Source organism: Squalius cephalus, assembly GCF_949319135.1.
Source record: "Squalius cephalus genome assembly, chromosome: 18".
Taxonomy (NCBI): Eukaryota; Metazoa; Chordata; class Actinopteri; order Cypriniformes; family Leuciscidae; genus Squalius; species Squalius cephalus.
Genome location: NC_137139.1, coordinates 20,017,790 through 20,154,090, shown reverse-complemented (window position 1 = coordinate 20,154,090; position 136,301 = coordinate 20,017,790). Strand labels below are relative to the sequence as shown.

The 136,301-nt window shown below is 37.3% G+C and overlaps 2 protein-coding genes across 9 annotated transcripts; one reads left to right on the top strand and one right to left on the bottom strand.

Annotated features, from left to right (window-relative positions):
* Window positions 1-10,248: 10,248 nt before the first annotated feature.
* Window positions 10,249-29,481, top strand: spsb1 (splA/ryanodine receptor domain and SOCS box containing 1). The gene is made up of 3 exons (XM_079849607.1): window positions 10,249-10,458; window positions 22,950-23,831; window positions 27,893-29,481. The coding sequence occupies exons 2-3, from the start codon at window positions 23,138-23,140 to the stop codon at window positions 28,018-28,020; spliced, it is 822 nt and encodes a 273-aa protein (XP_079705733.1). The 5' UTR covers window positions 10,249-10,458; window positions 22,950-23,137; the 3' UTR covers window positions 28,021-29,481.
* A 31,936-nt stretch (window positions 29,482-61,417) lies between these two features.
* rap1gapa (RAP1 GTPase activating protein a) lies at window positions 61,418-135,499 on the bottom strand. 8 transcript variants are annotated; one of them, XM_079848703.1, is made up of 27 exons: window positions 135,426-135,499; window positions 121,753-121,788; window positions 104,570-104,666; window positions 91,564-91,599; window positions 89,417-89,464; window positions 88,938-88,976; window positions 88,628-88,813; window positions 87,318-87,421; window positions 85,155-85,233; window positions 84,881-84,934; window positions 84,569-84,652; window positions 83,516-83,616; window positions 82,320-82,449; window positions 79,874-80,029; window positions 79,708-79,779; window positions 78,099-78,185; window positions 75,491-75,631; window positions 73,601-73,744; window positions 69,784-69,861; window positions 67,982-68,091; window positions 66,983-67,078; window positions 66,430-66,543; window positions 64,014-64,149; window positions 63,780-63,891; window positions 63,571-63,674; window positions 63,356-63,403; window positions 61,418-62,058 (listed from the first exon to the last, which is right to left on the bottom strand). In XM_079848703.1, the coding sequence occupies exons 1-26, from the start codon at window positions 135,467-135,469 to the stop codon at window positions 63,395-63,397; spliced, it is 2,397 nt and encodes a 798-aa protein (XP_079704829.1). In that variant the 5' UTR covers window positions 135,470-135,499; the 3' UTR covers window positions 61,418-62,058; window positions 63,356-63,394. The 8 variants fall into 8 exon arrangements, with proteins under 8 accessions (XP_079704829.1, XP_079704822.1, XP_079704823.1 ...); XM_079848696.1 differs by lacking the exons at window positions 73,601-73,744; window positions 91,564-91,599 and having other exon boundaries at window positions 66,430-66,546; XM_079848697.1 differs by lacking the exons at window positions 73,601-73,744; window positions 91,564-91,599.
* Between the last annotated feature and the right edge of the window lie 802 nt (window positions 135,500-136,301).

The following is a 136,301-nucleotide window of genomic DNA, read 5'->3' as shown; positions in this document are numbered from 1 at the left end:
GCCAGCTGTCCTCCAGAAGAGTATAGCTGCAGCCCCTCTGCCTCTCTCATTCATCCCATCCCTACCTCTCACAACCAGCTGAATGGATTAACTAACTGACAGAGAGCAGGAATTCAACGAGCGTGTACCTCTCAGCTGACCTCATTTTTTGAAGCAGGCCAGATCTCTCTCTAGGCCTATCCTGTAGGACCGCAACAGAACTAGGCTAACCTCTAACCTTAGACACACAGGTGAGCAAGTTTGAGAAATACAGCAGGCAAATTAGAGCTAAAAATATTTTAAAACGATGTAAAACTGAATAAGCTTATGATATTAGAATTCTGACTGATACGATAAATATCTTCATGCTATGACTGATAACTGATACATTTGGTTGGTAACGCTTTAAAAAGCTTAATTTGATAATATTAGTTTCTATATAACAACATGAACTAACAATGAACAATACTTCTACACTGTAAATAATTATATCAATAAGTTATGACAACATATGTTTTTACATTGCTTTAACTCATCAAAATAAGGTATAAGCAATTTTCAACTTTTTTTATAAGTTATACAAGATTCAACTTCAAGTCAGTTTAATGTCATTTAAGTTGACATGACTTAAACATTTAAATTGATTATACTTAAAAATCAGCAAATATTAATAGCAACATTTACTATACATTTTTAAGATCAAAAGTTGTATCTGTTAACACTAGTAAATCAGTGTGAACTAACATGAATATTAACACATTATGTAGATGAAATACTCCAAGGCACTCACTCACGTGGTATATGAATATTAACATTTTTATGAACTAACATTAACAAAGGTTAATAAATGTTGTAAAAATATATTGCTCACTGTTAGGTAATGCAGTAATGTTAACAAATGAGACATTATTTACAGCGATGCCATAGAAGAACCATTTTTGGGTTCCCCAAAAAGCCTTCAGTGATCAGTTCTTTAAAAAAAAGTTTTTTTTTAGTGTGAGGAACATTTTACTAATCTAAAGAATATTTTTCCACTATAAACAACTGCAATAGAAAGGTTCCATGGATGTTAAAGGTTCTTCATGCCAATAAATAACCTTAATTTTTAAATCAAAAAGTGCATTAACTCCATAAAGGCCAGCCAGGGATCGCCTGACGTTCTGCGACAAAGATGTCTGCAACACGTGCCCTATCTAAATGTCCAGAGAGATGCTGACCAAGAAAAAACATAACGGCAGCATGTTAATTTGCCGTGGTTGAGGAGTGGATTGTTGTGGTGTCAGAGTCATGTGTGCGGTGAAGAATGGCCGCCTGCAGTCGTCGGCACATTTGATTAACGGCCTAATGACGGATCGGCCTCCCCCGCACCGGCTGAAGTGAAGTATACGTCTGCTTTGTACCACGAAATTACATTTGACCCCATGAGCTGTCAAAGCTTGAGTCATTTACATCCCTGATTTACAAATCACGATTTTGGAATGTTCGGAGCAAATAACTTTCGAGGTGCTGGGTCGAGAGGGCTTTTCATTTTGACAGCAAAACATTCTGCATTCCATTTGTTTCTTGCGTTTTATTGAGTTTTAAACAGAACGGTCTCGATGAAACATGCAGTCATGGGTCATTTAAAACCTCTCATAATATCTGGCAGTACATTGATTTCTAAAGTTGATATTACATGCCTGAATTAGCCTGACACATGAGCTATATACAGGGGAGTTAAATGAAGACAAACAGATTGCTGTATTCATGGAGTCTTGCAGAGAGTCATTAGCTAATTCAGCCTCAGCAGCAGCTTTTCTCGGTTAATTGCATTTCAGCACTTTCTGTACAGTCAGTATATATAATACAGTATATATATGGGGAGAGAGTGTAACACACGTCTACAATGCAGCTTATTGATGTATGCATTGATGCAATATATATGCATGTATGCCAGTTATTCAGTGAAATGCATGAATGACTGATTATTAAATACTTGCTGAGCTAAGGAGAACAGCATCACAACCATCCTGTGCAATCACTCACATGATCAGAGTCATACAACATTATCACTCCCTCTACAGGACAGAAGTGGAGAAGCAGAGGGATTCAATAGGCCTCTGCCAGATTACGTCAAGTACGATTATCAAACGGACACAGGCAAGAACAGTACTGACCTGCTGTTAGGTTTGAAATATAAAAAATATTAAATTAATGTTACGTTAAAAAAGCCCTTCCTATGAAATTAGACTGAAAATCATCAATTAAAACATAAATTAAATTAAAAAGCATTCTATGAAATTGAAAAATAAATTAAAAACAACAAAACTGAAGGATAAGAATCTGTCCCTTTCTTTTTTTTCTTATAACAGAAATTTAAGAAAATTGGAATTCTCTCATCATATAGGCCTATTCTTTATTTGTCATTGCTTGAATGTATATTTTCTGTACTTATATTAATGTATGTGCCAACATAAAGTCAACCACACTTAGAATAAATTTGGATTCACTAATATAGGGGAGCAAAATCATCTTGCAAGTAACATTCTTTTTGTGCGAGTAAAAAAAAACCATCCTGAGTGATTGGCGTCATTAATCTCTGAGAGCTGCGTGAGAGAGCATTTGGAAGGGCCCTTTCAACCTTTATTAAAGGGGCCGATGCTCTAGGGGTCTGAGCTGATGCAGCTTTGCACAGATGAACCTTGTCACAATCACAGAGCAGGTCATATGCAATCATAATGCCATTATAATAATGCGTAATCCACATTAAAGGTGCTTATGTCATGAGTATAATATATGTTCATAAAATGAGAGATTCAAAAGATTTCAAGGGCACGCAGCAAAGAATTGCCCCTTTAGATATTCCATCTTTCTCCAGCAAGGAAGCTCAGGACAGTTCTGCTGCTTTGCGGAACATATCAAGGGAGAACATTTTGCAGTACAATGCTTAAAGGGACAGTACGGTATTGCCCGAAATGACCTGCAGAGAATGTATTTGCATAAATGTGTCACAGTAAGTAGGCTACATTTGAATTTCTAAATTAAATGTGCAAGTCACAATCCAAGGGGCATTTGAAGTACTCTCCAAAGTATTCTAGTACTGGCAGTGTTAACATTAATTTAGATGTATATTTTGAAAAACGATTATATTTACTAATTCTATCTTGTAATATTTTTTTTACATAATAATAATCAGATTAGGGCTGATGCCATTACCAAAGTCATGCAAATCTTTCATTAATGAACATTTGATAGAATTTATTTGATATATAGTGATATAATTATATTCATAATCACATATTAATTTATTAGTGCTGTTCCAATTATTTGTACACACCACATCCATACATTTGAATGGTTATCTGGAATCAACAAGCTTATCTGTATGCAAGAATGGTCGTGTACACTAAATGTTCGATGGACCTGCACACACAAGGCATGTCAGTGACTTAAAGCTGCAGTTCTGTTACCAGTGTTACAATTTTGACTTTATATCTCCCAGTTCAAAGCTGGCAGAGAATATAACAAAGAAGCAATTTAATGCAATGATGGCAAATACTGATACAATGATTATCCTGAGAACAATTAAGAAGTTCATTAAAGGAGTACAGGGAACTGCTAATGCCAATATGAATATGAATATGAATAACAATGAGAACATTTTAACTTTACTTTGATTATTATATCTTTTTATTTTGTGCCATCACAGACCTACTTAGTTTTTAATATGAAAATACACAATGTACTTTACTATTCAGGTTCATTGTTCATTTAATTGTGCACTTTGTTTTTTTAACCTTGTATCAAGGTAATTTTTACCAGTATTATTTCGACAGTGAAGGCCGTGTTACTGTATATATATCTACAGTACACATTTTAAAATGTAGAAAAAATGTATGTTATCAAGTAAACTTGCAAATACCTATAAAGTCAATTTTCCCAACAAAACATTGCTATTTTTTAGATTTAAACAGAGGCAGAAAACCGAATTATTGCTCATCGGCATACGTTGCAGAGATTTCTTTTAACAGGACCGTGTATGTACTGCACACTTGGCACCTGCTCCAGCTGCTGTAGAGAGAAAACACCAAAGCTGAGCTGATCAGCACACTTGCACCTGGGACTGTCTCCACAGATCTGCTCTTAAACTAATCCTTACTGGCAGCCACACTAAAGACACACTTAAAATGAGCCTTCTACTGACATGAGCACAAAGAGATGAAAAGAAGAAAGGCACATAAAAAAAAAAAAAAAATCATCGTGTGAAAGAAAGAAGGGAAAAATAAAAGAAGGAAAGAAGACTGGAATGAAGAAACAAAACGAAAGAAGGAAAGAAAGAACAAGAGACATGTATAAGATGAGCAGGAGGAATTATATATGCAATTGTACTCGGCAGTGACCTTCACACGACTGCCACCATTTCTGTGTCCACTGCACATTTTACAAGCAAGGAGACTGCTGAAAGCATGCTGCCCCGGGCCTTCCTGCTCCTCCACCCCCAACCATGGAGAAAAGCTGATTGCCTCTCTCTCTCAGCAGCAATGCAGCATTCAAGTCCTGCAGGCAATTTGACAAATGAGCTACGTTCTGAGCTGAGGGGGATGCCTCCACTGCAGCACACATCCCAGAGCGCACGTGCCCGCAACCAGGACCGCTATGATTTACACCCAACATACCATTAGCCCAATGCATGAACGCTCAAGCACGCGCACACTCACACTCTCTCTCAGCTGCAGTGCTGTCATGATGTTCTGGCTTTAGCCTAAAGCTGAGGTATATCTGCTCTGGGCGAGTCGTAATTACCTCCACAATGCAGCACTGAGCAGCGGCTCAGAATATCACAGAGGAACTTTGTCCTTGTTGAAAGATATACGCGTCTTTTAACAGATTTCAAGCGTAACATTTTTTTTTTTTCTTAATCAGTATTTTACATCTGAGTTTCCAGTTGAAAACGCAAACATTCATTTAGGTAAAATTGTACAAGGTGATATCTTTAATTAAACGTAATTTTAAATTTGATAAAAAGAGAATGCTATATTCAGAATAAATTTTAAATTTTTTTTAAATAGTGGATACTATTCAGGTTGTGCATAATGAGATTTGAACCCTTTGAAGTCTTTTTTTTTTTTTTACCAGTATTATTATTTCAACAGTGAAGGTCATATGTTTTATGAATATGCATTTTAAAATTTAGGAACCATTTCATGCCTTCAGGGAAAAACAAAAATGCTTTTGAATTGCAAATATACCTAATAAAGTCCATTTTCCCTAACACATCTTAAAAACATAGCTATTTTTAGATTTAAACAGAGGAAGAAAACCTATTCATCTTCTACATTGTAAAGTGTCCTTATAATATAAATTAGATCAATTAAACGTATAATCATCATCCTTGAAACAACTTACAATTTCCTTTAATTAGGTAATTAAATTAAGCATTTAAAATTGAGCAAAACCGTAGGTGATATCTTCAATTAAATTAATTTTTTTTAAAACTGAGCTAAAAAATACTTTTTTAAGCCTAGATATTCTCAGAAAATTAATTATCAATACTTTTATTTTAGATTAGGCGAATTAGGCATTTAAATTGAGCAAAATGATCTAAGGTGATTGTTTTCTGACAATACATCTTTAATTAAATTGAATTCAGCTTTGAGTCAAACTCACTTTTGTACTTTTGATTTGAACCTTTTAAGGTCCTTTTTACCAGTAGTATTATTTCAAAGGTTTAATTGTTTTAGTTTACTGTGGGCTGTCAAACCCACCGTCAGCCACACACGCTCTTCTATAGGGGGAGTGATTTGCGGGTTGCCTGGTGGGACTGTGTATTGATTACCTTGAAATTACAGCATTTAAAAGGTTGGCGAAAAAGAGAAGATGTAAGCTGCCCTCTCGCAGCAGTGTCTGCATGCTCACCGGCAGCAATCAGCATCTTCAGCATATTGTGCTAACACTGCACAGGAAAATGTGAATTTCACTGAGAGACAGCTGAGTGCTGGGTAATTTAATTCAGGACTCTCTCTCTCTCTCAGCCAGAAGTGTAAAATGAGCCGTATAACCTTCAAAAGCACACAACCTTTCATCGGATCATAAAGGATGACTGACAAATAAGAGCAGTTAGCATTTAAGGAAATTACATATGTCAAATGATGAAACTGTTCCTGAAATATGCAGACTGCTAAAGCCTTGCGGAAATCTGATCAGCAAAAGACTACGTATAAAAAACCTCAGATGTTTACAAAAGTGATTTAAAATCTAATTCAAACTTGGAAAGATTTATGACTTAGAACAATTTAAAACAAAGAAATGTTACGACATAAAATCAAATAAAAATATTTAACATTGTGCTCTATATCTAGGTCACTAATAACAAGAAGTTCTTAAAGCACAAGATGCGTTTTGGATCACTCTCAAATCAAGATCACCAATGAAAATGTTTTTCTTTAAGAATTGAAAAAAATATATATTTCATAAATGATTTGTTAAACTAAAATTATACAACTATAATTAAATTATCAAATGAAAATAAAATTATTTAATCAAATCTTTTCATGTTTTAAGAATTTTAGCATGACAAATCTTTTACCTAAAAACACATTTATTCTCTGCGCTTTAGGTTTGTCCTTCATATTTTTTCAGGTTTCCTGCAGTTGTGCCATACAAATCTAAACACTAGGTGGCAGAAAAGGGCTGCCTTTCTATCTTAAACCGTCACAGCGCATTATTGTTCAGTAGCTCAATGATTTTGACAATACAACAACTTTTCTTTTTTTCCACATCACCTCCCAATACCTTTCAAAGCTGCTCTCAATGTCAAAACCTCTTGTAATAACATTAAGCAAATAATCAGCCTGAAAAAATGAGGCCTAGAGTCCACTAGCTTATCAAGAGGATAAAAGGGAAACAATGAAGTCCATATATAAATGCAAAAACGTGCATATTTTGACTGCCAATTTTCAGTTTAAGCAAAGCTATCTTACATAAAACCATTCTTAAAGATAATAAATGCCAACATATGCAATAATCAAACAACTGTACAGCAAATACTTTAGTCCAAACTAAGCAATCCAAGAAAACCCTCTCGAGTCTGAGAATAAAATAGCAGCCTCTGAAAACTTCCTGTTTTATAGTATATTTCTGCTGTGCCAGTCCTTCATTTCACAGCATGGCCTCACTTATGGCTACCATGTGAAATAAACAGCATCTGTGCTGGAGAAAGTTAACGCAGCCTGCTGGAAGAATGACTCAGAGAATGTGTCAGAGTGTTGTGTGATGGTGGGATTAGCTCACAGTAAATTTCCTTTTCCCTATGACACGCTACTCATGCTCACATTCCTGCAGCTCAATTCCAGTTCCTGAAAAGAATGAGGTGCTTGTGCAGAGATGTTTGGAGCTCTGCTGAGGAAACATAGCAGGTGAGTCACTCAGAATCAAACACTTGTTTGTTGCGTGCTGGTGGAAAAGGGAACCAGACCACAATGGTACAAATACTATACAGCTGGTGTTAAAACTTTAAAATTTGCTTTTCTGGATACAAGAGAAACTGCTATGAAACAATATGGCTTCAGTGTGTGATGTCTAATCATATTAACTCTTGTTTGGCTCGTCTAAAAGGCACAATCTCCTAAACATTTGAAAGGAACTGTAAATTCCCTTTAGTCAGTCCGAGTCTGAGCGGGAGGGAAAGAGCTAAGATGAATGCGTTTTCTTTTTCTCATGTGAAAGGTAGCAGTGGCTCTTAGTGGTTGTCTGGCTAAATTAAAAACAGTCAGTGAAATTGTGCGACTTTTGTATGCTTGCCATTATTTAGCCTTATTGAAACACACTTAGTTTGGCATAAAGGACTGAGACCTTCAGGGGTCCCTGAATGCACTATACAGAGTCCGTTTAAAGAAGAACACTTTAGACTTACTGTAACCCCTGGTTTCACAGTTTAAGTCTAGTCCTAGACTAAAATATATGTTTGAGCTGTTTTAACTGAAAGCAACTTGCACTGACATATATTAAAATTGTTTTGTCTCAAGATGGACATCAGTAATGTTTTTTTCTAGGCCAAGTTTAATGCCTTAATTGAACTAATGCCTAATTCTGGCTTAATCTAAATCATGTCAATGAAACCAGCCCTATTTCTATTATCTAATGTAGTAATAGAGTGGTGCACGGATGAAGTCTTTTTGCAGGCCAAACCGGAAGTTAGCATCACCCTGGTTCCTTTGACAAAAACTTATTAGGATTTTTTCTATTGTTTTTTGGATTGTACGGTCTTCGACTAATGAAAGCTTATGATTCTTACACGTTTTGTTCATTGTGATAATCTCCACTTTTATGAATTATGAAGCGTAAATACAGTTCAAAAGAAGTCAAAAGCTAAAGGTAGGCTATAAATGAACTACCATGGTCGTATGTCCTCAACGTCAGTACGTCACCATCACTAAGCTTCCGACAACTCTTTCAGTCATTGTTTAAAAATATTTTCCCTGAAAGTTCGAGTTATAATAGTTTACAAGAGCGCGATTATAAACACAACGAGGCTATGAAAGTGAACTAGCGTGTAGATGAGTTTAGATGACGTTTAATGTCACCGGCAGCCTCTGTGTATCCCATTTAGCCACTTATTAGCAACTTGTATTAGCCTTGTATAAGAAAACTATTAGCCTTGTACAAGAAAAGTAAGAGACCTGGTACTGAAAAGGTTGAAAAACTATAATGTAACTATTGAGAAAAAACCCCAACGTAAACCAGTCCCAGAATGGCCAATCAAACTATTAGAAAACAAAAGGCTTTGTAAGATCTGGGATCTGCCTTTGTGTTGTACGATTATTCTTGGCATATCAAAGAAGCTTTGGAGTTGTGAGTAACTAGAGTGAACACAAGGGGACAGTAAAAGACTTTAACATTTCCCTTAATGGTAATACTATGGTTAAGCGAGAATGTGATTCTTAGCGGGATGCTAGATCAATATAACTTTCTGCTTGTTTCTACCATCACTGCTCACCTCTTCACTGAGGTCTACATCAGAGGGAAAACATCCACTCCACCCCAAAACAGAGCAGTTTTAGAGACACTAGAAACCACAGAGATGGGCTCAGGAGGAGTGATCCATTGTGTAAGGTCTATAGAGGAGTTATTACTGTGTCTCCAGACAGTTTGGGTTGCCAAGATGCCTTGTTGTCTGTTGAGTCATATAGAGAGGAGCCACATGAATCAGTGTCTTCAAGCATGGAAATGCAGTCATCACACAAAAAGGGTGCAACAATGCCGGAGTGCAGTCAGTCTGAAAGTGAATATGAAAGTGCAAATATTACTGTGATGGAAAACGAGTCTGTAACCAACCATTCAAGATTGGAAATAGAAAACCAATATTAATGGATCACTACTCTGAATTTTAGAGGATATGCCCCCTATCACAGTGTATGAATAAATAAATGGCAGAAATATTAATGAAATAAACTCTCAGAAAATAACTATTTATTAAAAGGCAATATTTACCTATGGAAAAACCTTCATAAAGCACATTTTTCTGTAACTACATAAAGAAAACAGTATATATAAATGGTGTTGTAATGATTCAGTTTAATTCATTTAAATAAATTATTTTAAAATAAATTGAACATGAAATTAAAAATATCTATGCACACGATTTATATTACTTATAGTAAATAGCTAAATATAAATCCCTAAAAAGAATATTATGAAATATATCAAATTTGACATGACAAATAAACAAAACAGAATATTTTCTCTTAACTATATAGAGCAACCACAGTAGCATCCATTTTTCAAATTGTTAAATTGAATGTTTTACATATAAATAATCAATCAAACTGTTACCTTAAATATCTTTATTTATGCGCAAGATATTAGTAGTTGGGGTGAAGGCCTACACTGAGCATGATAAGCGTCAGGTGATACTTTATATCAGAAAATAAAATTAAGAAAAAACGTACTAATAAAACCCTTAATTAAGAACATTACGAAATATATTAAATGTGTGAAAATAAACAAAACAGAGGAAGTTGCTACAATGCATCAACATTTTTAATATATGGGCATTTTTATAACTTTTAGTGGAAATTTTGGTAATTTTCCCTCAAATGAAGCTATTTGGTTTGCTAACTTGGGACTATAAAGTGTGTAAAAAAAGAAAGAGAGTACTAGCGCATAAATGTATATCTGGCATGCACACACAGAGTGATTATGCCATTATTATGTAGTCCACAATTAGCAGGGTTTATCAGGGGAAATGAGCTAAACAACAACAGCTCAGCTCAGCTCAATTGGGAGGGACGTTCGTTCAGCAGCAGCTGAGAGCTATTTGACCACGTGACTGGAGAGATGTTTCTGTCGCTGTAGCAGCCATCATTTCACCCAATACAAGCCTATGCTAAAAAGACAGAGAGGAAGTATAGTCATGGATTTGCACGGGAATACCGACTGAAAGGAACATACTCGCTCCACTCCTTCGCCTATGGTTTATTTGCTGGCGTGTATCCGTTGCAGGTAGGATCTGAAATTGTTACGATTTAACACATTTGCCTGTCTTTTGTCTTTGCTGTGTGTTCACATGCAACACTCGCGTTTTCCAAGCTTTTCGAAAGCAAACACCAGTCGATGTGCTCATTCAACAAGCCGAAGATATATAGCCTGATACGTGAAATGCGATATAAACGTGCTAGCTTGTGGAACCTTTCCTAATGTGTCTGTGTAAATAATACATGAGTAACGTTAGCTGTGCACTAAACAACAACTGCTTCCTGCGTTTGTAATGGGTATAAAATTATGTTTTAAACCAACAAAGATGCCTCGTGGACCTACGCTTAATAGTTTCCTACCTAAGATAAGTTTGGCAGCATTAATAAATTTGTGTGTCTGATTATTTTGTTCAGTGGATACACTTAACCTTTCTGCGAAAGGCCAGGTAACGTTAGTCGCATTATTGACTAGTGTGAAGCTCAATTAATTAGTTTGTATTTACATGAAAATTGTGCTTAAACTGCAGCCGTTTATAGTTTTACTCCACGACCTCAAAGATGTTTGGCCTAGACATTGCTGGAGATGCTTCACTTTCGGTTTAAGTTCTTAAAGACCTAGAGCATTGGTGTGGAGCCATTGTGTTAAGCTATCTGTACATTACTTATTTACTACTAAATGAAGAACAACGCTATCTTCTAGTTATACTTCTTATACTAACTATATTAACAATCAAGCCCGTTTTTCTAATTATTTGTTTGGTCTTCCAAGAGTGCTATTTGGTAATAGCTAGTTTGTGTAATATTCTATCGACTTTTTTTCCTGCCTGGGGGAAAGAGCGTTTTTGAAGTCATGTTGGTTTTTGTGTGTGTGTGTTTTTCTTTTAAGTCAGTGTGTTCTTTCGTGAATAGACGCGGAATCGCGTGTATTTACCTGCAGCAGGGAGTGGGCCTTTGAAAGTGAGCGTTGTTTTCACACTCGCGCCAACTCCTCCAAGATCTCGCCAAGGAGCGGGAAACTTAAAAACCCGGAGTGGAACTAAGGTGATTAGAGAGCGCTTTGAGGGGGAAGGGGAATCTCTTGCGCTCCGCTCCAGTCATATTTATTCCAAACCGGTGAGAAGCAAAGCTTAAAGGTGCTGTAAGTTTTTGACTGTACAAAAGCATGAAAATACCATATGTTTGCAGATATTTAGGAAACATGCTGATTTACATACTCGTTTCTTTGGAAAACTTTGCTACAGCCAGTTATTTTACTTTGAAATGTGCATTCCGTGTCGGAATGTCTGTTTTTGCACGTTGCCTATTTACCCAATTATATTTCAACACCCCAGGTTGCCAGTCAGCGAACAAACTTGGTCAGAGATTCACAGCTTCTACACAACCTAAAAAGCCTCTGTATCCATCTAAAAATCTCTATGAACGGCAGCATATTAAAACGCGATATCAACTCATCGTAAATCAACTCACCAACTTAGTTTGTAGGTTAAGTCTCCTCACTGTCGAGGAGAAGGGAGTGTGGGAAACAACTCTCTCCAATATTTTGAATTTGGACGGCAGTACCCATTTCAACCGCTAGCTGTCAATATTACATACTGCACCTTTAAAGGGTCATGAAACCCCCCTCTTTCAGCTCAAGTCTAGCTCACAATATTTTTGAAAAATGCAACTTAAATGGGCGTGGTGGCTGTGAGAAGAAGGGAGGGGAGTGGGTGTGGTACGAGAGGGGAGAGGGGAGAGGGGGAAACTGTCACCGCAATGGCCCATGCATATCGACTGTCACTTAAAATCAGTGGTAAAACGTGAGGAAATGCTAAAAAATATATATATATATAGCTGGCAAAGTTAAAGTCTAATGAAATACACTGATGCCTTATTTTTGTCCTTTCAAAAGTAACTGAATGCCCTTCTACATATATTTGCCTACATTATTAAAGTATAATTGTATTTAAAACATAACGTTTATGTATAATTATGTCATTATAAAATATATATTTGTTTATATACACACTATAAATGCATATATTTGAAAATAATAAATTTTCCGCTTAAAAAAAAAAAAAGTTCCGTGGGCTACATAGCCTAGATCTACGCGCCCCCTAAACCCACATAGTAAAGATGGACAGTGACAGAGAAATTTGCACGCATACGTTCCATACAATTGAGGTATTATCGAAATATCTAAATTTTAATAACGAGTGATTATTTAACAAAAGGCATGTAAAACGGTCAGGGTTACATTTTAGACACACACACGCACACACGCGCGCACACACACGACACACCTCTGAAGTGATAGAAAAGTCCTCGGAACCGCATCACTCGCAAGACGAAACCTGCATTGGTGTACAAGGCCGAAGTCCACCATTCTCCCGTTGAATGGTTGCTACACCGGAGTCCAGCTCGGGCAGCATCGCGGGGAAAGATGCACTGGAACTTTTGCACCACGAAAACAAACGCGCGTCCCATCATTGCCTCTCTCATCAGCTACGCGATATCACAGTTTGATATGTCTTGTCTGTCATTGTAAAGTTCCCCGTGGTGTCATGAATAATTAAGAGAAAGTGTCTTCTCATTGGATAAGAAAACTCAGCACATGAATAATTATGAGACACCGATGAGTCATCAAAGTACTATAGTGCACTGCCACGTCACAGCCTGTGACGTGGACACGATGAAGATTTTAAAACCGGAAGACGAAAATAGCGAAAAAAAACTAAAATTTAACCATTTTCCCCCTACTATTAAATATAACAGATGCTATCATTGTCTTCAATGGTGTTCAACACACATACCTGTGTTAAAATCTCAGAAAATTTGGTTTAGGGTTTCATGACCCTTTAAAGGGTCATTTCACCCGTGGAGACATGAATGTGTATTGAAAGTGGGTCATTTATGTAGAAGAAATGTGAAATTATTTTTGAATTTGGAGCTTTCTAGACTGAGAAAAGCCAGAAAATGTATTTTTGGCTTATGTGGATGAAAGACAACAACTCCCAGAATGCACTTGCTTCGCTGCCCTACAAGGCCACTCCCAAGCCACGCCTACCGGTAAGAGAGCGCAGTTTAAAACAACAAGGCAAGGCTAGGCTACGAGTGAGTCTCCGTGACGAGTTTGCCCAAAATGTCAGGGATTCGGCTTTTGCGTTCTACAGTCGCCATTCATCATGTTTACTGTGGCGAGCAGGACGAGGCTGAGGGGCGCGGGAGAACGGCGCGAGGCCGGTGGCGTGATTACTGACGACCGACACCTGTGAGGCACTGTTCTCGTATCTCGCACGGAGGAGCAGGTGTTTTCTTAGCAATGGTAAAACGCACATCAACCGATCACGCCACCGGCCTCGCGTCTTTCAACCGATCACGCCACCGGCCTCGCGTCTTTCAACCGATCACGCCACCGGCCTCGCGTCTTTCAACCGATCACGCCACCGGCCTCGCGTCTTTCAACCGATCACGCCACCGGCCTCGCGTCTTTCAACCGATCACGCCACCGGCCTCGCGTCTTTCAACCGATCACGCCACCGGCCTCGCGTCTTTCAACCGATCACACCACCGGCCTCGCGTCTTTCTCCCGCGGCGCTAGCCTCGTCCTGCTCCCTGTATTACTGTGATTACTGATGAGCGCGCCTGTGAGATGCACCGGTCTCATGGGCTATCTCTCACGGAGGTGCGGGTATTTTCTTAGCAATGTTAAAACGCAAATCAACCGATCACTTGTTTAGCATTCATGTAAACATTACATTCAGATTCACCAATCGGGGTGAATTCAGTTAGATTGAAACAAAAGGTGAGCATGTAAACAATGGATGGCGACCGCAGAAAGCAAAAGCTGAATCCCGGACATTTTTGTCGATCTCGTCGGCCGGACATGTCCGGGAAATAGAGTATGGTAACCCCTACTACTCAGCTTTCTTCGTCCCTGTTTTCTGCAGGTTTCTGCCGTTGAAATCAAACGCACTCGCACTGATCTGTGATAGGTCTGTTAGCGCATTAGGTCCAACCCCCTATGGGCGGGTTTGAAAGGGTGGATCTAGTGCTTGTAGTCTTAACAGAAATCCCCCCCTCTTACACTTCCTCCTACAATGACGCAAAATGACGATTTTTGCGTCATTGTAGGAGGAAGTGTAAAGAGGTAAATACAGATTTCTCTCGTCTCGGGGGAAAATGAAAAAATGTTGCATGACCATTCAATAGTATGACTGGGTTTCTAACAATGCAAAGCTTAATGCAAATGGGTGAAGTGTCCCTTTAATGCTTTGGCTTCTTTTGAAACTATTTTCATTGACTGAAGAAATTAACTAACTGGTTATATAGCCTCTATGTACTGGTTAACTGGTTATGTAAACTGCTAAATTTAACTTATTGCTTTAACATTACGGCAATAAACGATCACACTCATGTTGTAGGCTATATTTAAAGATATAGCAGAACTAACAACGATGTAGCTACTAAAAACAGAAACGTTTATCCTTTCGAGTTTTTCGCATGCAGATGACAAACGTTGTCAAAACAATCCCCGTTCACGCGGATCAGTGAAAATGACTAAAAATGCTGGATTATGCATGCCAGGCCAGTAGTTGGTGACGTCATTTTGTAAAGAAACACTTCCTACCTATAGTATGCATGATGTCACGTTTTCACAAATTCATGTTTTGTGGGGTGTTTACACGACAATGTACTGAAAACAGAAATGTTGATCCTTTTGAGTTTTTCCACGTACAGACGAACAGTCAAAACGAACCCCATTCACACTGATCTGCGAAAACTATTAATAACGCTGTATTATGCATGCCAGGCCAGTAGGTGGCGATGACATTTTGTAAAGAGAAACTACGCGCCTATCCACCTTATTTTTCAACGCGCAAGTAAGGTGTTTTCTGTGAATGTGCGAGACTTTCGATTTATTAGCTGCTGTAGGGAAATGCAAGAAGAATATATCAAAGTGCAGTAAACTGTAAAACTTTTTGCACTAAAATCTTGTTTATAATTAAGACAATACATTAAAATAATATGGTAAGAAATACCGGTTTGCAATATCGAGCCGCACAATGAGATGTTTTGTACAGCTAAAAATAACGAAGCAAATGACACAGGAAGCTAGACAGATTAAAATTACAAATGGCCATGCCTGCTCTTACCTGAAAAATAAGGTGGATAGACTGAACGCATATGCATAGCATGACATCACCGTTTTCACAAATTCATGTTTTTTGTAGTTTACACAGAGATGATAATGGTATAATTTTTGGTATCAAAACTTGCACTTTGAACCCATTTTCAAAAGTTTGTGTTTTCAGGCCCCCAAAATGCATAAAATATTTTCAGTTTTTAGTTGAAAGGGGTGTCATGTAAACTGCCCCTAAATCTTATTTTCAGCCAGTGTCTTTGTCGCTTTATATTTGACATCACTGTTATTAGAAATATGAAGTTACCTCAGTTTTATTGTTGTAACTTGAACTTTAGTTTATTTAGTCGGAAACTGTGGTTCAAAAGGGTTTCTCATCAATGAGTTCTGAGATGACACGCAGAGACATCAGCTCAGTGTTTGATGTCCTATTTAATGTCAGATTACTGTGTGGTTGATGTATTCAAGACAGATTAATCTTTCCTTTGTGTTTGCAAGAACAGTAGCTGGGACTGATTTACTGTTAACTGTCTTTACTAAATACCCCTGACTGAACACAGATGTTATGGGCCTGTGTAACGGGTAACTCCTGACCCTCTGCTGTAGAGGACGTCCTGCTGAACTGACCTGGATTACAGCAATGCGAATTTTGTAATGTTAAACTGTGATTTGCTCATGTTCACCTTCCCCTTCACTAATGGTGCTTGTCTGGTTTGGGCTAACATTAACATGGAATGGCCTAGATTTGTTTTATTTGTTAAAAGAAAGTTCTTCTGTGGTTCTCAGGCACTTGGCTCTCAGTGTGTTGTGTTGTCATGTTTCTTAAAGTTCTTGGTTACATTTTATAGGTTTCATGAAGAACCTTTCTAACTTAAGTTAGTTGATTTCAGCATCATTGCTCCCCAGTCTTCAGTGTCACATGATCCTTCAGAAATCATTCTGATATGCCGATTTGAAGGAACAAGAAACATTTCTGACTATCAAAGCTGAAAACGCTCCCCCTCACCCCCCTTTTCAGGATTCTTTTAATAGAAATTTCAGAAGAACAGCATTTATTGAAATAGAAATATTGTTAACATATGTCTTGTACTGCTCTTTATCAATTTAAAGTGGTCTTTCGGAATAGAAGTATTAGGCTAGGCCTAATCACACTTTTAAATAAAAGTGGAACTATTGCAATTTGTTTAATCTATCGCTTATAGCTCAGTCATTTTGCCCTGCACTTTATATATTTAGCAATATAGCATGTCAGTCATGAAGTAACAGGAAATGATCACTTTCATTCAGGCAACAGTCAATGCTGTTGGTGCAGTCATAGACACCGATGTAGGGTCTTAGACATTTTGTTTGACCTGATACCCTCAGAGGTGAATTGATTTGTGCCTGCTGAGATTAAATCTTAAGTTACACAAGTCTGTACATGTCACTGCAACTGCCCTGATCTTTGTTGCATAAACTTCACTAATGAATGTCTCTTGGTAGCCCCTGTAAAATCTCTCTTGGCACTTTTCCGTGCGGTGAGGATCACAGGTTTGGTTCAGCTGAATAAATTATTGTCTTGGTGTGAACTTACAAGTCCTTCAGTTTGTGATGTTTTGAGTTAGCATATTTATCTGTTTAACATGCTTCTGAATGAATGTTTTGTTCAGAAAATTGATTGTTGGCAGATTTTTCGCTTCATTCAAGGGTGACCGAGGGCGTTTGAAATAGCTTTTGCTATTTTGTTGTTGCAAACTAAAGCTCTCACTACTCTGTTGTTCTATTGGCTTTGATACACAGAGCATTTAATTTGCTAGCGTAACTGCACTCATTTGGTGAATAACTCATTACAGCATGTCTTGACATGCAGCCCTTACTGTAAACTAAGAAATGCTGAGCTGTTGTAAATCTATTTTTAGTTTCATGTCTCCATTCAGAATCAGATCTGTGAAGGTCAGTGATGAGCATGCATGGGGAAGTCATATTTGGCAGATAATGTAAATCATGAATGATTTAACATTTAATTTTTAGTGTGATGGTGCTACCACAGTTGGGATGCTCTTATCAATGTTGTATGTGGTGTCTCTCAGATTATTTTTCGCTTCCTGGCTCAGTTTCATATACAGTATTTCCCTGTTTTTACAAGTTGCAGGACAGGTTGTTGTGAAGAGCATCACCTCTTACCTGTAATGCGAGTTTGTCCAGTTGGATGGACACCTTTAATTTGTATCCAAACTTTGACTGGCGTTATTCTGTGGAATACAAAATGCTATATTTTATGGTTCAGCATTTCCTATCCCTACAATGAAAGTCAGCAGGGTCCAAAAAAACATTGGATTATTTTAATTTTATGGACAACAAAAATGCAAAGAGACTTTTTTTTGTTTAACTTCCCCTTTAAGGTTGCTGTGTTCTTCTAAAAATATTGGATCATATTTATGTAGTTGTTTCATATTCAGTCTTTAAGTTTCAGTTAATGTTACTCATCAAAAGACTTTGTTGTTTTTTAGGTAGGGAACACAGGGTAGGGACCATTAAAAACAAGAGGCTTCCTCTACCACCATCATGGCAGAGACTGCACCACCCAAATTTGGTCTCCACATGGGGCCTACATTTTAGCAACGTTCAGAAGATTTCTATCAGATTGCAGTATATATTTGTGAAGGGTGTTGTCATTTTCTGAAACGGTTCACAGCAGCACCTGCTGTGGCTCTGCCTAGAGCTGTTGAGCTTGTTTAGTGGGTGAGCGCTGGTTAAGCGTGCTCCTGTTCTCTCAGCTGTCAGCCCCAAAGAGCCCTGTTAAACAATTGAAAAATATGATTGCTTTAATCCAGGGTGAGTCTACGTTCATGAAGGGAGTGTCAATATAAAGACACCCTGATCTCTTTCAATACAAATTAGACCTTCATATTTCTCAAACTTATTCTCACTGTTGATCATGTTATGTCTTGTTGGTTTAATGACATTTGATGTCATTCAACTTTTTTTATTTATAATTTTTTTTAAAGTTAAATACTTAATGTCAAAAGTGTCAGCAATTTAAAAAACCCAAATGCGTTTTTAGCAATTCATGTTTTAAGTTAAAACTAACTCCTTTAGCTTATATGCAATGTAGCACACAAGTTATAAAAGGTAGCCTAACCAACAAGACAAAACATGATCAACAGTGAGAATAAGTTTGAGAAATATGAAGGTCTGATTTGTATTGAAAGAGATATATATTGACACTCCCTTCATGAACGTAGACTCACCCTGGATTAAAGCAATCATATTTTTCAATTGTTTTACACAGCTGAGTTCAGGCTGCTTGCCTGTTGCCTCCAAATGGTGTAATAATGCTATAAATGTGTTTAAATAATATAAAAAGTTTTTTAAAAACCAAATCAATGTCGGTTTGTTGGCTTTTATATTTATTTTTAGGAATATACATTTTATTGCCTTTTTAAATAGGAAAGTGGAAGGAGAGAGAGGGTTACTGGGTTCGGGACATGACCCAAATCGCACCCTAACCCAGGTCCTGTGAGCACAACAGCTTCTTGTGTGTCATGAACAATGTGCTACCCACTGTGTCTCTGCTCCAACATTGCTTGATATTTAAAAGCAATTCTGTAACATTATTTCTGCAGTTGTAACCAGTGTTTATGCTGCCTTCCTGGCATGGTATATGTACCGCTTTGCAGTGCAATTAAAAAAACAATGTATGTGAGGATACTTTAAGGATGGTTTTCATTTGAATGTCCTCTAGGATTTATTTTGTCTCTCAGTTTAGAAGTCTTCACACTTCTTTAATCAAGCAGTGTTAAAGTGCCATTTGTCTGCCATTTTCACCCCGTCTGCCCACTGTCTGAATAGAGCATCTGTGTGACATTTGGGTTGACACCATGATTTGTCATCTACTTTCTCGTTCCTGCTTTGCCCCTCACTCACAGCTGCCTGCCAGATGCCTCAGTATCATGATTAAAACCTGTCGAAGATAATGTCCCCATTTCAGAGTAGCGTCCGTCATCTTGCAAATACATGCTGCAACTTTTGAGAAGAGAAATTACCCTGATGATCGTGAGCATGTCAACCAGTGGAGGTTTTGTTTGTGTATATAAAAGCAAAATCTCCACTGGTTGACTTGCTCACAATGCCATCATCAGGGTCATTGAGCAATCAACTGACAGAATAATACAATTGCTGTGCTATTAGTTGTTTATCAGTTTGTAGAGCAGGGTAGATTTATTTTGTGTAAAACGTAAGCTGAATCAAGAAAATCAAGGGGGTGTTTTCTCATTAATCTTACAAAATGTTCAAAATTGTATCAAAGGGGCATGTAGGGAAATTAAAGTTGGAGGTACATATTTGCATCCAAGTAGGTGCAAGGTTGGGAGGTGGAAGCCCAGTTTTGCATAAGTATTAAATGTGGACAAGACAAAAGCCACCACTGTTCCCCAGGCCCAACAAATCCACCAGAACCCCTATCACGCATTTCAATCAGCTCTACACAGAAGGGGTCGGCAAACCACCTGCAAAGTCCCAGCTCATAAACCACCAAAAAATTTCAACCAATCAAAAACAGTCAGGTTGTCACCTGACATGCCAAGCAGTCTCTTTTAAAACACCATGCAAAGAGTGGAGACGATCCTGCAGGATCACCAACATCACCTTGCCCCTGTGTATCATGCAATAATGCGACATCTCATTTGAAATGGTCACCGGGTTCTAACAGATCTGTAAAAGGCTGTTGTCTGTGTGTGTTGGTGCTTTGCCACGGAGCTTAATTGCTCCCTGCATAGAGAGTGTGCAAATTAACATGTTTCCTACTTTCTAAAGGTTGGACAGCCATTGAAGACTGTATTGTTTGGCATTCACAAACTTGCCACCCACTTCTTGGTGTTCCTCTGCCTTGGGTAGGCCAGTGGCGGAGAGGCGTGACCCATTTAAAAGGTTGTTTACTTGTATCAGAGAAAGGACTAAGATGCTCCTCAATGAACTCTTGTCTACAATTCAATTACCCTTGGGGCCCTTCAGCAGCTTATTATGAAATGCTGTTTTCAATAAGCAGTTTTGCTCATTTATGCACTGTACGGAAAGAACAAATGACTTGACTTTTTATGGTTTGGGAGATAACAGCCATAAAGCTTTTTTACAGGTTTTTTTTTCTTTTTTTCTAGTAGACTGCCCTAATTGTTGAATATCAGATTTAACAGTGATGTAATTTAGGAGGGCAGGAATTGCGTTAGAAACCAGGACATCGGGTGGGGATTTCACACACGGCACTGGTATGTCTAGTCTCTAAGCATGTCTAATGAAATTTTTTTTTTTTTTTTTTTCTCCTACTTGCCTCTTTTGCCACTGACCTTGTCTGGTGGAATATTTGCTGCCCTGAATTTGCGGTTTTCACTGAAAACATTTCGGCTCTGTATTTTTATATATATACATGTCAGACTTTTTATTGCTCTTCCTGTTATCTTCAGACTAGACAAGCTTAAGAGGAAAAAGCCTGTCTTTTTTCTCTCCTTTATATCCCTTATTTTCAAAGGGCATTGTGTGAATCAGTCAAGAGGAGCGGGTTAGTTGTGGTAAATCTAGAGATTTGTTTTCTCCTATACGCATGTCATGTGACTCTGAAAAGTGTCTTGGACCAATAAACCATATTGTAACACACACAAGTGAGGCATTGAACATGCAACTGCCAGAATGATACAGTTACTGTGCTATTAACGGTCCACTCTTGTTTGAGTTTGTATAGGAAAGTAGATTTATTTTGCTTGTCAAACATGTGCCTAATCAAGGGTGTCATTAAAATCTTACTAGATATGTAACTTAAGTTCAATATTGTTTTGTTACAAAACCAAAGATCTGCTTGTATAACATACATGATGCACATACACATTTCATGATCCGTTTTGTGTAATAGTAGTAGTTTAATAAACCTAGTAATTCAATTCACATTTATTTGTATAGCGCATTTTACAATACACCGTTTCAAAGCAGCTTTACAGAAAATGTCTGTTTCTACATTACAACTTAGAGTAATTTGTTATCAGAAGTGACTGTCCATGTAATGTTCTAAGATAATACAAATTATTATGCAGTATAGTCAACATGTATTAATTTAGGCAGAAACGATTATCTCATGTAAGCATTTATTTAAAGTTGTGATCATAATGATCACAAAATAAAAAAAATAAAAAAAATTGGCAGTTGTGTATGTTGATTCAGAGTTGGCGTCACCTGAAGTCCTAGCTGGGGTTGGCGTAAACTCTTTTCAGGTGTTGGGTCATCCAAAATCTTTGTGGATGGATCCAAACTGGAGCTGGCGTGATCTCTAGTAGAAACAGAAAAGAAAATGGAAAATAATTGTAGTTGCTGTTCATAACATTTAAGGCAAAAGACAAACATGTGCATTTAATGTGATATAACTGCTGTACAAGTTACTGGAGTAAAAGGTTATGAGATGTATTATGTAAATGCATGACTAAAGAGATGTCTTATCTAGATTAAAACCCGGAGAGCGAGTCTGTGCCCCGAAAATGATCAGGAAGGCGATTCCAAAGTCTAGGAGACAAATGTGAGAACGCTCTCTCCCTCCTTCAGTGGACTTGGACATCCTAGATCCTACCAAAAGTCCAGAGTTTTATGACTTTAAAGAGCATGATGGATTGTAGGGCGATAGAAGATCGGTTAAATACACAGGAGCAGAACCATTTAGGGCCTTAAAGGTCAGTAGTAATACTTTGTAATTGATACAGAACTTAATATGTAACCAGTGTAGAAATGATAAAATTGGGGTTACACGTCCATGTTTTCTTGACCAGGTAAGAACTCTTTGGACAAGCTGTAGCTTGTTTAAGGATACAGGACAACCACCTAGTAATGCATTAATCCAGTATGGATTTCAGAGGTCATGAATGCATGAACTAGCTTTTCTGCATCAGAAACAGATAGCATGTTCTGTAGCTTATCGACGTTTCTAAGGTGGAAAGCTGTTTTTGTAACCTATGAAAGACAAGTTGCTATAACTATATTACTAATATAACTATGACTTCAACTATAGAGGATGAAATAACTGTACAGCCTTCTAGATGCAAATTGTATTCTAAAAGAGATTCTGTGTACAGGTTTTTTTGTTCCAATAACGAATGCCTCAGTCTTATCTGAATTTAATAGAAGAAAATTACTTGTCATCCAATACTTTATATCTTTAACACACACTGTCAGTTTGGATAATTTTATTTTTGTGTTATAGTAGTAATATCTATTATTAGTTAAACAGTCATTATAACTGTAATGGTAATAATAACATGATTATACTGTTGTTATTGTTGGTGGTTGTATTTCTATTGTGATATGGGAAAACAGGCAACCGTAAAAAAGTTGATTTGTTTCAGTCATTTAACTGTGTGCCTTTTTTCTCCCTTTAATCTCCCCAGGTGAGCGTTACTAGCAGCTGCTTTGACCTGGTTTCCCAGCAACCACTGGCATAAAAACAGCGGCCTTGGCCTCCTTATTGGTGGTGGGGCATAGGTGAAGGAGTGGACCCTGACTGCCCTCTTTCTCTGTTATTTGCTTCGTTTTGTGATAAGAGGGGGAGTAAAGTGCTAATAAGACTACCCAGAGCATGGGGCAGAAGGTTCCGGGAGGCATAAAGACTGTGGACATGCGGGACCCGGCGTTTCGGCCTCTCAAGCTAGAGCTGCAGGCCCTCGACTACACCAAGCCTTCCCGTCTGGATATGTTGTTAGACATGCCATCAGCCTTGCAGGATGTCCAAGTGCAGCACTCGTGGAACAATGATGACCGGTCGCTTAACATCTTTGTTAAAGAGGACAATAAACTCATATTTCACCGGCACCCTGTAGCGCAGAGTACAGATGCTATCCGGGGCCGAGTGGGATACACACGGGGACTGCATGTGTGGGAGATCAGCTGGGCCATGCGCCAGCGGGGAACCCATGCCGTTGTTGGTGTGGCGACGGGTGAAGCCCCGCTGCATTCTGTAGGATACACTGCACTTGTAGGAAACAATAGCGAGTCCTGGGGCTGGGACCTGGGACGTAACAAACTCTATCATGATGGCAAGAATCAGCCCAGTAGGACGTATCCAGCTTTTCTTGAGCCTGATGAGACCTTTATCGTTCCAGACTCGTTTTTGGTGGTCCTGGACATGGACGAGGGGACTTTAAGTTTTATTGTCGACGGACAATATTTAGGGGTTGCTTTCAGAGGACTCAAAGGAAGGAAGCTATACCCTGTAGTGAGTGCTGTGTGGGGACACTGTGAAATCAGAATCCGGTACATCAATGGACTTGATCGTAAGTATCACCCTTTCTGCTTGTTTGAATTTGCCTGTTTGTTATCTATGTCTGTTTTTTCATGGCTCCTCCACTCGTCTCTTGAATAACAAGGTTGACTCTGTGGGTTGTTAAACATTGAAAGTGGCTGTAGCTAATGTGTCTATGGGAAGGATTTGTTTCTCATTCATTAATTATATGAAGCCAGCTCAATTTACCTGATAAAAGCTATGAATTTTCCGAAATCACCCCTATACCCTTAAATAGGGCACTATTTGAGGGGACAGCCATTTTTAGTGGTCTCCGAAACTATTAGGGGTGCAAAAATACATTGATATGGATCGATGCATCGATCAAACATCTAACGATACATCGATGCCACGTAAAATATCGATATGAGGTACCTTTATTTTGACACTCTCCACATCCTTACGTAACGTCCGTCTAAGCATTTCCGCCAAAGCGCACATTTTCATTTACTCGCCATACTGTCTGCTGGTGTGTCTTTGTAACGTTAATCTCCTCAGCTGAAATAGACGCCTGACAAGATTGACTGAACCGTAAACGCGTTTTGTCACAAAAGCCGGTATTGTCCACTGTCAAGGCATCGCGAGTTCATGTTCACAGCAGAAACCAACAAGCACCATTGTTGTTTGTGAACACAACCCGTAAGTCCGTTTTAGCGAATCCGCATGCAGTATTCAGGTCAGGTGATAAGGCTGCTAGTCACTTTGAAAAGACGCGCTAGCTGAGAGGACTTTCGTCAAAGCTGACTAAAAGTGATCGAGGATGGATCATTTCACTGAATTTGATGAACCCGTGATATCTTCTTCGGGGCGTAAAAGGAAAATAAAAGCTGAAACTTTTTCACAGAATCTTGCTAAAGCAGCACGTTACAGTGGTGAGGGAAAAGCTCCCTGTATTGCGTGTAATCACACTCAGGCGTCTGTCAACTGAGGAGATTAACATAGAAACCTAGATTAACTGAGTGTTTTATAATATATCATAGCAATTACCTGGGTTTTGTTTAACTCTGAAACATGAAACGTGGAGTTATCTGCTTTTGCCAAAAAACGACTGTTGTAGATATGTGCTTTTGTAAGTAACCTCTTTTTTATTTGTATTTATTTATTTATTACTTAATCAAAACAACCAAGCTGCAGTTTGATTGATAGTTATCTGTTGTAAATGTCCCAAATCGGAGAGGGTGTGCAATTTTCAAAGAGTTTAATTAAATGTTCATGTTATAAATTTTGGTTGCATTTGTGAGTTAATAAAAATGTAACTGGTTGTGTAAACTTGGCACATAATATCTAAAAATCGATAAATCAATTGATATAGCCCTGAATTGAATCGTAATTCTATTGCAGAATTGAGGTATCTGCAAATATCGTATCACTGGCTGAGAGAATCGATATCATATTGTATCGTGATGAACTGTCCGATTTACACCCCTAGAAACTATAGTGGACGTTATCGAGTGCACTCAATCCCACAATCATCCATCCGTTTTCCAAACTGCTAAGTTTCATTTGATTATTAAACGGCAAGCACAAACTATGCAAAAGTGGCAGCCCTTCCGGCGCACTCAGTTTCTGAATTCACTCACTCGTTTTCATTCACTCCTTCAAGTGGATTATATTAGTGGAGTAATGTAGGGAATAGTGAATGAGGGTAAAGGGGGCGATTTCGAACACAGCATATGACATCATTATCTCGCACACTTCCTGGAAGCTAATCATTAAACTGGCCGCTTTGCTCTGCTCTTTCATTATTGCGTACGTCTTGAGCAGATTCCACTGCTGCCTGATCAGGAATATTTAAACAGACATTCTCCATTATAGAGAATCAAAACTGAGCTTTTCCTTAATTAGCCTGATTATGTGAGACACCTATACCTGTTTGATAGAAGTCTTCTCAGGCTTCTCAATGGCGAAAACATTTTCTGTTATATTTTGTTTTTATAGTGTGAGTAAATGTTGTATATTGTTCTTTTAAATTTAGAAATTTCACATTTTTGACCATCATTAAAATGTTCTTCATATCAGCCAACATGTTCTCTAGATCAGAGTTTTTTTATTTTTTGAGTGCTCCTAGAAAATTTGATATAAATGTTTTCTTTATCTAATTTTATTTTATTGACATCCATAGTTTTAACTAAGAAATTATAAACTTATTGTAAAAATGTAAGCTTTGTTGTAGCTATTTATGGCAATATTGCTCTGAATATTTGCGCAAAGTGTATTTGATGCAAATAAATTCACATGGCCTTTGGGAACATGTTGTCTGCACTTAATATTTTACTTGCAGAGTAAAATTAGTCTTTATAGCTGAGTTTTAGGAACGGGTTCCCTTGCAATGGCAGTCAATCAGTCTTTGATTTTGCATCAGCCATTTAATTTTTTCTTTTTTTATATTTCCCTTTTTTTTTTTAGCTTGTTTTCTTCTGAGAGTGAAAAAGGTCAAGAGTTTTGAAAATTAGTCATTCATTCAAATGAGAGCTAGCTAACATGCAATGTCTTCCATCAAATTGTACATTCTTGAGATTACATAATTTCGGCTGTTTTTTCATGTAGTTTCTGCGACTGACTCATTTCCTCAACCCAGTGTGCTGTAATGAGTCAGTTTTGGAGGGCATTCTTATAATGTTATCATTCTGTGGTCATATAATGAAAGGATGCAGGTGAGGGCCAGACTTACTCATGTCTGGGCTTCTCGGGAGTCGGGACAGCTGTAACCCGCCTTACTCTCAGTGGAAGCAGTCTCCGGGCCACTAATGATGGCCTTTCCAAAGGAATACCTTTTATCACCTTGATGTTTTGCATGCCATTAGATGATGGAATGACTCTTTCTTAAGTCTCTTTCCTGAGTGAGCCATGTGTAGCAACATTTAATGAAGGTCTGACTTTGGGAAGTATTGTTGCTGCCTTAATGCATCAGTTCAGGATACAGGTGTTCCCATTTTTGGAGAATTCTCCTCCCGTCTGCGTGTGAGAGAAGAGTAGCCAGAGTATTACTCAGCCTCTGACTCCAAGGCCTTGGCTTCCTTTTGTATCTGTCTTGTGTCAGTGCCTTTAATGCATTCTTCGTCATGCTTGTGGTCAACAGAGGTATAAATGTGCTGTTATTCATCCCTTACATCACTCTGTTTGGTTTCCCCAGTGTCTCGTTTGCAAAAGTGTGCGTTATATGAAGTAATCTCAACATCCGCGCAGGTGGTGCTGTGTGGAAACCATTCAGAAATTCAAAGTACTTGCTGGTGTGTATATGGCGGGGCTAAATGGGACCTGTGGGGAAACTTGTAATACTTTAAGCCAGGTGCACACTGTATGAATTTTTTCTTTGTTGGCCACAATTTCTTCTCTCTGTAATTGTAAAAGAGTTAAACCCAAGTCTTTATTATCTCAGCATCAGCTGATGAATTGCTTTTGTCAGTTTTGTAAGCTAATGAATCCATACACTAATATTTCTTCAACTTTGGGCATTTTGGCCATGTAGACTTTTAGAAAAACAATTTTTAAAACATTTTTTTTTTCATGATTAGTTTACATGGATGCATCTCAGATTATTTCTTTTATATTGTTTTTAAAATTATTTTATTTTAGAAAGCCATGAAAATTCCCACTACAACGTCATTTCCACCACATCTCAAACTACGTGTTAAAGCACTTTCAAAAATAAAAATGCTTAATGTTATTTTAGTTAATAAAAATCAACCCCTGAGACAAAGTGACCAAGGTTGAAGAAACCCAAATATGCAACAAAGATCTTTGCGTTCTTCTTTATTTGTTATCATATTACCTCACGCTCTCTACTAAGAATAAGCTTGTTCGCTCCTCATACGCCCATCCACGACAGACTCCCGGCACTCCTAACATTTCCGCAAGGTTTTGGGCTTGTGCTGTACCATGTTCATGTGTGTAAATGAGGATATCTGAACATGAGTGATATAAAACACCCAGTCTGAGACACAACCCCATCATAGTCTTACTGGGAAGGACAGCCTACGTCAGGATTTACAAGTTTACAAAGTATTTGAGTGATTGTTTCTAATGAATTTCTGTCTCTCTCTCTGCCTGTAGCTGAACCTCTGCCATTAATGGACCTCTGTAGGCGCTCGGTACGGGTCGCGTTGGGGAGAGAACGACTGAGTGAAATCCATGGACTGCCCTTACCTGCCTCCCTTAAGAACTACTTGCTCTACCAATGATTATAGTAGTGCCTTTACAACCATTCAAGGCATAGCATCCACCTCTGTTTCTCTCTGGGATTAATCTTCACTCTGGCAAGCCTGTTTCATTGCATCTTTGTTTTGGTTTCGGTGCCGTTCTCGGTCACTGGGTATAATACCAACAATATATTTTTTTTTTTTACAAATCAGACCAAGGGTGTCTCATGCTTGATGCTTTCAGGATCAAGTGTGGCAACGTCTCTTGCTTCTCTCATTTACTGGATATCCACCCGAATGCTTTCGCTGGAATCCTGTGGCAGATATGAAAACAAGAACCCTTCTTCTCTCTAATCATGGCTTAGTGAAACTTCAGCTGTTTGTCAAGGCCTTTTCCTTTTTATATATATTTTTTTTATTCCATCCTTTCTTCCTTTTTTCTTTTTTTTTTAAATGAGATTTTGGCACCTTTCTTGTATCATGTCATTCATTTGAGGGTCCATATAGTGACTCTTTGCAGGCAATGCAAAATACATTACCTTCTCAACACCTTTAGGCTTAACAACCAGCAATTTTTTATGTTGATATTGACATTTTTATATGTTTTTCAACTGTCCTTCCCCTTGCGGTCAGTATAATAATGTAGCTGAGTCAACTTCCGATCCGTGGCCACGGTTAACAGGTCAGCAAGTTGATGACACACTCAAGGGAAGGCGATGTCTTTCCCTGCTCACTCTTGGCAGGTTAAAAATAGCCTGGTTTTAGCTGTAAGTCTGACCGTCTGGCCTGGAAAAAGTCTTTGACGTCTGTGAAGGGGGAGTTGAGAGGCTAACATTCATGGAAAACAAACACAGCTAGTGCGTTATGCTAGCTTTTTTAATCTCTCGACAAGTCCCTCACCTCTGTTAACACTGCAATATCTGAAGTGCCTGGCTCATGATACTGGTATATTAAGAGAAAGCCATGATTTAAAGTCATTTTTATATTAAATTAAAGATAGCATCACTGTGAAACTATGTAGCATACATTAATCAATAAGCGGTTGTATAGCTTGCTTTCTGTAATGGCCCCTAAAACCTGTGAACACCCTTCCCACAATTACTTTTTGCCGGTTTTATTCGAGTGTTTGTTTTTAACCTGTTGATGATTTGAGAAAAGCAGGGATTGAATAGTGACACTGCTGTGTGGTGCCTTGTCTATGACTTCACGTTAAAAGTGGCACGCAGGCAAATGTTGATGATTCTTGCTCTGTTATTTTAAAGTCTTGATGCAGAGAAAGTAAGATTGCCAATTATTGTCTTTTTCTTTCCAGATGTTTCCCCCCCTCCATTCTAGTCTTTTAGATGTGTAAATGTAGTTCCTGTTTGGCAGCCATTTTGCTAAGCATTAGGGGGATAGTTTGGTTCCCTGTTTTTAAACCCTTTCTGCCTGCAGACCACCATTCTTTGTATTCAGTGATGTAGATAATATTGGTAACTATCTAATAAAGTTTATTATAATTGACTTCTCTTCTCTTTGTGGTTTTTATGCTCTTAAACCCCATGAAAATGGTCTGTTCATTAGTTAATATTTTTCATTTGCTTATTTACTTAATTGTTTGCTTGTTTACTTTTTTTTCTGTTTACTTATATCTAACTTTTTCTGTTTCCTATTGAAACGTATTCTTAGTGGAGTAAAAATAAATAAATTCACATTTTGATTGTACAACCATTAATCATGATTTGCTAGTTGTGAATGGTATGAATGGACACATTCTCATTCTAGAGAGCATTTGATTGGATGGAAATCTGTGCAGTGCAGGATGACTCTTAAAACATTTAAATACAGTCTCACTTCTGAAAATATTCAAGGATAAACCTTGATTTGTCTCTCTTGCTTTTAACGCTGCATAAAATGTGCAAATTAAAACCATTTCACACAGAATCAGGCTTGTCTTGATTAAAGCTGCAGTCTATTCAAAATGTACAAAATTATATAATGAACAAGTACATGAATCCATTTTCCAAACCGTGTTTTTGTCTTATGCTGAATCACTATGGTACACTTATAAGTGTTTATATTCTGTAGACTATTTTAGACTGGTTAGGGTCGTACCGCTTCGGAGTAGCCCAGTACCTGTGTGACTTGTCATTAGACAGAGAAGTAGCTCTGGCTACAATGTTCTTCCGCAAGACTCATGCAGTTCTGTTTATTAACCACTAGAGTGCCAAAAGTTACGGATTGCAGCTTTAAGTGCTCCATTTAAAAAAAAAATGCTCTTTCAAACACCAGAGTCTAGACTGAAATTGAATTTGATGATAGTCACAATACACACAAGCTACGTCTTTTGTTCCCCTGCTTGAAAGAGTTTCTCTTCAGTAACTAAATTTTGTTGATGTCCGTAAGTGTTTTATTCATTTCTTCCTATATAAATACTGGAAACTTTATCTGTAGACATAACAACTCTGAAGCAAGACTAGAACAAGGAAAATCTGTTCCAAGCAAACGGCATCTCCTCTGACAGTTGTTTTAGGTTAGAGATCTTCAGCTAGAGTCGAGCCCAACGTAAATGAGTTGCTGTGTAATGGAGTGGATTTTCATATCAATGTTCCCAGTGTCATCCCGACTTCTCGGTTGCCATGGCAATGTGTTTGCATACACAGAGCGCTGGCGCTTCAGTGTGAGGTCACTCATCTCAAGTATGCAGCTTGGCTGGAACAGTGTGCTGTTTGGGTGTCTGGAACAGCACATTCCTGCCTGTAATATTTTCAAAATGGTGAAGGCTGGGAGTTTCTGTATATACTTTTTACGAGAGAAATGGGTCCAATTTGGCTTATAACAGTAGAAATGTGTTATTGATGGAGGAACTGTTGCAGGTTCAGAAGGTTCAACAGACTTTGCTGTGATGAATTGAAGTCATGTTTCAAGGAACTTCAAGGCAAATCCGTGTTTGTTTCTTCAGCATGTACTAGCAGACTACATGATGTGTATCCGCTTTTTGTCTCTATAAACATGACTTTTTAAACCAGTTGTTTCAAACAGGCCCAGACAGAATCTGTGGAAAATTTGAATGCTAATAGTATGCCCATTTTTCTTTTTATTAGTAATATTGTTGGCGATGTTGACTGCTGGAAACCTCTGGAAGCGGTAGTGATGCCAGCTGTTGTAGCAGTGTAGGTTGCAGCATGTCATATCAGATAGTTAAATCAGTGATCTTTTCATCCAGAAGGCGACCAGTGGGACACCAACGGGACCGAATGGCTCATTCCAACTGGGTGATGCTGTTGTTGGGTATGTCCTATGTGGGATGTCTTCATTGTAGACTGCTAAATAAATGTCTCACATGGGGACAAATACAATAGTCTTTTGTAAACAGTCTCTTGTTTGGTGTGAAACTGTTATTGTGAAGACATTCAAATGCACAACTTCTACAAATCCCCGATACAAATTTAAATTAATGCATTTGGACTTGTTTTATCAGTTTATGCATTCCCTGGGTATTGAACCTATATGTCCTTGGCATTGCTAGCGACGTGCTCTACTGTTTGAGCTACAGAAAGCCATGCAAATTTTCTTTGACAAACCTTAGGAACATTTTCACGTTTTGCTTGGGCTTCATTGCCTTTGGGTGCAGATCACAGGAAGCATAGTTTAAAAGTGTAAGAGTTTTTCCTGTTTTAACTCAGGATTCTCTGAATACAGGATCTCCTGTTACATAACTACCAAATAAGAGGATGCGAGAGACAGCAAAACTCACACTCTGTTCTTTCTGTTAAAGAGTAATGCTAATTGCATATAATGGTGTCATTTCTGCTCTGAGTAGCTTCAGTGTCTGCATATTTGACACTGACTTCTTTGTTAGTTTAGTCTAAGAAGACGAAACAAAAACTGTTTAAAGGTCTCTTGTCTTAAATAGCAGTTGAACTAACTGTTACCCATTTGTACTGTATAACAAGAGCTTCATTAACATGTAAATGTTTTCACAAAGAGAGTGTTCTCAGTAGCAGGATCTCACATATTCATGCTCTGTTTCTGTGTTTTAGACTGTATGCTGTTTACTTGTAGTTAATCTCATGAGATCACAAAAAGCATCTTAGAAAATGACTTATTGTAGACTAGACTAACTTTAGATCTTGTTGCAGTGACAGGAAAGTGTGATTGGAGGAATATGATGCCCTACTTGAGAACACTCGAGGTGTTCATACACTAATTTGGTATGTCATGTGTGTAAATATTTTTTGTCCCCCTGCAAAAAGTGGCATCAAACCCTTTCATCGCAGATTTTTCACTCCCAACAACACTCAATAAGTTGAATTCACGTTACATTCTGTGCTACCCTGTACAGGGAATTCCGGTCCTGCAGTTTCAAATAAAACAATGTAGACATATAAATGAGCAAAACCCATGCATGGTTCTCTGAGGATTGAATCAAAGGGAAAACTCTCAGTTTAGACTAGACTGTTCCAGATGGGCCGGAGAGGTACCAGATCAAACCAGACACTGAAAATCATTACCATGTGAAGGTTTTAAGAGGTAAAGTGAGAGACAGCAAAAAAAAGAAAAGAAAACAGCCATTAACCACTTGCAGTGCTGAGAATGAGCCATATCAGGGAGGGAGATTTCATCATGGGGGCTGGCAGTAGATCTTTTTTAGGTTGTTTCCAAACGATGATATATCCTGATGGAATTTTAAAAGAAATACTGAGGGGGAAAAGTGGCAGAGAGTGATAGAATACATGTGGAAAGGCTCTTGTGTGTCTCAAAGTCTGCATGAACAAGCCACTCCAGCTGCAGAAACAATGCCATAGCTGACCTGTAAATATCGGTGGGGAATTTCACTCATGAAGAATGGTAATAAGTTGCCTGGGAATCAGCTCTCTTGCTGGCCTGCTTGAAGGAGAACGTTGAGAGGCCATCCTCTTCCAGAGATTGAACAGTCCGACTCTATTAAACTCACAGGCAAGTGGGTTAAGATGAGCCAATTTTTACTGAAATTGTCATTTAGGTAAGAAGTGAGATAAGTAAAAGGAATACATCTAAAAATCATAATTCTGCTATAAAATGATATGAGATGAATATCATTTCTCAAAAAATGTAGTCCACTGGTATATATGTGGGTGTTTCAATTATACAACAACAAAATTAACAAACAATAAAATGATTTATCAAAAATGATAAAATGGCAAAAATGACTAATTTAATTAAATCACCTTCCCATGTTTTGTTGCACCTTATTCACATTGTTTAAACCATCCAGGGACCAGTTTAAAATTCTGCATGTAGTAAAATAACTGTATAGTTACTGTATACAGAGATGGGCATAAATACATAAAAATGTATTTAAAAAAAAACACAAAAAAAAAAACTGAATTGTATCAAAATAAAATACCAAATACTTTCAAATACAAATACAGTATTTTGTGTTTTGAAAATACACAAAATGTGTGGCCATCAGTGAAGTATCACTATTAGACTGAAATCTATCCGGACCAATTCGGAATGCAAAGAATATTTTGGTGTACAACTGTTAGAAACATTTGTTTTCATTTCACCTTCCTCTACCACCAACTTCTCAAGGTTAGACTAGGTTTTAAGTGTCATCTGTGGCCATTTCTATTATTTCTGACCTGGTTGCACTGCAGCCTGTTACTTGTGGTGAACACTAAATAAATCACATGTAAACCTGGGGGAACTTTTCCTGCAATGTAGCAAGGAGTAGGGATGGGTGATATGACCAAAATCTTATATCACAATACGAGTAATTTTCAAATTACTCATACATAACATAACATATAACATACATAACATACTCATAACATACTCATAACATACTCATACATAACATAACATATAATTGTTACATTAGGCCTATATGTAACAATACATATAATATTCTTTTTTTCTTTTAGATAACAGTGAAATTTCACTATTGTTAATTTAATACAACAGCAAAAACTAATACTAAGCTAACTGTAAGTAAAGTTCTCAAGCTATTGTTGAAGAAGTAACAGTCAGTAATAGTAATAAAGTCAGTAATAGTCAGTAATAAAACAAGAACAAAGAAACCAGTGACAAGCAATAGAACAAATAAATGCAACAAAGAAATTAAATAAAGATTTAGACATTTTTGTGTGTATTAAAACATTTAAATACACAGGCACACATGGGCTGCCTGTCATTGTGCAAATACTAAATATGAGTTTGTCATAATTTAGAAATAAAAGGCATTTTAGCCTGATTTTAGCCCTCTGCTTTGAACGCTCTGAGACTTCAGTGTAAACGCCCACTGCTGTGATTGGCTAACAGCTTTGCATATGAAATAGCTATATAAGAAATAGCATTTAAATATAAAAAAAAAAAAAACTTACCAACCTATACTAACCCCAAACTTTTGAACCCCAAACTTATATAGGCTATATAAATTAGGGCTGTCAAACGATTAATCGCGATTAATCGCATCCAAAATAAAAGTTTGTGTTTACATAATATATGTGTGTGTACGGTGTATAATTATTTTCTATATATAAATACACACACATGCATGCATATATTTAAGAAATATTTGCATGTATATACTGTGTATATATATTTATATTATATATAAATATTTTATATATAAATAACACATTTTTCTTAAATATATATGCATGTGTGTGTATTTATATATAGAAAATAATTATACTCCATACACACACATATATTATATAAACACAAACTTTTATTTTGGATGCGATTAATCGCGATTAATCGTTTGACAGCCCTAATGTAAATAAACATATTATATATGCCTGTATACTGTATATAGTGGGCCTTTTCTAAATATATTGTCATTGTCATATTACAAGATTCTGAATAGTTCTAAAAGGCATCTCACCACAGTCTCTCTAACTGTATGTTTGACATCCATACTGTAAGTTATTAATGGAGTCATTTGCAAATATATAAAAAATACTGTCAGATTTTTGTATAGCTCTTCTCAATGATAAGAGATGGGTTAGCTGGTAGTCCTCTATTAAGACTCTTATGAGTTCAAAATGAGTCAAGATTACGCACTCGGCCAACGCATATATTTTTCTTTTTGCCACCTTATTGATTCTTGTCAAAAATGACTGATTCAGTGTCATATCAGTGTCACAGCCAGCCTACAGTTAAGTCAAGTCACCTAAGCGCTTTATACAGTACAGGGTTTTTCAAAGCAACTTTATAGTGATTACAGGAAAATGATTCATTTCAGCTGTTCAGCTGATGTCAGTTCAGTGTTAATTCACTTCCTTAGTAAAGATCATCAATTATTAAAGTAGTTCAATTCGGTTATAAAGCAGTTCTGCTAAAAATTATGTCATCGTCCAGCTCAGTTCAGTTCTCATACAACAGCGTCAGTACAGTCAGGTCAATAATACTATTGAATATTAAGTGTCCCCAACTTAGAAAGCCAGAGGCGACAGTGGCTAGATACCCAAACTCCATCAGGTGACAGAATGGAGAAAAAAACAGTCAGAATTGCCTTGTGTTTCAGATTGACAGTATGGACAGGACAGAGATTCACTCTGTTTGTCTGTGCCAAAGAATGTTTCTTTTCTCTCTCCTTTTCTCTCTCTCTTGTCTTTCAGGCACGCCATCCATGTCCCCAACAGCTGCCAAGTCCGTCATGGCTGCTGCCAGTGCCTGATGCTTCATACTGGAATGAGTAGTCATGGAGGCTGGGAAGGGTTTTAGATTCAAGCTGCTATCTTGGCACACTTGAATTCAGCTCCGTGCCAATGCATCTCGCAGGGCCTTTGCCTCCTAAACAGGGATACCCCCCTAAGAGCCTGGGCCCCCAAAACAACTCCATCTACTCTCCCTGTGCCAGGCAAAGGATTTATCCAACATCTTTATATGTTGCTCATATAAATGCAACCAGTCCCCAGCGTTGAACTAAGTGTTATTTCATAATATTATTCCTAAAGTAACCAATTCCGGATGATGTGAGATTTAAGATGTTATTTGCTCTGAAAGATTCAGTCCAAATGTTATTAAAGCTTTATGTATCCTACATAGATGTAGAAATGTACACCATAAGGATTTATGATCAGCAGTGTAAAGTCAGACAAGAAGAGACATATACTAGAGACTATTTAATAATTCCTAACAGTTTTCTAGTGATCATAGTTGTGATTAAATGCAATATAAGAATTTTTGCTTAATATATATATATATTCCTCAATAGTGATCTGTGACAAGGCAATCATCATATTTGGAATCCTTGAAAAGCCTTGATATAATAAGAAGGATATGTTGTGCAACAAATTTCATTTCTCCTGAATTAGTAAAATCTTTTTTTTCCTTCCTGCTTGCTTATAAGGGCTGAAAGCAATATTTTTGGATTGCCTCAAACGTACTTAATACCGCAATGATTTCTCATGAAATAGCTTCAGCACTCCCCATGATTCATCTCAAACTTGCATCTGATTCCTATCAGCCTTTTGATGTCAGCAGGAGGACGCAAGACGCGGCATGTCCGATCTCAAAACTGCATTTCAAAAGATGATACGTCTGATCGTTCTACTGCTCCGTTATGCTCTCTTCCATATGTGCACACACTGAGCCATTAAGAGAAGATTTAAAGCTTGAAAAGGGAATCATTTTTACATTTGTTGTTCTAGGATGGCGGAACTGTCAGTTCCACTGCTGAAAATGTCAAACATCAGTAACCAGCGTTTTCATTTAATCAGGGTCTATGTAGGTTAACCGTGGGAGTGACGTGTATGGGAATAAAATGCTGTGACTTCAGATACGGGCCAAACTGTGTCCTGGTAGTCGGAATGGTGTCTGGAGCCAAACATGAAATGTGATTGAGCGTCTGTGTCACTGCAGCCTCACCATCTGCTGCCACTCTCTCTCTCTCTCTGCCAGGTATTAATGAACCTGGGATAAGTACAGTCTGACCCTTTTTAGTCTGGGTTGATTTGATGAGAAAAATGGGTCAGTAGCATAATTCTTTCTGTCATGTATTGTGTTTTACCTCTATTGTCTTAATATCTTGCATTGCAAAACATGTAGTTTCATACTGGATTAAGAGCTGTGTTACTTACTATACCTACAGCAATAGTTGTCATTTCAGTAAAGAGCAAAATATTATTAGCACACATCAGTGTTTCCCATCCTTTTCATCTTATTCACACCCACAGACACATCCGTAAGGGTCAAGGGTCAACCCCTTCATCGAAAAACCAAACCAGAAATGTTTCCTTTTACCTCATATTATAGTGGATTATTTAGCATTATAATTAATATTATTAAATTAGTCAGCTCATAGGTTCAGAAAAATACATTTTCTGAAAAACAACAGTTTTGGATCACTACCCCTCTTTTTGGGAAATAAATAAACAATCATTGACATTTCACAGATTATTCAAAATTGTATTGATTAGTCGATTTTATATTTTGTGTTAAAAAAAGACTATTCAATATTTTTAAAATGGTCTATGGATTTACTACAGGATTTTGTTCTAAATCATTATTAATAATTATAATCTATTGCAAATCAATTAGGTTGGTTACACTGATGGTGTAACATTGTGGCACAGCGAAGTGTGCGCACAACGAAGCAGAATTCAACAAAAACATTTTATTAATATCCAAAAACAAACATGCAGGAGTAATCACAGTGAGACACAACAACATTAACATAAATGAGACCAAACACTAAATGGAGAAAAATAGCATTATTTAATTAACGTTGATTGAATATATTTACCTATTTTTATCAATATTTTTGCCACTATTGTCTTCTGTAAAGCTGCTTAATCCTTAGGGGAGAGTGGGGTGAGTTGTGCCAGTTTTTACTCAAAGTGACTTTAAAGTGAAGCCATGACAGTAATGCCTTCAACTTAAGGATGTACATGTATTTCAGGATGTTGTGCATCCCTGAGAATAATAACTTTGGATCTGAAATAAATAGTTTCAGAAATATAGCTTTTGGGAAAAAAGTGGTCTCATGGCACAACTTGCCCCTGGTGCGGGGTAAGTTGTGCCTTTTGGGGAAATATGTTGGGGTAAATTGTGCCAGTGCTTTCTGAAGTAAAACAGAACATTTTACTGTTATGAACCGTATGCTATATGAAAGCAAGACAAATTCAATACAAAATGACTAATTTAAGGTTTATTTAGATATTGTCACCCTGGAATACCATAGCATGCGTTTTTCCTACTATGGTCAATTGCATAGGGATTTTGTATTGAACACAACTCTGGATCACAGTGTCACAGAGACAAGGGGGCGGGCTCATTTTACTCAGACGACCAATCAGTCTCTCAGGATCATTGTGAAGCTATCAAGCTACGCCCTAGCAACCATTTAGAGCACCATAGCAACACAATATATGATATTTGTGAATCATTTCAGGCAAAAAAGGCTTTGGCAATAGATGCCTGTTGACAGAACGCTGTCTGTCAATTATGTAACATAAGAATAAAGTTACTAGGCTAATTTCTAAACATCCTATTGTGACTTAGGCCACTTAAAAACTGAATAAAATTTCTCTTTATTAACATAGTGCAAACTCAAAACTGAAATCAGTGTTAGCTAAATTAAACAAATAGCAGGTAGGCCTAAGTCAAACAATGATGAGGCATGCCCATCTCCTCACTTCTCAAGATTATCCCCTGTGAGTATGTAGGTCTAGGTGGTCTGGATCTGGCACAACTTACCCCATGCCCTTTGGCACAAATCACCCCAGACCCACAAGTTTGAATAATTAGCATGATCCAGCAGTTAAGAGCTAACATCATGCTAACTGTATAGACTCATTGTGTAGCCTACTAAAGCACTAAAACATGTGTGAAATGTTTTCAAACTTGTCTATAATTGTCCAGACACTACAATCAAAAAACCTTAATCATAGAAAATTTACTTTGAAAGGGAAAAAACAGTTTTTTGCACTAAAATGTGCTTAACTCTCATGCCATGTATCTCTCTTCTTTGGAGGATGAGTAAAACCAATTATTCTATGGTTTTCCAGAACAAGGGGTGGAACTACTTCCCCCCTGGCACAAATCACCCCACTCTCCCCTATATGAACTTGATTCATAATTGATTAAATTTACACAGTTATTGAACTAAAGTGAACCAACACTGAACTGAATTGAGCTTAATGATGACCCCCTTTCTTTTATTAAAGATAATTCGAATTTGTCTCATATTTAAAGTTTGCATCATTACATATTAATTATTGTAATATTTGACTCTGGAGGCTCTAAGGCACAAGTATCTTGTAGTTAGTGGAAAAAGAGCTTTGGATATCCATATTCGAATATTGCAGTACTTCAACTTCACACAACACAACACAATTCACCTCAACTCAAATAATTCCCTGATTGTAATTACTGTGTGGTTGAAATGCAAACAATTTATTTTCCTCTTTTAGAGGTCTATGCATGACGAGAATGTGCTCCTTGCACAATTTAGCTCCTTAACGCTATGCTAAAATAGGAGGGATAATGTTGTCCATATGTACCGCCCAGCTCAAGGGCACTGCTAGAGCACAACCACCCAGAAGAGAAGGAGGCCGGGTGAACTCACGCCTGGTGCACCCCTCAGCGTTAAGTGGCAAATCCCAGTCATGGAAAAGAGTTTAATTACCTCAAATGGCTGCCAGAGCCCACTTGAAAGTGGAAAACCGTGAACATGACTGATTAATGAAGAGACTGTTTGTTTAAGTGTCCCATTTAATCAGGCAGTCAATTTATCATAGTTAGCTGCAGTAATTACTCCCTCCTTCAATATGGTGATGCTGTGATGGAGAAGGTCAGGCCTTTGAATGACAGCTGAAGCGTGTAGGGAGGTTGTGGCTCAGACAGCCACAGTTTCTCTACCATATTCCCCTGATTCATCAAGACTGACTTACTGCAGTTATATAATGTCTGACTGGGTCGAAACCAACTGTAAGTCATGCAAAAGTTTTGTGTTAATCATTCGGGCGTGTGCTAAGTGCTTGTGTGGTAAAAGGGAAGATGATGCAGCATTTTGACAACACGTTTTTGACTCTAAGGTTTTGCAAGGGCATTTTTGGGAGTTGTTGGCTCTGTATAAGCCCTGAAGCTGCTGTGTTGAAGTTTCATTTCATACACCAGAAAACAGAAACTGTATGGGAAAAAAAATCCAGATGACGAGATAACGAGACTTTAATTAAACACATCTTGTCTATTAAACACATATGCATATCTTATACTTGTCATGAACTACCAAGTAAGTCTCACAGCTAGTTGTGAACTGGGTCATTAGATTCATTCTCACATGAATTGGACTAGGCTACTTGATTGTGCTGAATGTGTTTGATTCACTATAAAAAAAAACAGCATATAAGAGTTATTCTTTGGGGAATCGGACTACATGGTTGCGTTGTTTGTATTTTGAGTTAAAAAGATCTGGATCATAAGAGACGTTTTTTGAAGGAGTTGGACATGGAGTGTGCTTTATATGTTTTATTCACTAAAAAGAGTCAAATCGTAAGAGTCATTCAGGAGTCGGACTACACTGGACATGCTGTATTTTCGTGCTGTAGATTCAGTAGTGTTGTTGTGTAGGATCACTTTGGTGTTCCGCTCACAATGGAACCCAATATGGTTCCGGTATTTACATTTTTTTTTTTTTTTTATGGAATAAGTTCTTGGTTCCTAGTCATTCCAAACCCAGTTGCTGTTATTTTTTCATGATGAACACAAAATGAGAGTTTTAAAATAAAATGTAAAAAAAAAAAAAAAAACTATTCATAGGTTACGCGACCAAATGTACAATATTTTTTAAGAAGATTTTAGAAGTTGATAGCACATGTACATCTAGGAGACGTCTATTTACTGTATTTTCCCTGTCAGAAGTAGACAGACATTTAGAAAATGTACTTAGGATGTTTATTATGTGGAGTGTATGTAAACTGCTTTTGTATGTTCATTATAACTTGTTTACAACAGATGCATTTTTTTAACCTTTTCAGATCCTTATCAGACATGTTTGGAAAAATTGTCATTGAATATTTCTGTGATTCTTATGCATTTATCTTTTTTTGTTTAACGGAAACAAAGGGTTTAATAATACATGAGTAAATAATGACATAATTTTCATTTTTGAGTGACCTGTCCCTTTAAGAGCATAAAGCAGCCACGCTACTGTGAAAAGTCCCTTTTCTGAATCATGCCTCTATAAAACATTTCAGTTTTTACAGCTTGAAGGAGTGTAGTCTGACTGTGCTACTGTGCAAAGTTCCACTTCTGAATCATACTGAAAAAATATACATCACTGTACATGGTCATAAAAGAATAAAAACCAAACTCTGACGTCATTATAAACAAATATTTCCTAGTGGTTCTCATATCAGCCCACCTTATCATTATTTACATTGTTAGGCTAAGGCGAAGTTTTTATAAATAAACCTTCAATACATATCATACAACTCATATGCACCTCGCAGCTGCTTGTGATCCAACATTTGTTTCAATTCTCTTCTCTGAAAAAATACCCCATTAGATTTTCATAGCAGGCAGATCTTAATTCTTTCTCTTGTCTTTGTTTTGCGAGTGCTGATTGAGAACCTGCTTGAGAGCGGGAGGTAGAGGAAAGAGTTGGGAGCTGATGTGAACAGGCCTGCTTCCTGTTACAGAATTATTTACAGCCTTCTGCGGTTCACAGCTCTTCCCATCGGCTAGACATCACAACGCCAAGCCAGACACCACAACATGCTGTTTTTCAGCTATTTTCACTGTGTTGACCACAAGCTGTAATTTAGCTGCATTAATCCATGCGAAAGAGTGTAGTGGAGGGGATGGCGTGGCCAGGACGTGCTGCGTGTCCCTCACCCTTGCTCGGCGGGAAGATGTCTGGTCTCCCCTGCTCTGGGTTTGGAGCTGCTGAATATGACCAGGCTCTTGTGAAATGAACTATTGCATGCTGAGCCACTTAGCTCTCTCTGTATGCATAGTTTACTGAGGTCTGAAAAATTAGTCTGTTAACAGTCTTCACTCTCAAGACTGTTTTGATGTATCAAAACAGGCCCTAACTGAAAGGTTCATGGTTTTACTGATTAACTCAGTTCCATTAGTCCCTGCTGGAAGATGCTGTAACTGCACCATATAGCTGCAAAAACAGTGTCTTTCTCCATTGAACGTCATTCAAAAGCCATGCAGTGTTGGGTAAAGTTACTTATAAAAGTAAGGCATTACAGTATTGTGTTAATCTCTAAAAAGCAACTATGTTACTTGGTTACTTTTTATGGAAAGTAATGTTACGTTACTTTTTTGCGTTACTTTTTCTCACCTGGGCTGGGCTTGCTTGCTTTTTTTTTTTTTTTTTTTTTTTTTTGCAAATGTACATGCCCTTGAAAAGGCAAATGTAAAGGCACCAAATGTGAAATGAATAAGCTTCAGGCTGAAGGAAATGCATGCATGTACAGTAGAGGGCGCAGCTCAAACAAACCAGCTGTGCTGCCATTTTGGATCGCAGAATAGGACACAGGAGAAGAAAGGCTGCAACCGAAATCGATCCCTACATAACAGGTGAAAAAAACAGTATGTGACTAAAGAAGTATGTATAAAATTCACAGTACTCATAAAGAAGTAGGCAAAAAGTATGCAAATTACCTACTTCTTCCGACAAGATTATTGCATATTATCATTACGATGGACACTTTACAATCCCATGAGGCCACGGAGAAGATTTATGAATGACAGTGAAGCGGCGTAACTGACGCTGGTAGATCACATGATAATAACAGCATGGCGGATGTAGTACGTCCAGATTACATTCATACTACATATTCGTTCTATATAGAACATACTTTTTCAGTGGTCGTGAAGTAATTACTTATTCAAAATAAGTACCTACTCAAGAGAGTCTGCGATTTCAGACACAGCCACACTAATGTACCTTTGGTTCCTTACCTTAAATATGTAAATATACTATGGTAAACAATCAGACTGCTGTATTCCAGCTAAGATGCTTCTGTAAATATGTACTTTATGTATTACACATTTGTATAGGGTTACTTTTTTGGCGTATTTATAATGGTGCAATGCTCAATATTTATTAGTGTGTATTCTGTGCAAATTAGGGCTCATTTACACTAGGCTATGTTTTAACGCACAGATGCTGCATAAATGGGAAGACTAAGGGCTAGCTTTCTTGATGTTTTATAGTCCTCCTCTGCTCAGATCGGAAGCAAAGATGTAATTTATCAGAGTTCTGATCAATGCCTAGGGATTGTTCAGTTTAATCTTCTGTAATACAGACCTTCCTATGAAATGTAATCTGAGCGCATTTTTGCCTCAGTCTACTCACAAGCGCTTGATTTTCCAAAATCCTGATCTGGTGTACCTCACGTTTTACTGAGAATGATAGTAATCCTAGACAGAAGGACTGTGTTTTTCAAAGGTGTGGACAGATATGGGTGTAACATGATATGCATGCAGGTGGGTGCCTGTAAAGCCTCTTAATGGGTTTGGCAGCAATAGTTAAAGCTTGGTCGTATATGAGATGGTTATGATTAGCTTTCCTAAACTGTGCTTTTAATTTTTAAGGTTCACTTGAACCAGTAACTCTCTAACTGCTGTCATTTTAAGGGCTTGTTTAGCAATTTTGTTATGGAGAAAATGTACTAAATACTGCATATAGCAAAAGGCAAAAATATAACAAAAATCAAATATATTAGATCTGTGAAGAAAAGTTCTGCTTGTTGTGGGATTTAGTGATTGTGTTGACATGATCAGTCTTAAACCAGTCACACCATGAAGTTCAGTCCTGAACCTTGACAGTAATTCCATCAATTAAAATGTAATATCTTAAGTCTGATGACAGACATATTCCTAGCAGACATTATAACTGATTTAGAGAAGGCACTTTTAGGTTTATCACATATTTGTCATTGTCATTATAAGCTGCCAAGGTTTATTCATAACTTCTTTTGATTAATGGATATTATTAATGTGACTCTTATGTAAAATGGCAGATAAGTGCATTTTACTATGGGGCAAAGATCAGTTTTCTCATAGCTTCGGTGTACTGTGTCATTCATTATGGTGTGGACTGCGTCATTCATTATGAGTGGTCCAGACATTATCTAACAGTCATTACAGTTACAGTCATTTATCCTTCAGTCCATGATAATTCAATCATATGACCAGGCTAAATCTAGACATCTTTGAAAATCACATGATTCTAATGAAACTCTCTAGAACTTGCAGAATAAATAGTCAGCATGAGGAAACAAATAGTCATAGTATTATGCAATATATATTGCATAAAAGCATTTTTGTATGTATCTCTTAAGTATGTACATATAGCATGTTTAATGTTATGTATTATGTGTATGTAATGTTTTGTATTCACATTACCACAGCAGGGATTTTGAGTTGTTAGAAAGGGAAAATTCAAACCTTATACTTAAAACATTTAGTCACCAATAGATTACAGGTACACAATGCACTTCTGGGTTTCTGGAGGGGAACGCACTGAAATGATGTATTCTAAAGGTATACAGATTATTATCCATAAACAACAGCTGAAGGTGGAACATTCCCACCTTAAATGTTTGTGTATTGTTCTTATGATTTTACAACTTAGACTTGATCGTTTTTAATGTTATGTATAAAAACTTGTGTCTATGTTGTGTCTCTTATACAGTTAATTTTGATATGACTGCCTATAAAATTTGGTCACAATGTCAGCCTGTATTCATGGCTGTAAAACTCTTAAATGTAATATCACTCTGGCTGTTCAAGGTTTCTTTGGTTCATTGAACTCAATCCTTTGGCACAGTTATTTGATTGGGTGGATTAATTGCAAACACAGGATATGATATGACACAATACAATGCCTCAGAGTAGCATAGCCTCCAAAATATTTATACATGTATAACACACAGTAAAATAAGGACCTATCAAGTATCAAAAGTGTGAAAAAATCTCATGCACGACACTGAATGTAAAAGAGCTGGCATCAAAATGAAAAAAAAAAGAGAAGAAGTTTAAAGTCAACTCTTTTGACTGGCAAACATTGGTCATGTTTCATATTCTGATTCAGTCTTTTGCTGAAACTGTTGGAAAATAGTGTAAATTAACTTTGCTCAACTAACAAACAGTAAAGAAGTAAAGAAGGTCTAATTGAATCAATGTAATATGCATTGCTGTGGCCTATAAGCTTGTGTAACAAAAACAAGGCAGGCTGCACAGGATTCTTGGAAACGGTAGCTTTTCCAGATAACAGCTGCGTCTGCAGGTTTATGGGGCAGTTTACACAACACCTTTTCAACTAAAAAAACTTTCAAAGTGCTTTCAAAAATCAGTTTCAAAGTGCAAGTTTTTGAAACCGATACTGTTATCTTCTCCGTGTAAACTACAAAAACATGAATTTGTGAAATGGTGACGTCATGCTCATGCGCATTGCGTGTTCAGTGTATAGGCGCCTAATGGTTCTCTATAACGTGACAACGCCAACTACTGGCATGCATAATACAGCGTGCGTCTTTAGTTATTTTCGCGGATCCGTGTGAACGGGCATCGCTTTGACAATAATGTTGTCTGTATGCGAAAAAAGCTAATTAACTTTTCAGTTTTTAGTACATTGCTGTTGTGTAAATGTACCGTTAGTGGAACCCCTGCTACAAGTCAACAAGACTTCATGAATCAAGTCTCTTGACTGTGAGTCAAAAGGGCTTTATTGAAATTAGTTAATTTACGATTTACGTTCAAACTCCCCAATGCTCCTGGTCATGACTTCTGGACCTTTGAGCAATTCAGAGTTGACTAATATTATAAAAATTAAGGATTAACTAGTGCATTTACCTTATTGCTTATCTGTTGATATTAGTATGTAATATGTATCAGCACTTTTTATTTTCAATTTATTCAGACAAAATAATATTTTTTTTTCTTAGTATTTAATTGTAGAATTTATTTTAATATGAATAAAAAATATATCAAATATAATTCACTTTTTTATTTCCATGCAAAAGTAATGTTAAATAAGTAGCCTCACCCACCAGCCCATATACTTAAAGTGCTGCATTTTAAATTAGAACAGTGATTTCTTTTGTTTGTTTTGAGTTTGGAGATACATGATACAAAAAAGGGATTGAGTGGAACTCTACCTCATTGTTCCAGTGATAAGTTTAAAAATGACCTATGACCTTTTTGTATTCATAAACAAGTGACAGAACATCATATGGTCAGGGGAAATTTTTAGAGCTGATATGCTGTGCGGCAGGAGATGGTAAACAAATAATGACCTCAGGAAAACAAGGAACTGAGAAGAAGAAGTTCTTTCTGTTGTGTTTAATAGGCATTAGAGTAAACAGCCTAATTTAATTTAATTTAATGAGCAATTATTGGCTAAGGAAAAAAAAACCCCACATTTGTACACGCAATTGAACTGCTGAAAATGGGGTCGGGGTTTTAGACTTGCTGTTCACAAACTTCAAGGACATTTTCTGTGAATGATTTTAAAAAGATGACTCCACATTCAGGAGACAGTTGTTTTCTTTTACGGGATGAAATGAATAGACCCGGCCTCACACAATAGTGTTTTTTTTTGTTGTTGTTGGGAATGTGGCCACATGGAACCATGTACAGAGCCATGGGTTCACACACAAGTTGGACAAAAGCTATTTTATTCAAGTGGAGGGGAAAATAAAGATCAGCACATTATTTACAGGATGACAGTAAATGTTTGTGAATAGAGGCTATTGTGATGGTAATTCATTCAAGAGTATATGTGGCCAAGGTGATATCATGTTTCTGAGAGAGAATAGAGGGCGTCACTGCAGATAGGATCAGGGTTCACTGAAGAGGGGAACACAGTCTACTTTGAATGTGCAGAATAAGGCTCAAACAACATTAAAGGACTAGAAAGAAATGAAAGCTCTGTCATCACATTAATGTTGGTCCAAACCTGTATGACTTTCTATTGTGGAACACAAAAGATGAATCTATGAAGAACATCCTCACTAGACCTTCATAATGAAAGTGAATGAGGAATGGAGCCGTTTAGTCCCAAAATAACAAAAAAGTACCATAAAACTATCGTTAAAGTAGTCCATCTGACATGTGAGCTGCATTTCAAAGTCTTTTGTCAGGAACAAAACAAAATATAAGTCAAAATTACCTTCTTCAGGCGTTACGATACTTAAGCTGTTCATATGAACACTTTGGATTTATGGACAAAAACATAGTCAGGTTAATTCCCACCATTATGACCGTATTGCCTTGACACTGTCTTTAATGAAGCTTGCAGACAAGATTTAGTAAAATGATAGACTAATTCATTATGTTAAGAAGTAGAATGTTATGGACATTTTTTATGAGAAACAAGAGGTTTCTTTTAGGAGCATTGTTTCCCAGAAGGCCTGCTGTGGTTTGGCTGCTAGCTACGAATGAAATGGGCTTTCCCTTCTCTGAGCTCCCGCTGAACTGCACTCTGAAGAACCCTCCAGCTGGGACTGTCAGTATGATCTTTTTGAGAACAGTTTATGCTGTTACTATAAAACTAATGCATTTTTAACTTTTTGGGATCATTTAGCGATAAAGCTATAGAACCTTCACAATGCTAACTGGTGTTTTGAGAGCTACTTTAGTTACTAAACTGTAGCTTCCTAAGCTACTAGGTGCTTATGATTTAAAGTAGTTAAATTACAGAACAGTCCCTTTAAGGCAGCCATTTTGGTTACAAGCCGCCCAGTGAGATGAGTTTACAAATTCATGAGTTAATAATATTTTAATTAAATAAAAATCTAATAACATGAAAACTATTCTGGACACATTCAACTTTTGTTTCACAGCAAAAAATGACACAGTCCTTAAGGGGGGCGTTCATATTTAGTAAAGAGGGCAGCATTTATATTTCAGTATAAAAAAGACAAGCAATACCATTATATTGCATACTATATACACTATAAATACTGAAATATAGATATTGTTTATGCTATTGTCCTTCAATTTAGTTAGTTAGTTACCCCTCAACACTGATGCTGACATAGTCATTCCTGTGACATTCACTGCACCAAAGCACAATGACCTACTGAAAAAAATGTTTGCAGTAATTTGCTTACGCAGCAGCAAACTTATCATGCTATTTATTATGACAGCATCACATCATAACAGTCATCTGACAGTAAGTGTCAGCACAGGGTCAACGGTATTATCCCTGGCCCAACTGAATAAACAGGGCACTCGGTTCCATGCTGGTGCAGCTAGCTCTCATGCTAGAGCCGCTATTATCATAGCATGCTCCATTGCTAACTGGAAACATTATTCTGCTGTAACAGCAAACTCCAGAGGCTTGTCAAACTGGTTGTTTAACAAGCAGGTGGTGAGGTCCTTCTCTCCTAAACCTCATTCTGTTTGAGTCTCAGCCCCACTTACGTCTCCCAGCAACCCAGAACCACAGCCACCAAACATGTCCTGCATACTTGAAAAAATAAATAAAAAGAAAGCAGCCTCAATTTATGTGGAGGGATTACGACAGTCGGAAAACTGTCTGCGACACTCCGTAAGTGGACTAAAGAGCTCATAGCGACATGTTCAGCAATTCCATGCCCATTTTTGCCCAGAAAATGACAGAGTGACATGCCGGTCCCACTAAAAAAATATGTGAATCATTAATGTTTTAAACTCCTCCTACTTCTGGGCTAATCTGAGGAGTCACAGGAAAGAGTGTCTGTGAGAATTTTTGATGATACACGATTTGCAGAGTTGGAAGCGATGTTGGAAGGCTTGTGTTGATTTGAAACTTTGTGGAAACACTGATCTGTAAGACAGACAATGTCATATAATATACCCATTTTATATATAGAGAAAGCAGAAAGCAAAGCTTGCAGTAAATTATAGTGAATAATTTTGTTTTGGCTTCTTCCATGTTATGTTTCCAACTTGAATGCATGATATCTCATAACAAATCTCTGAGGTACTCAGGAGGACTTAAAGGGATACTTCAGGATTTAGCATTAAGCTTTGTATCAGTAGAAAACCCATAGTGTTTTCGAATTACCGTGCTTTCCTCCCTCATATCCCCCTGAGACGAGAGATTTATGTATTTTTTGTCTGGAAAAAATCCTCCGATGACGCAAAAATCGTCATTTTGCGTCATCTGAGGATTTTTTGGCCAGAGGCTAAAGACTACAGCCAGTAATAGGGGCTGTCCCGCATGTTTTCAACCCGCCCATAGAGGGTGGGATCTCACTCACAGAATGTACACAAAGTGTCAGCCGTCTTTCTTTGGAAGCTAAGCTAGCAGGCTCTTGTTCTGTGGAGAAAGCTTAGTAGGGGTTACCATCCTCTTTTTCCCGGACATGTCCGGCCGTTGAGATCGTCCAAAATGTCTGTGATTCAGCTTTTGCTTTCTACAGTCGCCATTCATTGTTTACATGCACACCTTTTGTTTCAATCGAACTGAATTCATTCCGATTGGTGAATCTGAATGTAAAGTTTACATGAACGCTATACAAGAGATCGGTTGATGTGCTTTTTAACATTGCTAAGAAAATTCCCGCTCCTCCGTCGCTCATCAGTAATCACGCCACCGGCCTCGCGCCGTTCTCTCACGGCCCTCAGTCTCGTCCTGCTCGCCACAGTAAACATAATGAATGGCGACTGTGGAACGCAAAAGCCGAATCCCCGACATTTTGGGCGATCTCGAAATCCCGGGCAGACTCGTCACGGAGACTCACTAGTAGCCTAGTCTTGTTGTTTAACTGCGCGCTCTTACCAGTAGGCGTGGCTTGGGAGTGGCCTCGTAGAGCAGCGAAGCAAGTGCATTCTGGGAGTTGTTGTCTTTCATCCACATAAGCCAAAAATACATTTTCTGGCTTTTCTCAGTCTAGAAGGCTCCAAATTCAAAAAGAATTTCACATTTCTACTACATAAATGACCCATTTTAAATACACATTCATCTTTCCAGAGGTGAAGTATCCCTTTAAAGACAGCATAATTTACTGGAGGTCACATGAGCGGATATCTGTCTGCACTCCCATTGGTAGTTGCTGTATTGCTGTTCATTAGAATAAAGCTTAAATCCACCATGGTTGCTGGTATCATGAACATGTGATGAGTGATTCCATTAGCTGAAGCTACTTTTATTGAGTAGGCCTACTCTATTCAGTGCCTGATATATCACTTTGGCTGCATCCAAAATCACGTATGGATGCGTGATTTTGCATCCATACAAAATCACGTGTGGTGATTTTGTGTGGATCCGGATGTACTACATCTTATCTATCACATGACCTACCAGCATACCAGTTGCGTCACTTCACTACCATTCACAACTCCTCTCCCGTGGCCTCATTTGATATTAAAGTGTCCATCAGATGTACACTTCAGTATCTCGACGGAAGTAGCTCTACATTTGGACATACTCTTTTTTCACATACTGTTTTTCGCCCTCTGCTATATAATAGGGAAAAAAGTGAACCGAATAGTTCATGATTTTTTTTATTAATGCAAGTTGCTTTTATTCCTTGTTGTTTTAAGACCACAGTAAATCCACAGTTTAGTGAATGTAATGTCAGTGTTTGAGTTTGAATGTTTTTACTATTCAGAGTCAGTATGATGTTGCTACTCACCTTGAAAAATCCCTACACAGAAACAATAAAGGGTTTGAAATGGTTGTAGTTCATAATACGGCCCACGTGTTACTGCGGTGAACTAAGCCCTTGTGTTTTTTCATCACTGTTCTCACAGATCGTAAGTCCAATCATAACTTTTCCAATGTGCCAAAAAACACTGGCTTTCAGATGGGCTCCTGTCTGGTAGGAGAGGCAAAGAGAGAGTGAGTCTATAGTGTACAATCTATCTATCATAGGGTCGTGACCCTGGCTGAGAAGGCAATTGGAGGACAAATGCAATACCTTTCTGTGTCTTTGGTTCTCTCTCTCACTCATTCCCTCTCTGTTTCAGTGTGTCACGACTGTTTCAGGCTGCAGCTGTTCCCCTTGTTTTCTTTGGGTATAATGAGGCAGTGCCGGTGCTGCAGGTTCTCATGATCTAATAGTTGAAGCGTTCAGACAGAGTTCACTCACTCACTGCTGTTTTTTGAGGGGAGACCACAGACGTTTCCTTTGAATGTCTGCTCTCATATCCTCTGTTGCTTTCTCTTTATGAACTCTGACGACTGTTGAGGGTCGTGAGAATTTATACAAGCGTAAAAAAGTTAAGAGACGAACAATACTCTATACTAAATGAAGTATAAAGGTGATAAACAAAATAAACTATTTTCATTAACTATACTAAAAGTTTGGCTGTGAAAGAAATGGATGAAAATGATGTTATTTAAGCCAGCGCAAATACCTGTATTTACATCCTGTTTTCGGTTGAAGTCCAAAGTAGTCGATTGTCAAGTTCACGCGTATAGGTTTAGTTACCTATGATCACGCGCGTGAACTCGACAATCGACTACTTTGGCCTTCGACCGAAACCAGGATGTAAATACAGGTATTTGCGCTGTCTTAAATAACATCATTTTTATCCATTTCTTTCACATCTACTGCAGTCAGATTCACTCGTGTTCACTCTGAAGGAATCACTCACATGACCTGTGCACTTGTAATGACACATCAAGGAAAGTTCTCCTTTAAAGCTGCTCTACTAGCAAAAGCAAATGAGATGAGTTAAGCAGAACTGCTGCAACTCATTGACAAAACTTATAGTATATGCAGTGAATCACCTCTGATCTGAACGCACAGCACTCTGATGGCAATATATTCCTCAGACAAATAGATTGAATGTTAGACCGAGACTCAGTGAGTTGTGTTCATTCATTCATTCATTCATTCAGTCTAATTCCAAAGTTACAAAGACACAACGCTTAGACAGCAAAAAGCTGTAATAAGCACATATTATTTTTTAAACATATGTTTAAAATATTATAAATAAGCAAGTCAGTGTTAAATGTATTGTACTATTGTTCATTACTTCATACTCATTCATAACAATAACGTTAATTTATTCTAAATATAAATTATGTATATAGAAATGAATATTAAACTAGATTAATAATATATATTTTAAATATCGACTCCAAATCGCTCCAAATCGACAGTACCACATCATTGTTTGAGGTTTTATAACACACACTGTGTGGAGGTTTAGCAAGACGTGCGTTTAACCCCTCTTCCCTTCCTCTAATAGAGGGGTCATTTACTTCAAAGTGACCTCAGCCGCTGTAAAAAATATGATGTATTTTCCTGTCGGAGGTTGAGACTTTGGCAGTGAGTTTAGTCTGTAATGTTCAAGGGAATGGTTTTCAAATTTCACAGGGGCCAACATGATATTAATGCAGAGAGACACTTACAAGATGGGTGAAGATTCTGGGACAGAGGAAGTCTTGACCCACAAGAGGGGGGCAGGGAAGAAGTACTAAACCTCCAGACACTCCCTCTGCCTTTACTGGCACATAAACCACAACAGATCTTCCTGACGGCATCATGCACTCTCCCTCCCGTAAATAGCAAGCTTTTCCTGCCTGTCATGCAAACAGCATGGATGCAGTCTAGACGTTCTCTAGTTAGAGCTGGTGTTAAATAAGGAAGCCTGGGCCTGAGCTAAAGTGAGGTAGACATTGCTGAATGCTGTCCAAATGGAAGAAATAAGGAGAAAATCTCAGCCAGATGTTATGAAAAGTGTTTTGTGAGAGAGGTGAGCATTAAGGTTCACAACACACCGATTTGAAGTCAAAGTCAGTGGGGGCCGCGTAATCTGCTCTGACAAGACAGTGTGTGTGGGCTCTTCATTACTTAAAGGGGTCTTTAGGGTCTTCATGTAAAGTTTGAAACATACTTTGGTTAAAAGTCCTCAATGGTTGTGTAAAACAACACCCTTTTTACCTCTTCAAAAACAGCTCTGTTCACAGCGACCTGTTTTGGTGCATGTCTCTTTAAATGATAATGAGCAACTGCTCACCCCACCCCTCTCTTCCATGGGCTGCATTAAATTAGTCAAAAGTGAGTGACAGTATAGAGACATTTAGGTTACACTTTATATTCAAAGGTCCACTTTAGACACTCTAACTATAAGTAACTTTGTAACTACATGTCAACTAACTTATAGTTATCAGAATGTCTAAAGTGAACCGTTGAAGGGTTACTGACATTTATAACGTTGTTCCTTTGAGCTTTCTATTCATCATACAATCCTAAAAAATGGATCAGTTTCCTTAATTTAGCAGCACAACTGTTTTTAACATTGATAATAATAATAAATGTTTCTTGCACCCAATCAGCATATTAGAATGATTTCTGAAGGATCATGTGACACTGAAGACTCAAGTAATGATGCTGAAAATTCAGCATCACAGAAATAAATAACATTTTAAAATATATTAGTATTGAAAACAGTTGTTTTAAATTGTAATATTATTTCACAATATTGCTATTTTACTGTATTTTTGATCAAATAAATGCAGACTTGGAGTAAGAGACTTCTTTCAAAAACATTAACATTTTTGAACAGAATGTTACAGCATCTACTAACAGGGTAATGCTAACCAGCCAGGCCTTGAGCACCTGGCACTTACAATGTTGTCCACTTACGTCATTTTCTCCGAAGACCATCCTATCCATCACACTGACTTTCAGGAAATGTCTGTGCGAAGACCTTGGCATTTCAAGCACGTCATTTTATCAGACTGGTCTATTTCTAACTGTAAACCATGCCCACATCATCAGATTCTGTCTCTCACAGTTGTCTCGAAGAGATATTTATGTATATTTTGACTGCTAGAATATACCCTTCCATCAGTGAGGCACTCTGCTGTGTAATGTTGCCTGCTATTTTGTCCATGTGGTTCCAGGAATGTCTTTCCATGTCCACTCGTTCAGTCCAGCTCAAGCTTTACTGCACAGGCCACATGGAAACATTCTTCTTCACATAAGAAAATGTCAGGAATGACACAAGACTTCTCAAGTCTGACTTGATCACATGATCAATGCAGTACTGATGTCTCCCACTAGAGCAGAGTAATCTCTGCACCAATTCAAACATGAATTTTTCATCAAGTCACCATGAAATCAAAATGGAATGAATTTGGAATATTGCCTTATTTATTATAAATGATGATTCATTTCTCTACTCTCTACTGGCATGAGGGTGGGACAACCTGTCACTCACATGACATCACAGCAATAGCAAACCACAACGACCCAGTCAATTCCCGATAGATGAAATCAAGTCCCGCCCCTTTTTTTATCTTGTTCCGTTTCACTTGGATGTACGTCTTGAAGAAAAGACTTTCGTTTATATAGCTATATATTGGAAAAATAGAAGAACTTTAACTAGCAATCTCAGACTTGCAGCATATGAGCTATTAGGTAAAGCTGTGAGAGGATTAGTTGGTATAAATAGATGACCTCTGTGTCAGCTTAAACACTCCAATGGTAAAGTGAGAAGCAAAAATGATATTGTGATGAAAACTAAACATCTTAAAAGATGTTAAAAGCCAGCTAATTAGACTCTGTGAGGCATTGAGGAGTGTGTGAGCGAGGGCTTTGAGTGTGACGGGACAAATGAGCCACTAAATGAGGGCTGATGAAAGCAGTGTGAATTATTCATATTATGGGACAAAGTGTGAAATGATTCTCTCCATCCAGTACAGTCCCTTCAGTTCACACTCACGCCCAGCTGCTTGCGCTTCACATCTACACACCAAACACGGGGGCTCCAGATTTTGAGCTTCACATTTCTGATTCGGAATGAATATATTTTTTTTGTGGTAATCAACATTATGCCACAAATGTTGTCAACTAAGCGCAACTCTTACTGAACCTGGAATATTCCTTGAAGTCTGGAGAAAAACATGGAGAAAAATTTGTTTCACATGTAGGCTACCAGAAGACCGTGTCGTAGCAGCTCATAAGAAGGTCAACAAGTTTGGAACGTGTAATGTAGATGGGCAGTCTGGCCTTTCTGTGACGGCAATGAGAATTATGTAATTGAGGAATGTACAGAACTCAAACAGTATCATGTGATATGTGATCATGTGATTTGCGCTAGCATGTGCTGATCACTGGTGCATGTATTATTAACAGAACCCCCCCCCCCACTAAGTTTACCTTTACAAAGCTTAAATTATCAGCATAATGTCTAGCCAATGCAAAAAGGGTAAATACTTGCACAATCCTGTTCATTTTATTCCGCTGTTCTCTTTCTCACCTGTCGTCGGCTCTAGTCATCAGAGCCGTGTTGACAGGCTCTGCTCGTAAGTCTATGTTTCGACCCTGGGAACTGTTTTCACAGTGGAGGTTGAAAGAACACTGGTTTACAAGAGCTGGAAGAGAACCTGGGACTCCTCCAAACTCTGATTCATGGCCACCCTCGCACCTTACCAGCTGTGTCTGACATCAGTCCACATCAACATCCCACCTTTGACTCAGTAGACATGGGAACAAGTATTTAATCAATGTTTCACAAGTTCACACTTATAAATAAGATAGAGTAAAGAGTATGCGTATTTGGCGTGGGCTACTGTCCGAGTAGAGCGCTCCGAGCTTGGAATGTGGCCTGAACCCGGAGTACTCCTCCCTATAGGCCTCCTCTCATGCTGATTGGATAGACATGTTAATTGCTGATTGGAATGACGTGTTGATTGGATAGATTATTTGAACGTGTTCCTCCCGAACTTTAATGAAACATCATATCATTCTAGTGAAAGTATCCTGTATGATGCAATTATTTTTTTTAGGATTTGTCTTCTGTTGTAGTATTTATCATTATTTTGAATGATTCGCTTTTATTTTTATATTTTCAAGTTTTAGTCATTTTAGTACTTTAACATTTCAGTTTAGTTGTCAAGACAACATTTAGTTGTCAAGACAACACAATCATTAACACTTTGTCTGACAAGCGGATGCAATGAGACCTGTTTTCCTGTTTGTTCATGTGACGTCCGGTGTGGTGAACAAATGAGTCCTATTGAAGAGATGAATCCCATAGACAGTAAAAGAAATGGACACAGCAACCCCATTGGATTCAACGGAGAAAAGTGAAGTCAATTAGAAGCACTCACTTCCTGATGGCTGAGCGTACTGCGCAGACTCAAACTGAGCTTGATGACGTAGATGTGACGTGAGCAACCTGTCCGTCTTCTAGTAGCTGTGCCAAGAGAAATCTGAATCATTCCCTTCCGAAACTTGCAGAGACAGAGAGTGTGAGTAGGAGGTGTCCATGAGCTAGGAGCAACTTTTGCTAAGTATTCTGATTAATAATTTTGTCATTTTGCCTCCACGTCCCCCCGATTGACCGCGAGCTTCTCCTCCTGTCCATACGGTAATCTCTCTACTGTGCGACAGAGTCGCGTGGTTATATCGCAATCGTTAGCCTATTTTTACAAATACTGCTTCTACGGGACCATAACGTAAGATACAAGGTAATGGAGCCTATTATACATTTTCGTGTTTCTTTAGAAATAAATAATGGACAAATGGAGTCTTTAAACGCCTCAGATGTAAAGTTATTCACTGTCAAAGTGACGCCAAAATGAATGGGAGTCAATGGAATGCTAACAGCAGGTGGGGGTCCGCTAATCAATGGCGGCCCCCGGGGAAGCTTCAGTTTTTTCTGAAAGATTACCCCCTTGGATGAATCCGAGCTTAGGACCCCATTAGTATGCCAGTAGTATGCCTGATCTAAATCTGTTCTCGCGACAACTTGTAGCTAACGTGAGCGGTTGGTTATTATGTGGTAGCTTTATGTAGAATGCTAAATCCTGCTGCTATATGCAAGGTAAGATTAAATTAAATTGTATATGTAAATTGTATATATTCTATAGCTAATATTTAAAATCTCAAATTGCGTCAATAGCAGAGGAGAAAGACCACGAAATGTAAAAATACTGCTGTTATTGTGTCATGAAATGTAGTTTTAAGAGTTTCTCAGTCGAGAATGTAGTTGTTTGAAGCTCAAATATGTTGTTTATTTATATATAAAAAACACTAACAACGAGAAATGTTTAATTTTACAATCTATAGCTTCGGTTAAAAACTAGTATATGAAACATATAAGTTAAAATACATTAATGACTCGTTATAACGTAGTACAAACGTCTTCTATAATAAAGTGATTTTGTATGATTTGTAACCAGGCACTAAAGCGATTACCCATAAAACATGCTTTGAACCAGTCGGATTGCTTTGGTCCTAAGCTCGGACTCATCTCTTCAGTAGGACTCATTTGTTCACCACACCGGCATAAAGCCTTTTCCATCATGGAATTTAGTTTTTATTTTACATCTTTTAGAAATGACCACGTTTTGCATCATGTGAATGTTGCCCTCTGCTGGTGTGGAGAATGTATTTACATTTAACATTTTTTTGTCTTTTACAGACAGTGACTTGGTAATTTAACATATTTATATCATTATAAATGTGTATTAAAAAAAAAGAAAAGAATATATGGAAAACTTTACTAAATTTGCGATGTTGAGAACTGTGGAAACGCGTCATCACAGTCTGTGAAAAGGGTCCATTGACAAAACACATCCATTGCATTTCAAGCTTAGTAAGAATCACACACATATATGGTCACATGCATAAATTAATTCCTCATACTTGTGCTTTAATACTATAATCCATTTGGGTATGCTTTTAAAAGAAAACAGGCAAGCATTGATGTATATCTCAAATCATTCAGCTATGCCAAATTGAAAAGCGGAAATCAGACAAGCATGTTCAATGAAATATCACACTCAAGTTTATTTGTTTCAGATTTTCTGGGCAGTATGTACAAAAAAGCAGTATTTACAATGATGATTGCACAGGAAAAGGTCACAGAAGCAGCAGCTCAAAGGAAAGCATAACAATGTCTAAAAATTCATACCCTGTCATCAGCATGGATTTTGTGCTGCATCTTTTTTTATTTCCCCAGACAAATTTGACTTTTGCACAGGAACAGCAAATTACAGTCATATACACTGCAAATAAATGGTAGAATCATGTCTCACCACAAGGGGGCACAGAAGCCCTGCGCAGAGCAAACAAAAGCAGACTAAAACATATTTCAAAAATATTTGTTTTTTATTGATACACAACTGTTCCAAAGGGGGTTTTAGTTAGAATAGTGTTAGCAATTCTTTGTAGTTGTTGTGTTGATGTCCAGCCTTTTAGCCCAATATCGGCTGTGTCTGAAACCTCAGTCAGTCAAAGACTTGACAGGCATAATGAATTAGCTTTCAGAAAGGCTTCCAAGGCACCGTCATTTAATGATATATATAGAGGTTTGTGGAGTATTGTTGGCAAAAAAGTACACATCTGTACTGCCTTCAAAATCAACAAACTGATGGCAGCTTAGACTAAATATTGCACACATATTGGATTTGGATGTACCTTTTTGCCTTTCTTACCTTAGTATATTGCCTGCAACTCAGTTATCAGGTTTCAGACAGAGCCAATGTCTGAAGGTGATGATACACAGGGCAACTTTTTGAGCAATGTTGCTTGGCAATCTTGTCTAGCGATTGTTGCTTGGGCACTTTCCCATTGAAAATGGGCAATAAATATATATCTGGATAATTTAGATCGGTCGTGTGTCTCATCTGGTTGCCCGTTGACGGCAACATTGCCCCAAAAGTTGCCCTGTGTATCATCACCTTGAGTATGCCATCAGGACGGATCAATTATGGGAAATGTATAAAACAAACATGGATCAGTAATGACGACTACATTACATCTTAATGGTGTAGGACAAGGGGTGGTATAAAGGCAGTTCAATGGAAGCCAGTAAGGCCAATCATTTATCAGAAATAGATTACAAAATATTCTGCTAAGCTTTCCCCTTCATATATTTTGACACTTAGAGTAAGGCAACTCCAAACCACTCTGTCATATTTAGGCTCCATTCAATGCTTTTTGCCTTCAACAGAAAGAGCAAACATCACATTGACTGATTTTTGGCATTAATGATTGGTTTATAGATTAGCAACAGCACATTTGTTTAACTCACAAGTCTGTTTAGACTTTTTAAAAGAGGACTGGCACCTTGGCACACAGCTCAGACATTAAACCATCTGTATGTTCAAGCGCAAAGCAAAGAATAGCCAGTTTGAATCGAGTCAACATAAAGTAAGAATCTCCACTAGGGATTTTTATACAGTTCGGAAAAAATTGAGAGGAGAGTCACCATAAGGAATGCCGCACTGAAGATGAAACTCAAGACATCGCAGCTTTTTATTTATCACAAGCTGCTTATGTGGCAAACAGATAAACAATCAACATGTCGAACTGGTGCATCAAAGCTGAGCATAAACCATGACATACACTACAGTTAGTCCTGCTTGGTCAGCTGGTCAGAAAACTGAGCTGAATTAGTGTGTTAGCTCACTGTTGTTGTAACACTGACATGGCTGAATTTCTTATCTGTTTGAGGGTAAGGTAAGGCATCTGCAATGTATCATGTTGTAATATATTCAGAGGGCGTCTCTCACACTTCACCAAACAGTCATGTTTTGATAATAATCAAATGTGAATATGTTCTTTGACTCACACTCATTAAATGCCCCATTTCTCCATGCACAAGTGATAATGGCAGATAGACACATTATTTAAGAGTAACAACACTTTTCAGTTTCTGACATATGAGAAAATCTCCCCAATAATTATGTGCTATATAAATAAAAGAGCTATGGATGCACATTACGGAGAATCAGTTTTTGGCTGATATTAGAATTTTTAAATATCAGTACTGGCCAATATTGGATGTGTAATTGTTTTATTGGATGTATACTGTAATTTGTATAACTGCTTTTTTCCTTTATTTGTACATTTAGATTACCTTTATCATGTAATGCTCACTTAAAGTGCCCCTATTTCGGATTTTTTTAAAATTACCATTCATGTAGTGTGTAACATAGCTGAGTAAAATAAGTGAATGAAAACATCCTGGAAAGTTTTTAATCTGAAAGTGCACTGTATAGAAAGTCTCTCAAAAGTAAGAGTCGACTCTGAGTCAATTAAATTAATCGTTTTTCAAACGAATCCTAAGCCGTTTCGTTGTGACGTCAAGACGAAACATTAGCATATTGCCCGCCCACTTATTGAGCGCGCAGACACCAGGGAAAACTTGAACCTCAAACACTGCAGCTGATTCCTGTGGATACTGGACAGCATCATGTTGAGAAGACGCTGTGCTCTACAATGTGAAGGTAAATCCAGTTTTTTTTCACTGCCCAAGGACGAGCATGTGAAGAATCAATGGTTAAAATTCATCTTTACCACCATACCACAGCAGTATAATCCTAAACTTTCGCAAAACACTTGCTCTTGAAAGACGGGTCAGTACCCAGTTCATTTGGACCAACTTGCTCCTCAGAATCACAACCTGTAAGTATTACTAATTATTGATGTATATATTTTCTACCGGTGTTCAAATGACTTAGTTTTTTGAGTTTTATTTGGTGTAGGTCTCCTGCTAACTGGTTAACTCACATTCTTACTGTCTTACTGAAATACTGAGGGCCACTATTACCTAAAACTGTGTCTATTAATGCAGATTGTCTGTCGTTCTCACTACTTTGAGTAAAGATTAAGCATGGAGCAAGATTTGTCAGTCATTCACACTAGAGCTCGGCTAATGTATGCACTGTTACTGATACAGTTCCCACATGTTCACCGCAATAAATTAGAAAAATACTCTGTAAATAAATAAGTTTAAGTAAAATAATTGGTTTGTTGATGGACATAGACTTGTTAATGCTGATGGTGTGGAATTACAGTTGCAACATCTCATAATGTACCTCAGACTGAGTAGTGTATCACTGAGAAACGTCCTGCTCGAGTCGTCCTTGCGATGGAGGTTCGGGTTGAATGACTAGTTCTTCTTCCAATGTTTCATCATCGGACTTGCGCTCGGATTGCTATGGTAAAACTGACGTCATTGTTCGTTACTGTCTTTAGTTTACTGGCCGTTTTTGTTTTCGATACGCGGTAGACCAATCACAACAGACTGAGCCGTCTGGCCAATCAGAGCAGAGTAGCTCGTGGAAAGGAGGGATTTAGAGAGATTGATTCATCTGACGAGTCGTTTGATAATCACTGAAAAATGAGAAAATTAAACAGTTTTTTTACCTTTGGTGCATGTAAACCTGTTGTAGGAGACTCCAAAACAACATTAGGAAACTTTAAAATAGCATAATAGGGGCACTTTAAAATGAATCTTTAAAATATCCAATTTTATACTGTCCATTATAATGCTGTGATACCTTACTTAGTAGCATTTAAAAAGTTACATTTTATTTTTATTTGTTGTTTCTTTACAAATAAGTATCGAATTTTAATACCTGTCATAACATGAAAATAATTAGCAGCTTATCAGATATATTTCTAATATCGGTGCACCCCTACTCAAAATACTATGCAATGACTGAACTGAAATTCACAACACAGCTTTTTTTATTAGTTTAAAAACTATTTGAGTGGAGTTACTCTTAAATAATGTCAAAAGATGTATTGCACAGCTGTTATAAACATTAGATCAAGGGGTTTTACACCTGAAATCTGACTGAAAGAACATCTAAAATATCAGAATATGAGAAATGACCCTGTCCCAAATAGTGCATTTGATGTGTACTGAACTTGTGCGATGTGCGATGACCGTAGCAAGTCCCATTTGTCATTTTAGGTTTCAGAGGAATGCTCTATGCGCCCTGTTGCACAGCCCACCATTTGGGACAGGGCTGAAAATGCTTTCATCGTGCAAGCAGGTGAAATGTCCTTGAGGAGAAAAACTTCACAGAACTGAATTTTAGCACAGTGTTAGGACTTCAAACAACCTGCTAGTTTAGCCACTCATCAGCACAATGACATGTCATTAGACACTGCTACAGAGGAGGTTCTCATTCATTTACTGATGTACTCACAAGGGGGTTAAGGACAAGCCTGAAGGAGGGCTAGTGCACAGTTTCTGGCTGCCTATCCAACTCCTTCCTGTTTCTAGTCAAGTCTGCGAGGGTAGTGAGTGTCCTGATGGAGGCATGGTCACATGATCGTGGTTCCGGGCCATGCATGTTGTCACTCATGCAGCCGACTGGTGTCATCGTCCTCTTCTTCATCAAGTAACCCGAGCTCTCCTTGTCTCTCTAAGGTGTTTCTAATGGAAATGCTGTTCAAACAATATGGTGTGAGACAATAATCAGGCCACTGACACCGCTTTTCCACCGCTGGGTCGAACTGTTCTAAGAACAGTAAGGAACGGTTCTAGTTATATTTCCACTTGAGCTTGGTTCGGCACGGCACGATTACGAACCGTTCTCGACCCGGAATTCTCAGCCAACCATGCTGGTAGAATGCGTGTAGTGACATCGCCACTCAGGATTGGTCACTTGTCTGTTACATGACTACCAATGTCTCTGTAGCTGGCTAAGTGCCCTATTTAAGCAACATAAACACAATTAATAATAAAATTAAAAGAAATATTTGTTCATCCTCCACAATGGTCGCTATTTACATCTCATTTCTATAAACTCTTGATTTACCAAGACAAACAACGGGCACATTTGTATTACATCAGGCTGGGCTGGATCGGCACAGGATGGGATGGTTACGCGAAGAGCCCAATGGTGGAAAAGCGGCTTATGTTTTAAGTAATCTCACCAAGTACCAAGGCTACATTTATTTGGTCAAAAATGCAGTAAAACAATAATATTGTGAAAGTTTTCTATTTTAATATATTAAAAATCTAATGTATTCATATAATGGCCAAGCAGATTTTTAAAGCAGAAACTGTGATACATTTTTATTTGATGGATTTTAATTTGCATTTGATTTGATAGCATTTATTTAAAACAGAAATGCACTGTTTACTATAATTGTACTGTATACTATTAATTATAAATGCACTGCAATGAGATAAATGAGTTTCCTTCTTCTGCTGAACACAAAAGAAGATATTTTGAAGAATGTCTGTAATCAAACAGTTGACAGTGGCCATTGACTTCCATAAGTCAACAATGGCTACCGTCAACTGTCTGGTTACCAACATTCTTCAAAATATCATCTTTTTAGTTCAACAGAAGAAGGAAACTCATACAGGTTTGGAACAACTTGAGGGTAAGTAATGACAACATTTTCATTTTGGGGTGAACTATCCCTTTAACCTAATCTCATTTAGTAATTATTGATTACCTAATAATGAACTATCTCAGTCATAAATTTACTGATTAATTAATTTTGTTTCCATATTAGTTAATAGTAGTAGATGAAGTGTTAATGTAGTACTACTCATTTATCATGCATAGTTACCAATTAATTATGGACGATTGTCTAAAGTGTTACCAAAAAAAGTCATAAACTTACAAAACTTAAGTCTTAATAATATAATATAGGCAATACAATAGACCAGCCTGTGATATTCAGTTGATGCAACAAAAAGATTCAGTCAAGATAACAGTTTATCTAACCTGTTGATGGATGTCCATGAGGCAGTCAAGCAGGAGAGGCTAGCAGTTCTTCACAGACAGTCACAGAGTTACAACAGACAGACAGAAATAAAGAATGGCAAAGTACATTCACTTGCCCAATACTTGACTAAAGAAGCTGTCATTCTTTATGTGCAAACTGCATGCAGATACAACACTTAAATTCAGCATCTTTAGACTAGGCTAGCAAGACTCACCGATGTGGATTTGGGGTCATGTGGTCGCTCAAGTTTGATGCGAATGTCTGTACGGTTCTGCTCCTGGTTCTTTCCGCCATCCTGCTGTTGAGTTTTGCCAGGTCCTGGATAAATAATACATTTATTATATAGAAAGACACACAAACACTACACTGCTACACAAATAAATAGTGTGAATGAAACTCTTTTGTACAGCTTGTTTCTCTCACCAGGAGAGCTCCCCCTACTGGTTGTACTGGTAGTGCTCATGTTGTCCTCAAGCCATGTGCTGTATGTCAATGAGTCTCGTTTATGAGGAGTATCTGCTGATGACAGACTCTCCTGAATGGAACAAATTCAACAAATTGCTCTAGACATACTTACAATACATATGAAGTTTGTTTAAGTGTTTCTAGAGATGTTTATTACTTGTAATGCATTAACGATTAATGTGCTGTTCTCACCATGCCGGTGTCATAGTCCTCTGTAGCCTCTGTTTCGTTCTCCTCTACCACACTAGCAAAGCTGCTGGCATTAGAGGAGGAGCGGGACAGGTCATGAGCCTCAGGAATGGACGGAGCCCGGCAGTAAATGCTTGAACTGCACACACACATACATACAAACAAATATAAACATGCTCTTAATGCATTCACTCATAACAAGCATGAATCTTCCATAGTTCTTGCTGTCAGAACACTTACATCCCCCAAAATGCACAACCTACCAAGCACCAAATGTGAGTAAAAGCTGACTTTGGTAAGTAAAGAAAACAAAGTTACTGGTAAATGCAATGGAAAGTGTAATCATAATAGAGTGTTTCTTCCACTGTGGGCCATTTTGGCCTTGTGGAAATTTTCACACTCTCACTAGTTTAGTTTGATGTCCAACAGTGGACAATTTTAACCGTGTTCATTAACATTTCCACAACATCTCAAATTACAGAAGTGAAGTTAGCAAGCATTTTGTATGGAAGCTTGTTTCCGCCACAAAATAAAACATTTTAAAAGATAATTGCGACTTTTTATCTCACAATTGCGAGATATAAAGTCAGAATTGCGTGAAATAAAGTCACAATTGCGTGTTATAAAGTCAGAATTGCGAGATATAAAGTAAGAATTGCGTGAAATAAAGTCGCAATTGCGTGTTATAAAGTCAGAATTGCGTGTTATAAAGTCAGAATTCTGACTTTTTTTCTCGCAATTGCTACTTTATATCACGCAATTCTGACTTTATAACACATAATTGCGAGTTTATATCTCTCAATTCTGACATCTTTTCTCAGAATTGTGAGATATAAACTCACAATTGTGAGATATAAAGTCCAATTCTAAGGAAAAAAAAGTATCTCACAATTCTGACTTTATAACACGCAATTGCGACTTTATATCATGCAATTCTGACTTTTTATCTCGCAATTGCGACTTTATTTCTCAGAATTGCGACTTTATATCTCCAATTGCGACTTTATTTCTCAGAATTGTGACTTTATATCTCGCAATTGCGACTTTATTTCTCAGAATTGCGACTTTATTTCTCACAATTCTGACTTCATATCTCGCAATTCTGAGAAAAAAAGTCACAATTCTGACTTGATATATCGCAATTGTGAGAAAAAAAGTCAGAATTGTGAGATAAAAAGTCGCAATTATTATTATTTATTTATTATTCAGTGGCGGAAACAAGCTTCCATAATTTTGAGTACCCAAATACACACAATTAAATATTATTTTTCACTTTTGCATAATTTGAAAAAAATATTCAAGCTTGTTTGGACACAACACACAATAATTTTTTTTAAGTGTAAATATTATGCTAATTTACAATTTCATAATTTTTATTTTTGGGGTCTATTTACATCAAAAACATTATTTTTTGCATCCCGTACATTGCTGCAGAGCCTCTTCTCACCCTCTACCTGAAATGCTCTGTTTTAGTCCCTGCCTCTTTAAAGCTTGCTTTTCTGAAAAAAAGCCCAGTCTGCTCTGATTGGTCAGCAGACCTAGTCTGTTGTGATTAGTCAACCACTTAAGGGGCGGTCAAACTGCACTATTCATTCAACTATTCATTCATTCATTGACTTCCATTCAAACGCATGCAAATGCGTCAGACCGGAAATGCAAGCTAATGCAAAAATCGTCGCATTTCGCTGCGTTCCAAAATTCAAGTTTGGTGAGCTCTGACCTGCGAATTCGCATCACGTGAAGTCGTGTGACCAGTAGAAGATCGATACGTCACGATAAATCGATACGTAAAAAAATAATAATAATTTCAGTAAAGTCAAATAGATATTTTTTACATTTTTAGTGTATTACTATTGGTTATATGTTGAATTCATGTTAATTAAAAAGACGCTGCACAGTGTGACGTCATATGTCGACCGTTGCAGTGTCCGAAGAAATTTTGCAGGCTCAAAATCTAGTGTGACCACGGCTTTAAAGCATGTGTCGGAAATGTAATGCCCCATTACCATAATCGAATTTCTGCTTCCGAGGCTTCATGAGCAGCTGTGAAGAGCATTATATCTATAGTATCTATGATGTCTATATTCGAAGTCCTCACAGCAAAAAAAAAAAAAAAAAGTCATCTGTTCTTGAGGTATAGCCAAGTCATGGAAATAATGGCAGGACTACAACAAAGCATTTCAGGCAAGTATTTTCTTATCTCCCGTGGACTGCTTAGCAACTTTGCAGATCGTTAACATGCACAGACAGCTATATTTCACACTAAATGGAAAGGTAAAATAAAAAAGAATAGTTGTATTCTTCATATAACAAAAGTTGAAATCAACCCCTGAGACGTAAAAATATGGTTTAAGGCAAATTCATAATTAGATCCTCACTGATAAATGTGAGCAAATCATATAATCACTTTTCACTTTACCTGTTCTTAGTGATGAGGACTTCAGGAGAGCTCTGATTGGAGGAGTTTTCAGACTTGGGTTCCTGGGAGGCGTGGCCACTGTCAGGAGTCTTCTGTGTGCTGGGGGAGCTCTCCCTACTAACGCACACACACACACTGACCGTTAGAGGGCAGCATAAGCATTATGTTTGCAAATCTACAAGTCAACCATGAGGTGAAGGAGTCCAAGCTCAACTGCAGTCAACTAAAAATTAGGTTTGGTTAGATACAACAACACATGCTGTTTCACATCACTACACTGAAACACACGAGTTCAGAGCAACATCATTCAAGGGGCCTGTAAGTATTAAAGCACATTTGACAAAGGCCAGCTCATGCAAAATCCGTACAACAGACATTTGATTGGCTGAAAAATGAGCAGACCACCAATCAGCTAGCATAGATTTTGCATGTGTGACCAGTTGAATGTGCTTAAGGCCATAATTCATAGCATTTCAGATGCATTTCTATGGCCAGGTAAGGTAAGCAGCTAGTCTATGGTTAAAGAGGTGGTATTCTATGGTAGCATTTATACTTGGAGGGATCCACGATGAGCCTCCTATTCTTGAGAGTGACGCTGGGTAGAGAGAGACAGAGCACTGTCCTGTCCTCTGACAACAGAGCGGCAATTCTTCACCAAACACATAAACACACATAAAAGGAAGGAGTTCAGTGTAATATTATGCTTTATGTTCTGCCTCTATTTTTATCAAATGTAATTTTCTCAAAAAGAGGTAAATATATGTATTGTTTATAATTTGCATGTGCATGATCAATAAATGATGAAGATTGTTGGAACATTTCGATTCTGTCAGTACTGACAATTTCATCAACCAGCTAAATAACTCTCTTTAACTGGCCCAAGCCATCAAGTCGTTCTTTTTGTTGAGTCCTGCTCTCGCCAAAACACACACAAACTCTATCATTCAAAAGTTTGGGGTCGGTAAGATTTAAAAATATATATATTTGAAAGTCTCGTATGCTCACCAAGTCTTCATTTATTTGATTAAAAAAAAAAAATACAATAAAAACAGTAATATTGTAAATATAAATTGTAATGAAATGTAATTTATTCCTGTGATGGCAAAACGGAATTTTCAGCAGCCATTGCTGCAGTCTTCAGTCACATGATGCTTCAGAAATCAATCTAATATAAGTTTTGATGCTCAGGAAACATTTCTTATTATTATCAATGTTGAAACAGTTGTGCCTTAATATTTCTGTGGAAACCATGATACTTTTTTTCAGGATTCTTAACAGCATTTTTTTTTTTTTTTGGTAACATTACAAATGTCTTTGCTGTCACTTTTGACCAATTTAATGCATCCTTGCTGAATAAAAAATTATTACTTTCTTTGAAAACCAAACTTTCAAATGGTAGCGTGTGCACGATTTTCACAGAAGACCTTTCTTCTGCAAGCAGGTGTATGCACAAGGGTCACTAGGTCTTGAAACCAGTACTGTCTGAATCTGTGATACTGTAATGCTCCACAATTGCAGCTCCAGAAGTTCAGAAGTGTTCTCATCCTCTTACCTTTTCTCCTGGACCTCCTGGATGTTCTCAATGCCGATAGCGCTGCTACGTCGAGAGTTGAAGGGTCCTGACTTTTTCCTAGTTGGGCTTTTTCCAGGAATGATCAAAGACTGTGGGAGGGAGCAAGAAGTTCAGTGAGCCGAGGATTCAAACATAGATGTCACCTTCACACTGATGGCCACCATGTTGTCTCAAAGGAAACTTTAAAGATATTACATTCTGTATAGGACAGGTTTATTTTATACCACTTGCAATTGTGGTCTGTAATTTCTTATATCTGTGGCGTGGTCCAGTCTTTGTGAGAACAAAATACACTGTTTCGTAGTTTGACCGGCAGGGTGGATGTGAAGTGTGTGCTTGAGGGTTTGGAGATGAAAGATGGGAGCAGGATCTCCTGAGCTTCACTGGACGGCTGTGTTCTCGCTGGGGACACTTTGTTCTCTTCAAGCCTGAGCGCTGGGATTTTACAGCTACTGCTTTATGACTTCAAATGAAAGGCCTTCAAAAAAGGCTTTTATCTAAAATGGCTTCAAAGGCTTCGGAAAGACTCTGTTGCGTTTTTCTTTTGTGTTTCTACACTATTAGCTCGCAAAGAGTGTACAATTATCAGACAAGGGGATAGAAATACACCAAATAGTACACAACACCATATGACAAGAAGTGACATTGGACATTCAAACATAGCAGAGCAATGCATGACACACAGGAAGTGATGCTGAAAGGGGAGCTTGAAGAAACACTGAAATAATGCTGCTAAATGTAGATGAATCTAGATGTACATAGGTCATTATAAAGAACAGTGCTAATGGATATAAAAATGACTCTCTGACTGAACAATTCAGTAGGATATGGTGTGTTTAGAAAGACTGGATTATGTGGCATGAAGATCTGCATGGAACAACTGTTAAAAAGATGGATGCACGATATAGCAGATCCATATCAGTTATTGGCCGATATTAAAGATATTTGTATTTATTGTTATTGGCTGATATTGGGTATTTATTTGTGCATGCTCATTTCCTCTTCTTTTACAATTAGATGAACTTTTTCATCATGTAAAGCTCACCTAAACCTCTAAATAATAATTAGTTAATAATAATTAATTTAACAATGTAAATGTAATACTTAGCAAATCTCGAAATGAATATACATTTTTTATCATTTTATGATCCTTCACTTGTAGCTTTTAAAATTATTGATTTTACTATTTTTATTTATTCAGACAAATCGACATTTATCGGTAATCTGCCATAAAAAAATTATTATATAGAATATTATCAGCTTATTGGTATCTGCCATAATTTATTGTTGCAACAAATTAAAAATGAAATAAAATGGAATAAATAACTTAAATTAAATAACATTAAATTAAAACGAAAAAGATATCATTATAATGTTAGATGTAGACTTGTAGATGTAGTCAAGTTAAATTCCTTATTCAATAAGAAACATATAGGTGTGTTGCTGTGCACACACTGGTGTCAATTGTTGCTGACAAAACATTGAAAATATGTATTTCCAGAGGACAAACAAATAACAGTTAGTACTAAAAAATTTAAACAGTGCAAACAATTAATCTGAATGCGCATCTATCCCTCAAATCCTTGTCTTTATTTGCCCCTGACTATGAAGTTCCATAATCCTATTTTTATATTGTTAGTATGAGTGCATTGAGAACAGAGAGTTAAAGGGGCTCTCACTGACTGTATCAGCAGCTGTATGGTGTAAAAGTGATGTTTAGCCAGGTCATGCAGTGAGAACGAATGATGCAGATGAGAGAGGAGTGAGAGTTATACATGAACCTCTTCTATGGTTCCTATTCCTATGGCACTGCCACGCCGTCCATATTTACTGGGACTTTTGCCTGGGACAAGCAATGACTGCACAGAGCCCACAGAGAAAGAGAGAAAGAGAACGAGAGAAATTATGAGTCCATGCAGCAGGTTATGTGTTATACAAACAAAGTAGGCTACAGACATCTGTTAGAGGGAGCATGAACAGGAAGAAAAAAAGCTGTCATAAGCACAAGAGGTAGCCACGTGAGGAGAAAAGGGCCGGAGGAACTTCAGCAGGTCCCGGGACCTGTGAAGTACAAGAAAGCAAAAGTAGTAGCACACAGCACACCATTGGAGACAACGGGACAGTTGACATTTCAACACGGTTTAACAGTTAGTCAGGTTAACATTATCGGAGCAGGTAAAGTCAGACGAGAAAATTCATATACATCATGCTGTTAAATAAACATTAATGCAATGTTATTTGTAACTGAGCTCTGTTTAATTTGACCTGTTGATATGCTAAAACTCGCAATAATTCACCATTTTTTTTCCCCTCAGACTGTATCATAGATCATTGGTTCTCAACTGGTGGGTCATGATCCGAAATTGGATTGTTTAAATTAAGTAAAGTAAACAGAATTTACAAACTGTCGCTATACAGTGTTACATTGTTATTAATTTCGCATTTTGTTGGATTAATGCACGCTGCAGCTCCATTGGGATTTTGAGGACGTTTCTATTTATACTAAAATAAATTTGTACGAAAAATACAAATAAAAGTAAAAAAAAATACAATAAAATAAAAATGTATAAAAATACAAATACAACTTTAAAAATTAAAATAAAAAAGATAATTCACAACACTCCATAATTCTTGTTTATGTTATTAATTTTGCCTTAATTTTGATATTGGTGAATTTATGCACTTTCAGTATCGTGTGATTGTAAGCATGTTTTTATTTACTTGATTATGATCATTTTGGTATGTGTTGGGGTGTCACTGATGTCCAATATACTTGGACATATACTTTAATATATTGTCCTGAAGCAAAACCAGTTGAGAACGGTCACAGGAACCTTAATGGGGTCCCCTCATCGACGGCCCTGGCTGTTATAATCACCATAGGGGGATGAATCACTTTATGCAATTTCTAATTTTCACCTCTAAGCTTTGGGATTGAAGTCCCAATAGTCAAAATATGGTCTATATTCTCCATTGCGTAAACTGCTGTGAAGGTCAAAAAAGTTCATTTGACTGACGTGGCATATGATAGTGCTATAAATAACAGACACATTAACTGTGACAAAGGCATGGCTCAGTAACTCTGAAGTCTGTTCCAGCGTGAGTCCCTCTGGGGAAAGATTTCACTAGGCTCATATGAGTTTTGCTTACGAGGGGCATTGGTATGACTTAGCATGGCCTTCAGTGTGTGATAGTCCCCAGGGCAAGGAGCAGCACCAGAAGAGCCACTGCACTTGATGGAGCAAGAGCTGGCTGGCCGAAGAACGCTGTCTCTGCACTTATCTTGTGCGATAACCATACTTACCGACAGCACACCTGCATATTAAAACATTAGCACAGCAGAATCCATTCAACATACACACACACACACACATATACAATTCTCTTTGCAGGTCCTTATGTGGTGCTGATGTGCGGCTGATCCTGTGGGGGATGTAATAGGTCAAAACATTCACAACTGTCTTTATACTAACATTGCTGGCAGGCCGCCTTATCCTACATCTAGATCAGATAATATTCATTCCTGAGAGACACTGGAAGGAAAATAACAAAATAAAATCTCACATGACCCCTTGTAGACTATCTGACAGTATTTCATTCCCTCATGAGCAACATGCAACACATTCATAACTTTATATCATGCACCTCTTAAAGGATCCCATCTCCACCATAACACACACACACACACACCTCCTGTGATGACAGAGCGGTTAAATGAGTTACAGTCTTCTCTGGGGAAAACTCAAATTCAGGTAACATGCTTTTGGGTCAATGACATATTTATACTTAAAAAAATAAAAATAGAAATCTATTTTAAAACATCTGTGCCAAGAAATGTATTTGTGATGGATTTGAAAAACTTTTCAATTTACGACTTGAAAAAATGTCATGTGATCCAATCATTATTATTTTCAAGAAGGTTTTTAAATTTATATATATTTTCAAGGTAATACTAATATTACATTTTTTATGAATCTCACAAATTGTTTATACATAAATATAAAATTTTTTTAATGGGAGTCACCACGTGACATTTTGCAACCTGAACTAATCTTATCTGATATTTTAAGAGATGTATTGATCTTGACATACAGTCATAAGGGTCTTTAAATTAAATAATAATTAATTAATTAAAATAATGTAACTTTTTTTTTATATTAGTAAGCGGTTTTGTTCAAATAAATTATTATATTACTGTTTAACATTTATATAAATGGCAACATTTCTTTTAAAGGGGTAATGAATTGAAAAAATTACATTTTCCTTGATCTTTTGACATAAGAGGTCATTGTGCTATAAAACAATCAGAGTTTCAGAGATCAACACTTCTTCATTAAATCCAAAAACAGCTTTTATTGAAAAAAACCTCCCAAAACGACTCGTTTTGAATTTTGTCACATTATTAGATCATCCTGCGACAAAACTCCACCTCTGCAGAAGATCAACGGGTACTTCTACATCATTGCGCGCCTTTAGCCCCGCCCACCAATTCACACGATTGGCCTTCTTTGTGATCTGAAGCAAGGATGAACTTTATTTTGTAACACAGTAAAAGTTATCCTGTCAACTATAACTGTGGTAACTCCAAGAACTCACAGTAAACTTAATTTGCCACAACCAAGACCTATAAGCATATGTAATATGCATAAATGTTTCACAGTTGGCTTATGCTTCAACTATGTAAAACACAAATATATAATGTAATAAAATACGATACTATATCACAAATACATAAGGAAAAAATATAAATAAAGATGACTAATTACCAAGATGTAGCAGACAAGTGTCCTTGGTATTTGAGGTGTAGGTCTGTCTTTTAGTGTTTTGGTTAAAAACAAGACAGAAAATAGCTTATTACTTCTAAATTAGGATGTTTTTTTCATGTAAAAATCTGAATAAAAATGCTAACATTATAAGTGGACCTCAAGTTCATTCCCCCTTTAAGTTTTCTTTTCAAGAATTTTATTAAGGCTTTTAACAAAAAAATCAGTTGTCTTGATTTTTTTTTTCATCATGAAAAAATGATCAAGACAACTGTATCACCCTGACATTTTTGACTAAAACATTTTTTTAATAGAGATTAAAAAACATGCTCATCATAAAACAGGTGTATTGAATATGAATGGCTTTTTAAATGTACTTTTGAATAAGTTAATGTCATTGACCCTTTTAACTCAGGAAATATTGACTTGCTAGAGCAGCGCACACGAGCAAGGCCAGTGAATTAAGTGATCCTTTCAAGAAACATTCCTGAGGTAAACTCAACGGTAATAAGTGAAAGATTCCAGTGAAATACAGACTGAGAATATCAGTGGCTGTAGAGATGACAAAAAAAAAAAGAATGATGGGAATGAGGAAAAAAGGGACTCGTGCATGAGGGCAATTATTAAGTTGAGGTTGTTTGATTAATCATGAAATATTTCGCCTTTGTTGTGTTGTTTGTCTTTAGTTAGTTTAGCAACTCAAGCTTAAGTTTCAGTGTAGTCAGGAATTAGTGAAGTATGTGTAACCAGGACTGGGTTTTTACCTCATAGTGGAGGGTAGTGAGGGGACTAGCATAGTTTTGCCCATTGGGAAGCCTGTAGGGGGGTTACTTACTATCCCAGGGGGTTTGGGGGTCTCTGGTGAGAGGTGGTTGATGTTGTTGTGGGTGAAACTGCCGCTGTGACTATTGGAGACTGAGTACTTCCTGATATTGAGGCCCATGGTGTCCAGAGACTGGCTCCTGCTGCGGATCACCCGCTACAGCACAGGGAGAGATGAGGAGGAGACACGGTGAGCAGCGGCAGGTCAGGGTGGGCCAATGGAGTGGGTCTGAAGCCAATCAATCAAGTTGCTAAAACAACTCAAGCAACACCTAATTGAACCACAGGTGTGGAGAGAGTTCAGTTTTGTCCGTAAAAGAAAAAGCATGTGGCCAGAGAGAAGAAGGATGATATGAAGCCTGAGCACAGGAAGTCACTGAAAGGATGGCTACCGAAGCTAGCTGTGTAAGAGTGTAAATGGATATTGATTAAACATCACCCGCTAAAGTGCTGCCCGATTTTTAAGGGAAAACTCCCAGAATGCCACAACCACAGAAGAGCTGGAGAACATCCTTTATGCTAATGTGTTTGTCTACAGACAGCTGCTGAAGAAAACGGTGTGAATGAGTGCTTGCGGAAGCAAATAAAATAGGTTAAAAGAGATAATGAAAATGATTTTTGAGAAATCGGATAGATTTTTATGTCTGGATGACCACAATCAATGCGTGAACACCACTGGACACATTCAATTATAAACCCGGCTGTCGAGCACATACAAACAGTCTGTCTATAATGAATTATAGGCCGTTTGAATTTTGGGCATAGAAAATTCTGTCTTCTTGAATAATAACCTTGGTAACACTTTAGTTTAGGGTCTAATTCTCACTATTAACTAGTTGCGTATTAGCATGCATATTACTAGGATATTGACTGTTTATTAGTACTTATAAAGCACATATTAATGCCTTATTCTGCAGGACCATATTCTACATCCCTTTATCCTAACCAATAACTAAACTTAACAACTACCTTACTAACCAATAATAAGCAGTAATTAATTAGAAGTTTATTGAGGCAAAAGTAATAGTTAATAGTTGGTTAATAGTGAGAATTGAACCCTAATCTAAAGTGTGACCATAACCTCTATATACCAGGGTTATTATAGTTAACTAAAACCATAAAAAAACCATAAAATAAATGTTAACTGAAATTAAATAAAATACAAAAAATATTTTATTTCAGCTAGTTGCCAAAGCAACATTTCTCATTTTCATTTATGTACTAAAACTGAAATAAAAAAAAATTATACAAAACTATACAGACATACGACACAATTTAAAAACTTTAACTAAAATTAAAATGACAACAGAAAATACAAAAATAAAATCTTATTCAAAATATATTCAAAAAATCTCAATGATACTAAAATAACACTACTATACACTCATCACGCATAAATCTACATTTTACAGGAAAATATCTGTGTACGATATGATTAATCATGTACTACTGATTAATTTGCATTTGCAAGTATTTTAGGAAGCAAAATAGAGTAGAGCCCAAGATAATTCTCGTGAGTGTATCTATGTTCAACAATGTGCTAATAGGACTAATTAGTGTAAATTATGGTAATGAGTGATTTAATTTAGGTAGCATTGGATACATCACTTGGCAGCTCATAAAGGTGGCACCATCTAAATCCCAAGAGAGAAAAGAAATGCTACCGTTCATTTAGAACAACAGCAGCAAGATTAAAAAAGACAATCTGAACGAACGACTCATCTCACGTCCTTTAAAGATTCATGAGTGCTAACATGACTGTAAAACAACCAGAATACACCACGTTCACCATTCACACACAAGCCACAGTAATGCTTCACAAACATCCCCATCCTCCTCTATTCTGGATGTACAGTAAGTGCCCTCACAGAGACCCTCAGAGCCCGGTGTCCTCGTGGATTACCTTGAAAGATTCAAAGAAGCCCCCTCCCCCTCCTCCTCCATTCTCCAGTTTATCCTCCTCTCCTCCCAACCCCATCATGGCCTGACTGTTGATGTGCAGCTCCTCATACAGCGTCTCCAGCAGGGCAGACCGGGTGCGCTCCTAGGAACAAAAAGGGTTATTGTATTTGAATATAAATAGTAAATGAATGTTAGATGTTTTGTTTAATGCTGCATATATCATTATGCTGTATATATCTTAAAATACATTCAAGGTATACACTTTATCAACATCACATTTTCCTGGGAATTTAACCCATTAACTTGGTGTTGCATGTGTCTTGCTCTATGAGTGAATGTGAAGTAAAACGTTACTGGATCAACATCCTTTTTGATCCTGAAACAACATTCCAATCAACCAATCAGATTTAAGGGATAGGTTTAAAGTTAAAGGAGAACTCCGGTCAATTTTAACACTGAGCTCATTTTTTTGTACATTTGGAGTGCTGTCAATACAGAGAACAACGACAAAAATCGGTGTTGCCTACACCGTGTTATCCTCTTTTTAAAATTTGCACCCTGTTGACTTCAATGGGGCAAGTTTTAAATCTGCTTTTAGCCTCTTAACATCCTTGATGTGTCATTACAAGTGCCCAGCCATGTGAGTGATTCCTTCGGAGTGAACGCGGGTCAATCTGACTGCAGTAGATGTGAAAGATATGAATAAAAATTTATTTACATCCTGTTTTCGGTCAAAGTCCATAGTAACTGATTGTCGAGTTCACCCGCGTGATCATAGGTACTAAACCAATGCGCGTGAACTCGACAATCGATTACTATGGACTTTGACCGAAAACAGGATGTAAATACAGGTATGAGCGCTGGCTAAATAAATATCATTTTTATTCATATCTTTCACATCTACTGCAGTCAGATTCACCGTGTTCACTCTGAAGGAATCACTCACATGGCTGGGCACTTGTAATGACACATCAAGGATGTTAAGAGGCTAAAAGCAGGTTTAAAACTTGCCCCATTGAAGTCAACAGGGTGCAAATTTTAAAAAGAGGATAACACGGTGTAGGCAACACTGATTTTTGTCGTTGTTCTCTGTACTGACAGCACTCCAAAGTTACAAAAAAATGAGCTCAATGTTAAAATTGACCGGAGTTCTCCTTTAACGTACCCCAATTATGGTTTTTTCGAATATTCCCTTTCATGCAGTGTGTAATAGCTGTTTGTAAATGTAAAAGTTCTGCAAAGTTGGAAAGTCGAAAGTGCACCATAAACAAAGTTATTGTCTCCCAAAAGAAAGAATCGACTCTGAACCACCTGTACGAGTCATCTGTAATTTGAATCCCAATGCTTTACGATTATACATCACTAGATAAGACATTTGCATAACGCCAGCCTATGTTGTATGTTGTCCACCCACGAACAACTTGACCCGCCCTCAAGCACCTCATTTTACTGATGACTGCTCGGAGTTCAATGCGGGATTCGCAGAACGCTTGCTCTTGAAAGATGAGTCAGTACTTCGTTTTTTTTGACCAGCTTGCTCCTCAGAATCACAACTTGTAAGTATGAATAATTAATTATTGATGTATATAATTTCTACCGGGTGTTCAAAACTTCGTTTTGTGTTTTATATTGTGTAACTCACGTTATTACTGTCTTACTGAAATACTTCTGCTGATCAGCTGTGGGCCACTATTACCTAAAACTGTCTATTAATGCAGATTGTCTGTCGTTCTTACTACTTTGAGTAAAGATAGAGGATGGAGCAAGATTTGTTTTGCAAACTTTAATGTTACATCAATCATTCATGTTAGAACTTGGCTAACACTGTTATTGATTCTGTTATGCTGCACACTGGTGGTGGATGCTGCACACTGGTGGTGGTTGAGGAGAGATTCCCTGATATGAATGTAAAGCGCTTTGGGTGTACAGTAGTACATATGAAAGCGCTATATAAATGCCTCATTCATTCATTCATTCATGTGTACCGCAATAAATTTGAAATATACAAATCAGTTTGTTGATGGATCACACTTGTTAATGCTGACGCTGATGAATTACAGTTGCAACATCTCATAATGTACCTCAAACTGAGTAGTGTATCACTGAGAAACGTCCTGCTCGAGTCGTCCTTGCGTTGGAGGTTCGGGTTGAATAACTAGTTCTTTCAATGTTTCATCATCGGACTCGCGCTTGAATTTATATGGTAAAATCGACGCCATCGTTACTGTCTTTAAAGAGTGTACAATCGCGGAAGACTGAGGAAGCCTTCTGAGCTGAAATTGAGTTAATCTGTCGAGTTGTTTGAGAATCACTGAAAAATGTGGTGATGTGCAAAGTATATTATGAGAAAATGAAAGTGTTTTTTGATGCATGTAAAACTGTTGTAGAAGACCTCCAAAACAAATAGCTTTTAAAATAAGCACAATAGGGGCACTTTAATGTCAAGTTTCTTCACCATTTTTCTTCACCAATCATTTCCCGCTGATTTTAGGACTATGTTTTTGGACAGGATTATTGTTCTAGGATCAACAAAAGATTTTGATCCAGGAACATGTCTTTCTTGTGATGACTATATGAGCACTGATTTCTGACATCTTACAGTCACTCACCTCTAATTTGGCAAATTTTTCAGCTTTGTAACAAGCGTATTCAGCATTGATCAGCTTGGAAAGCAAGAATTCATGAAATTCTGGACCCTGTAAGAGGAAGAATGATGTAGGAGGAGAACAAATGAGAGAAAGACAATTAGTGTTTTGTTTTTTTCATTACATACTGTACAATACTATTCCAAAGCTTGGGGTCAGTTTCTTTATTTTATTATTATATTCTTCACCAAGGATGCATTAAATTCTTCATAGGTGACAATAAAGACTGTTACATATATATATATACTATATATATATACTACAGTACACACACACACACATATATATGCAATTATTTCAGTCATGACAACTCTCGGAGTGTTTGGCATGGTAATGGCTATGACAATGTTGATATGTTTGGTCTTGGTGGAATGAATCTGTTATTGCTGCCGCAGAGCAAGTACGGTTCTAGCTACTGTCAGTACATACACAACACTCTGCTGTGAGCAAGTAAGACTAAAAATATTAGTTGAAACTATTTTCAACATTGATAATAATACTAAATGTTTCTTATTTGCAGCAAATCAGCATATTAGAATGATTTCTGAAGGATCATGTGACAGTGAAGACTGGAGTAATGATGCAAAAAAAAAAAAAAAAAAAAAAAAATCAGCTTTGCCAACACAGGAATAAATGACATTTCAAAATATATTAAAACAGACAACAGTTACTTTAAATTATATTTCACAATATTATTGTTTTATAGTATTTTGACAAAATAAATGCAGCCTTGGAGAGCATAAGATATTTATTTCAAAAACATTTAAAACAATCTAACAGACCCCAAACTTTTGAAAGGCAGTGTAGTATTTGGCAGATACTTTTTCCTTCCAAATGCCTATTTGTGACGACCGTCGGCTTGGTGTGTTCCAGGCTTAAGAAGCCTGGAACACACCAAGCCGACGGTCGTCACACTGTTTTCTCAGTGTGTTCCGCACCGTCGGCTGAAATTGGTCCTCGTCTGCTTTTTTTCGGCCGATTCGACATGTTGACGTCGGTGAGAGAGAGAACTCTAATTGGCTGTTCAGCTTAGTGAACGAGCAAAACAGCGAGCAAAGAAGTCAAAACGGTACAGAAAAAAGGCTGTTCTAATGCTACGTCATCTTACCTGAGTGTTCCTTGGCGAATATTTCAATATTAACATGAGCGGAGTGGAATAAAGAAAGTGTTTTGCAAGATTGATATTCAAAACGATAAGCACGCACAGCTTTGTTTACGGTTTGTGTATCTGCAGCCTGCAGCGTTGGTTTCCCTTTTTGAATGACGAATATAGACAAATATATCTGCAGAAATAGACAGTTGTCTCATTTACACGCAGGCACAGAATACACATTTTAGCTGACAGTCGGCTGTAGTTCTCTCGGTGTGTTCAAGTGCAGCTTTTTACCCCAATGTGAGGCGACAACACAGTCGGCTTTCATCAGCGCTAGTTCGTCGGCGTCGGCTTGGTGTGTTCCAGGCTTTAAAGAGCATTTTAAGTACTGTATATATTTAATCAATGCATTCCTTAAGAACTGAACCCATGACTTGATGTTGCTAGTGCAATGCATCTAAATTAGATTAATCAACTCACCTTCTTAAAAATGGCTGGGTTGGGAAGGGGTGGTCCGAAGAATGGGACGTCATCTCGCGCAGTTACCGAAACCTGGAGAATGACAAATATGTGTATCATTTAACGACTCACAGGGAAGTGTTATAGAAGCTCTAGATTGCAGTAAAACTGTGATGATGTACAGTACTTTGTAGAGGACGTTGTCAGAACAGGCATTTTCCACTTGCACCACTACATAGGCATGCAGGAAGTTGGAAGCAATCATGTCTGGCACAAATGGAGTGCTCTCCTCTTGAAACACGATGGCCACGATGTCATTCCCTATATGCCTCTTCCTCTGCAGCTATAACAGGACACAAGAGAGTTTATTTTCATAATCCTTCATTTAAAATCTCCTCATGTAACTGCACTTTTAACATGTATGCAAACTCAAATACTAAACAGTTGTTAGAGTGGGAATTCATTTGGAAAATTTGTAATGGATTAGCAGCTTTCAAGTCAAAGAATAATTCAAAAATGGGACCTGGATGCTGATTGGTCAATACAGTGTTGCAGCTAAAATACACAATATAGTAATGTATGATGCAAAACACCTATTCATCATCATAAAGGCCAACAGTTAACCTTTAACAAACCTACACTACAGTTAAAAAGTAATATTGTGAAATATCACTACATTATTACATTTTAAAATAGCTGTTTTCTATTTGAATATACTTTAAAATGTTATTTATTCCTGTGAATTGTCACATGATCCTTCAGAAATCAATATGCTAATTTTATGTTAAAAAAACATATTATAATCAACGTTGAAAACAGTTGTGCTGCTTAAGACAACTGTGATACATTTGTTCAAGGATTCTTTGGTCAATAGAAATTTATTTGAAATAGAATATAAATATCTTCAACTTTTGACCAATTTAATGTGTATTTGCTGAAAAAAAGTATTAACATATTTGGAAAAAAGAAGTCATACTGAGCCCAAACTTTTGAAAGAACACAAATTTTAAAGAATAGTAGCACATAAATGATAAATACAGTTTTAATGAAAACATGTGTTTTTAAAACTTTTATTATGCAATATCTATTATATATAAAATCAATAAGGCACTCAAATGTGTGCTACATTGTGCATAGCCTGTACATATTTTATACATGAATATATTGACAATGTAGCTCAACATGTCATACTTTAATGCGTAGGAATGAAATGAGCCAGTCCAAACATAGGTATTTGATGTGGTAAACAAAACCACAGTTGCGATGAGTGCCGTTAAATGCTCTTCGGGCTGACATCTCATGATAAATCCAATTCATTTTGAAGGTTGAATTTATGTGTCAATGATGCCATGTGCTGAAGTTGTTTTTCACAACATGTCACAACAGATGGCTGGCAAGGACAAACACAGAGGTTGTTGCCGCTCATTTAAACATGGACATCAGTTCACCAACTTGATCTGCTGTCAACCTCCAATCACTGCAGAGTGTGTGCACACATGACAGCAAGAGAGAGAGAGAGAGAGAGGAGCTCCGTTCATGTGTTCTAAATGCAGAAGATTCCCTGAGGAGTAAGCTCTAAAAACACTCTTCCTCTGAGGGAGAAGCACTGCCAGTGAAGGTGCAGAATAAAGGTCACTTTATGAGTCAACAGTCATCTGCCAGCACATCAGCAGAGTGTGGCTGCAGGAAACAGCATATTGGAATGGATTTCACCCCTCCTGTCCATCCAGATGGCTTATACCTATGTGGCTTGTTTTTTTATTTTATTTTACATCAGAATAGTATCTACAGAGATGGATCATTAGGGACAACTGATTATATTTTGTCATACTAATGCTTACAACATTTGTACTGATTGAAGGTTCTAAGAAAGGGATAATGTACATCCAGCCGGTTGTTAACTCAGAATAAACACAGACAGGGAGATCAGATCTTGAGATATTCTGAGATAACAACCGGCTAGATGTACATTATCCCGCTTATTACACGGCTGCTTGCCACATAAGTAAATAATTAGACACGAAATATTGATCTGAGTCTAAATAATTTATTAGGTCTTTAAACGCAACACTTCCGTGGAGAGAGCAGTTGCTAGCGCTGCAAGTTCAAACTAGACGGACATTTAAGGGATCCGGTACAGTCATACCACTTTTTACACAGCATTTTGCCACATAAATAATTATGGGGATAAGAGATATTGATTTGAGATGAAACTGTTTTAAATTCGTACCTGTTTGTATCTTATAATTCAACAGTGTACAAAACAATCGTCGCAAAATGGCAGCATCTGCGTTTGTATGAAACAAGAGAGAGCGAGTCCACGATACTGGATGACGTAATTAAATAACTGTACACAAAATATTGACTTGATTGAGTTTTAATTTTTTATTAGCTCACCAAATGCAAAACTTCCATGAAAAAAAACTGTTCCTAGCAAGCGTATAGCGCTGCTGACTTCAGTAACCCAGATGAGCCTGTGTTATCTGTTTTCAGTGGTTGTTATCAAGGAATAACATACCGCTGGATGGCGCGATTGACCAATCAGAATCACGTATTCCACAGAGCCGTGTAATAATAACAAGGAAAGCACATGTGATATGAGTTAACCCACAGCTTGGTGCGATGGTGAGTACCTGCTGTGTATCGCCCTCTGTGTAAGGCAGTTTAGTTGACACATGGAACATGATCTCCTTGTTGTGGAAATTGTGGTACACAGACTCAGAGCCTGTCTGTCCATGTGTCACGTCCAACCCTCCACGAAACCTAGAAGGAAACATATACAGAGGTTTTGCAGACAAGACATGAATTTTAGCATTAGCATTAGCATTAAAAATCACATCCAAGATTTAGTATCCTTTATAATAGGGATATACTGTATTCATAAAGGTTACAAAAAGAACGCTCATGGACGAACTCACTAAATGGTATTTTATGGCAATATATGGAGGAGCCAAATAAAATTAAGGAATAAAATTATTTGAAGGATAAACGATAGAGAAAAGCGACTTGTTTTTGATATGTCTATTTATTTGTCAATTTTAAAAGATTTATATTATTGTGTTATTTGTTGTTAAATTTCAGTATATATATTTTTTTTTAATTAAATCAGACAATTTAAGTGATTCGTTTGCATTTTAATTTTAATTAATAAATAATAATGAATACATTTATTAAATTAATATTCCTTTATTATTATTGTAAATTATTTTATTTAGTTCTTTACAGTGTTGTTTTAGTATTATTTATATACTATTGTATATTATTAGTACTATTAGTTATTTATTAATATTTTGAGTTCGTTTTTATTTTCAGTAATGTTTTATTAACTGTTATGTGCTTTTGTCATTTTTGTTAGTTTTTGTTTTTCTTTAAACATTTCTATTTAGCTTTAATTTATTATTCGTTTTCAGATCTTAACCTTTTTTTAAGTTTCAATTTTTCATACAGTATTTATATTATAGTATAATATTTATGCTGCATTTTATTTTAGCTTTATTTCAATTATTTGCAGCAATCCAGTTTAATCAGGCACTAAATATGCAGACAAAGCACCATAAGAATTTTAAGTTACTTTCTTTTTCAAAGCATAAACACTGCAAATTGTAGGTAGATATTTTGTGTGATTTGGGGGTCAAGCAAGTGCAAATAAACAACTCTAAAAGCAAGTGTAATTTATTCTTTGTGAAATCTCTCCTCAGATGCGCACTTTTAACTCCAACATCCAAAGCTTCTATTTTAATTAATGCATGCAGTTATTTCATCTAGTGCATCTACATTTCGCTCGTGCCGTACTGAGAGAGAGTAAGAGCGTTCTGTTTATAAGTGTTACCCTTTGAAGTCATGGAGCTCGATTTTCTGTCCCAGAAACTCTAAAAACTCCACCAAAGCAGGACCCTCCTCGTTATTCCCAAACAACTCCTCCTCTGAGGTCTACACAGATAAAAACACATGATGCTGATAAGATTCAAGCAAACATTTGTACTTAAGTACCCTTGGCAGTAGACACCCACCAGGCACAATGGTTCTGTTGAGGTCTATGCAACAAAGAAGCTTCATGCATTATCATAACTTCAATTACAGAACAAAATAAAGTAATTCAGCCTTTCAGATATCCCAAATCACAATAGCAAGACCACATAATGTAACAGCACAAAGCCTGACATTCAACAAAACCCAAATGAAATGAACCCACAAACAAAAAAGCAAGACCATCTTGATGAGGACAAAAGCAAACTCTAAAATTAGCAAACCTAAATGGCTCATCATGGGTCAATTAGCTTGATGCAAATGCTAATTGTTCCTCTGAATAAACATAGTCTCCCACTTAGAGTCAAATAAGGGCAAGCGGAAGATTTGAGGGCTGATGATCCATAAGGTGCATTTCGAACATGAGCACATCCCATCAAAGGCCTTGGTGTTCTTGCTGCACACACTGGAAAGGTTGAGTATGTAAACACATCGATCTGTGAGATGAAGAGGCTAGTCAGGCCTCCGTTCTGATGCTAATACGCTAAGGGTTGCTGGCAAGCCTCCTCGAAGAACCTCTTAAGTACCTCTCGCTCTCTCTCGGCTCCTCTCTGCGGCCTTAAAGGTCAATGACTGTCCTAATGTAATCAAAGCTCTTCTCTGGGAACAATAGCCTTATGATTTTAATACAAGACAAATGAAGACAATGGTTTGATTGTTGTCTAAGCAGAGGAGCCATTGTGAGGTCGAGGGGAGGAAGGACTACTTTGTTAGATGTTTGATTCAAAACATCAATTTTCAAAGGTGGTGTTCTAAATAAAGATGAATTATGAAGGTGAGTTACAGCAACCATTAATCTCTGTGCATCTGCTAAATGACAGGAGCAAACGGAGATGAGGCTTCCCATGCGACTCACCTGTCCAAACTTCTGATAAATGACTCCAAACTTGAAGTTGTTGCTTATGACGTGTTCGTCGAATGTGACAATGAGTCTGGAGGCCTGCGGGAGGGGTAGATGATTTAAATAGTAAGTTAAGTGCCCTTTAGGTACCGCTCTGTCAACACTGCAAACCCTTGAGAGACGCAGAGCAACACTTCTGCTGAAACTAGCGTATTTCCCATTGCCACACTTAAATTAACCAGGACAAATGATTCGGGATCATGCATTGGTGTATAAAGCTTATCACTATGCTGCAGATGGGTCATACAAAGATGTAGGGTTGCGTACCTTTGGGTAAAGCACTGGGAAAAAGCGGTCCACGTTCACCTCTTCACAGACAAGCTGATAATAACGAAAAGACAAAGCACATATTGATTCTCCTCATTCTCATTTGATCTTGCAAAAAGTGAACACTATGGTCATCTGTCCAGGCAGGACAGAACAGACTCATGGGGGAGTGAGACAATCAGTCATGTGTCTCAGAGAGAAGTGTGATGAATTGGAGGGCATGAAAACAATAGTGCTGACCCCTTCACCCCCTCCTCGCATGATTCACTCTCACCTTGGCCATCTGGACAATGTTGGGGAATTCGGTTAGACAAGATATTGGAATCACATCGTGATACGTTTTCATTTTTGTTCTGTAAAAAAAAAGAAAGACAACATAAGATTCAAGATAAACACTGCAATATACACACATTTTATAAAAATACAGTTTTCAATTGTAGTCTTTAAAAAAGGCATCTGAAATAATAAAGTGCAATGTAGTGTTGTCAAAAATATAGATTTTTTTGATACTGAAATAGCCTATCTAAAATGCTTCCAATACTAATTTTCCACAGAATAGATAACAGATACCAGCTGCGCTTTCTCGCTCTCTCATGAATCTCTCCGACAGCGAGTTGACACACAAACCCGCCTCCCCTCACTCAAATTTTTCATTTGCTCCGGATGAATATGAATCGCCGTGTGGTTGCGCCGTATTGTACATAATTTTACTCATTACCGCAAATTTTGTGCTCATACCCAAAGTGCACGCACGTAAAGCAGCCTCTCAGTAGTAAATTGAGTTATTTTTCGCTGCTTATTGCGCTTAAACAGTCAGATACACACAAAATAATGTCAAAATGCAGGTATTGGCCAGCATTCTCGTAAACACAGTCAGTTATGTTTTAAGTGAATGTAAACAGTTGAGAAAGAAAATGCGTGTAACAGTATAATGGATCCGTCCGTCAGGTCTTAAAGTGACAACAGCCTAATATACTTGCTGGCAAATTATGAGATAATATTAAAAAAATCTATATGGCAGTGGACTGTGGACTGTAGTAACTTTGGGAAATCACTAGCCACAGTGGCTGGTGAGCAATATATATATATATATATATATATATATATATATATAAAACGGTTAGTTCCAATCCTTGATTCTGATTGGTCAATAGCTGTGTTTTATTCACAATAAAACACAGCTATGACCGCTTTACCCAACGGTTCTATGTATCACTACACAACACCCCTAGCAACCACTCTTAGCAACTTAAACATATGTTTGATCTCATTGATAGCCTATTATTCATTGACGCTAGAGTATTGTTTGTGAGAGATCGAGTAAGCAAGTGTACCTGCATTGACAGTATACATAGCATTTTCCTTAAGGTCAGTCCTATATTCATAATAAAAAAAAATCTGTTCGAATGTCCGCTGCAATATCTTGTCCTTTTAACAGTTAAGGGGTTTTCCCGTGCCCTAGTCATTTGTCAGTTGCGTCTAGCTTTTCCATGTTCACAAGTTTGAGTCCTTTCAACGTAAAAGTCTTCACTACTGACTGACTCACTCATAAAGATAATTTTTGCCGCCATCTAATGGCACCCACTAGTAAAAAAAATATCAAAAACTATATGGTGTCTGAATAATTTTGTGTTTGACTGTGTAGTGTATATATGTATAATTTACTTTTCTTACCACACTGACACTGTTTTAGGCATAAATAGCAAAACTTAAATGTAAAAAGACACATTTATTTGAAAATCAAATTTTGCATAAAATAACACGTTTTCATGTATATATAATTTATTAATTAAATTAATTAAATATATATATTTTTATCCCATTAACAAATTGTTTGTTCTTGTATTATGCATGAAATAAAGCATCATTTTGTGAGGTTTATAAAGCAAGAAAAAAAACTATTTCTTGTTTTCCCTGGCAGTTCAAAAACACAGCTTCTAATGATATTAAAGCACAACACAGCCCAGACCTACAACAGTAACACTTATTAACCGCTCCAAACTCAGTGTCATTGTGGCATCATTAAATGTGTCACATGGATTTGATAACAAGAACATCCTGCTGCCATCCCTCAACCCACACACATTGGCCTATATTGTCCATCTGGTGCCTAATGCGGAAATGAGGGTGGCGTGTACATTTGGCCTGTTTAATCTGCGAGAAAAGAGGTTTTATTGTGGGTCCCAGGAAACATTCACAGTTGTTGTCAAGGAATAGATATCAGTGTGTTCTTTTTAATGTCCACAGTAAAAGCCAAAGTTCAAAACAAAGTAGTGGAGCTGTGCCAGAAACTAAGCCCTTCATTAGCCCCTCCTCATCCGCACGATAAAGACATTTGGCAGGACATGAGGCCAGGAGAAACGTGAGTGATTTGAGGGACGGGAGAAGCAATCTAGAATGGATGGAGAACAAAAAAGAGGAAAGGAAAAGGTCATACCTGAGCATGAGACGGAGATGCTCTTGGTCCCCGATAACATCATATTTCATGGAGAACACCAGATGGCCCAGGGCACTGTCCACTGTATAATAATTAAAGTGTTCCTAATGAAGGAGCAGAAGGCGAAGCTGTGAGCGTTCATTCATCTTCACACTTGCAAACTCATCTCAGTTTTTAGTCTCAACACTCCCCCACAAACCTAAGGGCTAACCGACCACTTCTTTATGCACATTAGTCTAATTTATAATGGATATTAGATGTGAATACATTACGCCCATTGAAGCTAAACCTAATAAATCTTCATTATGTCTGGCTGCTGCAGTGTCACATTGCTCTATGTAATTAGGTTACATTTGCTAACAATTATATCATTGAAACTTATTCAAATGATAGATGAGTGGTTCCATTCTGAATGCTTAGCTTTTCTATGCATTTTCGACACTAATTTTGTGAGCTATATTCAAAGTCTTCTGAAGTCACACGAGTTGTGTGATAAAAAAAAAGAAATATAAGTTGTTAATTTGATTTTTTTTGGCCTGGACCAAAAAAAAAAGAAAATGATAGTCCTGGTACGCTTAGCATTCACACTGTCATTTTCAACACTGACCCTCAAAATATAAAACAAAAAACAGCTTTGATGACGTATATTTTGCAAAGGAAAATCCAAACCTATGCTGTTTGCCGGGTTAAATGCAGTCGTTGTATCTGCGTACCTTTGATGCTATTTTTACCAGTTGAGATAAAACGTGTAAATGTCTGTGGTCCATTTTGCATTCATATTACAGCCGAACCGCACCAAAGTTCGCTTGGAAGCGGAACAATACTCCCTGAAAAGGTGGGTCTCGTTCCGCTCGTTTGGTGCGCACCAGGGTTCGGATTGAAACATTCACATTTATTCAAATGAGCCGCACTAACAGAGCAATCACACCAGAGTTTCTTTTCATCAAACCAAAACTGCCAAGTGTAAACACCCTCAAAAACATGCCGAGTAGAGCTAGGGCAGATTTGCAGTTAATAATGACTTATTAATAATTATTCATTTTTGGCTGTTCCTCTCACAAAGCTATCAAATGTCTTTAGTGCAAACTTATAGTGCCTGAAACATATAGTGCATATGGAAATATAATACATGAATGGACTATTTTATGACAGATATTTTTTGCATTTTTATTTTAATTAGAAAATTCACTTCTTGTGTTCCATGCAAGAAAGAAAGTCATTACAGTTTTCTACTGACATGAAGGTGAGTAAATGATGACATGATTAACCACTTTTGGCTGAACTATTACTTTGTTTAAATAAATCCTTACTTTGCCCAGGAAATGTTTCCTGTAGATCTTAGCAGTGTTGTTGCACTCCAGTTTGAAACGTGAGGTGGGAGACAGGAGCTGCTCCGGGTCAATCCCATTGCTCAGCTCGTGATTGGTCCCTTCGATCCAATAACCCCCAAACTGGGGCAGCAGAATCAAGGGAAATGGACTCTGTCTGCCGAGAACCTGACAGAGACGGCAAAGAAAAACAATTACGTTGACAGTCAATCGTGCAAGCCCACAATAAATTCCACTGAGAATACGACTGCAATAACAATTTCAGTCAGCTCTTTATTTTGAATTGGTTTACCTCATGGACGCTGGGGTAAGGAATGTAGTCTTCCTCAGTCTGTAACACAATGATGTTCAAAACATTAATTATGCAGTGGATTCATTTAGTTGCAACAGACCGTTTTTAAACTCCAATGACCCAAGGAGCAAAAAATACACTGCTTGCTCATCTGCTGGTTTATTTAAGAGAAATAACTCACTAACTGTACATGGTACAATCGGTTTGGTTCTTTACAGGCACTGAGGCCTCAGGCCAGAGAATATTGCTCAGCACCAGCTAATCTTATTTGATTGCAGTTCCATTAGTGCAAGGGAAAGTGGGCTACGGATGTCTTTGAAAACTAGATGCACCAGCTTGACTGATAACCAGCTCTTCTATTTGAAGCCGTCTGCCTGCAGATAAAACAGCAGCCCGTGGCCTTCAGACAATACGTGTTTTGTATTATTGTGAGTGTGCGTGTGTACAGGGACAAAAGGGAGCCGGTGAGGTGAACGTACTTTGAGAGGAGGAGGAAGAGTGCTTCGTTGCTCGTCCATTCTGTTGCTCTGAAAGATAAAAAGAGAGAATCTGTCAGCCCTATAGCAGCCCTGTCAGCCCACGTGTGAAAGCAAAAATAACACTTTGGTTAGATCTACTCAGGAAGAGGAATCTGGTCATACTTTTCTGCCTTTTAAAAAAGAAAAGGAAATATCAGTTTATAAATTACAAGAATATACATCTTAAGAAAGACACAATGGGATTATCATTCCTAGGAGCAATTCACTTCTATGCATGGTATTTTGGCACGAAACATGGAGTATTTAAATTAATGTAGTGGTTGCACTATTTTACAGTACGTGCATCAACGTGTACTTACAGGATATTCACCTAAAACAGTACTTGGTAATAAAAGGTAACTACATGGGTTAAGGTTAGGTTTAGGGTAAGTACCTAGTTATTACAATTACTATAATAAGTACATTGTATGTACATGGGGATCAGGACTGTAAAATAAAGTGCTACCAATATAATAATTAATTGTCATTATTTGTCAGTGTTTGCAAATGGGGCTTGAGCTGCAATTAGCGGAACAATACAATCTTAGCAAATTCCCTTTTAGCAAAAATAAAAATATATTAATTAATGTTATTACTGTAATGTAATTTGTACTTAAAGAGGTCTGGAAAAAAACAATACATTGTGAGAAATTATTTCACATTAAAAGTATGATTTACAAGAAAATATTATGTAATTAATAAAAATGAGACTAAAATTATCCACACGAGATTAAACATCAGTGCAAGGATAAAACAGGCAATCGCCAGGGGAAAGATTGCATGAAAAAAGTTAAACGACATAATGGGCCATAAAATCTTTTTAAAAGAAAGCTCACGTGCATTTAAACAATATTTTAAAAGAGCATATTTGTATAGATCTATATTAGATCAGTCTTAGACAATGAACTTTTTTATTCTCTTTAATCAGGTTTTATGAATATTGCAGACAGTGGAACACAAGATCAAAACACGATTGTGAGCGTGCAGGGAGAAGACGTTCAAATATTTACAAGGCTATTTACAGCCATTATTACAAAATATAACATCCTGAAGTAGCAAATATCAAATCATTTGTCCACTTCTTTAACTAAAATGCTGAAGATCAAAAAAAGAAACCCTCTCAGGGCTGAATATGATTCTACTGATAACTGCTGTAGATTTGAGATGCAACAGAGATCGAATGTCTAATCTATTTGATGACGAATTCTAGCAGACCAACTGTGATATACATACCAACACATTTGTCGTTTAAAACATCTTGCACATCTAGATGAGCTTCTCTTTTACTTTTATAATGTCATCCAGAAGCAACCTAACAGTAAATCAGATCCATTTTCAATGTCATATTGTTCTCTGAAACATTAAGGTGCATATAGTGCACTTACAGTATTATCGTTAGACATCTGTCTGTCCTAAGTTAGAGATAACAAAAGTAATATCAAATGACTAAAATCAATATGTCTCTGTGTACTCAACAGCAGGATCTTGTATTTAAGCACCTTAGATAGGGACTAATTTGTTCTCCACAAATTCAAATCATGTTCTCATTGTAGATTTAGCAACTGCAAGACTGTGATAATCAGGGCCCAGCAATAAATACATTTTTTGTAATATGTATTTATAATAAATAAATAAATAAATATATATAACTTTAACTTGCTCCATAAAAGAATAAAAAAATACTTGTTTCAAAAAGGGTTATATTTTTAATTTAACACAAAAACTACATAAATTAGGTTTAGTTTGCAATAATTGCAATGCAAACAGATTTATAATTAAAAATCATATATTTTTTATATTTATATGAGCAATGTTGTTTGCAACAACAAATGTTTTCACATACACATGAACAACGAGCATAAGATACAGTATAGTGTCAATGCAGTGCTGGTTGGGTAAATGACTGGCCCCGGGGTCATCCTTATGGTTTTTAATGAATAAATGTCCTCATTATTTCCTGGGATGACCTTCAACTACAGCAAAAGACATGCAAGTGCAACTACGTAGCCAGTGAAGACAGCTGATTCAGGGGTTAATGGAAAGCATCTACATCAAAGATGAAAGGCAGAGGGGAGGAAAAAACGAGAAAAGTAAAAGAAACACATTACCTGCATTTTCTCAATCATTTCAAATAAATCAGTAGTCTGGAAGAAAGGAGAGGAGATGAGATGAAATGAGATGAGATGAGATGAGTTCAGAGTTGACCCCTAGATTACATTCTCATGATGTGAGAGGGGTGTGGCTGACAACACACACGACACACTGTAGTATGTCGGATACACACACCTAATGAAAATATCTCATATATCTCTCATCATTTAAAGGAACACGCCAGCTTTTTGGGACTTTAGCTTATTCACAGTATCCCCCAGAGTTACATAAGTCCATACATACCCTTTTCATCTCTGTGCGTGCCGTAACTCTGTCTGACGCACACACAGCTAGCCTAGCTTAGCACAAAGACTGGAGGTAAACGGCTCCAGCTAGCATACTGCTCCCAATAAATGACAGAATAACACAAAAATTTTCCTATTCACATATTGTGATTTGTATAGTCACAGCGTGTACAAATAACAGTATGAGACACAGCCATCTTCTAACCGTATACATACAGGGAACTATATTCTCAGAAGGCGAACTACTTGGGCGGAGTGATTTGCTCGCAGCAGCTGAGAAGCCCCGTGGTGAGGAGCAGAGAGTTCGCTCAGAGTTGGAGTAAATCACTCCGCCGAAGTAGCAGTGCTTCGCCTTCTGAGAATATAGTTCCCAGTATGTATACGGTTAGAGGATGGCTGTGTCTCATGTGACCTTGTTATTTGTACACGCTTTGACTATACAAATCACAACATGTAAATAGGAAAATGTTGGTGTTGTTTTGTCACTTATTGGGAGCAGTATGCTAGCTGGAGCCATTTACCTCCAGTCTTTGTGCTAAGCTAGGCTAGCGGTGGGTGCGTCAGACAGAGTTACGGCATGCACGGAGATGAAAAGGGTGTGTATGGACTTATCTAACTCTGTGGGACACGGTGAATAAGCTAAAGTCCCATAAAGTCGGCATGTTCCTTTAAAGTACTCAGACTGCAGCCATACTCCTACTTACAACAAACTGCATTTTATTAGCCAGTTAACTTTAGCAACTAACTTATATAAGTAAACTCATAGAAAAGTTTTTTTTTAATGGGATGGAAAGTTTTTTCCACATAATACAGATTTTAAAGTGCCCTTATTATGCCTTTTCAGATATTACATTTCATGTGCTGTGTAATGTACAGTAGCTGTTTGTGAATGTAAAAGGGCTGCAAACTTTCAAAAATCAAAGTGAATGGAGTTATAAATGGAGTTATTGTCTCGCAAAGGAAAGAACCGATTCTGAACTGCCCGAAACGAGTCGTCAGTAATTCCTATTTCATTTTCTAACAATCTGCATAATGCTAGCCTATGGTCTTTATTGGCTGTCCACAAACTATGTGTACTTTAACCCGCTCTTAAACACTGTAGTTGTAGCTGGGGCCTGGAAGAGTTTGGTTTGTTTTGTTTACATGTTGAGAAGACGCTGTTTTCTGCACTGTGAGAGCAAATCCACTTTGCATGCACTTCCAAAGGATGAGGACTCGGGCTTGAATTGATATGATCAAACCGACAACATTGTTACTGTTTGTATCTCTGTGCATACAAATGCTGAGGAAGCTCCAGAGCTGAAATTCAGATATGGTAATGGTCGTTTTGTTTCTGACATACGCTGTAAGCTGTAGACCACAGGTGTCAAACTCAGTTCCTGGAGGGCCACAGCCCTACAGAGTTTTGTTCCAACCCTGCTTCAACACACACACACCTGCAGTTTTCAAATAAGCCTGAAGGACTTGATTAGCTGATCAGGTGTGTTTAATTATGGTTGAAGCTAAACTCTGCAGGGCTGTGGCCCTCCAGGAACTGAGTTTGACACCCCTGCTGTAGACGAATCACAACAGACTTGGCCATCTGACCAATCAGAGCAGAGTAGGCTCTCAGAAAAGACGGATTTAGAGAGACCGAATCCTTGTTTGAACCATTACACTGCAAGAAAAGAGGTGATAATGCAATGTATAGTATGATAAATTAAAGTGTTTTTTTGATCATGGATGCCTGTAGATATATTGTAGGAGACCTCCAAAACTAAATTAGGAACCTTTAAAATAGGGGCACTTTAACACTAACACAACCTTCTTTAGGAGTATGAAAGTGTTTTTGGATCCTTCCATGATTTATTATGGCCAAGTACATTCAATATTGGCTGGTGGATACGTTTGTTTTGGCCTAACTCATGCAGAATACAGTGGAACTGGCATTTCCTCTTTAGCCCAATGGCAGCATGATTTTTAGATGGAGATAATGTATAGAGATATATAACTCATTCAACAGCTCTCATATGTGACCCTGGACCACAAAGCCAGTCTTACATTTCTTTAAATTGAGATTTATACATAATCTGAAAGCTGAATGAATAAGCTTTCCATTTATGTATGGTTTGTTAGGGTAGGTCAATATTTGGCCGAGATACAACTATTTGAAGATCTGGAATCTGAGGGTGCAAAAAAATCGAAATATTGAGAAAATCGTCTTTAAAGTTGTCCATTTCTGTTGCCGATTTTCCTGCATCCACTCACAAAAGTATATTTTTTATATATTTAAGGTGGGAAATTTACAAAATGTCTTCATGGATTATGATCTGTACTTAATATCCTAATGATTTTTGGCATAAAAGAAAAATCTATAATTTTGACCAATACAATGTTTTGTTGGCTATTGCCACAAAGATACCCGTGCGACTTATGACTGGTTTTGTGGTGCAGGGTCACATATTTGGAAAAAAATTGCTTATAGCTGATTGTCTTAGTAGCTATGAAGTTTATTATAATTGCATAAAATTATAATTGGTTATAATTGGCTGCTGAAGTAGTTTGTAATAATTTCCCATGTGCCAATTAGCAATATGACACAGAAGCAGAAATGATTGAAATTCATGGCACATGTGTAATATTTAACTTCTACATCTCAAATGCACTTGTTTTGTTTCCTAAAACTTCTCATTATTTATTTTGACTGATTCCCACAAGCATTACCATGTTCTTATCTACTGACAGCTGATGTGACTCTAGTGAGCTTATTCTAGCCTGGAAAACTTCCAAGGCACAGGCAGTAGTGTTCTGTCCAGCCTTTGGGACGGACCCAAAGACAACATGAACGTGAGTGGAAACAATTATCTTCGATCTGTGGAGATTGTAGACTGGATGAATTTCTCACAGTCTTGAACAAATACTTTGTGTCCTGTATAGCACATTGTTGAGTACATTGTGTGAGTCCTCCACCATCGGCAAATAAACCCTACAGCTGTCTTGAAAACAAACTTCAGGAAACTGAACCACGTCAGGTGAAATACCACTGACACGAGGTCAGAAGAGTCCTGCACCACAAACACATTACCAAAGGGCCTCTTTAGCCAAATGACTAACCAAACACCAGATAGTAAAGTCATTTTATAATACTACTAAACTCTGAATCATGTGCACTTTATGGTACACAGTAATTAGTATCCTCCCTAAACAAACATCCACAGATGAACAAACACCTATTGGATTACAGAAATATTATAAATATAATGAAATGATATAATACGATATAATATTGTTATATATATATATATATATTACATATATTAACCTGCACTGCAACATAGGGGGAAATACATTTAATCTTTTGAATCATATAGCATATGTATGGATGTGAGGACCGTTTTAAAAAGGCAAAATCCATTTGATCTTGAGATAAAAAGGTAACTGAATATGACGGACAGTGATTAGCCTTGAAAAAATAAATCTGCAGCAAAATTATAGTGCATGTCAGTTTACACTGACAGCAGCTCTGTCAGTGATGGGAGAAAATCCATTTTCTCTTTTCTTGCTTGCATTAAAAATTGCTGCACAAGGAAAAGGAAAACCTTTGATATTTTTCTGTAAGAACATGCAAATGTATCAGGTAAGCATGAAATATATCCTGAGATGCCAGAACTTGCACAAATCAAATTTATCCTGCTCTCTTCACACTCATAATCAGTTATTAAAAGTAAAATGAGTAATTTTACAGTTTACTTGCTGTTGGTTTTAGCAATATTTTGCTGCACAGAATGAACTATTCAGAATAATTTTATTCAAATTCTACTTTTTCCCCAGTGTGTGCTGAACTTGAACACTGTTGAAAAAACAGATCTTAACCTCCCAGCATATATCCAATGTAATATTTTTGTTTAGACTGCAGATTTAACATACTTACTCCATCAGGTCTTTTCCAGTGAGTAACTGTCACTTGCAGTGGGTTGAGCTGTGCATTCTGACTTTTAGCCATTTTAAAAAAAAAGTAACATCCAAAACCTCTATTTGAAATTTTCAAAAAGCAAAATATGGTGTGGAGGCTGCAAAGCTACAAAGTCCTCTGTCCTCAGAAGTGACAAGAAACATTCAGCCCAGAGAGCTCCAGCAGGTTCCATGTCAATAAAGTGAGAAAACTCCAGCAGGGCAGCACTAGACTGCAGTGTGTACTCTGGGAGGTGCGTGCATGTCTGTAACCTGAAGTCTAATTGTGTATTTAAGCATTAAGATCCTTTAACTCCAGGTGCTCTGGAGTCTTTCCTCTCTCAGGGAACACTGAGTTGTGGAAGAGACGTTGCATACCTACAGAATTAGCTTTCTCTCCGTCTTGTACTTTTTCTTTCTGTCACTGGGAGGGGTTCAGGATAAAACTGAGCTGAGCTTGTATCTTTTCTCTTTCAGTCAGACAAGCCTGAGCAGAGTCGTACTGACTCGTCAACTCTGTTCCAAAACCTAGTGCAACATTGTAACCAGGGTTTGAAATTAATACCCGCCAACCTGCCAAATGTATGAAACAATAAGTCGTGGTGTGTAACACGTATTAACTTACTAGCCAATTTGGCGGGTTATGATTAGTAAATTATATCCTCCAACCAGGAGCATCTTACATTAGCATAACAAAGCGTAAAGGGCGCACACTGGATGAGAAGCATCATGTCTTTAAAGGAGACCTATTATGCCCCTTTTTCATCTGATGTCCCGAGAGTGTGTATGTGAAGCTTTGGCTCAAAATACCCCACAGATAATTTTTTACAGCATGCCACTTTTTGGGGGTGTGCAAAAACATGTCGTTTTTTGTGTGTGTATCCCTTTAAATGCAAATGAGCTGCTGCTCCCGGCACAGAGGGCAGAGCTTCAAGAGCTCGTGCTCGGGTGGCAGACAATCTCATCTCACGGAATGAAAATATCAGAACATATACCCAGAATGATGTGTCTGGTGTACGCTACCTGTGAAATGTCTGAGGTACGGCGTAGCACTTCTAGTCTGGTGTATGACTGGAGACCAGAAGACAAGGCCACTTTTTCAACCAGGGTTGTATCCTTTTATGGATGTCATTCACTGTGGTTTTGCCAAGTAAGACATGTTCCTGGATCAACATAAGTTGTTGATCCAGGAACAACATCTTTGTCCAAAATTTTTGTCCTAACCTTATCCATACCCCTACACCTTACCCTACCCATTACTTATCCCTAAAATCAGGGGGAAATAATGAAATGGTGAATAATACTTATGTAGGAGCACCTAATCCCGATTGTAAGCCTATATTTCACATAAACTCTAAACCTATCCCTCAAATCTGATTGGTTGATTAGAATGTTGTTCCAGGATCAACAAAGATTCTGGGACATGTTGCACTCGATGAAATCACGTTCACCTGTCAAATACAATGAATTCAGTACACAGACTTTTGTGAGGAAACAGTTGATCAATGTTGACATTTTCTCTTTGTGCACAGGTTTGTGCCACATTAACCAAACTAAAAATTGTTCTTCTGATCTCAGAATAGTTTCTAAAGGTAAAGACATGAGTTTGGCTAAAGTGAAGTAATGCTAGGTGATCAACATGCAGAGGCCATCCTATAGCTAATTTGACCGCTGAGTCTTGGGACAAAATCTCAATTAAAGCACGCTGTCACCTAAGTGTGCAATCAGTATAGGCTTGCCAGCAAAGTATGATGAATGATGTCTCAGAGGGTGTAAAGGAGAGAAGCAAGAATGACGGCTTATTATGTCAGCGGCTGTTGTTAATTTGACTGGTATCATTATTTGAGTGAATTGTCCCGTTTATCCCGTTTATACACTCTGATCGACCTTTAACACTTCAATTCTGTTTGGAGATTTCAGCAGAGCCTGCCCAATGATCATTAATGACTTTTGCCTGAAAATCAATTCACAACATTTCAAGGAACCACTGATACACTAAAATATTTGATCTATTTAAAATGTAACAACCTTGTTTGATCAGTAACTGCCTTTTTATAATCAAAAGTAATACTGACTTTGCATTGGAACAACATGTTCTAAAAAGACTAAGATCATGAATATATTAATTAGTTCACATTGTAAGCTAATCTTCTCGCATAGCTTGGACTCATTGAAGATGCTGAATAATCATATATTTTACAAGAGGTAGACAATAAATTGTCCAATCATTAATTAATTGTACAAAAAACTGACTGTTATAAATAGCTCAAATATACCCAGAAATAAATCTTTGTTATTTTATGGCTATGCAAACAGATGAATCGGCACATTTGGGTTGAACTATAGTGACTTACTGTTGAGATTAAAGTGAGTAGAAGATTTTTCCAAAATGTTCTGAGGAAGTTTTTTTTTTTCATAGTTATTTATGATTCATGCCAACCTGCCAGACAGAACTGGCAGTCTATTCTAATAAAGCTTAAAGTCAGTGAGTGGATTTGGAAATGGAAATGCCTCCAGGGATCAGCAGAAATGAACAAATCTATTTAACTGGTCTTAAAGAGACATTGTGACTAAGAAATGATAAAGAGCTGGTATGGTTATCTCTGTTTTAGCCTCAGCCAAATAACAACAAAAATATACCAATGGATTTTTTTTTTTTTAATTAAAAGATAGACAAATAATCAGACCAACATTTTTCTTGCAAAACAAATCAGCAAATTATAATGATTTCTGAAGGATCATGTGTCACACTTTAGATTAGGTTCCAATTCTCACTATTAACAAACTATTAGAAATACAGTTGTTAAATTTAGGTATTGGTAGGATTAAGAGATGTAGAATATGGTCATGCAGAATAAGGCATTAATATGTGTTTTATAAGTACTAACAAACAGCCAATATCCTAGTAATATGCATGTTAATAAGCAACTAGTTAATAGTGAGAATTGGACCCTAAACTAAAGTGTTACCGAATCATGTGACACAGAAGACTCGAGTAATGATGCAGAAAATTTAGCTTTGTCATCACAAATTACATTTTAAAATTGATTAAAATAGAAAACAATTACTTTAATATGTTATAATATGTATCATATTTTGCAATTACTGTTTTTTCTGTATTTTTGATTAAATAAATATAACCTGGGTAAGCTCTAAACTTCTTTCCAAACTTTCGCCACTTTATACACAGAATGTCATTGCATTATATAACAAAATATCGAAGCAATGGCATTTCTTTTTTGAACATGATAGTGCAAATACACTTCAATCAAAATAAGCTTTAGGTTACATTCCTAAAGATAAAACAATTGATAATTGAATGTTCAAAATGATAATGAAGATAAAAAATTTATCGGAAACTTTCTGGTTACAACCGTTGATCACGCGATTTGCTTGTAAAAGCAAATATGGCTCCGAAAATTTAAGTTAGTCTGAACGTAATGATATTCATACATTTTTTAATGTAGCTGAAGTGTCCAAATATATTTTGTGGCCACTGTTTCTTGAGGAGAAAGTTCTTTTTCTTTTTTTAAAAGTCATATCTGCACAAGGGGTGATCAAAGTGAATTTTTAAATTTGGAATTTTTTTAGAATTTTCTAAAACTTTGTTTGACAAACATGAGGAGAAAAATCTCCTGTCTTTCAACAGAGCTCAGAGAGAGAAAGGCATACTGATGGGCTTACTGGACTGATGCACAAGGATGTCAGAGGCATTATCTCCACTGTGAAATCAGGCCAATCCTTAATTAATAATCCCCTTCATGTGATTCTCTAGTCAGTCTCTCTCTCTCTGTCCTGTCCATGACCATCCTCAGCTCAGCACAAATTAAACTAAATTAATCTAACTTTAGAAGATGCTGCTATTAGACTAGCAGAAAAGCAGTGCTCCTCTCCAGAGCAGCTCACTATCTTCTAAAACAGTGTTTCTCAAGCGGTGTCGCAGGCCTGTATGGATACATAGGATCTTGTTTTTATATATATATATATATATATATATTTTTGGGGGCTTTTCAACGTTTTTATGAGATTAGATATCAAAAGGAAATTACTGGGGAAAGAAATAGGAAATGTGAGACAGGCACCGTGAGCACTGTAGCTTTTCCACATCATGAGTTTGTGACATTTATTTTCATTTAGATCTTTGCAGATGCTGCCAATCATCTCAGTTATATGTTGCTAGTGTCCATTCTCTTTACAGCAGAGGGGTGTCATATGGAAGCAGGCAGCCCCATATGCTCCTTGTTTTACAGCTGATCTAACACACGCTAACACTGCAGGCCTTTGTTGCTACTGCATGTTATAATTTTTTGTGCTTTCGAAACAATTAAAAAAGAACGGCGAGACATTCCCATTAGCGTTCAAACAGCAGCGCCTCACAGAAGGGCGTCTCAGGCCTGCAGCAAGTACGTCAGAGGTGAAAAAAATACTTGCATCTCACACTGGGTCAGAATTCGATGACTCGTAAAACTAAAATCCTCTCTGACTTGGCAGTCTCTTATGTAAATGACATCAAACTGCTCAAAGCACAATCCAGTGGAGAACTGCTCTCATTGCAACTATAAATTTGCACAAACACGTCTCTTGGTGGATATTTGTAAAATTATTATTTATGTGCAGGGTCCAAATTGTACTTTTTGATAAACCTGACAAATGTAGATGAATTGGGAAAAATTTACCAACAGAATAAGTACAAATAAGAGACAAATAATCACAAAGTAAACCCATAACCAACAGAATAAGCACAAATTAGATCTATTTATAATCTTGAATGTTCTCACAATGAGATGGAATGGAGAGCAAATTGAGACTTTTGTCTCGTGAGAAAAAGATCCCATAATTTTAGGTCAGGTGTGCCCTATTCAGAGCTTCAGAAGAGATCTCAACAATGTCAACGATGCTGGATTTCCTGAAGATACAGTACACACGTCTGCAATAAAAGTCAGAGATTTCAATAGGAACTCAAACATTTCTCATCAAATTCTCAGACCTGTTTATCTGACTACTATCCACATTAATAGTATTACTTTATACTTTTACTCTGCCAAGTAACTGTCTCATTTGTATACTGTATATCTATACTGTACTTATTTAATTTCAGCAGAAACATCTGGCATAAAGATGATATTTAAAGGGATAGTTCACCTCAATTTTTGGGGGGTGAAATAATTTACTCACCCTTATGTCATTTCAAACCTGTATGACTTTCTGTCTTCTGCTAAACACAAAAGAAGATATTCTTAAGAATGTTGGTAACCAAACAGGATTAGTTATACTGTAAAAAAAAATATTTTCATGATTTGTTATCACAACTTATGTCAAATCAACTTAAATAAATAATGTGTTTCAGATAACACAATATTTTGAGTTTCTATTTATTAAACCAAACTCCACTGTCTTAACTAAAATTTTTGATTTCAATGAACTCAAAATTTTAAAGTGCCCCTATTATGGATTTTTGAAAATGACCTTTTATGTAGTGTGTAACATAGCTCTAAGTGAATGAAAACACACTGAAAAGTTTTAAATCTGAAAGTGCACTGTATATAAAGTTATTGTCTTTCAAAAGTAAGAGTCGACTTCGTTGTGACGTCAAGAAGAAACACTAGCATATTGCCCGCCCACTTATTGAGCGCGCAGACACCAGGGAAAACTTGAACCCCTTCAAACACTGCAGCTGATTCCTGTGGATACTGGACAGCATCATGTTGAGAAGACGCTGTGCTCTACAATGTGAAGGTAAAGCCAGTTTTTTTTCACTGCCCAAGGATGAGCATGTGAAGAATCAATGGTTAAAATTCATCTTTACCACCATACCACAGCAGTATAATCCTAAACTTTTGCTGTGTTCCCTGTATTTTACTGACGACTTCTCAAATCTCGGAGTTCAATGCAGGATTCGCAAAACGCTTGCTCTTAAAAGATGGTGATCAAAATACGTAGTTTTGAGTTTTATATTGTGTAGGTCTCTGTGTGGGTTTATGTTTACATCAATCATTCACGCTAGAGCTCGGCTAATGTATGCACTGTTCACCGCATGTCCACATGTTCACCGCAATAAATTAGAAAAATACTTGGTAAATGAGTAAGTACAAGTAAAATAATCCCTTTGTTGATGGACATGCACTTGTTAACGCTGATGGTGAGGAATTACAGTTGCAACATCTCATAATGTACCTCAGACTGAGTAGTGTATCACTGAGAAACGTCCTGCTCAAGTCGTCCTTGCGTTGGAGGTTCGGGTTGAATAACTAGTTCTTCCAATGTTTCATCATCGGACTCGCGCTCGGATTGCTATGGTAAAACCGACGTCATTGTTAGTTTGTTTAGTTTACGATGTAGGAAGCCTCAGGACACGCAGAGCTGACGTTGTTATGGCAATGGGTGTTTTGTTTTCGATATGCGCGCTGTACGCGGTAGACCAATCACAACAGACTGAGCCGTCTGGCCAATCAGAGCAGAGTAGCTCGTGGAAAGGAGGGATTTAGAGAGATTGATTCATCTGACGAGCCGTTTGAGAATAAATGAAAATGTGGTGATGTGCAAATGTATTTTATGAGAAAATTTAACTTTTTTTGACCTTTGGTGCATGTAAACCTGTTATAGGAGACTCCAAAACAACATTAGGAAACTTAAAATAGCATAATAGGGGCACTTTAAAGCAACCAGATAGCTTACTTTTTTAAGTTAAACCAACAATATTTACAGTGTACCATGCATTGACTAAAAAACCCCCACAACAACACACTTTTATTTTTACAGAAAAAAGAAAGCCATACAGGTTTGGAATGATGGGGGTGAGTAATGACAGAATGTTAATTTTTGTCCAAAATTTTTAATATAAACACAACCAAGAAAATATAAACATATAACGAGCAGTAAAATTGCCTCGAAAATATGGAATGATGCTTCTTTTCCACATTCTTTTCCATTTACCAGGGTAGGCTCAAAAATTCATATGATTTTTGTTTTAATTTAATTGACTAACAAAAAAAATGTACTAGACATGATCTCCAAAGACTCTTTTCATTTTCCATTCATTTCTTTCTCCCATTTCATTCACGTGAAATTATCCTCTGTTGTGTTATAAGCTATGGTGCAGAATTGTGGATGCAGTTAAAGCACTCTGACATCACCCAAACTTTATCCTCTTAATCACAAGCTGAGCTCACCGAGTTTAAAAGCCTTAAAATCTCCTACACACACACCGACATCACTCAAACTACTTACACACACTACACACACTACACAAAGGATCTTATTCTTTAGCCCTGCGCTTTGACAACCTGACCCTCATATCTAACTTTGTCGGACACAATCGCCAACATCGACAAACAATTCCAAACTAAACATGGCTCAACAGTGAAACTAATAACATTTGACTTAAAGAGGGTTTAAATGGCCCTTGTATTATTTCTCTCAGGACCCTGTTTCGAGTGATAGGCGATTTTTGGATCAGCAGATATAAAAAAGCAATACATTTGATTTGTGCAGTAGCTCAGTATGAACATAAAAAACTCTTTTCTTATTAAAAAATAGATTTTAGCTTTCCATCAGCTTAAGTTCATCCATGCAGTTGAAATTCATGCATGAGTCACAAGTTTGGCTGCGTGAGTCATTAGCACAAGCACTGAAGCTTCAACACTTTTCACTTTTCAAAGTTCACTTTTTTTGGTGAACTGATTGTAGTGATGCACCTCAGAAAAGGCATTTGGATATACAAAGTGAAATGGTTAGTTCACTCAAAACTAAAAATTACATCATCATTTACTCGCCCTGAATTTGTTTCTTTCATGAATTTTTTTACAAATATCCTGCCCATTTTCAGTATGATGAAAGTGAATGAGAACTGTGGCTTTCAACCTCCAAAATGGCAGAAAAAGCATCATTAAAGCATCACAAATTCATACGGTAATTTCTTGCATCCATGTGTTCTGGAGTCATAAGAAAGCTTTGTGAGTGAAACAAAACCGAAGTCGTTTTTCATTGGAAACATACAGTAGGTCTCTTTGCTTCATGAAAGTTAATGAGAGAAGTAGTGATTTAAGGAATCAATCTTTTGAGTCAGATCTTTACAATGAATCAATTAATCTTGTTCACAAAACCAACCTGAATGATTCACAGATTTCACACTCACTTATTCGATCTTCATTCAGTCAGTTTCACGCACAAAGCTATTGGATGGGTTCAAAATACTTGGAATATTGTTTGGTGTGTGTGTGAAAGTTTTGAAGCTGGAAAGTTCCCTGATCATTGTAACCACTTAGAAAAGAGTAAAAAAAAAATTAATTTCTCCTTTAATGTTTAATACCATTCAGGTTTGGAACAACATGAGGCTGATTAAATGATGATAGAATTTTCATTTTGTTTGAACTGTTACTTAAAGGGTCACGTGAGCAGTTTTAGTTCACAAAGCTGAATCCTTGGAGCTATAAGTCACTGACCAGCTGTCAACAGATAAATGACCTTTCCTAATCAATACTATTTTGACAGGCATTAGTTTGTCTCATGAAATAAGGGGTGTGACTGAGAAACTGGCCTGACATTTGTTAATTAATAGCATCTGACATTTAATTACAACTCTCATTTAACTGCATGGCATGTCAATCAGAAAAGTCCGTAATCATCCCTCTAAACACTGGCCTCATGCAAATCAGTATTAGTTGTACACAGGCTCACAGTAATGTAGCAGATGGGTCAGAGGAGGTGAGACAGACTCAGCAAGCAGAAGTCAAGCATTGGCAGGATGGAAGGACTCTCAGCATGCAGGCTGGCAGGAGCTTTGTGATACCTTGAGGAACGCAGGGCCGGTGTGATGGGGCAGTGATGGCTGGAACAGTGAAGGATCTAGTGTGTTAGAGATGCAAGGCTCTCCTCCATCCTGTTTCCTGTAATGAGGGAGACAGTTCAATTCAGGTCTGTTCAACAGTACACATGTGCACAAATTACACCACAAAATAAAACTACACCAGTGGTTCTCAACCTTCTGAAAGGGTCACAGCAGGGAAAACAATGTGAAATGCAAATAGTTTAGGCCTGTCAGTCAATGATTAATTGCCTTAATTTTCACCTTGTTCTTTATTTTATAATTAAAACACAATAAATTACTGTTAACTTGACAGCCCTAAAAAAAAGCTTATTGACTTTATAAAGGGAAGAAAATGATTCCCATATACCCAAATGCATCTGTCATTATAGATAATAAAATATAATATAATACATATAATTTGTTGCTGAAATGAAAGGCTGTCTTGTCCAATCAATCTTTATAGTTATTTAGCACAAATTAATCTGTCAGTAGCAAATCTAGCCAATACAATTTAATAATATAATCGTAACATGAGGATATCGATACACCCCTATATAATATAATATGTTTGTATTGTGATGAGTTACCACTTAATGTCCAATGTGGGACCTGATGCTAAATCACTTGAGAATAACTGCTCTAAATGGCCAGAGGCCATGGGGTCACAGCAGAGGAAGCTTTAGCATTGTAATAGCCCGAATAATGACAGTTGTATCACAAACCCCCCTCCCCCCACCCCACATGGACGTACGGTCAGCACCTCTGTGCAAGCTTTTGCATTTAGATTAGCAGGTTTCTCTGTCAGTGCAAAGCTCCATGGAGTTGTAGAGGTGATGTGCAATATATGCGGGGGTTGGTATAATCACATTTTTTTCAGACTCCTATTGTTTTGACATGCGGCCATGATTAGATTTCCCATTATACTTTAGTTGAGGAGAAACAGATTGTATTACAATGCAGGCTAAATACGGTTCAGGACGATGTAAGTGAGCTAAAGAATGGCCCTGAATGCTCCATAATAAGACAGCTGGTGAATTTATTCTTTGCTAAATGTTTTCATAAAAAATTACCCTGACGGGCAATCCACCAGAAAGTCCAACAAGATAACGCCCATTGCTGCAACACACATCCTCCATGGTAATTCAGGAAATGGAAAACTATAAAATCTTCAGTACAATTAAATGGAATTGTACGCTAACACATACCTGGTACAAGCATAAGGGAATTATACAAATCATGTAACTGAGCAAATGTGCCCATAAAATTAGTACTGAAAATGCAATCTGCAATGCATTCATGAATAAGGTGGAATCTGTGAGTCTGATCTGAACACAAACGAGGCGTATTTACCCTGAAAATATAAATAATTTCTATACAGTGCAGCAGTGTTTCTGTGCATTTAACATCTGGTAAAAAGGTGGTGCAGCTCTTGACTGAAATTCATTCTCAAGACCTGTGTGGTGCTTGTACCATATTCAGGCAAAAAGACTTATCTGAAGATCCATATCTGGGAAAATCCTTCTTTTTGACATCAAGGAGGGGTTGTAATAGTGTTAATAAAGTTGAGAACTATTTCAAATGTGCACCTCTGATATCTCTCTAGTTTGTAAGAGAAAGTCAAAAGGAGAGTCTGAGCTCTACGGCAGCAGCCGCCCCATTGCTTGCATATTCTATCCGCCATCCATCAAAACCAGACACTTTATAGGTAAATTCGATTTTTAAAATATGGCCATTTACCGCAAACCATCATTTGAGGCTTGTTTTAAATTAACCTTCAGATTGCACCATAACTCACTTAAGGGAGTTTAAGTGAACTTTTGCCTTTAACTCATCCATAGATGTCTAGGTGGCGTGAATTTTTGCAGTGGATAATGGATGTGATGTAATGGAGTGATCTGCAGTGCTGGAACACAGACCTTAAATGAACCACAGGTCAGCGCCAAAACAAATGATAAAACAAAATCTCTCCAAGCAGCCAACATCCTCGCACAGCTCATGCTGTATTTTGTCCATTTGCTGATATGCTCTATTAGACCAATTTCCATTTACTGCCCATCCTTTAAATTAACTTCAATGAATGGATCACTTTAAAATTGATTATTAAAGGATCAATATGTGGTGGTGAATTGATATAGCGGTAACTTACTGTACTGTTAAACTGACACGTAGATCTGGTTGGTTTATTACAGTACAGAGTAATTCGAATTCAAGTGTACTAATTCTCTTCCTGCACAGGCAAGAAATTCCCACCGGACTGCTGAGGGAACGCTCTCGCTCTGCATTCACAACCGGGATCATTATTTCACTCCCTACAGCTGAGCAGCCCAGAAACCAATACCATGCACCAAACAGACAAAATCCTTGCTGAAGTCTGCCGGCATCACAGCCCTGTGAAACTACACTACTGGAGTACAGCCATGAAATTATACATAACATTATATCAGTCGTTATTTAATGCTCAAACACAGCTCGTTTTGACATTAAAAACATGATACATCATGGAAAACAATTACTATTATATTAGTTTAATTAAATTTTTGTATTAATTAAATTATGATTTCTTGAGGCAGTTTAGTGTAATAAAGTTTACTTCATAAAAATACAGCCAGATTTTCCAGTAAAACATCTCAATCTTTTTGTCAAAACATATTAGTCATGATATTAGTCACATATTAGTCATGAAAGAATAGGGATGCACATGCTTTAATTGATCGGTATTCATAACTGATACGTTTGTATATGAAGTCATTTTCCATATTTTCTCATTTAGATGACCTTTCTCACCATTAATGCTCACTTAAAGTTAATTTTTAAAAACAAAAAAAATCTATAAAATGCAAACGCAAATCTCAAAAAGAATATAATTTTTCCTACTGTACATTAAAATGTTGATGCCTTGTACTTGTAGCATTTAAAAAATCACTTTAGAATTTAGTGTTTTTATTGTATTTAGACAAAACAGTATCACATTTTAATATAGACTTATCATGATAATTATTTTATATAATTATTTGTAATTAAAAATAATAATTTTATAAAATGATGGTTAATGGCATCATCCCAAATTTTAATAGTGGTGCATTACTATTACAGAACTGCATCATGAAGTTAACATTAGCAGGCAGACAAACTGACAATCCTCACCTCTTAATCTCTAATTTGTGATTAATTCACCAGCATCTGAGCATACTAATTGTCCAATTGATGAAGACATGAAATATTTCTCCTCTCAGCTGCTAATATCTAAAAATTGAAACCAAACCTCTTTCTATCACCCCCACCCTCTCCCCCTGCCTTCCTCTCGGTTTACTGAGCAAAGTTCGATTGAGAGTAAATCAGATATTTAAAGTCTGCCAATAAGAGGAATGCAGTTACATGTGAAATTACATAAACCATTAACTCCTGAGGTTCTGCTACCACGCAGCAATGTTTCATTACCATCTCACCTCTGTCTTCAGCGAGTTTGTGTAACCACAGTAGATGCAGGATAAAACAAGGAGGAAGAACTATAATGAAATATGAACTATGGTCTCAGATGTGACACTGGAGAAAACTACAAAGCACTAAAAGCTCACAAGTCAATTCCTGATTTCCACGAGCAGCACTGAAGCTTGGAACATGACAAAAGATGTTGGTAGGTCACCCGTTAAGAAGTTAATTGTAAACGATGATCCGTGAACGAACGTCAGTTACTGCTCGCAGATGTCCTCAATGCTGTCTCTCTACTGCATAGAAAATCTCCCAACATCTCTCTGTATGAGTTAATGAAGGCTCTGGAAATCTGCTCGTCTCTAAAAGCATATTGTACATGACACAGTTTATGAGCCGCACACCTGCCAACTGCTTTGGCCGTCCCGCCAATCTCCTAACCAGGATGGCAAATGCCATAAATACCAAACCCTGTACAACTGTCATGCTTGATATTCCTGTACACAGATACAGTGCGATTACTCACTGCGTGGATGGATGTAGGATCTCCTCTCCCGTCTGGCGGTGAGCTTCTCAAGTCAGCCACACACCTGCTAGAAACATTGATCCTCCCACTATCACTTCATTTGCTGTCTGTATCGCTCTCTTGCTCTTACTCTACTGCTCTTTTCCTCTCTCTTCTTTCTTTATGTGTCTCTCACCCTCCCCGTTCGCGCTCTTACGCACCCGTCCCCTCCCCCGCTCACTCACACACTGAGGGCTGTCCATCTGAGCTGTCTGATGGGGCTGCAATTTACATTCATCGTGCTTTGCCTTAATTAAACACACACCTCCCCATCACATACTGTTGCTCAGGCAACGAATTCACTTCCAAATTATGTCCTATATCTCATTTAAGAAAACTGTAATCCTACCGTAACATGCTTTTTTAGACAAATTGCTCTTTGTTTGTTCCTGACATCCTCTCTTGAGCCTCCAGGGAGGTTTTATATATTCAAGAGCTTGTTTCTCTTAAGTTAAGGATCAATTCAAAGCTCTTAATGTAAAAGAAGTGGATTAGATGAATGAGTGGGAATCTATGGAGGCATTGTGGTCATTTTCTTACAAACACAATATGGGAATTTAATAAAGGAAGTATTATCTTGAAACAGCGTCCCGGCTTGTCACACTAGAGGGGTGACAGCAAACATCGTCCATAGATGGAACAATTAAAGATGAATCCTTTGTGTGCCATTTTAAACCTGTATGATTTTTTAAGAAATAATTTACATTTGTGTAAGGTAATTTATGAATCTAAGGTTATACATATGGAATTATATATATATAATTCCAGTTTTGAACAAGACGTTTATTATTTTTATTATTGCTCATAATAAAAAATACAGTAATAACAGTAATATTGTGACATTATCACAATTTAAAATAGTTAAAAGTGGTCTAAATGATTCCTGCACTGTATTTAAATTCTGAGCTAGATCAACCAATTCAATGAAAAGATCCACCTTGAAAGGATGATTTGTAATTAATAAATCATATTTGACCAAAAAAAAAGAATTTATTTAATATCGGACATGAATCCACAAAGATCGATTTGAATATACCATTCAAGATGCTTGAATCCACAGAAGAAAGAAAGTCATACAAATTTATGACAACTTACCAACTTGGAGGCAGTATACCCATTTTGGGTGAACCATTTCTTTCAGATGCTTCTAAAAACACAACCAGTCAAATAAGCCAAGGTAAACATACAGACAGCACCTTACTGCATCAGATGTCTGTAAAGACAACACATATGACAGCAAAATACTGCTGTCCACAGCATAACTCAAAGAGATAACGCAGGATTAGTGAGCATAATCTGCAGGACTTGGAAATCAGAAAAAACACACGGCTCATGTGCAACTCATTCAGAGAATAAAGAAGATCACGTTGAACTGAAAGGGTTGCTATTAGAATTTGAAGATAGAAAATATGAAGATGGCATATTTATTATTAGAATGTTATTAGAATGTTGAAGATGGCAGATAAAAAGACAACACAGCTTATGTCAAAATCAAAGTCCATCAAAAAAAGGAGGGAAAAATATATATATAAAATATAAAATTGTCATCTCACACAGAGGGCCCTATCTTGCACCCAGCGCAATTGACTTTGTACACCGACGCATGTCTCATTCCTATTTTGCACCCGCGGGCCGTGCACAGTGGACTTTTCCCTCCACAGACGCACGTCGGTAAATTAGGAAATGAACTTGCGCTCCCAGGGGCGGTTCAGCGCAAAGAGGAAGCGTGTTCCGGCGGAAACGTTCCCTGGTGCTGTTTTGCAGGTTTGGAAAACAATTCCGCCACTGACCAGGAAAAACCTAGTCTAAAGTCAGTGGTGCGTTGCGCATGTTATTCATATGCTATTTTAAGGGCGCTTGGCCATAATCAATGTAGCGTGTGCACAACGCGCATGCACTTTGCTTCTCTCATCTACACACAGACGCAGCAGTTCTCATTTTTAGAAAACCATACATTATTACAAGGAAAAATATTAACACACGAGGGAAATCATTGTGGTGTCCATGAAGATGTGAAAAAATAGGCATAAATCTAGCTTACACATTTACCCAAATTATTATACGCCTGTTTAACCGAAGCTAATTTGGGTGGGTTTCTCCCATCCCCAATGTAACTTCTCTGTGTTTTACGGCCCTGACGAGAACGTCGGTCTCCTCGGCTGTGAAATGCTCCTGGCGTGCGCCTGGCAAATCCGCCGTTATAATAGCAATCCGCCAATCTTAAAGGGAATGTGAGATGTCGCTCTGATTGGTTTATTTCACGTTACGCCCAAACCACACCTATGAATAATGAAGCTACTTCAGACCAACCCATTTTAGATTTGCGTCGGGCGCAAGAGTCATTTATCCCGCCGGTATAATAGCAACAGCGCCCAAGACCCGCCCACAAAGTTACTTGCGTTTCGCGCTTGATACTTGCGTTTCAGATCGTTAAAATAGGGCCGAGTCTTTCAGACTGCCCAGAAGCTGTCATGCAGCTCATATCTGATCTCTTACTCTCCCTGATAACTTAAACCACTTCTAATGGAGACCGTTGAGCCTTGCAGGTGTTGCAGCAACTCCATCTGTCCTCTGAGAGGTGGAGAGCAGTACAAAAATGATGTTAAAACAGAGATCGGTTAGTGAGTTTAGACAACAGCCTCAGAGAAAAAGCTGTTTTTCTGTCATAAAATAGATTCGGTTCCTGACTCCGTATCTGTCTTTAGGGAGACAAAGACAAAACAACAAAAGCGGAATGACTCAGACTAAAAATATATTTGGCATATAAAAATTGTAAACTGAATCACACAGACCACAAGATCTGAAACCAATACTTGGATTTGTGTAGGTGAGCTTTTATATGCTTTTGAATGAAGTGGCAATCTCTGACAGCAGCATTACTAATACATTGTGCCGTTCTGACTAAAGGCTTAGACTCTTCCTCCAGGAGTCCATGCCTGCATACTCTTAGAATATTAATCTATTCAAATGATAATCCAAAATGTCTTAGAATATATGAATAATAATGTGACAACCCAAACTTAAGCACAGGGGGGGGGGGGGGGATCTCAAAGGAGTTCACTATACTCCACTCTTTCTTTCATTCGACATACAAAAAGTGAGAAAAAGTCATTTGCGCTGCACTGTTACTTTGCCGTACATTTATTGATTATAGACATACAAAGTTCTGTCATGAAACTCTAGATAGCACAGGCTGATAGGTCCTTAACTCAATCTGTTTGCAATCACGTCATTCTCTATAGGGCACAGCTGATTGGTTCCTGCTGTATCAGTAGCCAATGAGCTTGCTGCTCAATCTTCAAATACTTGGTCAGCATTTGCTGTAGCAGTTGCAGCGCGCTTTCGGAAACCCTCTACCTTCCCCAGCTCCACCTGTATAGATCTGCTGCGGGTAATTCACGTATGCTATATTGTAGAGCAGCAGCAGGTCTTACTTGCTCACAGCAGAGTGTTGTGCATGTATTGACAGTAGTCCTGTACTTACTCTGCAGCATCAGCAATAACCAACAGCAGCAGCAAAGCAGATCTATTCCACCAAGACAAAACATATCAACATTGTATCCATTACCATGCCAAACACTCCGAGAGTTGTCATGTTTTTTATTCCTTGCAAACTTAAAGATTTGGGTTTCTTTGATTAAACACTATTGTTGCAAATTTTGCAGATTGTCACCAAGGTAAAATTACTTATCTTTCTGACATAGATTTTGTCACAGTTTTTTCAAAATTACAAGAACAAAACAAAACACAAAAAAGCCCAGAACAAATATCACATAACCTCAGCCACAAAACTCATCTGCATGTGTTTTAAGAAAAATTCATGCTGCATAACCTCAGCAGACCCCCATTGCTCTCTCTCACTCCCTCCTCCCTCCCCAGTTCCCTTATGCATTTGTGAAGAAAACATTACTCAGATTAGCACTAGCTCCATCGGAGTAAAATTGAGTCATGTTCAAAACATTTACACAACAGGATCACAACTGCTGCCACTGACCTCATCTCATATGTGGGTGGTGCGCTTTAAAAAAACATCTCCACATCTCACCTCTATACAATTTGCATGATCCGGTTGTTGGATAAGTCCGATGATGGGCTTTTATTTTTAGCTGTAATATAATCATACTATCGCATCTCCAACTGTGGTCTAGTAATGTATGGTGATAGAGGGGCTGGATGACATGACGTAGTGACATGTTTTCATCCTCTCAAGGGCAGAATGATGTAACTCGTGAAGGCCTGATGCTGTGTGATCAGGAAACGACCGCTATAAACACACAGGACTTGAAGGTCCCATTGACATGGAAACACCCTTTGGGAAGACGACACATGTTTATATGGACTCCCATCCTCCAAGCGAGCAGGTGCAGTCAGCGCATGCACTTCATTATCAGTAAACATTGATTTCCCTTAAAGTGACTAAGCCTACATATCATCCTCCTGTTTGTTGTTAATCCCTCCCTAAAGCAACATGCATACATCAATCAAATCTATTAAATTCCAATCTACTAGAGAACATCCACAGAAAGACAATTTTGGGATTCACTGCATGACAAATAAATAAATAAAAAGACAGTCTGTCTTTCACCTTTTCCATTTGATCTCCTCAATCTCCTGTACTGCTTCATGATAATTCACACAAATCAGGCAAGATAGGATTTTCTCAAGTGGTTTTGCTTCAGGTCCAAGAAATTATATGGACATCAAGTGGAAAACGAAGTAGCAAAATGATATATATATTATATATAAAAAAGTATATATATAAAGTATTTTTATATATAAAAAAGCTCCAAAATACCATAGAGTTAAGCATATCCTAACTGTGCATAATTATATTGCATTCTTTGTCTTCCGTTATGCATTGTTTTCCCTGATGAGCCACCATTTGAGAGGCACTGGGCTAAACCATTCACATAACGACTAAACAGCCCACTACTGAACAAAGTTATTAATATCTTTGTTTTTTTGCAAAAAGAGGATGTGAAGTCCAGAGCATGCACCATGACTCAGTGCTTCTCTCAGCCAGAGAGAGAGAGAGAGAGAGAGAGAGAGAGAGAGAGAGAGAGAGAGAGAGAGAGGGAGTGAGAGAGAGAGAGAGAGAGAGAGAGAGAGAGAGAGAGAGAGAGAGAGAGAGAGAGAGAGAAAGAGAATGAGATGTCTCATGAAGCATGTATCCAAACCACCATTTACAGCAATTAAAGTCTCTCGTTCTCTCACTGGCTCAGCGGAAGAGAACCCAAATGACCCACTCCAGGAGGACACAGATGGGGAATGGATGTACATCACCTGCCTCCATCTGGCCCTGCAAAAACTCAAGCAGCAGCATCTAAAATTAACTCCCAATTCCTTCATGTTGACAGCAACTGTTTGAAATACATTATGCAACTCATTCAGAGATTAATTTTTTTTTTTTTTTAATCCAAACTGTGTGTGGAACTATTGAAAAGAAAACCAGAAAAAGTATAAACCTATCAGGTTACTGCAGACGGTCCTGTAACCTGAAAATGTAAGAAAGGCCCCAGAGGATGGCAGTAAGAAAGGCATCTGAATCTTACACTGGTTGCTGTTCTGATATTAAGCCTACTTACATGCATTCCTCAACCTGCTATGGCTAGACGCATCCTGGGGATCTGAGTAGTTTTTCATGCTTGTTCAGTGAACCGTAAACAATTATTACACATGCACTTGTGGAACAGTCCTTAAAACACTAACAGTTCACAGGCGGTAGACAATAAAGGCCATAGCGACAATAACTTTCGACACTAAAGTGACCTTTCTACTGAATCTGAAAAACACCAGAAAGATCCTCAAGGGCCCTGATCACTTGTGTGAACATGCCATAGATATAATATAATAAAATGATTATACATTTTATATGCAATTTGGCATATTTATATTAATCATGACACCATCCGAATTTCACATTTATTTCTTCATCTTAGTGGTCTAAACATGACCTCACAACTGCTGTTTCTGTGGGTACAGATAATTCCCTCCACTAGCTGTCTGCCTGCTGAGTCTGTAATGGGTCAGATGAGTGAACCTCCAGAAGTGAGCTTGGACTGAGCTTTGATGCGTGGCACATCAATCTGACATGCCTCTCATCTTCCCATGTCTCTGCCATCAGAATACCCCATGGTGACTCTGGCCCTGAAGGTATTTTGATGGAATTAACCCAAATGGGCATCTTCAGTTTGAGGAGGAGGAACTTGTACATCACAGCATGCTCGGGTCTGATATTTTTTATGTGTGCTGGTGTCTACACCAATAAACTAGCTGCTTTCCCCCAGGCCCGGGCCATCATCATTTCACATGGTTTTATATAGAGATCTCAGTGTTAGCTGAAAAAGCAAAAAAGAGTGGATATTTGTTTATATATATCTTCATCTTCTCTAGAAATTAACTGCTTTGCAAATTCTTTATACAATCTTAAGGGATAATAGGAAACCGTATCTAGTGGAAGTAGAGCAAAAAGCTTATTGGAGTTATTTCCTGTACAAATGTTGAGTTTGGAGAAATGCTGACTGTGGGTCTTCGCTAATGCTCCCCATAAATTGAAATGATTCCTTTTTTTCCATTGAAATAACTGTGACCCAAAATTGTGAGTCAATGTATCTTCTCAAACTGTGACAATATTGCACAATCACATTTTGATGACACATGTGAGCATTCATGTGTCCCTTTCTTTTACTGCGTAACTCTAAAGCTCCCGTGCTACTTACAAAATCGTCAACTATGCCACAAAAGGAAGAGTGATGACTTATCTTCTCTTTGTTTAAGAACCTCTCTAACATTCTGATTAAACAGTCATTATACACAGATTCTCATTATGCATAACAGAGATATGGATTAAACATGCAGATATGCATGTTTACAAGAACATTTTAATTGCCTAACCGGAATATGTGATTAATAAAAGATACTGTAGGACTTCAAGGTATTATCAAGGTGTATTCATCACCAAAAAAGCTTTTTAATACACCAGAATAGTGCATATTTCTTCCATGGAAGCATCAGGTTGTTTTTAATACGCATTTTGTGTACCGTGTGATTTCGATGGGTTTCCATTTATAAATGTTGTCTCAACGAATCAAGGACTGGCTTGTCACATTGCTGCTATATTTAGTCAGACAGTTGCATGTAAGAGACACACAGAGACAGTCTGGGCTGATTAAGTTTGACAGCTCTCTCCTCCCTTCTCCTTGAAACTCTAGCCAATAGATTCACTTAAATACATACACAGATAATGGAGTGTAAGAGATCATGCAGACTCACCAGTACGCTGTTCTTCTGCATGCAAACTGTGAAAAACTAAACAAATATAGTCCTAAACTTCAACAAAGCCCACTTCTTTGCTCTAAAACTTTGAATCGTGGCAGCTCACAGAGTCTGAGTGAGAAAAAGTATCAAACATCTCAGGAGCATCACTAGAAAAAAAGTATTTATGAACATTCTGCTTCTCCGAGACTTATTTACATTTACATCTATGCATTTGGCAGATGCTTTTATCCAAAGCGACTTACATTGCATTTCAAGGACTTAATGGATAAAGTGTCTGTATTGATAATACATTTGTTAAAATTTACGTTTTTTTTTTTTTTTTTGTTTACAATAAAAATAGCTAAGTTGCATGTACAAAATAGGATAGTATTGTACATTTACGATAGAATATACACAAATTCAGTTTACAGCATCTTCATAAATTTAATTATAGCAAAAATCCACCTGTCACACTTATAAAGTTTTGTTTGTTCGTAGTTTCTGTTTTCATGGACTTTTGGTTTGTTATTTTAAGCCCAGCCATTCAACAGCTGTCATGGACACTCATCAGATCATCACACCTGTTCGTTATCATCCCATCTCTGTGTATTTAAGTTGCTCGGTTTCAGTTGTCAGTCGATGTTTGCATGTTGTGTGTGTCTACCCCTGTTTCACACACGCACTGTTAAACCTTCTCTCTGTTCCTGTGTTTATTGTTTAAATACAATCACTTCGTATTGGATCCTGTGTACCTTCGCCTTCCTCCGTCCTCCTCTGGTGACAACACCTGATGAACATTTTGTATTAGAAGTAGAAGAAGAGTTAATTTATGTTTTGTAGAAAATGTATATCGCTATCTTGCTTTGACCAAAGTGATCTGAATGCACCTGACAACATACATAATTTCGACTTATCAACTTGTAAATACGAACTTCCCAGGAGGACTTGAACACACCAAAATTGCCAACACAGTGCTAAATAATTAATACAGGCAAAAACAATCCGCACAACCTGTTTCCCAGAGGGCTGTCTGGGACAGGGGGACAATGTGTGCCCTGTATTATAGTACAATAGTCCTCATACATCTCTGTCTCATTTAATAATGCCAGACAGAACTCAGCTCTACATCGGTTAGACAAATGTGCTCAATTATATAACGTGAAATAGAAAAGACTGACTGCGACTTAAAAGCGGAAAGTCTGAGGAAACCGTCTCTCTTCACTGTGACACCTACACTTTGTGATGAAAGAAGAGTAAAATGATATACTGACATGATATATTTCTGCACTTTATCAAAGCCAGGGATGTATCTTTGATGTTAGGGAAGTAAAAAAAAAGGGCAACAGGAAAGACACTTGATTGCTTTCAAACATCCCCTCAGAATGTCAGCCGCCTTCTCATAGCCGCAGGTCATTCAGAGATTAATAAAAGAGTTAATTGGAAATATCTACAGCGCATGTATCATTTTCACTACTGGAAGAGAGGTGAGTCTCTCTGGACCTTGAATGGGTTTAGCTGACCTGAGATGGGGATAGATATAGTGTGGGACCAGCAGCCTGAAATATGAGAGCCATATTGTTCGCTAAGTGCTTCCGGATTTAGCGCTGGTCTGGTATTAGGCCGGGATGCTGTTATGAAGGGGAAGACAATATGGTACAAAGTTGCAAAACATGCAGCTGGAGTATTCATTTACATGCGGGAGAAAGAGAAGGTTTGGAGTTTGATCCAAGCAAACCCAGCAGCAAACATAAAGGGATCTTTCACCCTTAAATTCTGTCAAACTGTCATCATTTACTCACCTCATTTCATTCCAAAAACTGTATGACATATAACATGAGTTATCTATCCCTTTATAATAATGTATATAATAATGTTTTAATGAAAATGTACAGCCTAAATATTTTATTTTAAGTTACAGTGTTATTTAAGCATTATTTATATATTATTATACTAGTTATACTAGTATAGTACATTTATATTTTCAGTTTCATCTTAATAACAAGTCATTTTGTTATGTATGGAAGCTTGTTTCCGCCACAGAATAAAACATTTTAAAAGATAATTGAAACTTTTTATATCACAATCACAAGTCTAAATCTCGCAATTCTGACTTTATAACACGCAATTGCGAGTTTATATCTCGCAATTCTGATTTCTTTTCTTGGAATTGTGAGATATAACCTATTCTGGTTAAGACTGGAGATAACTCCAATTCTGAGGGGAAAAAAAAGACTTTTTTCAGAAGATTTTTCAAAAAGATTTTTCTCAGAATTGTGAGTTTATATCTCACAATTCTGACTTTATAGCTTGCAACTGCAACTTTATGTCACGCAATTCTGACTTTATAACTTGCAATTGCGACTTTATATCACGCAATTCAATATCACTCAGAATTGCGAGATGTAAACTCGCAATTGAGAGAAAAAAAGTCACAATTACCTTATTTATTTTTTGTGGTGGAAACAAGCTTCCATATATGCTATTTATATTCGCTACTAAAGCTAATTCTAATTAGCTTTAATTTATTTTAATTTCAGTTTTAAGTTGCAAAGACAATTTCACATTTTTGTTCAAGTTTTTTAAATGTAATCTTTTAATCTTTATATTTTATTTAATTTACTGAAAATGATTTGCAATAGTTTCAGTTCTAATTGACCAAAACAGTGATGTGTTAAGCGTCTTATAATGACACTTCACACATTACTGTTATTTTCATTCTTTTTCTTCTGGGAAAAAAACCCCAAAATACTGATGACTCACCCTGCACTACTCAGATTTTCATCCAATCAGATGCTCTCTACAACAGCTATGTTTACATGCACCCAAATAATCAGTTTAAAACAAGAATGATGCCTCAATATTTGCTAAAAAGTCTCTTCTGACATATACAGAGTAGGTCAGCTTTCTTTTTAGACAGGCCTAATGCCCTAATGTCCCTAATGCTACATACAACAGACTAGCAACTAGCAAGTATCAAAGTTCATGGCTGTGACAAACAATGCAACTGGCTATTTTTTTAAGAGAGGATGCCTCCAATATGTCTTATAATATATATATATATATATATATATATATATATATATATATAAACTTAATTTCAATACAAAATGCACCAACACAGGAACGAAAACTATGCTACTCAGGCAATTTCATGCCGTCTTTAACCCAAGACCTAAAGCTAATGCTGTTATATGCACGTAATGACAGTGACCTAGATTGCTCATATGTTAAAAAGAGAGAGAAATAGTCTCAATGTGAGAGTGCAAGTGAAAGAGACAGGGAGATAAAGAGGCCTTATCAACAGATAAAAGTCTCTTGATTGACACACAGTAGGCAGCACCATTACTCTAATGCAGCAACATCGCTGAATATTGAAGCATTCCTGCTGGATCTACGCACAGATTGCTTTGTGACGCAAAGCAAGGTGTCTTCATTAAGCAAACCAATCTAAATCCATTCATGCTAATGTATGCCACGTCCAAGAGCACAATCCACACGTAATGACCATTAAACAAACACTCGCTGCACCGCTGGTGAAAAATTGACATTCTTTTCATATTCAGATCGGCCATTGAAAGACCCTTCCGAATTCAAACTCACCAGAACTTCTTCGGCCTCCTGATTCGAAAGGGAGAGCAAGGCATTGTGGATCTGTCAGGCTAATTGAGATCGGTCTTCCTTACTGAAGGTCTCAGGCAGTCACTTGCAAAGGGCCTATAGATGGGATTTCTGGATCACAGAACAGTCAGATCCTGTCTTGCTCTGACAAGCTAATGAGTCTTCTTCCTTTAAGTGTCTTCTTCCTCCCAGACTCATCCATAGACTCAAAATATGTATCATTTGCATATCTTTTTGATGAATTACTACCTATATTAAGAGTTAGAATAAAAAAAAGATATCACCTAATGATACATTTTCTATACTTGGGAGTTCTCTGCCTTACTTAAGTTCATAGATTAGCTGATGATAGAGAACGTTTTGCATCCTGTTCGCACAAGCTCCAAAAAGTTAATAAACAAACCGCAGCTCCATCAACAGGCTGACTGTCAAATCCCATCACAAAGCCACTGATGCGTGACGTTAAACGCTGTGATCGCCATCAAAGGTCAAGTCTGAAGATCTATCCTCAAGTTGTCCTCAACTGCTCTGTGCCTTCAGGAGAAAAAGGTGAGGAAGGATGGACGCGTTAGGTCTCTCGTCCTGCAAGCTGTTTGATAGAGAGGCGTAAACTGATGCAGGCCGGTCCTGAGGTTACACGTGGAGGGACGGATGCCATCGGAGCCGGGAATCTGGTTTATCCGATGGGTTTGTTAGGACTGACCTTCAGGCTGCTGTCCATCTGCATCTGGCATCCTGAGCAGACCTTTACACACGGCCTGCCAGCACACACTCTCACTCACACAGACAGGGGCGTGAGAGTGCCGCATGTGTGCCTCAGCGACTCTGTCCTGCCAACACTGCAGAGCTGTCTGCTGTCGCTGTGGCAACAAGACTGCAGCATGTCCTCTGCGCTCCGGACCTTTCTCGTCCCAAAACCACTGCATGCATCAAAAACACTTCATCTGTCTGTCCTCCCTCTGTACAGCTTTGTGACATTCCCTGAGCAGAGTCAATCAACCCTACATGTCTTGACATTTAAGATACAGAGTAGAAACCAACAGTACACAGGTTAGAATTTTAGAACTGACTTTTATCTCATCAGTTGGAATTAGATTCTATCTACTGTATCTACAGTATCTGTCTATACGTCTGTATCAGTTTGTCTGTCTGTCAAGCAATCTATTATCTATCCTTCTTTCTGTCTATCTTATCTTATCTTCTCTCCATCTCTCAATCAATCAATCTGTCCATCTATACGTCTGTCTGCTGTCCGTCCGTCTGTCCATCTGTCCACCCATCCATCAATCTATCCATCTGTTTATGTATACATCTATCTGCCTATAGTATCCATCTATCCATCCATCCATCCATCTATCTATCTCTCTGTCTATCTGTTTGTCTATCCATCTATTTATCATCTATCTGTCTGTCTGTCTATCTGTCCGTCCGTCCATCCATCCATCCATCCATCCATCCATCCATCAATCCATCTGTTTATGTATACATCTATCTGCCTATAGTATCCATCTATCCATCCATCCATCCATCCATCCATCTATATATCTCTCTGTCTATCTGTTTGTCTATCCATTTATTTATCATCTATCTGTCTGTCTGTCTATCTGTCCGTCCATCCATCCATCAATCTATCCATCTGTTTATATATACATCTATCTGCCTATAGTATCCATCTATCCGTCCATCCATCCATTCATTCATCTATCTCTCTGTCTATCTGTTTGTCTATCCATCTATTTATCATCTATCTGTCTGTCTATCAGTCTGTCTATCAGTCTGTCTATCCGCCCGTCCATCCATCCATCCATCCATCCATCCATCCATCCATCCATCAGGTCTACAAACGTTCAAACTTTTTGAATTTCTTTGAAAAATGTTAAGAACTATAAGAATCCCTTTGAATGATAATTTGTAAAGCAATTCTGTATCATGTTTCACTAAATTAAATTAATTCAAACTCAGGAATTGAATTAAATTTTAAAATGCTTTTTCTAAATTCAATTCTGAATGGTGCACAACCCTGCAACAGTAACCAGAGGGGTTATTTAAACAGACAGCTTTAAATTGGCAATAAAATACATATGAAATCTAAATGGTATTATGAAGGAAGAAGCAGCTACAGCAGTAAAAGGGCTTTGGATGGTTTCCTTCCAAGTCACTTACAGCAGACAGAAATTGTCTGTCCTCTGTAACTGTTTCCAGGCTGATACCCCTGAGCAAAACAGCATAAAAGCTTGTGGTTTCTGGAACGGCTGAACAGGCTATGGCTACGTTAAATGAAAAAGACAGTACTTACCACAAACTTCTGGCTCTGGAAAATGTCTTGTCAACTCTGAAAGGACAAAAGACAATTTTAGTTAAAAACTCAATTTCGTGCACCTGTGCTCTCAACATAGTACAGCTGGTGGTCTGAATACCAACTACTGTCCTGGCATCACAAATGTTTTTTGTTGGATTTAGTTGAAATACAGGGTGGGAATATAACAGGGCGGTACGGGAATATAATATAACAGGGAATATAACAATATAAGGGAATATAACAATCATAATTTTTCCATAGAAATCAAAAAGTTTGTTTACCATTGCCAAATGGCATATTCATCACCTATGATGTATTTATACTGTATCCGAAAACTGGTCATATGATTTCAATATGCCAGCCATCATAAGGGGGTGACCATTCCCATGTAGAATAAAACAGCATTCATTGTTGTTGTAGTTTTTTTAATTAAATAGGCCTACATTTTTAGTGATTTGTTTCAAAGTGGACCCATTTCACCACAGTCAACATTTGAAAGCAATCAAGTACCATCAAAAATGACATGAAAAACAGTCAGCAGTGACTAAAACAGATGTTAATATTTTAATAAATTACTTTTTTGCCTTATACTACATGAAAAATCTGCCAAAGCACATTGTGTGGGGAAAATGTTGACTCAGACATGACCCTGGCCACCAGCAGATGGTGTTGTGATGCAACACTCGCTTGCCAACTGAATTACCCTGTAAATCTGCACTTCTTACATGCATTAAAGCAACATTTTTTTAAAACACATTACATTAAAACCGCTTAACTGTACGACACATGGAAAGCAAACTGAAAACAGCAATATACTAACCCTAGTGAAAAATAAATATAATAAAATATATTTTAAATATTTTTATTTTATGCTAAGTAAATACATTTACATATGTATGTACTTAATATAAATACCCTGCAATTGTACTTTTGGTACACTAAATTGGTATACTTAGAGTCTGCTAAATTGGACTAAACTAAACTAATTTTGCACTTTAGTTATCCGGAAATAGTGCTCAGGTCAACTAAAGATATACTTGTGTATATTTGACTGTGCTGAAGTGAAACAAATATACTTAAGGTACACTTTAAATATCTTGCATTTAAAGACTGATATTATACAGTGATCCTACTATCCTTACTAATAGTGATATTAAAACACACTAGGTGTGCAATAAAGAAGCACTCCAAGTAAAGTTTAATTATAATATTTAAATCAGTAAGTCTAAAGCAATATATGTCAGTAAATATGTTAATTGATTTGTACTTAGTATGAAATAAACGTATTTTAAATACAATTTGGTGTAGGTTTTTTCACAAATGTGTGTGTGTGTGTGTGTGTGTGTGTGTGTGTGTATATATATATTTGTTTCCAGACATCTCAGTTGTTCATGTGTTTCCCCTGCTGATATTTAGATATTCTCATCTCCAGTGTGTTTTTCTTTAAGTGTACATCCACCCGTTCAGTCAGACAGGCGGTACAGTCCCCAGCTTTATGGCAATCCATCTTTCCAAGAACCTCTCTGTCATGGATTAGGCTGCATACTATCAGGATTCATTCTGTACCAGCTAACATCTGAGGTATTCCTGACCCGGAGCCAGAAATAGATGCAGGGTTGTTGCTCTTAGACACAAAAGCACTAACATAATGTAAATGGACTGAAAGCATCACTGCTGTGTGTGTGTATTTTGTTGACAGCATGGACTTTGAATTTGCTATCAAATTTACACAAGAGGACAATCTATGTCACATATGTTGATTGTCCTCTGACAGCCTCTCTTTTCAAATAAGACAGCTGATGTTAAATGCTGACCCCTTTAGCGGCACTCAGAGTCAAGTACACCAAACACATTTCCACAGAGGTACAGTGCTAAAATACAAAACTACATTTCCTGCTTATTTATAGTATATCCTCACCTCAAGTCCATACACAGCTATTGACAAAGCGGAGGCATTGTGTGGTTTCAAAAGGGGAGGTCATTGTTTCCGTTTTTATTTCACAGGCAATACACTCTCTCTGTTAATGTGTCTTTGAACACTGTAAATAATGCATTGGCATTGAAAATACTAACATTTTGCCTTGATAATGCTAGAAATTATAATATGCCACAAATCTTTTTTTCTTTTTTCTATTTATAACGAATATAATAGTCAGTCACAAGATCGTAGTTCTCATGATGCAAGGCGGCTTAAACAGTACAGCCTTTTGCTAAGAAGAAAGAGCCTCACACCAACAGCGTCACAACTCTATTTCATTTACAGCTTCACTCTGACTCTGACTTTTTTTGTTTCATATTTTTTTGTGTACTACAAAGGGAGACAAAAGATGGCTTCCTTAATCATTTGAAAAGTCTGATAAAAGATCCATCACTCAGTTAAAGAGAGATTTTGTTTCACAGTTTTATTATCGGAACAAAAATGAACCCTGATAACAGTTCAGTAGGTTCATTAACCCTCAGCCAAACTGAAACACATCAGGCTGTCTAAATTTTTCCATTGAATGTAGGTGACCCAACAGTGAAGACCTTGGCTCAAGGCTCTGTTGCCTTCAGGCACCAAGCCTAAAGTATGCGCCTTTGGTTCACACTTCACTAAAACTAGTTAAAAGATTATTACTCTCATGACGTTCCAACCTTGTATGGGTCTAAAATGGAAAATTTGCAGAATTGATGATTTTCATGGTGCTATATATAAAAACAATTTTTTTTTAGGATTCTTATACAGTAAATATACATTTAAAGTTCAAAAGAAAAGCATTTATTGGAAATAGACATTTTTTACAACATTATAAATGTCTTTACTGCCAGTTTCAATTTAATATGTCCTCACTGAATAAAAAGTATTCATTTCGACCCCAAAGTTTTGGATGTTAGAGTAACTCTCAAATCAAATTTGGCAGCATGCATCAGGTTTGACATGAGTGATGATTGGTCATGAAACAAAGAACCAAATACATTCAAATAGACGTAATGACTCACAAATGACCATATTTATTCAAATTGTATTTTTATGTTATCATTTTTTCATTTTTTATTTAAAAAATTTATTTTTATGTTTTCATTTTTGGGTACAATACTATAAGGTATAAGTTCTTTCAAGTGTACACAAATATTCTCGACCAGGTTTTGAGCAACACTTTTTTATTTTTAAATCCTGTTATTTTTACAAAAAAATAAAAAAATACAGTAAAAATGTAAACATATTTACAGAACAACCTGTACATTTTACAGTATAAAACTGTAATTTACAAATAGGAAAATTCCTATTTAAACCGGTAAATCCAAAAACACACACTGCTACTAAAATCAATTTTGTACCTTTAACATATACTGACAACCACCATAATAATGCAGGTGGTAAATGAAGAAGTCACATGAAGAATCATAAAGAAGTTAATCACAAGTAGCCTTTCCACAAGCTGAATTATACTAGAAGGTGCAGTCATTCACGCAAACACAAAACACTATCATAGTAACACACCTGACATTTAAATAATGCAATAACATTCATTAAACAACAGAAGATGTGATAAAATATTAAGAAACATAATTATTTAAATGAAATACTTTTAAATGTGAAGTGTCACACACAGGATTCTGGGAATATCAGTTTACAGTTTTTCCACAGCAAATTTGATTAGCCTTTTTTACTTGTACATTTAACAGTATTTTACTGTAAAAACAATTACATGAAATGGTCAGATAGATCTTTTACAGTTTTTCTTGTATTTAGTACAGGAATTTACTGCTAACCTATTAACTTTTTTTTTTCTATAGCGTTTTTACAATATTTTAAAATTACACTCATTTTGTTACAGTGAACTAACAAACTCAACAGCTTTTTTTTTTTTTTTTTTTTTTTTTTTGCTGGTAGGTTTTTATTTTATGCTTTTATCCATTTATAAGACCGGTCCACAAACATCAAACAAATCCACATAATCAGTCTGACAAAAGGAGACAGACTTCCTGTGTGTAGATTACAAAGCATAATTACTGTCAGTCCTGACGTTTGTGCTGCAGGGACGCTCACAGTCACTCCAGTTTAATTAGCTTCGCCTCATATCCGCAAATAAACAGTAAAAGCCCCAGTAGCTCAAACACATAAACGGCACATCACTCAATAGACCACGAGAGATTCAAACTATTGAAGCCCGCAGGGAACACTGGTGCCATCAACCTGTGTGTAAATTATGTGACAGATCTAGACACTTTATTGTTTGCTATATTCATGGGATTTACAATGTTTATGAACTTGCCAAATGTTCACAAATCAGTGATGACAATAAAAAGATGAGGATATATCAGAACTCCCATCGTGCAGCCCAGAGGAGAATCATAAAACTTGATATTTTTCATCACTGGACTCATGTTAACCTGTTACAAAGAATCCCCATAAAGGGGAAATTGAGTCTGGGTGTGGTAAAACTATGAAGCAAAGCCTTCGATTGAGCCAAAAGAGCCGCAGAGGATTACAGTTCAACAGTGTACGTGATAAATTTGAGTCATTAGCAGGCTAAAATTTACAGGCGTATTAACGCACACTAAGCCAAATAATTGCCTGAGTATATGAATGATCTTTTGACACTGAAATTCTTTCACAAATATTGTAAATGAAACATCTGCGACTATAAATTAATTGAAAAAGTGACTCAACAGTTCACACTGAACTTAATCTTATCAACGTCAGGAAGGTTTCTTCCTCCTGAATGTTGCGCTGCGTGAATAAATTAATGCTGCAGGTTAATTGGATGGATTGCTTTTTAATTACAAGCACATCATGAACAACATAGATAATACATAATCATACTGGACTTATTAGAATGTGGAAGTCTCTGCGTTCCTTTCTACTGCGGAACAAGAGAAAAGATGTATAATTCATCACTGGGATTCGGAGCATAAACTTGAGGGTTTTCTGAACCTTATGGAGAGCCGGGGGCCTTTCTGTCAGAATAATCTTATGAATTAATTTAATAATGTACTATTGCTGCCCTCAAACCTCTGCAGGCGCACACAATATGAAACGAGAAGGTTGTGTTAGCTTAAATTTATAACGCTGCAATAAAAGTTTCTGAGTGACTGAGGGGTGCAGTATGAGATACAAAGGAGACTGTCAATATTTGAGACCGTAAAGGATATTTTAGTGGAGCTACACAGGATAAAATGACTTACTGAATCTGATATTAAAGCTGACTTGGCTCTAACACAAGCTCGTTGACCATCACGTCTTATCGTATGATCCCTGTGGTACAGCAACATAGTGCAGGCGCATCATAAATCATGTCTCGAACACTTCAGGGCTACTGGAGCACAACGAACCTGCTGGATGTCATTTATAATTTAGAAATCACAATTCGCAAGCCTCATCCAATTATGGTTCGGGTCATCTCTAAAGGAATGAGAAAATAAAAACAAATGGAAACAAAATAAATTATTAAAACAAATAAAGTGTGCGTTAAAGTTTATGTAAATTTTATGTACTTTATGAATGGATGGATGGATGGAATGGATGGAAAATAAATTTCTGTCATGACAACTCTCGGAGTGTTTGGCATGGTAATGGATATAATGTTGATATGTTTTGTCTTGGTGGAATAGATCTGCTTTGCTGCTGCTGTTGGTTATTGCTGATGCCGCAGAGTAAGTACAGGACTTGCTACTGTCAGTACATACACAACACTGCTGTGAGCAAGTAAGACCTGCTGCTGCTCTACAATATAGCATACATGAATTACCTGTAGCAGATACAGGTGGAGCTGGGGAAGGTGGAGGGTTTCTGAAAGCGCGCTGCAACTGCTACAGCAAATGCTGACCAAGTATTTGAAGATTGAGCAGCAAGCTCATTGGCTACTGATACAGACCCATTTCAAATCTTCCTTTTATGTCTAAAATACTAGAAAAAGTTGTGTCTGCCCAACTAGGCTCTTTCTTACAAGAAAATTACATCTATGAAAAGTTTCAGTCTGGTTTCAGGCCGCACCATAGCACTGAAACTGCGCTCGTTAAAATCACAAATGATTTACTCTTAGCTTCTGACCAAGGCTGTATCTCAATACTAGTTTTACTTGATCTTAGTGCTGCGTTCGATACTATAGATCACACAATACTCTTAGATCGACTACAAAATTATACTGGTGTTCAAGGACAAGCATTAAGCTGGTTCAGATCATACCTATCTGACCGATACCATTTTGTCTATTTAAATGGAGAAAAATCGATCATAACTCCAGTAAACTATGGAGTGCCGCAAGGATCTGTGTTAGGCCCTCTATTATTCTCAATATATATGCTGCCACTTGGAAATATTATAAGGAAACATGGAATTAGTTTCCATTGTTATGCTGATGACACTCAAATATATATTTCATCACGGCCGGATGAGAATGCTAAATTATCCAAATTGACAGAGTGTGTTAAAGATATAAAAGATTGGATGATGCGCAATTTTCTTTTATTAAATCCAGACAAGACAGAGGTAATACTTATCGGTTCAAAAAAACGCCCACAAAACCTCTCACAATACAATTTTAACATAGTAGGATGTCCTGTTACTTTATCCTCTACAGTAAAAGACCTGGGTGTTATACTTGACTGCAACCTGTCTTTTGAAAATCATATTTCATATGTTACAAAAACAGCCTTTTTCCACCTTAGAAACATTGCTAAGCTACGTAATATGCTATCAGTTTCTGATGCAGAAAAGTTAGTTCATGCGTTCATGACCTCGAGACTAGATTACTGTAATGCTTTATTAGCTGGTTGTCCTGCATCCTCAATAAACAAGCTACAGTTAGTCCAAAATGCCGCCGCTAGAGTTCTTACTAGATCAAGAAAATTTGACCATATAACACCAATTTTATCATCACTACATTGGTTACCTATAAAGTCCCGTATTAATTACAAGGTATTGCTACTGACTTAAAAAGCCCTAAACGGCTTAGCTCCAGTTTATTTAACGGATCTTCTATCGCCCTATAATCCATCGCGCTCTTTAAGATCACTAAATTCGAGGCTTTTGGTCATACCTAGGATATCCAGATCAACCAAAGGAGGGAGAGCATTTTCACATTTAGCTCCAAAACTCTGGAATAGCCTTCCTGATACTGTTCATTGCTCAGACTCGCTCTCCCAGTTTAAAACTAAATTAAAGACGCATCTCTTCAGCCAGGCATTTATATAATATTTTTAATCTTACAGTTAAATCCGGTCTCTAGTTCATAAACGCCAGAGGAGAACTGGCCCCCGACTGAGCCTGGGTTCTCCCAAGTTTTTTTTTTCTCCATTAGGTCACCTGATGGAGTTTTTCGGTTCCTTGCCACTGTTGCCTTTGGCTTGCTCAGTTGGGGATATTTAATTTAATTAATCAATCAACAATACTATTGATCAGCATTACCAAACGTGGACGTTTTACACTAGAAACAAACACTGATGTACTATTTTATTTAATACTGTGAAGCTGCTTTGATACAATCTGTATTGTGAAAAGCGCTATATAAATAAAGTTGACTTGACTTGACTTGACTTGACTTGATACAGCAGGAACCAATCAGCTGTGCCCTATAGAGAATGACGTGATTGCAAACAGATTGAGTTAAGGACCTATCAGCCTGCGCCAATAAATCTAAATGGAAAAAGCAGAAACACTTGAATGCTATGAATGAATCACACTCTGATGGTATTAATTTAATAACAGTATAATTTAATAATTGATTTTTTTTTTTTACTGAAATGTTAATTTGGTCCTACCCCCTTGAGTAAATCAGTGTTATTTTCTGTTATTGAAAACGTCAGAATTTACAGCATCATTACATCAGTGTCACATGATCCTTCAGAAATAATTATGATATGCTGATTTGGACCTCAAGAAACATTTTTTATTATTATTATTAATGTTAAAAACAGTTGTGCTGCTTAATACTTTTGAAATTGGGATACAAACAATTTCATTAATCTTTGATGAATAGAAAGTTAAAAACAGCACTTATTTGAAACAGAACAGTAAAAATGCCACCTTTGATCAATTTAATGCATACCTGTTTTCTTCCTCTCGAATGCTGCGCTTCGTGAATAAACGAATGATATGCAGGTTAATTGGATGGATTGCTTTTTAATTGTAAGCACATCATGAACAACATAGATAATACACAATCATACTGGACTTTTCAATAATGTGGAAGTCTAAAAAATGTCATACTGACCCTTAACTTCTGAAGGGTAGAGTCAGAGGTTGCGTTAACCGAAAATTTTCCGTCATTTTTCTGATTAAGCGATTACATGAGACATGATACGGATTTCAATAAGTTGTACTGTATCTTTCAAAATATCCCGAGATATTTATGCTTGTCTATTTTGTGCTGTAATGCAGTAAAGAGGAAGAGATGATCGGTTCATGTGGGCTTTGCACTGCCACACTTTGGCCACATTAAATGCATTTGTCCTAAATGCAAGTGCGTGAATGTGAACGAAAACATAAGCTATTAAATGTCTCATTTTCATATAATTGAAATATGAAAATTAAAAATTACGTGTAGCCCAATAATAGATTATGACCGAAATTTTTACAACCCTGTCTGTCAAAATGACGGACAATGCGAAAGTCTAACGCGACCTCTGGGTGGAGTATAACGCTCTCAATATAGTAAACATAAGACATTCTTGAGATATTATATCAGAAAAAAAATGATGTTTCTTCTTTTCAAACTCCACATTCTGATTTGTTTTAAGAAATGATGCAAGTGTCTTGTGGGGAAACAGTTTGTCAGTGTTGACAGACACTATATAATGTCCCAGAATGTGAGTGTTTAAGGAGGAAGGAGTTACACCTGCTGTCTAGGGAACAGGATCAAGCTGACTGAGAGAACGGCCCTCTAGTCAATGCCAATACATTGTGCACCATAACAAGAACGTTACATAAACGCCCATCAATTTTTCATAACTCTGGAACACAGAGGAAAGATACCCCAGCAAAAAAGACCAAGAGCTTTGAGTGTCAGTGCTCTTGTTAAATAATGAATGATTTACGTAATATGAAAATCAAAGCAGGACTCGATATCCAGTTTAAGCTCAGATGTCAACATACAACATCTGAAAGTAGCCATTGAAAGACAGTAAAGAGTAACAGTACAGTGGATGCACTGTACTGAGATGCTGAAGACACACGCATCGGTACCAGCCGCGAGTCTACAATGTGACAGCCAGATTAATGCATACGGGTGGCTTAACACATGCAGACTGTCTCGCAGTTCTTCAGGTTTCAGCAAAGTGTGTCGCCTAGCAGTGATGTCCGCATTTGTGTGTTACACAACAGCACAGGTGCAGAGACTCATCAAGACAGCAGCAGCACCTGTCATGTGACACAGAGGGTTGGAATGCATCAAACGTGTGACAGTCAGAGCCAGGACATTTGAAAATTTCACCTAGGGTCTTAGGGGTGAAATCACTAAATAAATGTAAATTACGCTCAGTACTGATTGAGGGTATGTTTCCTTCGCATTTTAGACAACAGACAACAACGTCAAAAAGATCCCTGTTCACATGGATCTGCGAAAACTACAAAAAATACAGTATTACGCATGCCGGGTCAGTAGTATCCGATGTCACTTTGTAAAGAAAAACTGCGCGCCTATAGATTGAACACATAATACCCATGACGTCACGTTTTCACAAATTCCCGTTGTTAAGTTTACATGGAGACAATAATGGCATTGGTTTAAAATACTTTGAAACTCGTTTTCAAAAGTTCGCATTTTCGTGTAAATGAACGACCAAAACTCATAAAAAATGTATCTGTTTTTAGTAGGGCTGTCAAACGATTAATCGCGATTAATCGCATCCAAAATAAAAGTTTGTGTTTACATAATATATGTGTGTGTATGGAGTATAATTATTTTCTATATATAAATACACACACATGCATATATATTTAAGAAAAATGTGTTATTTATATATAAAATATTTATATATTATATAAATTATATATAATATAAATATATATACACAGTATATACATGCAAATATTTCTTAAATATATACATGCATGTGTGTGTATTTATATATAGAAAATAATTATACACCGTACACACACATATATTATGTAAAAACAAACTTTTATTTTGGATGCGATTAATCGCGATTAATCGTTTGACAGCCCTAGTTTTTAGTTGAAAACCGTGTAATGTAAACTTCCCCTAAGAAAGCAGCATTATATTTATAATTATTTTATATATTTAAATAAAATACAATTATTTTCACATTATGGCAGATAACCAATAAACGGCTGATATACCGTTCAAAAGTTTAGGGTTGGTAAGATTTTTTTATGTCTTTGAAAGAATTCTCTTATGCTCACCAAGGCTTGATTTACATGATCAAAAACACAGTAAAACAGTAATATTGTGAAATATTCAAATATAAAATAACCATTTTCTATTTGAATATATTTTAAAATGTAATTTATTTCTGTAATGCAAAGCGGAATTTTCTGCAGCCATCACTACAAGTTTTCAGTGTCACATGAATTTAATGCGTCCTTGCGAAATATAATTCTTAATTTAAGTAAAAAAAGAAAAATAATTATTGACCGTTTAAACAGTAGTTTAAATTCAAATAAAAAATCAACCATTTTAAATGATACATTTGAATTTAGACATCACAAAATTAACATACAGTATGAAAAATCGATATTCATTTGAGATTTGAGATAAGATTATATTTACCAGTGTTATTAAATGATTAGCATTTTTAAAGATGAACTTTAACTGAGAGTAAGATGACGGCAAAGATTATCTAAGTGTAAAAATAAAGGTAATTAGCATATGCAATTAATATCGAATAAATTAAAAACATCCATATTATAGATTGTACCAAATTCACAAAAAAAAAAAACAGCAACAACACACACACAATGGAAGTTTGTGTATATTGTTCATCGACCAATTCTAGTACTAATTCATCAAATGATGACAATATGATGGTAAATTCACTTTAGAAAATTGGGCACTAAAGCAAGACAGTGTATGGTAAAAAAAACAATGCTATTAACAGGTGCAATTCATTCTTAATAACTTCCCCTGCTGAAAATGAGTTATGTGTCATTACAGCCATCTATGTGATGTACAGGAAGCGTCTAACAGCTGCCCTTCAGAACTAATCAACGGTCTTTGTCTCCTCAAATAAAACTAAAATTAATCCAGCCATCTTCAGTCACGTCTTCGATACAGCCGCTGAATGTGAACGTGACTGTAAATTCAGATGAAGATCAGACGAAGGACAGAGGGGTTAGTGTTGGTTTAGCGACCTTCCTGAGAGAGGTGGATGAGTGGCCACAGACCATTGAGAGGAGCACACGTGGTCTTTGTAATGCAAAACAAAAACCTCATGAAAACGGTTCAGCTGCCTCTTCAAAATGCCATTAGAAAAACTAATGCTGACAAGCACCTTTAATCTTTGTCATTTAACTAAAATCTGCATTATATTTGTGGTATGGAAAACAATGTACAAACCAACATGGCAGAATCAAAGGAAAATGGCATGAATAAAGGGCCATTTTTCTACTCAAGTCGTTCGTCTTTCCTAGCCACTTCTTTTCGGTTCGCTTCCTGCCCCATTCTTTGCCCCGCACTGGAACACTGAAATTGGGCATAAAGAATCTGCTGACCTCCAAGAACCAGTGATCGGCACCACTGGTTGCAAAACAAGTAGCTTTTCCAGATGGCTGTTTCTAAACAAGGTCCACTTCGAGTCTTTTTTCAGAGCTCTAGAGTCAAGTCCTATGACTCAACCCAGGTGCCAAATTGAAGGAGAGAGAAACACGAAAACAAAAAGCATTTCATGATCTGGAACAAAGTCTGAGTCTACTGTTTATTTCATTAGACTCCATTAAGAGTCAATGAGGCCAGAGAGATGGGCTAGCATAGCATCACCAGACTTAATTTAGAAAATGATTCCATCTCTCATTCTGAGGTCACCTAAGGGGACCCTCCACATGCAGATCCGCATCCTGAACCTGCATAATATATCCTCATTCTAACAAAGGCTAGTGGAATCAGTTCTGTAACTCTTTATGTCTTGTGAGGAAGCTACATCACATAACACATCACATCACATGAGTTATTCAGCGTTTGTCTAGGTTCTATAAAGAGGTGCATGTGGCCATGTAAACACCAATCACCTGCAAGAAAATCTGTTAACTTGATATCTACCCCCATTGCAATTTTCAATGATGTCTTTTAGATTTCGCAATCTTCAGAACCAAGAAAATGTCAAAACACAGCCAAAGACAATTTACTGAGCGAAATGAGAAAAAGGATCAATACGGATAATTCCCGTCCATCAACAAAGTAAGAGAAGCAAACACTTAAATGTACAAGCTGCCCTTTAAAGTGCTGTATACACCACCAGTTGAACTTTTGGTTACACTTTAAGCTGTCATTGTTACAGTGTAATTATATATTTAAGTACTGAGTAATATTAAGCAACTACATACTTACTATAGGGTTAGGGTAGGATTAGGATTTGGTTGAGGGTTAGTTGCATAATTATGCATAATTTACTGTTATTATGGTAAGTACAAGTAACATATGTAACAAGGACACTGTAAAATAAAGTGTTACCAAACTTTTTTATTATTGTTTTAAAATGCATACAATAAAAAGTTAATATTATTTTGTTGCAATTAATTTATTTTAAATGTCTATTTAATTTTCAATGCGAAAAGAGATTAACTTATTATTTTACATTTGACATTGAATGATATTTTATAAATACATTTTATTACTCTTACATGAATTAAAGTGTTATATATATATATATAAAGATTTGTGTTTTGTAAAGAAATTCATGTGCAGGCACAAATTATAATGGTCTCCAAAACAATTTTCAAGCATTTAAGCATACACCTTTATAGATCAACCGACCATGACAAATAAATTCAGTCAAATGTGTCTAAACCTTTGACTGGAAATGCATGCATCTATTTAAGGACAGTCCTGGTGGGACAGGTCTGATCAGATCAGCTATGCAGGCACAGATAACACTTGTCCTTGACAACACAGAGCTGAAATACGGCAGCCTTGCACCTGTTGAGCAGACAGGATCCTTTAACAGGCAGAGGAATCTCACTGGAGTCTGTGGGTATTCAGTCGAACAGAAACTCAGGTTTGAATTCCTCACTACTGAATCAACAGATCACTTAATGAGGGCTTAATCGAATTCTCAAGGCCGGATTGATAGGGCAAACAGCTTGTGATTACGTTAACCTCCCTGGTTGCTTCGCAGACACAAGGTTTCTGCATGGATGCATGTCTGCTTCAGTCAACCGCAGTGTCTAATTCAATCCAAACTCAATTACACTCTCCGTTATAATGGCCTTTAATAACATGGTTTACTTGCAGGAGAGCAGTTCACCAGAGCCGACGTAATGCATTGCACACTAGAGCAGTCCTGTCATTCAAATATATACCAGTGATGAAATCAAGTCTGCTTGTTGCGATTACACTGTGCTACTGCTTTTACAATGTATTAGCATTCAAACATGCCGTTATCATATCTTCCTACTGAGACTGTAACGTCATTGGCTGATATCCTGACAGATTCTTTATAATCACCCTTCACATCACAGAGTAAGAAGAGAAAAGTGAATGTGAAATGTTTTGGTAAACAGCGTTTGCTCTTACCCGCCGTACGCTCCAAAAGTGAAACTCCTCTTTCTCTGCGGCATCTTGGCTAATGGATACAGCTGAGTGCAAAACAGAGAGACAGAACTCTACAGAGACACCAGCACTGCCTCTGTCTCCCTGGACTGACTGAGTAGTGACTGTGAGTGTGTTTTCGTGTGTAACTGTACACATGCAGCACGCTGTCCTTCCTTTCCACTCCCCTGGCTCCCTCTCTCTCACGCCTCCTTTGCAAATAAGGGACTGAGAGGCTGGCTCTGTCCACTTTTAGTCGCCCCGGTAACCGGTCCCCACTTCTCATTCATATCTTCCTTTACTGCTATTGTAAACAGGCAGAAATGGAGCAGCAACTAATGTCTTCATAATGTCATGATTGATAGATCATTATATACTGTAATATGTAACTACATTTTAGACATGAATTAGGTAAACAGCTTAAAAATGCATATTTATATCTTATATTTATATAAAATATATGATGATGATGAGATCATATCTCTGTGTGGAGCAGGCCGGCTGATGTTAGACTCCTTGTGCATACAAAAATCTCACTGGATTATTGCAATTAATGGCAAAAGGAATGTTTGGAAAGGCAAACTGATATTTCCTTCTTACACACAGCAAAATATATAAATAACTGGCTTAAAACCATTTTTAGAGCAATTTTCCACCAGACAAAATTGCGATTGTTAACTCATGATTTCTGTTCTGTCTGTGCGCACCAAACTTGTACTTCTATCTACTCCTCAACCAGACCACCTAGAGACTTCGGGTTTTCGGCATTATGTTAAGGAAGGTCTAATCTCGGGAACGCACAAAAAAAATCCAGGAAAAGATTTACTATCTCTTACGCCGTCTTCACACTGGCAGTTGAAA

Coding starts and splice junctions, on each gene's coding strand:
- spsb1 (XM_079849607.1), top strand. CDS start 23,138: ATGGGGCAGAAGGTTCCGGGAGGCATAAAGACTGTGGACATGCGGGAC. Junction 23,832..27,892: donor GTACATCAATGGACTTGATC/GTAAGTATCACC, acceptor CTCTGCCTGTAG/CTGAACCTCTGCCATTAATG.
- rap1gapa (XM_079848703.1), bottom strand. CDS start 135,469: ATGCCGCAGAGAAAGAGGAGTTTCACTTTTGGAGCGTACGGCGG. Junction 88,814..88,937: donor CTTACCCCAGCGTCCATGAG/GTAAACCAATTC, acceptor CGTCTCTGTCAG/GTTCTCGGCAGACAGAGTCC. Junction 75,632..78,098: donor AAAAATTTGCCAAATTAGAG/GTGAGTGACTGT, acceptor TTTTGTTCCTAG/GAGCGCACCCGGTCTGCCCT.